At 39.8% G+C, this 113,814-nt stretch overlaps 8 protein-coding genes across 12 annotated transcripts; 2 read left to right on the forward strand and 6 right to left on the reverse strand.

The window, feature by feature from the left end:
- Positions 1–2,702: 2,702 nt before the first annotated feature.
- lin28aa (lin-28 homolog Aa) lies at positions 2,703–10,080 on the reverse strand. Its single transcript, XM_031740629.2, has 4 exons — positions 9,965–10,080; positions 9,287–9,459; positions 5,250–5,434; positions 2,703–2,941 (listed from the first exon to the last, which is right to left on the reverse strand). The coding sequence occupies exons 1-4, from the start codon at positions 9,993–9,995 to the stop codon at positions 2,722–2,724; spliced, it is 609 nt and encodes a 202-aa protein (XP_031596489.1). The 5' UTR covers positions 9,996–10,080; the 3' UTR covers positions 2,703–2,721.
- Positions 10,081–14,273: 4,193 nt separating this feature from the next.
- On the forward strand, positions 14,274–24,735 carry LOC116320900 (glycoprotein endo-alpha-1,2-mannosidase-like protein). Its single transcript, XM_031740630.2, has 4 exons — positions 14,274–14,784; positions 16,052–16,161; positions 23,341–23,417; positions 23,788–24,735. Exons 1-4 carry the CDS (start codon positions 14,274–14,276, stop codon positions 24,422–24,424), a joined length of 1,335 nt encoding a protein of 444 aa, XP_031596490.1. The 3' UTR covers positions 24,425–24,735.
- A 1,423-nt stretch (positions 24,736–26,158) lies between these two features.
- yrdc (yrdC N(6)-threonylcarbamoyltransferase domain containing) lies at positions 26,159–31,368 on the reverse strand. Its single transcript, XM_031740716.2, has 6 exons — positions 31,120–31,368; positions 28,944–29,139; positions 28,142–28,256; positions 27,930–28,049; positions 27,539–27,669; positions 26,159–26,964 (listed from the first exon to the last, which is right to left on the reverse strand). The coding sequence occupies exons 1-6, from the start codon at positions 31,289–31,291 to the stop codon at positions 26,895–26,897; spliced, it is 804 nt and encodes a 267-aa protein (XP_031596576.1). The 5' UTR covers positions 31,292–31,368; the 3' UTR covers positions 26,159–26,894.
- Positions 31,369–37,173: 5,805 nt separating this feature from the next.
- Positions 37,174–50,364, reverse strand: mtf1 (metal-regulatory transcription factor 1). The gene is made up of 11 exons (XM_031740721.2): positions 50,291–50,364; positions 48,540–49,067; positions 44,709–44,947; positions 43,315–43,446; positions 42,990–43,063; positions 40,268–40,401; positions 39,710–39,787; positions 39,397–39,499; positions 38,652–39,310; positions 38,326–38,395; positions 37,174–37,668 (listed from the first exon to the last, which is right to left on the reverse strand). The coding sequence occupies exons 2-11, from the start codon at positions 49,002–49,004 to the stop codon at positions 37,190–37,192; spliced, it is 2,433 nt and encodes an 810-aa protein (XP_031596581.1). The 5' UTR covers positions 49,005–49,067; positions 50,291–50,364; the 3' UTR covers positions 37,174–37,189.
- A 176-nt stretch (positions 50,365–50,540) lies between these two features.
- Positions 50,541–70,426, reverse strand: inpp5b (inositol polyphosphate-5-phosphatase B). Of its 2 annotated transcripts, XM_031740626.2 has the most exons (23): positions 70,040–70,426; positions 68,443–68,522; positions 68,062–68,159; positions 67,899–67,928; positions 67,676–67,786; positions 66,545–66,688; positions 62,529–62,619; positions 61,860–62,030; positions 58,704–58,805; positions 58,307–58,421; positions 57,290–57,406; positions 55,784–55,971; positions 55,468–55,579; positions 55,272–55,381; positions 53,795–53,930; positions 53,575–53,685; positions 53,216–53,381; positions 52,728–52,963; positions 52,474–52,581; positions 52,118–52,202; positions 51,541–51,668; positions 51,343–51,454; positions 50,541–50,982 (listed from the first exon to the last, which is right to left on the reverse strand). In XM_031740626.2, exons 1-23 carry the CDS (start codon positions 70,094–70,096, stop codon positions 50,873–50,875), a joined length of 2,718 nt encoding a protein of 905 aa, XP_031596486.2. In that variant the 5' UTR covers positions 70,097–70,426; the 3' UTR covers positions 50,541–50,872. The 2 variants fall into 2 exon arrangements, with proteins under 2 accessions (XP_031596486.2, XP_031596488.1); XM_031740628.2 differs by lacking the exons at positions 66,545–66,688; positions 67,676–67,786; positions 67,899–67,928; ... (1 more) ...; positions 68,443–68,522; positions 70,040–70,426 and adding an exon at positions 65,208–66,497.
- A 7,680-nt stretch (positions 70,427–78,106) lies between these two features.
- LOC116320923 (GATA zinc finger domain-containing protein 14-like) lies at positions 78,107–82,518 on the reverse strand. The gene is made up of 5 exons (XM_039619866.1): positions 82,304–82,518; positions 78,912–82,199; positions 78,600–78,698; positions 78,304–78,356; positions 78,107–78,188 (listed from the first exon to the last, which is right to left on the reverse strand). Exons 1-4 carry the CDS (start codon positions 82,516–82,518, stop codon positions 78,353–78,355), a joined length of 3,606 nt encoding a protein of 1,201 aa, XP_039475800.1. The 3' UTR covers positions 78,107–78,188; positions 78,304–78,352.
- Positions 82,519–90,520: 8,002 nt separating this feature from the next.
- On the forward strand, positions 90,521–94,274 carry LOC116320902. 3 transcript variants are annotated; one of them, XM_039618994.1, is made up of 8 exons: positions 90,521–90,896; positions 91,127–91,246; positions 91,362–91,446; positions 91,642–91,826; positions 91,898–91,988; positions 92,058–92,226; positions 92,462–92,701; positions 94,057–94,274. In XM_039618994.1, the coding sequence occupies exons 2-8, from the start codon at positions 91,178–91,180 to the stop codon at positions 94,112–94,114; spliced, it is 897 nt and encodes a 298-aa protein (XP_039474928.1). In that variant the 5' UTR covers positions 90,521–90,896; positions 91,127–91,177; the 3' UTR covers positions 94,115–94,274. The 3 variants fall into 3 exon arrangements, with proteins under 3 accessions (XP_039474928.1, XP_031596492.1, XP_031596493.1); XM_031740632.2 differs by having other exon boundaries at positions 91,146–91,246; positions 92,088–92,226; XM_031740633.2 differs by having other exon boundaries at positions 91,146–91,246; positions 92,091–92,226.
- Positions 94,275–96,315: 2,041 nt separating this feature from the next.
- Positions 96,316–105,547, reverse strand: LOC116320965 (endoribonuclease ZC3H12A). 2 transcript variants are annotated; one of them, XM_039620138.1, is made up of 6 exons: positions 105,398–105,547; positions 103,776–104,209; positions 103,183–103,322; positions 99,674–99,908; positions 99,428–99,534; positions 96,316–99,301 (listed from the first exon to the last, which is right to left on the reverse strand). In XM_039620138.1, the coding sequence occupies exons 2-6, from the start codon at positions 104,147–104,149 to the stop codon at positions 98,259–98,261; spliced, it is 1,899 nt and encodes a 632-aa protein (XP_039476072.1). In that variant the 5' UTR covers positions 104,150–104,209; positions 105,398–105,547; the 3' UTR covers positions 96,316–98,258. The 2 variants fall into 2 exon arrangements, with proteins under 2 accessions (XP_039476072.1, XP_031596571.1); XM_031740711.2 differs by lacking the exon at positions 105,398–105,547 and adding an exon at positions 105,168–105,363.
- Positions 105,548–113,814: the final 8,267 nt, after the last annotated feature.

The following is a 113,814-nucleotide window of genomic DNA, read 5'->3' on the forward strand; positions in this document are numbered from 1 at the left end:
ATTATAGTAAAAAACTGAAACTGTTGCACCAAGACATTCACTTTGGCTTTCTCGTCACACACCTCACATCATGCGAATGAACATTTAATCCCTGCTTTTTCTTGAACTAACACCCCATGACTCCTTCCAATCAATCTGAAGCATTCCCTGAGATTTCAGATTGGTAATTCCTGAGATGAGCCTAAAGAGCGGAGGTATTTTTTTCCCAACCAGAAACCAACTGTGTGTAGTTTGTGAAAATTCAAAATATATATAAAATAGGAAACATATATTCAAAAATGATTAAACTGAATAGAACAAATATTAATGCATTTTATGATTAGTGCAGAGTAATATTGCATTGGTTTTGGCATTAACAACAACGGGTTTCTCCTCTGAAAAGGCAAATTGTGCACCAAAGAAAAAAAAATTATACAAGGAAGAGTAAATTAAAAAAAAAAAACCCCTCACAGTTCACATCGGTTCCTATATTGTGTACCTGTACAGTATGCACTGTATATTGCTCGCTTTTGGTTGCAATATATTTCTGTTGCATTGCATCCATATTAAATTAAATGACAATGAATTATCAAGCACATATGTACAAAGTATTATGAGTACCTTGATGTTAAAAATGTATTACCCCAATGTATTCTCAAGTCATATGTAGCTTTTAATGATATTTGCCAATTTTCTGCTGTCTACTAGAACATTCAGTGCTGCAAGGCCTCAAGGAGGAGAAGCTGCAGCACTTTTGGATGAAAATAAATAAGTATGATAGTTTTAAAAAAGCTTTAGAATAATTTTACATATATATTAATTGGGTGTAAAAGACTCAGTCAGCTTCTCCTGTAAAATGGGAGTAAAATGCTGATTAGCTAGCTAGACCTACATGCTCCTCCGTGCAGGCTTGGTGTTCCTGAACTACTACCCTACTAAGGGTTATAGGGAGGTAATGTCTTAAATAACTACCTACTAGTGGATATAAACAAAAACACCAGGCTTCCCACTGGCAACATCATGTCTGATTCTGCCTCAGTTTTACTCAAGTAAGAGGAGAGCTAGCCAGACCCTTTACTAACTTAAGTCCAGATCAAATATCTTATCAGAAGTGACGTAGATGTAACGGGGTTTGTGTTGCATTGGTTTAAATTCTTTCAAATCCAAATTGAGGTGATTATAAAACAGCACTCTTATACACAGCAGCCACTGCAGTGAGAAGATACTTCACATGGAAAGTTGACAATGGTTCAAACTCCCATGAAAACAACTTAAAATGAAGAGAAACTTAAGATTTTGCTGCCCCCTTTGGGTCAATATTTTGATTGCTCTATGTTTTATCACAAGATAAAGATGACAGCTTGTATGGTGTAGTATGTGTTTCCAAAGGTCCAGAAGACTTCCCCCAACCTCTTTCTTCCTGTTTCTTACCGAAACCCTATACCAGTTTTTCAGAAAGACACACTAGGTTATGGTTGGCACATTAGACTGAGCTCTCAGCCTCAAGCATATATGGTAAACAGACTGCAGAGATCTGTTAACTTCACTTCTCTAACACCCTCCCCAGAGTTTGCTTTCAGTTTCATAAGCTGTTTTCACATGTTTTCATGTGTTACAGCCCTGACATAATCGCCAACCTCAACTGAAGATAACCCCACAAACTCCTCCCATTGTGAGACCATATGAAAGGCTTGAGAGCCTGGCTTGGATGTGGTCTGATGTATTCTCACCAAAGACTGATTTCACAAAGTGTTTGGGTAAACCTATCCATCGATGTGTGAAGTGACAAGTCAATCCGCTAGAGGTCAGTAAATTCAAGGAACTGTTGAGTTACTCTTTAAGGAAGTATGGCGGGCTGGTGTAAATACTGTAGTGCAAAGAGGATTTGACTTAACCCCAGTTCAAATCACAATCTCTGAAGCTGTATTCTGAGAATAGTTGGTTTGTCATCGGCTTTTAGGATGATAGATTTACTAGCAGACCAAACATGGACCAGTGAGGTAGACCATGTACTTTTAGATAGCCAGCCAAATACTGGATAACCAAAAAATGAAATGGAAAAAAAACCAATTTAAGAGAAAAAAAACTGACCAAAAGCTGGAAAGCACCTCTGGTCTAACATTCATTTGGCCCCAGGAAAACTGGATGGTCAATTGCAATATTGGCAGCTGCCAATACATTGCTAATATACCCTTAAACCCACCCAATGTTATTTCACAAACCCCTCCCCCATCCCCGTATGATATGCAAACTCTAACATTCATTACAGATGTACTAACTGTTACATCTACGCCCTGCCGGATAGTGAGGTGTAACAGTCAGGAAGGAGACAAAATGGTAAGGCAGCAAAAGTGTAGCTATACTAAACACGCTGAGTATTACTCAAAGAAGAAGAGGTATAATGCCCACAGCAGAGGCACATTATTACATAACAGAAATCTACGTAAACTCCTGAAGATCATCCATTACATAGCATTGCTCACTACAATCCCCAATCCCCAATACCAGTGATTCATACATTAAGCAAGCATCCTGAGTGCAATAGTACAGCAGTATTCCTGAGTGTTACACCAAATAAAAACCAAATTAAAAAAAAAGACTTCAGCAACATTCTTCATGAGTATTTTTAACCTGAGGTAGTTCCAAAAGCAGCTTCAACAGGTGGAAGGGGATTGAGTCTCCCTCCTCTCCATCAAAGCAGTTTGATTGGCCTCTGTGCTTCCCCAGCGTCGGATCCTGTGTTTAATCAGAGGTCTCGGTAGGTGGTGCCTGCTGGCTGTGCTCCTCCTCATCTCCTTTGGAGGAGAACAGTTTTCCCTGAGAACCCGGTGAAGACTGTTGTGCTTTGATTGGGCAGCTGGCAACCATGTGGTCAATGCTTTGGCAGAAGTGGCACTTCTTTGGCTGGGGAGGTAACTTACACTCTTTGGCATGGTGGTCTAAGCCTCCGCAGTTGTAGCATCTGAAAGAATAGAAAGACGTCTGTTGAACCTACAGTGGCCTCAAGAAAACAAGCAGAAAACATACCTGTATCTCCGTATTTGGATATAGCTTCCATATCCAGAAGAGATGAAGCAACCTTTTATGTGGATATTATGTTATGTTATGTTGTGATACAATAATACTCTGCTTGTGATTAAACATCTGAAAACCACATTTTAAGGTCAGAAAATGTTCCAGCGTCATATCAAAGTCTATACCAACCAAAAAGTAGTAACTAATGTGACAACTAAGAGGCATTTTTGCATGTTGAGGTTTTCAAGCTGCAAAGCCCTCAACTTAAAGCTTTTAAGTTACCACTAGATGGCAACATGCCACCTAAAATGAATGAGTTTGCATTTGGTCATACTGTAAGTCTTTAGGAAAACAGTAGAAGTAAACGTTTTTAAAAGTTTTCTATTTGACCAAAAATACCATTAAATCTCAGTAGCGTCTGTTTTGATTAGGAGGGTTTTTACAAGACATAAATTGGGTGGCGAATCTGGTATTTTTATGTGGATGTTATTACCATGGATCTTTAAGTTTTGTGAACCGCTTGAGACGCTTTTGTATCAAAGGTAGGCCCATAAGGTGTTCCATCGTCCACCGTTTGTAATCTATAGCATGGCCACGCGTACAGGGGCAGAAGACAGATGGGTGGTGGGCGTTGGGCGGTCAGTATGTGGCTCTTTGGACCCTCTGCTACCTTTGTAGCACCAGATAAGGTTGGATAAGGGCGGTTGCCAAAGGGTCAGTGTGGCTTTGTAGCTGTGGTCGTTGGGGGTGGTGTCAAGGTCTATACCATCACATCACAGAAGCTCCCTACATCAGCATCCATCAGAAGGCAAGTGGAAGGAAGGGGAAGTGGTCCCTTTGTCTAAAAAAGCTGCAGTAATGACCTCTGAACTCTGACCCCCAACCCCTCCCCAATCCCATCCCAGCCCCCCAGCTCTCTTGCTTTTACTCATACACCATTGCCATGACAACAGTGACCCTTCACCCCCTTGGCAGGGCTCTTACATCTGTTATCAATTAAATGGACAGGAGGGTTTTTTTCCCCCTTGTTTCAGTCATATAAATATATAGATGTATATGTACACACACCCTCAAAAAGGTGGTGCGCTTCACTCTGGTGAAGCGAAAACTGATATAATTATCTAAATATTGGTAATAAATATGATCAATTAATCACATGCATACATCCATGAAACCCAATCCAGGGTTGCATAATGAAATACACTGAAGGGGAATGATTTCTTTGGATCAGCACAGTCTAGGGAGAGGTATTGAACACAGCAGCCCTCCCAGGACTCTTTGAGGCAGTAATGATCTGTTTTCACACTCACTACTCTCTGGCTGTAATCACAACTGACAGAGGGGGTAAAGTTGATACACCTCTAACCCTGCATTAAATGAATATTCAAAGACCAACCCGAGTATCAAGGCCCCCTTAGTTCTTTTTTCTTCTGCTGGGAGGGGTATTGTTGCCTTTGCCTTTTGATCTTCATGAGAATTTTTTTCCCCTTCTGAACAGAAGCTGTTTTCCCCGTTTATAACATATTAATCATTAGTACTGACATATTAAATTTATTACTTCTTCAAAATTTTTTTAGAAACGCCTTTTTAAAAAAATCGGCATGTTTTTATTTTGATAACATTAAACTGGCACCTTGATTTTTAAAGCAGGAGTTTAAAGTTATTCATGATGTTATTTTGAAGTCAATGCTTTTATCAAATGAGGTTGGTAGAGGAGGTTTTGGAGGAGACGGAGGGTGGGTTGGTTTGAATTCACCAGGGGCCAGCAGATTTAAACAGTTATTGATCCAGGTCACACGTCAAGCCTGCTGATGTGACCCTTACTAGGGCTAGCGGTGGGGGTTGGGGTCAAGGGAGAGGAAGCAAAATAGAGAGAAACTGCAACATCATTGTGTATCTGCTCCAAACTCAACAAAACAAGTGCAGGATTTTTTTTTTAATTTATGTTTTTGCTGTTTTTAAAGAAGTAAAAAGTACAACTGAAATATTTTATTCCTGTGTTACTGTGTAAAGTTTATGAGTGTTGAAGTTTTACTGCTAATTTTAATTAGCTTTAGAGCTATTTTATATTGGGTTAGTGATGTTTTTTCTGTTGTTATTAATACAGTTTGCATGTAGTGTAGCATAGAAATATTTCACTAATTTTACTTTTTAATCTGACACCAAGATGTTTCAAATAATTGAAGATGGAATTAAAAGACATCTAAGAAATTAAAGATATTTCTCTTGTTGTTTCCCACTTCATCCATCCGTACCTGTCCCCCTTTGAACGCCGCTTTTGGACCTTCTTGCCTTTGGGTCTCCGCTCGCTGCCCACGCAGTGGATGCCACCTGGTCCGGTCACTCTCTGTGACTCCAGACCTTTGGATGACTTTTTGAAGGTAAACTCGACCGCCTCGCCCTCCTTCAGGCTGCGGAAGCCTTCCATGTGCAACTTACTCTGAAAAGGGAACATAGGGAGATTTTTCATGAGCGTAACTGTTTCATGAGTTTGAGTTTTCTGGCCATTCAAGCGTATAAAGCATTTACAACATGGGGAGAGCGCTGTTTGATAAATATTTTGTTTTCTTCTCCATCACATGTTGATATCTTGTATGATATATAGAGTGATAATTGGATGTTTTACAACTGCTAATATCACACCAAATCACCTCCACGTTGAGCCTGTGGAGACTTTGACCCTTGAGATCAACCCCCACTCATTCCTCACTGTGTGATATCATCAGAGGCCAACTGCGCTTATCAGGCATTTAGTATTTTAAGGTGATCACCAGGCCTCACCTGATGATGAGCAAACAAGCACCACAAAGCTTGCTGTTCCCACTCTACTCAGCAGTATGCACACACCGATTTGCAATTCAAAGCACTGTTTCCCTAATGCTGCATTGTCTATTTGGTGTTGTCTGAGTGGTAAACCTGGTGAGGATAACCTTCAACCCATCCCCCCCTTTAAAAGAAATTCCACACTGCTGCCCCCACCCTGATCCCTCTTCCCACCCACATCACAAAGCTCTTCTAACACACTGACCACCACCACTAACCCTAAACTGCAGGATGCAGGGGTTGGTGTTCGAGTTGGGGGTGGGGAGAAGCTTCTCTGTGAGGTTGGGGGTCAGGGTGACATTCCATGAATAGTTGCTTGGCAGAAAGAGGTGGAAGATAAAAGTTTCGGGAATGCATAAATGATTGATAGCTCTCTTTCATATCGGTACTTGAATATTTTTTTTCATTGTTTTGGAGAAATAATGATGATTTTGATCTTACGAGTTCTTGGCTTAATCAGTCACTTTATCCACTGTATTTTCACTGATACTGGGTTCACCTGAAGTGACCTTTGAATAGGATCATCTTCTGGATACTAGTGTCCTTACAGAAACACTTTGGACTCCCAAAGAAAGGAAAGAGAGATGAAGGAAAGGGGAAGGTGTGGTGCAGTTTTGAGGATAAATCCCATAGACTGGCTAACACAACATGGGAAACCCCTCTCTAAAATTCCCTTGGTGTGACTATATGATTAAATAGTCACGCATACCGCAGACTGCTGGCAAAGGAAAACCAATCCATTAATTTTACGGGGTTGTTTTGATAGGCATTAATCCCGTTTTCTTTTATTCATTTTTTTTGGAGTGAGTTATCATCCATCTATTATGTGCGACCATCGGTCTGCATTCTTTCTTTGCCCAAACCACTGGGAATCATATTCCAGGACAGGTTATAATTTAAAAGGAGACAAGTAGTTAATCTCCAAAACGCAGCTTTATATTAAACAACAATTAGGACACACCAGTGGTTAAAACTGAGGTTTAAATCGTTACAAACACAGGCAGGGGTCCAAGTGAGCCAGCTAGCAACACCCCCATCAGTGAGAAACAAAACAAACAAAAGTGATGTGTTCTAATCCTGCAACACTGAGTCACAGCTGAGCATCTGCTGCAACGTCCTGAGCAGCGAGGAAACATGATTGGTGAGCCATGACAATTGAGTGGCATTGCGTGGACGTCCATAGAGCCCCAGTCCCATCAGGCCTGTCTGTGCTGCTGACCGTTAACCCATTTCCTCTTCAATGTGTGACCTTCCTTACCCCAATAACGGACCCTCAACACACCAGGTTAGTCTCACACACAGGTACAGAATCAGGATGGGGCCATTTAAAAGTGAAGGACCTGTAAACAGAAGATGACTGGAAGGCAACTGAGTCAGAGAAAGACATCAGAGCAGCGAGGGACAATAAAGGGGCTACCGCTGAGACAAACAGGGGCTCGGTCACGGCCACAGGGTGCTTCATTCGAATGCATGGCTCTATTGTTCACCTGCACAAAGGCCAGAGGACCCTGGGAGTTAATTTTCCTTGACACGCGGCCACTAATTTTTAGGACCGAGGCCTTTTCTTTTGCAATAACCCCTGTACATTAATCACTGATGTGTCCAGGTTTTCTAAAAGACAGTAAGAGAAATAAGTGGCTAAAATGACACCAGTGATATTATTGTAATGGTCAAATGGAAGCTCAAACTGAAAGACAAACATGTGGCCATTTGTAAAAGACATTCAGTTCAATAACTCTGAACAGTGATTTTAATGTTTTCTAAGTAGCTTATGACAGTTTGTATGAATCTATACCGATGGCACCTGCGCTGGTTCTAATTTCATTTGAGTCCCTGTGACTGCTGGAGCACTAATCTGTACATTTCTGCCCTCAGCTGAACTGATGTTTTGGTTTGCAATATGAGTAATCAAATACCAGCTTCCTGTGTATAGTCAAAAAACATATCAGAACTGTTCCGCAGAACAATTAAATGTTTCTATATGCATCATCATCAGCAGGCAACAGGAAGACAGAAACGAGCAAGAGCTGCTTGAGAGGACATGCAAACTTATTATAATGAAATGTGGATGGCAGATCTGTGTTATAGCTGTGTATATTATGTAGGTGCATTTATTTATTATGCATTATTTAATCTTAGCATAAATCTAAATGATGCAGAAAGCGGATCAAAACTAAGTGTTACAATGTAGAAACACATCTCCCTGTGATGCTTTGAGAACAAAGAAATTTACCAATAGCAAAACCCAGGGTGTTCGTTAAATTGGTGTGTGTGACTTACAGATCTAGTGTACCTCTGCCACACACACAGAGGGGGTTGAGCAGACAGCAAAGAGCCTTTAATCACTTTATGGTGAGAACTTTGAGGTGAATGGGCAGCTAGTGAGAATGCTTCTCATTCACATGCAAAACCTTTATCTTATCAGACAGAAATGGAGACGCTCACTGAGATGAAAAAGGACGAGAAGGGACCTCCCCACACACAGACAAAAACTCAAACACTTAACTTTAAAGGTGAATAAAGGTGTTGGAATGAGCCTTCAAGCTCTACTTTAAAACTAATAGTAGGCACAGCAGCACCAGGTGGGAAGAAAAGTGTGTGAGGTGACTGTGTTGTATTCAGCCAACTGAAGTTTGACTGTTTAAAATGTGTTTAATCTGAAAAGCAGTGATCAGCATCAGTAACCCCTTTTTTTAGATACCACCCTAATAGGTTGCTCAAATAATGTGTTATTTAAAGAACTCTGTTAGCAGGTGGAAAATAAATGGTTAATAAAACAATCTAAACAAACACCCACACACAAAAACAATGCACACTGATTGTTCACGTCTGGAGATGGAGATCAATTAAACGTTTCCTCCTCCTTAATGGCTCAGTTTTCATGCAGCTCAGGAGGCTTATGGATGTAAGCCTGTTAAAAGTGCGCAGGCTTCAATGAACAACAAAAACCGCACATTCATCTCTCCATCACATTGTGTCAGCGTCCTGAAAACCACGAGGGAGGCCCGCTGCTCCCCTCTGGCTGCAACACGTGTTCCCCTAAAGGAGAAACACCCACCGCGCAGCAAAAGCATCAATTTAACAGTTAGACGTTTCCGGCATTATAGCAATTTTCATCTTTGAAAGTCTTTCAGTGCCCTCCCTGCTGAAGGACTGGATTTCTGATTAACCTCGGTTTCTTTAAGTTTTTGTTTGTTGTAATGTTTTAACTTATGCCCACAATCCTTTGCTGCTGGGACTAGGTCTAAAAACACATAAACTGAAGACTGGAAGAAGATAAGATTGATCTCTGATCTCCTGGTGTGGAGAGATTTTACTTGCTTAGATGGAAAACATATTTTTACCATTACATTTTATTTATCTTTATTGGGATGCAAAGGTTTATACGAGCTGGTTCACACACCGCCACCACCAATGCTGCGTTTCTCATGATAAACAAACACCACGTCGGAGCAAAAGCAGATCATACCTGATGGACGAACACATCCACCGGCTCGTCCAGCGGCACTCCCTCCCGGCTGGTCATGGACAGGAACCCGAAACCCATGCGGACGTTGAACCATTTACACACACCGACCCCGTGGAAAGACTCTGAATTCTCCTCGGGACTCGGTCCTTCATCCTCCTCGGTTTTACACACTCCTACGATGAAACAATTTAGCAGTTACTACATAAAAGCTTTAAACCTGCGAATGTGACGATGCTTAAAAACGCAAAAGAATTTTTTTGAAATTGAAAGGTTTTAAAAAACGGAAATACCCATTTTCCTTTAGGCTAGGCTACCCAATCAATAATCAATACGAATCAATAAAATGAACAAGATTAGGCTGTATTTCTCACATAATTTGAAATAAATTATAGCCAACTTTTTAATGGAAATAAACATGCGACTTTTTTCAGCGAATGCACAACGAGTTGGTGTAAAATTAGCGCAAAAAAGAAACAAAAATATTGTTCCTTCCCGTAAGATGCACGAAATTCTAAAGACAATGCAAAGCACTGATAGACAAACGGACTGCACATTTTAACGTTCAAGTGTGTGAACAATGCGTTAAAACGTTCCGCTGCAATCGAGCACACAGTCCACAGGTACAACGACTCAATTAACTTGCAAAAACTTCTCAAAATGTAGCTCAAGTTACCCAACCTCGGAGCTGCTTCTTAGAAACGGAACCCATGTCTTCAGTTCTGCCTTGAGTCAAAATCAGCACCCAAGCTACAGTATCCAGTGTACAAGCCCTCAAACTGGGTAATCCTCGCAGATTGCCACTTTCATGCAAAATGCTGTGAAACGCAGAAGCTGCGCAGCGAGAGGGAAAGCGTGAGAGGGAGGTAAACAAAAGGGGGCTGGCAACCTATCCCCCTTAAACAATGAGGGGTGGGGGGTCACCGGGAGAATTTCTTTTTTTCTGTGAAGACCCCGACCCCCCCTCGCTAAACAAAAAAAAAAAAAAACCCCAAAAAACATCTTAGACAATACATCGAAACCCTGCCCCACCAGAAAGCGCTCTAACCGTTTCCAGAGATAACTCCCTAAAACCTGCCAGCATACCTTCTGCCATGTTCGGGAGTTATGGTTTAATCTCAGTGTCCACTGCTGCCGTTTCTCCCCTTTCTTTGGACGCCTTTTAGCGCTCCTGCAGTGGCCAGCTCTGTTGGTCAATACAAATGACCATTTCCCACCCAACAAAACCCCCAAACACTCGGTCACGTCCACGTGATTCACAATTACAGTCCCCAGGGATACACTGCATATTGCGTGATGGACGAGCCCAAACATGGGAAGTGGCCAATCACTATAATACGCATAATATTCTTATACTACCTTTGTTGTTGTGATTGGCCACTACTTCTGTAACCAGTGTAACATCCTTATATTGCAACCTAAGCATCTGTTCTAGTAGTGAGTTTACACTTACTGTAAATTTATCTGTAATGTATTTTGAGGCATTTATCTGCCTAAAATTCAACTTTTATTTAAATAAAACCGGATACTAAAACAAACATTTTCGTGTAAGACTTGAAGCATTTAAGCATTTCATGTAAATAGTGAGGTGAAGCTGCATGTAATAGATGAAAAGGCCAGAAATAAATGGTTTAAAGCACTCTACTGAAAGCAATTAGTTTGAGATGTTCTTTTTAAAAAATAATAATAATGGATTTGAATATCTTTTATATCCATGTCATATTAATTCTCACGTGTGTTGGTTTCCTTATAATCAGAGATTCGTGTAACTGCTCTCCTAGGAGGGTTTAATGGTAATCCAGATGAAATTGTGAGTGGGGGACGGTTTTTTTCCACATGCAGCAGAGGAGGAAGAGCTCAAAGGAGTCAAACAAGCTAGGTGAAGGCGTGAAGAAGAAAAAGGGAGAGAGAGAGAATAACAATAACTCGGATTTAACAAAAGCATGCAAAGCAGTTTTTGCAAAAAAAGAAAGAAAAAAGAAAAAAGAAGGCGACCTCACGAAAATAAAACGAATTCATGGATCAATAGTGATTGATCACATCACGTTAAGCGTGTTGCTGAATTGCGTCCTTGTGAAATGAGTGATGACTTAAAGACAGGAGGGGGATAAGCAAATTTATCTCAGCCTAAATTAAAAATACAAAAACAAAAGAAAAAATAAAAGAAAAATTGAAAAGATGCTGTTAACGAATTTACTGGTGATGATTATGTGTTGTTACATTTACAAAGGTTTTGGAAATGACAGATAAGATTGCAGAAAAGGAAAAAAATACACAAAGTCCGTTTACATGTCTCAACATGGACACATGGATGTATTTGAAATTGCAATTCGTTTGCTTTATGCTACACCAACAAATATAAAAGATGCGGTTTTGCATTTGCTAATTTATTTGTGTGTTTGCTAAATAAAAACGATTTATTACTGTCACTGTTTTGGCCTAAATTGGCAATACTAAATAATATTAAATATACCCGTATTCTGTTGTATTTTACTTATTTATTTGTTGAAATGGAAATATGTGATTGATGACTGAGAGGAGGCTGTGGCTCCCAGTTCATCACAATTACTACAACGACCTCTTGTGGACCCGCAAAACGTGTATTTGTGGCCCCAGATATAATATATTTTAATTTAATATGGAAGCTGCACTTCATGCTCAAAGAAAGAAAGAAAAGAAAATTATTAATCAGCGGTTACGTTTATTTCTTTTAAAAAAAAATCAATAGTATTTTTGTATTTATTTTAGTTTTTACTTTTAGTTTTGTAATTTCGTTTGAAAAATGTGTTTTTTTTAGTGGCATAGGTCGAAGGCACGAGTTGTATGTTTTTGCATAATTTACTAACTAGTTTACTAACTGACTAACTGTTATTACATTTATCTTTATAGAGGTTTGGCTAATGATCACAGAGGCCATGAACATTTTTATTGCCACTTCATGCCGGCGTTCTTGTGCAAAGAAAACAATCTAATAAAGTGTCAGGACGTCAGAACTTCCAATAGTGGGGTAAGAGAGCCGTAAGTGCTACCTAATAGGATGACCGAAAGCCAGTGCTTTTGGACAATATAACTGAATGCCAGCGCAAAGAAACCTTGTTCTGACGACAGGAGGCGCTTTGTTATATTTGCTTATCCCACAAAGTGGCGACAAAGTTTATTTACAATACCCCCAAAAAAACCTCTACACAACAGTAACAGTTAATACTCTTATTATTACTACTTACATTATTAATAAAAAATAAATGGAAATCAAGCCACATTTATTTTATGAGTTCCCTATCCGTCACACATCAAAACATACTTTTTGCTATTTCTCGTCTGCCAAAAATTTATTTCCGGTATTTGCCAGAAAATGACTGCGGGAATTCAAACTGTTATAAACAACTTGTTGGTCTATAATTTGTCCCAAAGTCAGACATATCTCTTGTGAATGATATCAAGTATTTTTGAGTTAGGAAGAACATTCCTATCACAAGGTAAAAGCCACAATGAATTTTTGCGACTGTTTTATCCTTTATTTATCCTGTAAAAAGAAAGAAAGAAAGAAAGAAAGAAAGAAAGAAAGAAAGAAAGAAAGAAAGAAAGAATAATCTCTGGAATTGCAAATGTCTTTTTCTTGAGAGATCTGGCCAAGAGGGCAGCAAAAATTATAAGAAATATAACTATATAATTATAAGAAATAATTATAAGAAATATAACATCAGGATTCTGTAAACATACAAGTGACCAAAAAGGGCTGGATTGAATATAATGTAGGTACAATAACGCAGTCATAAAGATACTTGTAAAAGAGGTAATTTCTTTATTTTATATATATATATATATATATATATATATACACACATGTATATATATATATATATATATATATATATATATATATATATATATATATATATATATATATATATATGTGTATATATATATATATATATATATATATATATATATATATATATCAATCCTTCATAAATCCGTTTACGACAGTCTATTTGCCAATATAAATAAAGGTATTCGATATAAAAAAAAAAAAACCAAACAAACAAACAACAACAACAAAAACCAAACATACGAAATCACTTTTTGGCACAACACCACCCAGTACCCGAAGGCAGCAAAGTGGTATGTGTTCTATAAAATGACCACTAGATGTCAGTATAAGTCTCGGTTCAAAGTGCCGACTAAACTCAATAAAAATCTAATACCTCAGGTTTAACTTTGAAAACAACTTTATGAGAAAATAGTAGTTGATGTCACCTTTAAGAGACGAGTCCTAGTCTTGTGGCCTCAGACCTGTTGATAAGAATAGTAGGCTATATAACTGGGGACCTATGCATGTTGTTTTTTCGTCTTTTCTTTTTGAGTATAAACTTTAGAAACGGTGCACGAGAAGGGTCCCGCCTCTTTGGCATCCATAAGGAAACACCAGCCAACCAAGCGCGGAGGCTTTAAAGCCTCTCCGGGCATGACCAACAGAGAGCATCACCCCTGCGTTAAGACACCGTGTTTTTTGTCGGAAGTCAGGTGGATGGAGCAGCTGATGGGCGGGGGCGGTCCACGGGAGCGGTGAAGCATCTTAGTGAGTGACAGTGTGGAAAAAAAATATGAGAGGAGAGTCTTAAGTTAGGAATAACTGGCCTGTGGCATTTAAAACAGAAAATTGTAGCTCGGGCTTCTCTTAGAGGTATAGATCCGCGTTGCAGTGATAAAAATAATAATAATAATAATAATAAAAAAAAAATCCGCAGCTCATCGAAATGCGGAACAGAAGAAAGTTAAAAATTCCTTAATCAACTACGTCGGGTAGTCCTCTCTGGTTTGAGTGCAATCATGTAGACTCGTCCTTTAGCCGATGCGACGAGAAACACTTTGGAGAGTAGCTCGTAGGTTGTGAGGTGAACTCCATCTGGCCGCAGAAGCAGGACGCAGGTTTAATTTGCGCTCTTGGTTCCGTCCGCGCCGTATGCAGCTCCTGCCACTCTAGCCAACCATGGCACGACTGAGGAGGAAAGCGTGCATAGCTCTGTTTCTTTTCACGCTGTTCATCTTTGGGACCATGATGGGACTGAGGACCCTGAAGCCCAGTGACGGCTTCTCGGACTTGGCTCCGGGCTTGGAGCTCCTGCCGATGATCGGAGGAAAGATGGACCGGCGCTCAGTGTCCAGTGATGGGACCGCTTCCCCGGGTCAAGCCCGTCCGCCGGACAGCAACGCCAAAGCCGCGTTGTCTAACACCGGCCCCGAGGGGACCATATTTTATGATGTTCATATTTTCTACTATATGTGGTACGGCAACCCACATATGGACGGTAAATACATTCACTGGGATCACATCCTAGTCCCGCACTGGGACCCTAAGATCGCATCCAGCTACCCGAGAGGGAAACACATGCCGCCCGAGGATATCGGCTCCAGTTTCTACCCCGAACTCAATCCGTACAGCTCTCGGGATCCGGATGTGTTGGAGTCCCACATGGAGCAGATCGGAGCATCAGCAGCAGGTACTGTAAAAAAAATGCAAACCGGCACCCTGAAATTCTCGGAGAGACGCACAAAAAAAGAGCTGAGTGTTGTTATTTGTGGTCAGCAGCTTTACAGAAATGTGGCTTCTGTAAGCACAAAGCTGCCTCCTTTTTGCTGAAGGGGCTCGACACATTTTTCAGCACCACACATATACTGGACAGCTCCCCACACGCTTGGTCCTCAAATATCTGCTGCTGCGCTTTCATCCTTCATTAGGTGTACATCAGAAGCAAACTAATGTTTTTAAAGATGTTTAGCTATCTATATTAAAACCGAACCTTATACTACTTTAGTATTAAAGCATCACCAAGCCCCAAAGTATCTCTGCAAGTACCTTTATCTCTTTTAAATGTCATGAACTGATAATAGTTGTGTTGCAGTCTCATCAAAGACTTGTATGGCTCCCTTAAATTCAGTACAAGTTTATTCCCTGGTGTCAAGTAACAGCGCAGTGTGTCAGCCATCAGCAGCCAACACATGATAGGCCCTGATGTGTCTGTCCTGCGGTGCAGTAGGTTACTGTACACCAGCTTGAGTGATGAAGGCCATCTAACCCTGAAACCTGGGAATCATGGGAGGTCCAGCTCAAAGTTGCTTAGTTAAAACCATCCATTTAATTAGAGACCTCATACTCAACTGTAAATAGATCTGCTTGACTTGGTGACTGATTTCCTGCCACTAAAATGAATAGTAGTAGCCGTCTTCTTGATACACAAAGACATGTTTGGCTATTGTAATCTAATAGTCTCCACAGCTCCACAGCAAGTGGACATGAGTTTAATAAATTAGTTGTGAGTGCATATACAGTGTGCCAGTTCCTACCTCTTGCCAGGCACCGCTGTGGCTGATAGAAAACCATTTTTCAGCCAGCGTGAGTTTATGAATTTATGAGCTGTCACACACTCAAACTGTTGCCACTAAAACAAGGCATAATAAATAGTCCTAAGATGACAAGTACATATTCATTAAAAAAATTAACTGTCCTCCACAGATCAGCGGATGTACTGTATTGCTGTGAACCACAAAGAGACACTAAAGGATAATCGCAGAGAAAGCAACATTACTACAAGACAACAATAACTTCACATAAACACAGTTAGCTTGAAATCCATGCATCTTTTCAGCAATCCATACAATAATATTGTTAGAGCTTCATATACATTTTGTAATTATGTTCCCATCAGAAGGTGATGGTGCTCTAAAGTGTTAATTCGTATCTTTGATCAAGTGCTTATCTCCCTCTAGGTGTCCTGGTCCTGTCCTGGTATCCTCCTGGAGTAGCTGATGACAACGGGGAACCTGCTGAGGATTTGGTACCAGCTGTACTGGATGCAGCATATAGACACAACCTCAAGGTAAGCAGTGTCAGCACATTTTATGTGTGTGTGTGTGTGTGTGTGTGTGTGTGTGTGTGTGTGTGTGTGTGTGTGTGTGTGTGTGTGTGTGTGTGTGTGTGTGTGTGAGAGAGAGATGTTTTTTAGATGAATCATCTATTTTAAACATTAACTTTTTTTCTCTTTCCTTTTCACTGACTTTTATTGAAACTCTAAAAGACAGAACAATGAAAAGGAAATCAGATAGCACACTATATAACAATACTGCCAAAGTATAACTAAAGTAAGCTCAGATCATATAGAAATATAACAGAGTTTACAGTGGTTTTGAACTCTGTTGGAAAAATTACATTTATGAAATTCATTTTAACTTTAGGACTCTAACTTCCTGGAAAACACATCAGTGACTTTGTCATTTCTGTCACTCAGCAGCTATTCTGCATGTCCTTTAAGAAATACAGGAGATGCATCTCTAGAGATTTCATTTGACCAAATCACTTACAGAGGAGATTTTTAACCTGAACAGGGCATTTTTGTGGTTGGATAAAGACTATAACAAAAAAAAAATATGTCCGTAATTTGCGCCAGTTTGTTATGATTGGAAAAAAATATATTCAGTTACCAACAGACAGACTGCCTCTCAAAAGGAAAGCATAGTGCCAATTTAGTACTACTACACAACAGTAGCCACTGCCCAACATGCATGGATACTGTGCTCATGGATTAATGTACAGCAAATCACCATGATAAAGAATCTAGGCCAGAGGGCAGCAGCTAGGCTTCTCCTAATTCCTAACAGCTGTAACAATGTCCAAAGTTATCTAATCTTAAGAATTCCTCATATCTATGATTTACACTTAAATAGTGGAGCTGATGGTTGCAAAGTGTATATGGCAGAATAGGTCCGTAATTACACAACACTTTATCATCTGCATATTTGTATTAGTTTTGAATGCGCTACACTTGAATTATTTGCATAAATAATTGGTCCTCTTTGATAAAATCAAAGAGGACCAAACTCAGATCCCTGAGGTACTCCACTGAGAACAATGAGCCATATTGAATTGTGTCTGTGGAGTTTCACTCTGCAGTGTGGATTAAACACCAAAAATTATCTACATGACATTAAGTGCTACGTAGACAGTCGTTAATATGTGCAGGCTTGCTTACGGTCTTTCATAGTGGCTCGTTGTGTTGGCTTTTGTGGGTTCAAAAGAGAAGTCTTTACAATTGATGATTTCTATGAGCAAAATAGACCTAAAGTAACTCAGCTATTTTTTATTTTGTTATTTTTATTTTGAGCTGTTGCAAGAGCCAAAGTTGAGGCTCACATTTGAAAAAAATTAGAATTTCTGTCCACTACCGTTTCTAAAACCTCAGTGACACGGGACCAAAAGAAGGATTACTGGTCTTTCACAGAGTTATACGAAGAGCTTAACACTGCTTAGGATAGTAATCTCGAACCAGTGTTATATGTGGAATTTGTGGGTGCTAAGGCCTTCTCAACTTGCTGTGCTGCATCCTGTAAAGCTGCTCTCTGCTACTCGGGATTTGAGTCGGAATACTTGCAGCTGCAGTGACTTCGTCTCTGGCATTAAAGCATAAAATGTGTCAAAGAGCTGCTGCTGTTGCCGCTGGATCAGTTGTTGAATGAACTCTTGAACACATTAGTGGGGTAGAGAGCCGTGGGAGGTGGTGCAGAATGTGGGTAAAACCACATGACCAATTGCCAATTAGGTTGGAAAATGACAGCGGACATAGCTGAGTCTGTGTTGGTGCCCCTGCTGCACTGTATTGAAGGCTTATCAAAGTTTTACAGGCAGTGTTTGCTTGTGATCAGATATGATTCATGTCAGATGCTTACCGAATACGGATGGAGGGATTGGGTGAAGAAAGACAATGAAGGGGAACGAGAGTGAGGTGCTAGCAGTACGGGATTTTCATCAGCACTGTGGATCGGAATAAGGAACTAGAAATAAAATTAAGAAAGTTCTCAGGTCTGTATGCTCTTATGTGAAGAATAACAATGACTTAAGGGCCAAGATCTGAGGACTTTTCCTATGTTAAAGCAGGTGCCATTAATAATACACCACTGCATTTGTATATCTGTTTTATTGATTTAATCATCTTAATAATTTTCTATACAAAAATACCAAACATTTTTTAATATCAGCCTCTAAATTTTGTTTCTCTTTTTTAATATATGTAATTTATAATCGAATGTCTTTATAATAAAAAAATTTTACAGTTTAAAAATGACAAATATGTACACAGGTAATAATATTTCCATGAGCCTCTTGAAGTATATTTACCTTTAAATGCACAAGACCAAAAATCATTATTCACAAGTTGTATTTACAATTTGCAAAAGTTATCACCGAGGTTAATTACAAATCATTATTGCAACACAAGTCATTACCATGCTGGTGTTTGCATTCTGTTGTGCACATAACGTTAATTTGATTTCAGCAGAGATGTGGCCACAAACTGGCCTCATTCTCACTATAAACAACTCCGATGAGAGGCAGAAGAGTTGTCAGGCTAGCCTGTCAGATTTAATATCATATTGGGGAGTTTTTTCTGTTTGGTTGAAGGCAAAGAAATAATGCATCTCTACAAGGGCAAGACAAGAATGCAGGGATTAGACATGCATGGATGAGTTGATGAGGTTTTACACATAATGCTGTCAGTAGAGAAGCTAATAGACAGAATTTAATGCCATGCTATATTGTCATCATCGGCCCAGCAAGCATGGCATTTTCATAAAAGCGCATGTGGAAAAACAGACTTTGACATGCTTTCTTCAAACTGCATATCGGAGTATCTTATTGCTGCTTATCCTTGTGTTTAATGAAAACGCGCAGAAGGTCACAATCAGAGCAGTCTCCAGAAAGCGCTGGAATGAAATTATTCAGAGTTGAGCGGAGTCTTTCCAAGCATCCTCTTCCAATTCTCCTTGGTTTTCCTGAACTGTTATGTCTGCACAGAGCTACATTCATCTTTAGATTGCTTCCTCTTGCATAATTTTTAGGAAAATGCTGACAAGGTAAAGAACTTTGGCTCTGATAATTTGGAACTCTGATGAAAAACAACCTTAAATCATTTCTGTGCTCTTTTCCACTGAAAGGCGGGACAAAAGGTGGGAGGGAAGCCCAAGTGAGGAGGATGGATGGTCCCACAGAAGGCAGAGGCAGCAGCCAAAAATGTATCAGATCAGGATTCAAGAAGCTCACATAAAGTGGCTGTTTGCTTATCTGAGAAATGCATGAGTGAATGAGCAGTTTTGTTTTGAGTCCTCACAGCCTTGGATAGTCTACTGTATGATATCAGAAAAACACATTCATAAAAAAAGACAAAAAATATCACAAAGGGAGGAACCTCCAGAAGCTATGAGCTATCAGTATTTATGATACCTGTCTGTGCGTACCTTGTTTCCATCTTTGTCCTTTCTTGACCTGTGCTGTCTTGCATGTTGCAGCAACAATCCTCCAAACTTAGGAGGAGTCTGGCACTCGTAACTGATGAATATGAAATTAACTTTCCAAGATTTTCATGGACAGACTAACTCATTAGGGGACACTTACTCATAACCCTTAAATATCCAGTAGCAAAGAAAAAACAAAATATAAAATCAGAGAAGCTGGAACCAAAATAATATGCCACATACATTTTAAAATTAAGAAATTATAGCAAAACTATGCAAAGAAGTGTTTGCATACAGACATTTAAACACAGAGTAAAATTAATAATAAAAATAAAAAACATTGAAGGCTTATTAAAGTAAAGGGAAATGCTACAAATGACCAGTGACATGGTTTTGGTCCCCCTTGTGAGTCTGTCTCTATGACAGCAGGATGTAATGCCGAGCTGATAACGCATTTATATGAACCCAAAGTGATAGATGGGGGTTTAGATAAGAGGAATACAGTGAATTGCATACAACATTTGACCTAATTGCACATTTACAAGTTAGACTGAAGGTGAATGGAAACTGGAGAAGAGCAGGCTCACTAAAAACAAATCCAGCTTCCATCCTGGTAGCGATCCCACGCCACATTGCTAAAAACACACTGACCCCTCTTCGGGTAATGCTGCAAAAGAAAGCAATGTACTTTTTATTATATAAGTTGAATAGCATCTCAGTAGCACCCACACACGGCTCATGTTGGAGAGCACATCACATGGAGCCTCCACAGCAGTGCTGCTGCTTGACCTCAGCTTGAAGTGGAGCTGAAATAGTCCTTCTGCCCAGGGGAGGGTGGGGGCGGCTTGGTGGGGACAGGGTAGGGGGGTTATTGGAAACTGGATGTAGGAGAAAAAGAGCAGAGGGGATATGTGCATCATGGGTCCCATGACTCAGTTTGAGCCTGTGAACAATCTGCACCCTGAGGGGGTGCAAAAGTTCTATCTCCTAAGTAGGCCATGAAGCTACACAGGGGAATATGGCCCATGGGTGCCCTATGATGGCATCAGCCACACTTCCTTATTTCCTCATGCACTCAGTAGCTACATTTTTTCTTACATGAAACCTGTACAACCTCGGTGTATATCCACCGACTTCACTCACTGTAGAATGAAAGTGATATTAAATTGATCTAATTGTCATAAAGGTCTGAACCTATATTTTTGTGTTGGTGCTCATCCTTCCCTTTGCGCTTTCTGCATGACATGGCACTAAATTCACTCTGCTCAGCACAAAGCACACCGGGGCTGTTCCAGACTGCACTGTCAATGTTTATGAGGTATTAAAATGCGTTGACTCTGTCTCATTTACTTCTAAATTACCACAATGTAATCAGCCAGCGCGTTGGGGAAAATGAGTTTTCTAGTGGCCTGCGCTCCGATGTAGTATCTATTTTCCTCTGTTATTATCATGTTATAATCATGCAGCTTCACGATCTGCAATATCTCATAGATTTTTTTTGTGGCTTTATCTTACTGTACTATCTTATTGTCTCCGTCATTTTCTCTCACTGTTACTGCCAGAGAGTTAGCTACATAAATATTGATTTTAGAATATGATTCACTCATATGCCCGAGACCTTCCTTCCTCAATCTCTTTTCAAATTACTCTTTTGCAAAACAAAGTGCCTCTTGCACCGTTAAAATTGACATTTTTTTTGTACATAAAAGCACTCAGTATCATTATTAGTAGCAGAAGTGATCCAGTTATTTGGATCCATCCTGACCGTCCAGAAGGACACATAACCATTAATTCGTTAGTACTCTATACTTAACTCCATAATGACAATATGGATCTTATAGAAAAACTACAAAATACATCTATTTCCAATAACAAGTAGGTGAACTGCCATGATATTTTAGTGGACCTTTGCAAGCACTGAATTTTTAACAAAGATAAGCCTTGGATCATGTAAAGTGGGCTAAGGCATCTTTGTTTAGCTTACTCAATGGCAGCCTACATCCCTTTAGATCAGGGGTAAGGAAATCCAGGCCTCGAGAGGCGGTGTCCTGCAGGTTTTAGATGTGTCCCTGATCCAACACAGCTGATTTAAATGGCTAAATTAGCTCCTCAACATGTCTTGAAGTTCTCCAGAGGTTTGGTAATGAACTAATCATTTGATTCAGGTGTGGTGACCCAGGGTGATATCTAAAACCTGCAGGACACCGACTCTCGAGGACTAACGTTCCCTACCCCTGCTTTAGATGCTTCCATCATCTCAAAAAGGACATTTTCCTTTCACATTGTTCCTCTCGAGTGTCCAGTGCTGGAAAAGTGGTGTTTCTCTTTGATCATGCATTATTCAAAGTCACTGAATTCTCCAGGCGCACCTTAAAATATACAACTTAAGCACTTTTTGTGTACATGTCACTTCAGATCCCTTGTTCCTCTGCTACGTTTGTTCATGAACTGTAAACAGCCATTTCTAACAGAGGCATTAACTGTGAGTGTTACAATAGTCTCCAGAGGCAGACCACTCAGGCTGAAAAACAGTTATAGTGTAGCAGATTTTGTCATGAACACGGAGCAGAGAGGAAACATGGTGCTTTGATGTCCGTGTAAGTGGGTAACATTTGTGTTGGTGAGCCCTCTTAGTGTTATAGCCTTATTAAAGGGTTTTTAGAAAACTGCAGTGAGTCTGTAATAAGGTACAAGGGTAAAGACACCAGACTCCTGATGCCACGCATTGCTTTGGGGCTGCACAAGGTCAAAATGGTGCATGACTAACATGTTTTGCTGAATTATAACAGTGAGACTCATTTTCCTGAAAAGGGGCTCAGAGGTCTGATGAGCTGTGATACCATCTGACTACAAAAACAGTGGTTGGGAATTGCAGTGTGACCAACATTATTGCAACCGTGCCCAATCAAATTGTGATCTCTTTGTTTTTAATATGGTTACTTCAAAGATAGGGACCAGGTCTGAGACTGCTCAGTCACCATCTTCAAACCCATGTTGGTGCATCAAAACAGTGATAAAATGGGGATAAAACAGCAACAATCTCTTTGAGATAATACTGTGATTAATGATGATAAAGCTCTATTTGTTGTCTGCTGCAAATATGTTGCTATCCACACTTGACCTGTAGTGGTGTACTGGAGCCAGACATGGAATCCATGCATTAAACGCAACACTGTCAGCCACAGACTGGGTCACATTGAAATGTGGAAAATTTATTGCTTATACAGTTATAAGCAAACAGGCACAGCTAGTTCTTTTCAATAACGACAAGCATTTTACCAAGAGCAGTATTATCATACCCTGATGAAGATAAGAGAATGAATGGATGCATGGATGGATGGAAAAATAAGAAGCAAGTAACAAAATAATACAGTGTAAGTTCAGGTTTTACGCATGTTTCTCTCTGAAAACACTTAATGGTTCGTCTCTCCAACTACTTTGAACTAGATAGCAAAAAAAATCAATCTAATCATTCGCCAAACACCTTTCCCTGGTTGCATAGAGGTTGTGGTCCTATGTTTACTCTTGTATGACTGAGGCCTTATTGAACTATTTTTGTCTTAGAAACATGTCAGACTTTGATTGATTACAAGCCAGGAGAAGTTACTGTCACTCTCGTCAACTTTCTATGAGGAATCCCCCCCTGGGAACGGCTGACTTTTAGTCAATACTTCTCGAGGTCGTCTGTAAATGCTGACCTTGAATGATACATAAATTAATAATGTAGTTGTATAATGAATGAAAATGAACATGCATATTGCTTTATCATCTCCCAGGTTGCATTCCACATCCAACCATACAGAGGACGAAACGATCAGAGCGTGCACGACAACATCAAGTACATCATTGACAGGTGGGTGCATGTCTGGCTGCGCTTCATCACTGAGTCAACTCAAATAGAAAGCCATTAAGATTGCATGCATAGCAAGAAAAACAGCAGTTACAACACTGAAATACTTTTAGGGTGCATTTCGGCTTATATAAAGCCAGTTTCATGACTTATGGATGAGTTCTTCAAGCAAAAGCCATTTTAACTTTTAACTTTTACATGTGGGGTTGCTCTGAAAAAGAGGACCTTTCAGAGATTTACTAACTCAGAAGTCCCAAACCTTGAAAAGATATTCAGTTTAAGCAAGAAATGGTATACAATATTTTTATACTTTGTCTCAGTGGTAGGGTTTATCGTTGTGTAATTAAATGTTCTGTATTATATTATTTTAAAGGTATGGCGACCACGGAGCCTTCTACAAGTTCACTACCAGCACAGGGAAGAGTCTTCCTCTGTTTTACATCTACGACTCCTACCTAACTCCACCCGAGTCCTGGTCTGAATTTTTGACTCCCACCGGCTCCCACAGCGTGCGCGGGTCAGCTTACGACTCCGTCTTTATAGCCCTGATTGTGGAGGAGCGTCACAAACATGACATCCTGGCAGGCGGCTTCGATGGCATGTACACTTACTTTGCCTCCAACGGCTTCTCCTTTGGCTCTTCTCACCAGAACTGGAAAGCCATCAAAGCTTTCTGCGATGGGAACAACCTCCTTTTTATCCCCAGCGTGGGGCCTGGTTATATTGACACCAGCATTCGACCCTGGAACAACCACAACACACGCAACAGGGTGAACGGACGTTACTACGAGACAGCCCTGCAGGCGGCACTCAACGTGCGCCCAGAGATTGTCACCATAACATCTTTTAATGAATGGCACGAGGGGACGCAGATAGAAAGGGCTGTGCCTAAAAAAACTGTGACGCGGGTTTACTTGGACTATCAGCCACATGGACCTGATCACTACCTGGAGTTGACCCGCCGCTGGGCCGAGCAGTTCAATAAAGAAAAGGAGCAGTGGCTCATGTGAGCTTTCATCAAACTGACTTGAAACGGCACGCCGTAGTGGAAGTGTGTGCACACATGACAGAGGAGGCGAGAGAGCGATTGATTGATATAGCTTTGAGTGCAGAAGGACATGCTGTTACCTTTTTTAAACATTGCGGATGCGAGAGGTCCTATAGATGTGTGTGCAAATTCAAAGATAGGACATGAAGTGTATCAAAAACCCAGACTTAAAAATGCTCTGTGGGTCTGTCTCTAATCTCTTCTCCTACACAATTGGTATGTTGAAATGTCTGCCTGATAATTTATTGTATTTCTAAATACAGTAAGCCCCCAACTCATGCCCCTTTATATAGTGAAATAATAGAACTGAAGACACTGTAGTTTTCATTTATCCATAACATACAATATGACCCTTTACCCAGGTTCAGAGAGCTTTTTAAAATGGTGATCATGTGGTGTTTTACAACTTGTCACTGTCACACATCTCTAACAAACATATTCTTATGAAATAAACAAACAAACAAAAAAGTCTTTTTTATGATTTTTGGAAATCCTTTAATATTTGGAGCTTTTTGTTGTGAGCTTAAAATCAGTAAAGCGAAAGCTACAGGCAGGAAAGACGGCTTTGCATAAAGAGAGAAAAAACTGAAAACCCCCCCCTCCTTGTTCTTTCTGATCATTTGTAAAGGTAAATTTGAAACATTATAGCATGTTAGCTCAACTTGTAAAAGCACAGAAAATGACAGTTTCTCACAGCAGATCACCTGCATCCATTTCACTCGATCTCTAGCATCTTCCTCACGCCAACCATCTGCATGTCCTCCTGCCTGAAAGCATCTATCTTCAGCATCCTTTGTCCAGTGCATCCACCATCGCCTCTCTAACCTTGCCTCCAAATTGAGAGTCACCCTGATATCCTCATTGCTAATTCTGTCCATTCTTCTCAGTAAAACCTTTCATTACTGCCACTGTCTCTAAACCATATATCACAACAGGTTTCACTACCACCTCAAACTCTTTTACTCTTGCCATCCTTCAGCAACAAACTAACCAACCAAGAATACTAATTTCTGATCTACCCAAATAAAATCGGGTAATTTCAACCGCTCCTTTATTTCCTGAGGCCTCTGGCACAGATTTTACTCTAGGTACTACTATTAACACAACCCTCCCATTCATCAGCACAAGCTTGTGAGTCCCCGAGGCTGGGATTGTGTCTCCTCCTAGTCTCAAGCTGGGGATCTTTCCCATATAACGTGTCAAGTACTACACCACAGACCCACTATCTACCCAAATACAATTGAAGATTGAGTAATTCCTATATGAAAAGACTTCACTGTAAGCATATGGGACCTTGTTTTTTTTTTTTTCTCCACTGAAGCAAGAAGTCAGGACATGAAAGGCTACGGCTCAAAGTGATTGAACGCATTAATGAATATAAACCTGCCCACTGACTGGGGCACCCTGGGGCACACTCTGTATGGACTTGATTAAGATTCTGATAGCTTTTAAAATGAAAGGTTTCGCAGAGACCGGCATTTTTGAGAATAAAAGTGGGTTCTCTGAATGATCCTAAGTTGATTTCCCTGTCCAGGGTGCCAGTTTGTAAGTGGTTTCTGCTCCTTTTTAAACACTTAACATTGCTCTATTGATTTCACCCTCCATTAAGAAGCTGTTTTGAGTGAAAATCCAGACACCAGTGGATAAAGACAGAAATAAATCTCTGATAGCTTCTTGTGCATGGATAAAACTGTGAGACTGGGAAAAAATATAATTTTATTGTGGATTTGCCAATGTTGCACCATCTGTTAATCAAGGTCCAATCAGACACTGAAGATTTAATCATGTACTCCAGTTATTAACATTCAAATGAGAGGAATTTTACAAATTATATCCATGTGCCAACGAAACAACTCAAATGTTCCAGTATTAGTAGTCTACAATGTAAAACAGGATTTACTGTAAGTGTTGATGCTAACAATTGAAGTGCAATCTTCACGCTGACAGGAAAAAAATAAATGACAGGATTAAAAAACAAACAAACAAACAAAAAACCCCACAAAAAACAGTTTACAGCCCCCTTAAATAAAAAGTTGATTTATTTTATCACACACATTCAATCAGACCATTAAATAAGTGCTTACTACAGCTCTGATCATGTTGCGAAAAGGCTGGCTCAAACCATTCTTTCGCCCATGACCACATTACTTACTATACAGCTGACCTATTTCTGTATAAATGATAGTTAAAAGCTTAAACTCCCAAATAATGTCATGACAGAAACACAAACAAAATATGCTCATCTAAGACATAAGAAAAAGATACCCAAGACTTTGAAGCTGCCACTGGAACAAAATCGTCCATCAGCAGTTTCAGTCCTCCTGAGATACAGTCTTCCCCGGCAAAGGCTGATTCACGGATTCATCTCCTCCCAAGTAGCCCCGGGTCAGAGCTGGTTGTGCGTGATTTTTGGAGTGTGGAGAGTTCAAAGGTCATTCTTCCCCCGAGTGCTCTGACAGTCCATATTTGTGCTTGAGCACATCAACCGTAGAAGAAAGGGCACTGAAATTAAAATTAAAGTCATTTCTTGTTTAATGTACCAAGTCTACTTCAGAGGAAACATGGGTGGTTTGGGGGCAGAGGGGGTGTTAGGGTCAGAGTGAGAAAGAAGAGTGTTAACACGATGCGACAGACTGACTCTAAATATGTTTTTTTTAATCACTCGTTTGTGGGCCTGATATCCAGCCTCTCCCTGTAACACTGGAAGAGGCTGGAAACGTGGATATTTCAAAGTAACAGTGAGTCAGTTCGGATGCATGCATTCCCCTTCTTCAAGCTATGGAATAAACTGGTGATATAACATTAAACTTAAGTCATATGAATAACTTCCACCTCTAATTGAGGTCACTTGAGCAACGTATGACTGCTTACTTTGGATATTTTAATACATCAGACTCAGAGTTTACTTTTGCTCAGTTCTGGTTTGAAAATGTTTTTTCCCAGTCCATTTTTTGTCAGTGGAAAAATGTGTCTGAAGTACTCTGAAGGAGTTTAAATTATACGTTTAAACATTCAGTTACAACAGTTAGTTTTATCTCACTTGGAGAGAAACTATTGAAACAAGGGATGAACTTACCAGCCTGGTCTGATGATCCTGTATTTGCCGAGTACTGACAGGTCGACTACTGTTGATCCGAGGCGGCTCTGGTCTCCTATCGGTCCACCATCCACAACCACAGCTAGTTTGGGCCAGAGCTCCTGGAACTCCTTCAGAGGATAAACCCAGCAGCATTTAGGGCTACACACATACACTCACTGACCGCTATGTTCAGTACACCTGTTCAACTGCTCAATAATACAAATAATTAATCAGCCAATCATATGGCACCAAGTCAATTATTTAAACAGGTAAAGACAACCTGCTGAAGTTCAAACAAAGTATCACAATGGGGAAAAAAGATGAATGAAGTGAGTTTGATTTCTTGCCCATCACAGTGAATTCACTTTACTCAATTCTTAGTACTTACATGTACTTCCACTGTGCTGGTCTGTGAGCTGATGTTGGCACTTGTGAGTGCGAGTGGTTCCCCGCACATCTGACAAAGTTGCCTCATAAAGGGATGATCTGGGATACGTACACCTACAAGCTGAGGAAGACATGGATGTGTAAACAACAATTCACACTTAGGATCAAACAATTTATTTTCAGCACTATTCAATTAAAAAGAAGCAAACTCACTGAGGTAAAGGGGTTCAGGTCTGTGTTCAGTTCTTCAGACCTTTCAAACACCAGGGTGACAGGACCGGGGAGCAGGTCACCTAACAGCTCTTTTTTCACCTTCACCTTGCAGTACCTGCACATGACATCACATTACCATACTGGTGTTTACTCTAGCCCAAAAAACTATAAAGAAAACAACATAAATGACCATTAATGACTGCATCACTGCAAAAAAAGCAGCTGTGTTTTATTTGATTTGTATTTCTGGGAAAATGATTCTCTGCTCTGATCCTGTTTTGTTTTTTGTGATGAAGTTTTGAACTCATGATGTCACGACACCAATTTGCATTGTGGAAAAATTGCTTTGGGCCATTTCAACATTTTCTGAATTTTAATGAAGCAAACGACTGATAGCCAAAATAACTATTTGATAATAAAATAATTGTTTTTCAGGCCAGAATATTTTTTTGGAATATCCACCATTCTCTGATTTAATTTGTTTCACATTAATTCCCACAAAGCTTTAACAAATCTCAAAGAACTGCGACATGCCTGCACGGCGATAGAACATACAGTCACAGAATGAAGTCGCGAATAATAATTACCGAGGTGTCCTTTGACAGCAGGTGTGCCTGTCACTCAAAATGTAAAATGTGTTATTTGAGTGGAGATGATATCTGTGCCTCATGCATGTGTGACTCTTCTGGAAATGAGTAATATGTTTGTGCAAAATAGTTGGCTTAGAAAAACAGGACTGCACTTACAATGAAGCAGTTACACAACATGTGCCCTGATTGAAGTGAAATAAAAGCACACTTACTTATAGATATCCTGAATTTCCCCTACACAGATGGCCAGCGGCTTCTGTCCGTTTCGTCCTTTTGTGTCATACGTTTTTCTGACGGCGTCGGAGTTTTGGGCCAGACATGCCAGGCCATAGATGGTATCTGTGGGCACCGCAACAATGTGACCCTCTTTCAGAGCCTTTACTGTGCAGCTCAGGATTTCAGCACCATCTGCAGTTCAAAAACAAGGGGTGTTAATGAGACGTCATCCACAGAAGGACACAACGGTATGAATGGATGGTGTGAGGAGGTTGGGGCATCTAAATGAAAAACTCTACTCTAAACATGTTCCCCTAGCTTCATTGCTTTCATTTTCCTTAATGTATAGGTACAAATTTAGGCTCATCAGCTATCGTGAATGCAATGTAAATACATTAAGGGGAGTGATAAAACAGGAAGAAAAATGTATAGCGTAATGTGTTTGTTGACTACCAAAAAGTACACACCTGAAGTAGCTAAAAAAAAACAAACAAACCCAAAAAGTACACAACTGAAGTGTTAATAGGTAAGCAACCTGATGAAATCATACTCACACAACTGAACAGGTGATGTAACACCTTTCCAGATGCAATCTTACCTAATCCCAGTATATACTATATTTAACCATCCAGATTCATCCAGAAGTGCATGCATGAGGTCAAACACTGATGTTGGACTCGCAGTCTCTGCTCTAATTCAACCCAAAGGTGTCTGTCGGGTTGATGTCAGGACTCTGTGCAGGCCAGTCAAGTTTTTTCACACCAAACTCGCCCATCCATGTCTTTATGGACCTTGCTTTGCGCACCGGTGTGCAGTCATGTTGGAACAGTAAGGGGCCATCCCCAAACTATTCCCACAAAGTTAAGAGCATGAAATTGTCTAAATTGTTTTGGTGTGCTGAAGCATTAGGAGTTCCTTTCAGTGGAACAAAGGGGCCAAGCCCAACTTCTGACTAACAACCCGACGTCATAATTCCCCCCTTCACCAAATGCTACACTTGGCACAATGCAAGTTCTGTTCTCCTGGCAACTGATTGCCAGATGTAAAAATGTGATTCATCACTCCAGAGAACACGTCTCCACTGCTCTAGGGTCAAGTGGCAGCGTGCTTTACACCACTGTATTGCTTTGCATTGCACTTGGTGATGTAAGCCACTCAGTCATGGAAACCTATTCCATGAAGTTCTCTACACACTGCTTTTGAGCTAACCTGAAGGCCACGTGAAGTTTTGGAGGTCCATAGAAACAGACAATGCAGAAAGTTGGCAAGCTCTCCACACTATACATCTCAGCATCCGCTGAGTCTGCACCGTGATCACACTTCATCAGCCATGAAGTGGTAAAATCACACTTCATGGCTGAGTGGTTATAATACCACTCACAGCTGACTGTGGAATATTTAGTAGCGAGGCAATGTGACAACTTGCTGCACAGGTGGCTTCCTATCATGGTAGCACGCTGGAACTCACTGAGCTGCTCAGAGACCCATTCTTTCTCAGATCTTTGTAGAAGCAGTTTCAAAACATTAGGAACACCTGTCAACATACACTCGCCATCTTAGGTGATCATATGTTGTACATTTCATTCTACACCTGTTTAACTGTTAAACCTGTTAAAGCAGTGATTGTCAACAGGATCTGCTGAAGTTCAACCCAAGTATCCCAAGAGGCAGGATAAGTAATTTAAATCCATTTGGATAGGGCCAGATGAGGACCTGAGGTTTTCACACAGGACAGAGGCATGAACGTTAGGTAGTTTGGGGCTTTTAATAATTTCTTTAACGTTTGTTTTCCTTTTTCTACAGTGGAATACAGCATACATAATGACTAAAACAACAAGAATTAGGTGTACAACTTTGAATTTATTTTGGATTTCTGCCACTAATTTCTAGTTTGGGCAAAAAGCTGTATAGATACAAAGTAAGCAGTTCATCCTAACTGGCAGTGCTCACTCTACTGTGACTTAACTGGAGCTTAGTTTTAGATGTTAAAATCACTGTGAGTCACACATAACAGGAAAACCAGGAATCTGATGCAACATGGTGCAGTATTTACGTTGCTTAGCGCCAATCAGAGCGTTTCACCTGTTTACAAGCAGGTGAATGGCTGTTTACAAACACACCCTGCTTCACTAAGCGAGACCTACGTCCACTTTGAATGTTAGACACATTTACCTGTTTCGTCCCGATGGACCGTCGGTCCGTTGGAGGTCGGCGGTAACAGACGTAACACTTTAGTCTTGAGCTCTTTACACATCTCTGCTCTGATCCGACGAGCTGCGACTGAACCGTGAACTCCTCTAGATATATTTACTAATACAGGAGCAATACTACAAACCAGCTTCATAAAATCAAGCGTTCATCCGAAGGACTAGCCTGTCTCACACAAGCAACGTGTTGTCGTGGGACCAGATGATAGAATTCTTCCGGGTTACGCCCCCCAAAACATGACGACACCAATTTACTTAAAGGGCCAGCGGCACGGAAAAATGCAGACTAATACCAATGACAGCCATAAAAACGAGTATAATTTCACACTTCAGATATACTTATAGCATTTCTAAAGAGATATCTCTCTATCTATCTTGCTAAACCGAATGCCAACTGCATTCTTTAGCTCATTGTTTTACCCTTTGCAAATAAATAAAAATTATGAGCCTGGTTTTCATTATATCAAAAATAAATTTTTTTAATAAAATACACCACGTTTAGGGAAAAAGAGGAAAAACAGTAGTGAATAAAAAATTTTTAATACGAGACACTTTCACTGGGAAAAACAAACCTATGTTGTTGTTTTTTTTTGCTATTAATAGGGAAAAAAACAACAAAAAACCAAACAGATTATTAATTTCAAGTGAATTTCTCAGAACTTTGAGTAATTAAGTCGAAAATGGGAAACTATACCCCGAAATATGCCCTTTCACTCATTGGTGCCTTTTTTTTTGTCCCTCCCCAGTGGTAGAAACATATGTGGGCTGGGCAGATAGTTCCTTCCCTCGTCACTCACTAATTAGTAAATTATAAATCACCTGTGCACACCTGCTTAAAAACACCCAATTCCCTTCGTCTATGAAACACGCTGAGCTTGCAAGACAAATGTGTGTTTGATCATGGCCTCGGAAACTGGTAAGGTCGCCTGCTGCCCTCCAGCTTTCATGTTGTCAGCAGGTTTTTCCAGGTATGTTTTGAACACTTGCAGGTTGCGCAGAGGATCTGCCGTCTGGGTGCGTTGATGAGGCAGGCTCGGAGACTAGCCAGGTGAGTCACAGCATGACATTTTAGCCTGATGGTGTTAGCCATTTTAACCAACACGTCCTCCACAGGTTCTACAGGACATCGAGGACAGACTGGTGGACCTGTCTGAAAAAGTAGCCCTGTGCAAAATGATCGAGAATGACTTGAAGGACTTGCGTCGTACCCTAGAAGTGAGTTCTGGTCTCTGAATTGTACTACAAATGGTTAATGGTTTTTAAAAATGATACTGGTCATATGTTACAGAGGAAATCCCCCCAGGATGTGTCCACACCACCCCAGGATGTGTCCGCACCACCCCAGAAATGAAGAGAAGAGGAAGACTCCTCCCAACTGCTGATTGCTATCTAACTAAATGAATGAATTCTATTATAGTAACACAAATAAAATGCTTCACCAAGCAAACATTTCAGTGATAAGGTTTTATTAGTATTATATTGCTCTCAATTCAGAAAGTTACTCATATTTATATGAAACGCATAAGCAAACAGTTTCACATTATACATTCTTTTAAAAATACAAATTCTTAACATTTCCTCACTCTTTGGGTGTCAAGACATTCCTTTGGAAGCATGTCGTTTTCCTCTTTCTCCCTGCCCCAGCCGTTCCTGGAAAATATAGCCTGTTTGGCGGTAATGTTGATGGCAGAAATTCCAAAGAATCTACACTTGTGACAATCTGCTTCCAAACAAATGTCGCCACAATTGATTTGCTGACACTACAGCTTGATGCAAATATCAGCCACGTGAACTTGGCCAAAGAGAAAATTTCTCTGTCTAATGATAGAAACCAATAATTCACATGTTAAACTGAAGCGTACGAAAATGTGAAATGATCAAACTGGAGGGAATCCTAAACGTGTTTAAGCTTAAAACAGAAAATATCTGATTAAAACAACAAAACTGCCAAATACTTAAACATGCAAATCCAGCTGATATTAAACCAATTACAGAGGCGATGGGGTGGCTGTGAAACGGTACTTTATGGATTCACTAGAGTCCAGATTCACACCATTCAATGCAAAATGTTCAGGAGAACCATAGCTCAAACTATTTTGCAGCAAATGTTATTTCATGGCATAAGTAACCATTTAATCTTGGAGTCATTAAGTGAACTTGTAAATACCACACTTAAAATTGCATAGTTGGGTTCACCAATGATTTGTATGAGAACCTATAATGGTGAATAGGTACGACTCCCGGTGGTATTTTTATTTCTTTGTGGGAATGATTTTAATATCCACTGGAGTCAATGTCAGATTTAGATGCTCCAGACATCTAATTAATATTGTATTATGGGAGGAAGTTTGCCTTGTGGCACCTATAAATTTCCTGAACCACACACAAAAAAGGAGCCAGATTCAAATTTTTTTTTCTTTTTTTTTTTTTTAATAAAAGATTGATTCTGCAAATTGGAAATTAAAAGCAGAATCACAATGTCTGCATCTGTTATAGAGCTGAGTTTAATTTCTTTTTTAGTCAACGCTGCAATATTATTGCAATATTATTATATTATATTGGGAAAGCCCATTAGACTTTCCCAATATCACAAGTGGAAAATCTCCATGCTTTTGCCTTGGTGTGATCTGCTGCTGGAATGGCTGCCTGAGAGTCGGTGAATGTGAAAACTGAGTGTGCCAATATGTCGATTACTAAAGCAGAGACCCATCAAGGCAAGAACAATTAATGTTATAAGGCCAAGAAGCTCTACTGCCATTTACAGGGCATAATGCCTTTACTCTATCATCATTGCATTGTGTCCCATGCGAAACAATACTGTTAAATTATACTCTGAGCCAGAGGCTATACGTTACATATATTTTCTTACAATGTGGACTATACAGAAGCCCAGCGGCTTGTATAACTATTCAACTAAAACACAGCAAAAACATCTTCTGCATAAATGTGACGGGGAGAAGAATGAACAGAGAGTATACATTAGGTTCAAACTCTGAGTTAACAATTCAAAAGTCTATACAAAAATACAAATTCTAGAATAATCTACAAGTTTTTCAAAGATGTTTACACTAAAATGTACCATATTTACACTGTCACCAGGACACCATCTTTTAAATGCTACTTTACAGGTTTATACAAAAACTCTGTAGTGGTGCTGCAAATCAGCCTAACCGATATGCAGAACCAACTTTACAAGTTAGTGTGCAATAGACAGCGAAGAGTGCAGCAAAAACGAGGGCTACTGCAAGTGTGGGCCGTCCGGCAAGGAAAATGCATGTCTGAGAAACAAATTGTGGGAACCAGGGAACAGTTATGACTTGATGCATCCCTGAGAGGGTCACAACCCTAAAGAAGATGGGATGTTGACAGTAGTTCTTTATAGTTTAGTTGTGGGCAAGTTTTTGCAAACAAGCAGATCCTAGAGGATATTTTGCTTGACTGTGCAGTTACCTCTTTTTACAATACTTACTACGTTTTTATGAAGGTAAAACAATTCAGTAACAAAAAAAGCAGCTCAACTTAAAAAAAACAACATGTGATTGGAATAAATTAATAGATTATTTCTGCTATCTCAAAGACAACAGTATCATTATACTGACAGAATGAGGCATTTAAATAAATTAACATATACAATTTTAAGTTAGTTTAAGTTATAGGCAACTTATTGACGTTATGTCGCTTAAGGAGACAGGCAGATCTGATCACAGGTTCTCAAAAAAAGTAAAAAAAAAGAATCATCACATTATCTGGACTGCACTAGGCTTCCTAGAAAACAAAACAAAATACTGAGGAAATCACTTCATATTATAAGACAGCCACGTGAGAAGCTGTGTGACCAAGCTCTTTAAATTCCCGCTGGGAGCAATGCATGATTAAAATTGTAGCAAAATCCTCTCATATACAGTGCATTATGGTTATTTGCATACCAGCCTAAAGCATTTGTTAGGACCTGTAGTACAGTACGAGGATACAGTACAAGGACAGACGAGTTTTGTTTTCCTGCTAAGGTGTGTGTGACCTTGAACAGGACAATGAAACTCTAAATTATCAGTGCTTGGACAACACTTGGTCATTTCAATCAATTCAGAGTGGATATCTTGAGGATTATTATAAGGAGTTCATCTTTTCAACAAAGGATCTACTGCCTTTTCCCTGCATTAATTAGCGTTTAAGTTGCTAAAACCCAACTACTGCAATGAGACTCAACAGAAAAGTTACACATACTTTGTATATACAGGTCCTTCTCAAAAAATTAGCATATTGTGATAAAGTTCATTATTTCCTGTAATGTACTGATAAACATTAGACTTTCATATATTTTAGATTCATTACACACAACTGAAGTAGTTCAAGCCTTTCATTGTTTTAATATTGATGATTTTGGCATACATAACTCATGAAAATGCAAAATTCCTGTCTCAAAAAATTAGCATATTTCATCCGACCAATAAAAGAAAAGTGTTTTTAATACAAAAAAAGTCAACCTTCAAATAATTATGTTCAGTTATGCACTCAATACTTGGTCGGGAATCCTTTTGCAGAAATGACTGCTTCAATGCGGCGTGGCATGGAAGCAATCAGCCTGCGGCACTGCTGAGGTGCTATGGAGGCCCAGGATGCTTCGATAGCAGCCTTAAGCTCATCCAGAGTGTTGGGTCTTGCGTCTCTCAACTTTCTCTTCACAATATCCCACAGATTCTCTATGGGGCTCAGGTCAGGAGAGTTGGCAGGCCAATTGAGCACAGTAATACCATGGTCAGTAAACCATTTACCAGTGGCTTTGGCACTGTGAGCAGGTGCCAGGTCGTGCTGAAAAATGAAATCTTCATCTCCATAAAGCTTTTCAGCAGATGGAAGCATGAAGTGCTCCAAAATCTCCTGATAGCTAGCTGCATTGACCCTGCCCTTGATAAAACACAGTGGACCAACACCGGCAGCTGACATGGCACCCCAGACCATCACTGACTGTGGGTACTTGACACTGGACTTCAGGCATTTTGGCATTTCCCTCTCCCCAGTCTTCCTCCAGACTCTGGCACCTTGATTTCTGAATGACATGCAAAAGTTGCTTTCATCCGAAAAAAGTACTTTGGACCACTGAGCAACAGTCCAGTCTTGCTTCTCTGTAGCCCAGGTCAGGCGATTCTGCCGCCGTTTCTGGTTCAAAAGTGGCTTGACCTGGGGAATGTGGCACCTGTAGGCCACTTCCTGCACACGCCTGTACGCGGTGGCTCTGGATGTTTCTACTCCAGACTCAGTCCACTTCTTCCGCAGGTCCCCCAGGGTCTGGAATCGGTCCTTCTCCACAATCTTCCTCAGGGTCCGGTCACCTCTTCTCGTTGTGCAGTATTTTCTGCCACTTTTTCCTTCCCACAGACTTCCCACTGAGGTGCCTTGATACAGCACTCTGGGAACAGCCTATTCATTCAGAAATGTCTTTCTGTGTCTTACCCTCTTGCTTGAAGGTGTCAATGATGGCCTTCTGGACAGCAGTCAGGTCGGCAGTCTTACCCATGATTGCGGTTTTGAGTAATGAACCAGGCTGGGACTTTTTAAAAGCCTCAAGAATCTTTTGCAGGTGTTTAGAGTTAATTCGTTGATTCAGATGATTAGGTTAATAGCTCGTTTAGAGAACCTTTTCATGATATGCTAATTTTTTGAGACAGGAATTTTGGGTTTTCATGAGTTATGTATGCCAAAATCATCAATATTAAAACAATGAAAGGCTTGAACTACTTCAGTTGTGTGTAATGAATCTAAAATATATGAAAGTCTAATGTTTATCAGTACATTACAGGAAATAATGAACTTTATCACAATATGCTAATTTTTTGAGAAGGACCTGTATACTATACGTGTCCCAGTGCCATGCAGAATGCACTGCAGGTACAGGGGGGTTTCAATGCACACGCTATATAGGGTGAAAGAAGAGGCATCACTTGGGAGAGTGACTCGAGGTGTGGGTGGAATCGACGCTTGTGGGTGAGTGGGTGCAACAGACAAACACATGGTGCCAGACTCCGAAGGCAGCTCTTTTAAGGATTGCCATCAGTAGCCATGTTGAAGTCATCTGCGACCAGCAGCAGAGCCTCAATGTTGGCGGCTGTCTCAGGGCTCTGCAGGGAGAGGAAGTCTGAGACGTCCATACTGGCTAACCCGTCAGATGAGGGTGGGTTGGTGGCAGTGCTGCTCACTATTGTGGAGAAAGTCTGAGCTGTGGAGGAGGAAGAAGAAGAAGAAGAGGGGGCCTCCAGTGTCACCTCACCCACCTTGGAGGAAGACTTGGGGGGGCAGCATGAGGAAGATGAAGTTGCCGAATGGTGCTGAGGCTCTGATAGTGGCGGGGGAGGGGGCTCTGGTGGTTGCTGCTGTGCTGGGGCTGAAACGATGGAAGAGGCACTCTTTGCACTCTTGTCTTTAGCAGAGTCCCTGCAGGCACACTGACACTGGCAGGATTCCTCCTGTTTGATGATGATGACTGGCAGGCTGAGGCCGATCTGCTGGACTGAGTTACCTATAACAGAAGCATAACATTTGATTAGGCCAATGCAAAGAAATTAGTCAAAACCATAGTGGTGTCTGATTGTACCCAGTCAATATTTACGGATGGAAACATTACATTAGATCAGGTGACCACACGTTCCTATCAGCAACATGAACTGTAAACTTTGATGCAAACATATCATCATCTGGTAAACCTGGCAGTGGTTCTTTTAAGGACCATAAGCATACCATAAGAGCTGTAAATTCACTAGCAATCACTAACAAAGCAAAAATCTTTGACTTCAACTTGCCAATTAGAGCATTTTTTTCCCCCATTTCCTGTTTTGTCAATTTATATTAATATTTTGGGGGGAATTCTTAATAAAAAAAACCCACATAGTTCAGGGAATCTTACTTTTTTCCTCCCCACTTCATAAACGTTGCATTTAATTAGGCGGAAAAACAATTTAGCAAAAATGAAAGCTGGTTACTATCAAGCCTCAGCCTGAGATTGCCATTTCCTTCCTCAAACTCTGTGTTTATATTGCCAAATACTTTTCCTAGTAACTATTGCATACTATTTAACTAATCGTCATTAACCCAAGTATTTTAGTGGCAAAACAAATGTATGATTTCCTTAGTCTTTGACCAGTGTCAACAGCACAAGATTCGTTTCATGGTGGCTTACCAGCATTACCTCCCACTGGTATGGCTGTAGTGAAGAAAACCTTTTCCACTTTTGGAGCTCCTTGATGTGGCTGTGAATAAACAAAAAAAACACCAAAGTTCAAAAGGGTTAACGATAAATATGAGTATTATCAAGATGATTACACCATGTTTTTTCCTTCTTTTAGACCGTATCAAAAGGGGATGGACTGTGTATGAATTAAAAGCCATACTTTCCCTACTGTTTTATTTACCTAGTTTCATAGTTTGTTTGTGCTAGCTTATTTTCTCATATGAACATACTGATGAAGAGGAGAACAGATTCTACTGTGTGGGATCATTACTCACTGCTTGCTCTGGGTTCTGCTGACTGTTGGCGGCACTGCTGAGGATCCACTGGAGATTCTGGTCAGACATGACCAAGCTGGGCTGCAGCAGGTTCTGTGTGGGTGCTATGGTGATAGTGGCAGGGGTGGTTGCCAGACCAGGGCCAGAGTTTGGACCAGGATTGTTGGCCAAAGGCACAGGTTGAGCCACAGGTGCTAGAGCATCTGTTGTGGTAGCTGCAACAACAGCAGGACCAGGACCTGGTGCTGTGGCAGTCAGTGCGGGGGCAGGAGCAGGCGTAGCAATGGGTGGTGGTAGTGGAGTGGTCTGGGTAGTACTATCTTGCTGTAGGAATGTTGGTGGCAGTGCCACATATTGCTGGGGGGTGACGTGGTTTTGTGGCCGGACAGAAGCCTGTGGCACATCTGAGATCTGCTGAGGCCCATTGAGCTGCATGAAAGCAGGAGGCTGTGTTGTGCTGACATTTGCAGTGATGGAGGCAGGGGTGGAGGTCTGGGAGGAAGAGCTCTGATTGAGCTGGGAAGAAGCCTCCATGACTGCAGCGTTTTGTGAACAAGAAGATGAGGAGGTAGGATTGACAGAGAAAGAGATGAGAGACGAGGTTTCTGTCACTCCCGGTTGGGTGGGAGTCTCCAAGCTGAAGCGCTCAGCAAGGCTCTCTGTTAAAGAGGGGAAAAAAACTCTCGGAACAAGAACTTTAAGAAGAAAACCCAAACAGGTAGATTTTTAAATGAAAAATTCTTACCGCCGAGATGGGTATCATCTTGGCTGATGCTATTTTCAGGACTTTGGAACATAAGCTCAAAGATTTTCACAGGGGTCGTATTGTTGAGGTCCAAATTTTGAGCCTGCAATAAAATTTAAATGAACAAAAGCCTTTAAAAAACTGCACTCAGTGAATATATTGTTTTAACCTTGACATTTTAATACAGTGAATATAAAAACAACTGAAGAGTGAAAATATCTTTTAACTGACATCTCGCTGATCATCCTGACAGCTCCTCTACTGTGTCAACACAGTGTCTGTTTGACAAAGGTGAAATAAAGTTCAAACTCACATTATGAATGTTCTCTCGTAGTTCTGAGTCTGTAGAGATGAGGCTCAAGTCACTGAGGCACAGCGAGTGATTTGCATCCTGCAATTAAGAGATCAAAAGGTCCCTGATTAAAGTAGCCACTACAAGTGCTGAGTCATGGAAATGAAAGCTACTGTAAAAATCTAGGCTTTACCATAAAAGGTAATCCATTAGATAATGACATAATTAACAACTATTCCTTTAAAGAAAGAACAATGTAATCTACTTGGTCTATAAACATTTGCCATTGTTAACACAGGCCACTGCATAAGTGGAAACGTTAAATACTTTAGTTTTATGGTGACATGCTCTGTAGAAAGTCAATGTACCATGTAGTAATACCTGAGATATGAGAAGTGATAACACAAATGTTTATTATGTGAAAAGCAACCAAAAAAAAGAGCACTTTACTTCAGAACACGGCATACAGTAAATGGCACGAGGAGCACAGTGTTATGTAGCCCTGAGGCTGTTCGTGGAGAACAAGACGACTGTGCCAACTGTGCCCACACTCTGACAAGACGCTGTGCTGTGACTCACTTCAGAGAGTGGATGGGCGAGAGAGACGCTGAAGGACTGTCCTTTGTCGTGACCCCGGATGTGACTCTTCAAGCTGTACTGGCTGCTAAAAGTCTTCTCACAGCCGTCACTAGGACAGTTGAATGGCTTCTCCCCTATAGAACGAGCAGAGACAAAGGCAGAAAATACAGAATGAGACCGATTAATTTATTGATTATTATTTACTTTTTATATCTTTCCTGAAAGGAAAAAGTAATAAAAATTCTAAGATGCAGCTTGATTAAGAAAATGATACACTCGTATGGTTTAAAAAGTCAACCTTACTCTTGTCACAATAATATAAAAATTTCAAGGGAACAGCATGGCTGTTTGCAAGTCAAGTCAAGTCAAGTTTATTTATAAAGCACATTTAAAAACAACCAAGGCTGACCAAAGTGCTGTACAATAAAATACAAATATAAAATACTATAAAACACAAGTACATAAAATACCTCACTGATAAAACAATAAATTAAAACAATAGGTTAAACCTTGCTAAAAGCCAATGAAAAGAGGTGAGTTTTAAGAGCAGTTTTAAAAGTTCCTAGGCTTGTGGAGAATCTGATGTGGGGGGGTAAACTGTTCCACAGTCTGGGTGCAGCCACAGCAAAAGCCCTCTCTCCCCTAGTCTTTAATCTGTACCTGGGAACATCTAAAAGCATCAAGTCTGCTGACCTCAAAGATCTCCTGGGGCAGTAAATGCTAAGAAGCTCTGCCAGGTAAGGAGGTGCAGTACCGTTAAGAACCTTAAAAACCAGCAGTAAAATTTTAAAATCAATCCTAAAAGCAACTGGGAGCCAGTGGAGAGAGCAGAGGACCGGAGTGATGTGGTCTCTCTTTTTGGAACCGGTTAGCATGCGAGCAGCAGCGTTCTGCACCAGTTGGAGGCAATGCAGACAGGAACGATCTAAACCAGCATAAAGGGAGTTACAGTAGTCCAGCCGTGAAGTAATAAAAGCATGGACCACCCTTTCTAGATCGTTCCTGCACAGATAGGACTTGACTTTAGCTAAAATCCGTAGGTGATAAAAAGATGCCTTGACTACGGAGCTGATTTGTTTATCAAATTTAAAAGCACTGTCAAAAGTAACACCGAGGCTCTTAATGGAGGAAGTACATTCAGAAGTTAGGGGTCCCATAAAATCAGCTCTTTGCAGCTCTTACTATAGCTTTGCAGACTTACACGCGCTATAGCTATGTACTGTCACCAGGGGGCAGTGTTAGAAATATGTGAAACAACTCTTAATATGAGCTACTCTTGTTTGTGTTAGCAGAATTCTTGGTTCTTAAGCTAAGTCGCTGCCAGAGACAAAATAAGTCAAAATATACAAAAGTGTTTGTAGTAAAGCAAAACCAAACGTTCAAATAATGAAAACTGTCCTGTTTTCAACCTTGAGGCAACTGTGGCTCAGGAGGTGGTACGCGTAGTCTACCAAGGGGAAGGTCAGTGGTTTGCTCCCTAGCTTCATGCTTAAGTGTCCTTGGGCAAGATATGGTGTGTGTGATTATTAGAAAAGGTGTAGGTTAGGTATAGAATAAAGCTCTTGTATGTGACTGGGTGAAAGAAGCTTACAGTTAAAAGTGCTTTGAGTGGTCAGTTAAGCAGAATTGATGTGCCAGCAGGGCGAGCACCTTCGCAGTCTGCTGGTAGTCGGGATGGCCCATCTCTCTGCAGAGAGTTCTGTTTTTCGATGGAGGCAGTGTACAAAGTCTGTGATCAAATCTGTGGGCTACTCTTGCATGTGCTGCTGTTGGTGCATCAGCCAGGCATGAAGTTTTAACATACGAATTGCTGAAGTGAAACCACTTGCAGAAGAAATGTCTGTGCTTTTCATGGTGTATTTTTGATCTTAGAAGTTTTTTTTTGTGGTGGTTTTCTTGTTTCCAGTAAAGTCCCCTTTTCAACCAATCGTGTTACATTGGTACTTAAATAGCACTTTATGGGGCTATATAAATGCCAATCAATTTACCATTACCCAATCAGTATCCTACCTATGCAGTGTCATCACTGTTAAGCTACATGCTTTTGTTTTTTCCTTAGTCTGAATATGCAAAATCCAGCCAAATGGACACAAACACAGTACAATGAATCTTGTAGCTGGATTTTAATATCCTGATAGTGACTGATACATCTTGTTCTTGTACATGTAATTGTTTCTGTTTCAACAACACAAAGCATAAGCCAATTCAAGTTATTCCTTGTCCAGGTGAACATGATCTACTATACTGATATATAAGGGGGAAAAAAAACAAAACGAAACAAAACAAACAAAAAAAAAAAAAACACCAAATACATGGGAAGCTATTATTTGTCTGTGTGTTTGACAGCTGGCATGTAGGAAAGATGTTCACCTGCCCTAAACAAGCATGCAATCATTAGAGCAAAGAGCTTGGCCTTAGCTGTCCATCTGGGGGGTGGGTCTTATTTGGAAGCTTTTGTTCAATCAATATAAGCACACATGGAAAGAGCATTTTCAATTATTGCTTTTTTTTTTTTTTTCCAATTTCTAATTCTGAAAGGAAGACAAAGCAATTATAATATGTTTTTGTTTGAAGGAAAGATGGTTCAGGTTAGGTTATTTAAACAGACAACACATGGGAGGCACTGGGGAACAATGGAAATGGAAATCAGGAAGAAATAAAAACAAATACATCTTTGTTGAAGCTTCCCTAGATAATTGAGGTGAACCAGAACACTGTATACCTGTGTGAGTCCGTACATGCGTTTTTAGGTGATGACTTGCAGCAAAGGCTTTTCCACAGCCATCATGATCACACCTGAAAGCAAAAACAGGAAAAAAAACAGTGTGAGATCAAATGTAAACATAAAGTGATAAACTTTAAAGGCTGGATTTCATCATCCTTCTAGATTAAAGTCATGACCCATTGCCCCCCCTGTGTCGTTATATGGAGAAAAACGAACAGTTAACATAGACAAGTAAAATTTAAATACACAAAGTTTTGTACAGCAGTTCCTTCATCCTTAACTAGGAGTAAATTAAACCTGCTGTGACAAAGGAAATGCTCACCGGAATGGCTTCTCCCCAGTGTGTGTGCGAATGTGCTTCCTCAGGTCACTGAGGGTGGTAAAGTACTTTGTGCATCCCTCTGATTCACAGTTGAAAGTCTTGCCTGTGTGAAGTCTCTGGTGTGCTTTTAGCCTGCAGAGAAAATAGTGTTTCATTAAACCACAATGGGAAACTCTGAGAGGGACAAAGTAAACGCAGTGGCATTCAGCCTTCGGTTTCATTTAATTCAAAAAAAAAAAAAGAGCTGAGTCAGATGAAGAATGGGGCTATTAATAGAATTTTAACCTTGATCATGAGTTTTGGCTTCTCACATTTAAATGGTGATACAATCACAGCTGTGCCCTGCACAACACAGCGTGCAGTGCTGGACTGGTCTGCACGAGTAACACCACATAAAAGACCAGATATACAGCAAAAATCAAAAAATGTCTGGCACAAGAGAACATGAAGAGCTTGTCCCCTAAAATGGATCATCATCAGCTGTTTGGAAATACTTTGGATTCAGTACAAGAGATTTTACCCAAGAACAAATCATATATGAAAATTAAGTGTCTAATAAACACATACTTTTGGGTAAACGTTGGAGGGAAAGAGTGTTTTTTGGCATCCATCATGCAGATACAATAAATGGAATGAAAGATTTTTTGTTCGAGGAGATGCACTAAGATCAGGTAAATGGTGAATAAACGCTTACTTGTCTGCAAAGATGTATTAATAACCAAGAATGTAGCACAATGTAAAAGGGAAAGCAGTGCTCTGTTAATTCTATTTTCTGTTAAGTTTTGATGCAATTTCTTTTTCTTTTTAAATTCATACTTCTTATCATTTTTCTAAGAAACGCATGGAGTTTCAGTGAATGAGGAAAACCAATTTTATTTTGATGCAAAGATTGATTATGCGAAGCAAACCATGACGAACCACTAATGCGATCCACAATGTAAAGAAAAACCTGCAGTTGGATCAGGAATCTCAACAGCTCTAAGCCCTGTGTAGCTTACGATGATTACGATGGCACAGCAGCATCAAGCCACAGACACGTCATTGCTACTGAAACAGTGCAAACTGCATACTTGGATGTCCTTTGATTTGTACATCTGATATAAATTGTGGTCAAACAAGAGACCTGACAGAATGACTGAAATATGTTTCTCTGTTAAAGAAGTCCCGAGTCGCTCAAGTCATTTTTTGTGTCAAAACATCTACTGCATCACGCTTTGTCTACTGCCCCCAACACTTAGGTCTCATTATCTTTACTTAACCTACTTTTGATCAAGTCTAACAAAACTGAAATGGAACCTTCAGTGATGATAAAGGTGACTTTATATAAACTTCAAGTTTCCACAGCAATGTAAAGAAAGCAACATGAGACATGAAAGACAACAAAAAAGGTTCACCTGTACAGCGTGTTGAATGCCTTTTCACAGCCCTGTACGTCACACTCGAATGGCTTCTCCTTGGTGTGAACACGGACGTGGATCTTAAGGCTGTAAGAGGTGAGAAAGGCCTTTCCACAGCCTTGCTGATTACACACAAATGTGTACTCGCCCCGATGTGTTTTCTGGTGTGTTCGCAAGTTTCCTGCTGTGCTGTACGTCCTTGTGCAACCTTCGAACATGCACTGGTACCGCTTTACCTGAAAGCGAGAGAATAAAAATGGTAAGTGGAATTAAAACAGTGAAAGAATGCTGGTGCTAAGAAAAGGATTGCATCAAATATCTTAAAAAAAAAATAAATCTGTTAATCTGTCTTTTAACTTTATTTAACAACACCATTTGAACAATAACACAGGGAGAAATTAGTAAATCCAGCTAAGAAATAATAATAATAACCAGCCCTGCCATTGAATGAGGTGACAGTCTGACTCAGAGTGGCCTTTCGGATAGGATTTGAACTTAATGACTCAACCTCCCATCAGTACACAAAGCGGGTGAACATAAAGGACATCAGTGATGACTAACCCCCCATGCAATACACTCCTTCCAATTCTGTTTCACAGCACCGATGTCCATTGCAGTGGGGCAGTCTCCTGCTCTGCTCTCACACAAATATCCTGGGGGCACTGTGAATAAAAGCAGCCCAGTCTCTACTTAGAAAAATTCTATAGTGTATTGAACACAAAACCAGGAGGAGAAAGCTTGTGGCTGGCTTCCTCAACAAGAGACTCTCTTTACTCTGCTGCTATTACCTCATTTACAAAACTAAATCCTTCTAGTGTTCTTGTAAAAATGAATTGTAGCCCAATTTAAATCGAAGCAAGGCAAATGAGATTATTAGAATATTAGATGCATCAGAGAAAACGCAGCATGTTCATGCAACCTTGCAGTGTTTGCAGAAGTCCAAGACACCCAGTATCACAACTGTGATACAGGGAAAGTTACACACAGCTGACTTAGCTTTCGGCCCTTCTGACAAACACTAATCTGAGCGATGGTAGTCTGAAACCATTCAGTTTGGTTATTAGTGTGTGGCAGGGATCATTTGTTAAGCAAATATCTACGCAAACCCACAGCAGAACCCTGCTAAAGCTGGCAGCTCAGATCTGCATTTATCTCCCACACCATTGTGACTCCACCACACTGTGAATTTGCTCATTGCAAGGGAGCACTTTATGCTTCAGCTTCCCACACGCATAGTGGAAGAGACCACTCTATTACAAATTAAATGGTTTATGAAAGAGGAGTGCTTAGCATGGCCAACAAATATTGGGCAAACCATCCACACCCCAGTGCACGCTTTCCACGGGGATTCATATTTCATAATTGCTTTGTTTGACATATTACAAAGACCTGCATGCACATGACTTCACAAACACAACCCGCTGTCTTCTCACACTTGTGTCAGCAACTACTTTTCACTAAAAAAAAGAGGATGTGAAACACAACGAATAAATGTCTTCATTTATGATTCCAGGCCTGCAAAACAGTGTGGCACCACTTTATATTGTACTGTTGTGCAATACAAATATAAATTCATTTCACAGAAGTGACATGAAGTCATACACGTACACATGATCCCAGTGTGCTTCTATACTGCTGCAAGAAATCTATAGCTGTCTTTAAGTTCAGAGGGTTGTTTAATTTTTTTTTCTTTAGATATTTGTTATTATTGCAGTTGGTAATGATGGTTAATGACAGACAATACAATTCTCTCAGGGTTAAAAAAAAACTGGGCTGACACTGCTAACAAATAAATCAGTCTATTACCGATACCTTGACTTAACTTCACTGTTCAAACCAAAACTGGCTACAAAAGAAGCAAAGTTTCTGCCAATAATATGCAGAAATAATAAGGTATTTGCTCCAGCACCACACCCATCTAAAGATAACAAAATCAAATTTTACTAGTATATTAATCTTCATTACACAATATGATTTGTATGAAAATACCATGATCAAGACAATACAGGAATAATGCTTTACTCTGGATTGTTTGCAGTCAGTTTTAAGTGTAATTCTATTGTTCTATATAACTTTTACACAACCCCAATTCCAAGTCTTGCTGCTGTGTAAAATGAGCAAAAACTTCTGTGTAACTTCTATAGAACACAGAAAACGTAGTAAATGTTTAAATAGACATTTTACTATTTCGTAAAAACATTAGGATGGGGGCAACAAAACGGCTTTGAACACTTTGCAGTCAATCAGATGAACTGTTAAAAAAGGCCAACACCAAGAAGAGGATCATAGAGAGGCAGTGTTACTCAGAAGTAAGTTGCCTCTCTTTACTGGAAGGGGATCACCAATCTGCAAAAATCTGCACCTAAAAGTTGTGGAACAATTTCAGAATATTGTTCCTCAAAAGATTCTGAGAATCTGGAGAAATCTCTGTGTGCAAGGGAGAAGACCAAAAATTATTGGATGGACTCAGGAACACTTAGAAATCCGTGTCTGTGATCACAGTTAACTGTGCATCCTCATTTTTCTTGCAACCTCTAAAGACGAGAGGGACCAACGTGCTTGTTATCAGCACTCAGTTCAAAAGCCTGCATCTCTGATTGTGTGGGGGATACATTAGAGCCTATGAAATTAACAGCTTGCACATCTGGAAAGACAATGCTGAAAGGTCTATACAGGCTTTAGAGCAACATATGCTCTTACCCAGATGATTTCTTTTTTTTGAAAGTCCTTAAATATTTCAGTAAGACAATGCTACTGCATCTGTTGCATGGCTTTGAAGTGGAAGAGTCCTGGTGATGAACTGACCTGCCTGGAGTCCAGACCTTTCATCAATTAAAAATATACAGCTATTGCGAGCTACAATCCTGTATCAGACAAGAATCTGGCAACATTTCTCTCACAAATGTCCCACAACTGTTCTCCTCAAATGTTTATAGACTACTGTTAAAAGAAAGGATCATAATAGTGGTAAAGATGGCTCTGTTCCAAATTTTCTTTCTTTTTTTATGTGGTGAAAAAGTAAGAAAAAAAATTTCATTCTACATAATTATACTTATAAATTGTGGTACATATAATACCACATTTTCTACATTTAAATATTTGATATGCTTTCTATGTTCTACTATGTATAAAATATGTGCGTATGGAATTTAAAAATCACTGCATTCTGATTTTTTCTTAAATTTTACACAGTGTCCTAGCATTTTGTGAATTGAGATTGTAAGAAAAACGCAAATGGTTAAATACGTTTTATGCTTTACAAAAAAAAGCTAATAACATATGTTGAGTCAAGCGATGTAATGCTACGTGTGATGCCTTTCTTTATGGGAAATGGTAGGCTATATATCATCATTAAAGACAGGAAAGAGAACCATGTTGTTCCCCAATGTGCTTCCCTGACTTTTATGTTAGGTACCTGCTGGTTAACAGGTGCAAACTTCCTATCAGATGGTTTTACTATGCTGTTCATCTCTGCTAATTAAGATAGGTTGCAGCTGAAGGCAACAGGATGGCAACTTCTGCATAGTTGCTGAGAAGATCCTTTAAAAGAACTTGAAGCACAGTGACATATTTTCAACTGCACACCATTTTTCACCAAGACAAAAGCAAGTTTAAAAAAATGATCACTATATTATTAGAGGATGAAATCTTTAAACCATCTGCTGTTCTGCAGAGCAATTTGTTGTAATAACTGAAACAGCTTAGACAAGCAATCACTGCAATCAATCATACATGTGCACTACCTTAGAGCGAATCAGAGGAGCCTCTGATAACCAAACAAGCATATGTCTTGTAACAGCTGGACAAGATGCACTTATTTATGCTCACCTCTCTCTGCTTGGTCTCTGGGCACTCAGAGTGCAAGGTGAGCGTAGCCCCCTCGATGTTTCGTGGCATTGGGGTGGACCCTGGATTTATTGTGAACTGGATCTGGTCAGGAGAAATTGTGTGGTGCACATAACCCTGTGACATCCCATCTGGGTCAGTCATAAAGGCCAAAGAGCCCTCCTCCTCATCTCCATCACCCTCTCCCTCTGTTAGGAAGGTGACTCCATCTTCATCCCCTCCACAGTGACCCTCCTCTTCTCCCTCCTCATCCAGTCGTATTGGGTCCCGCTCAATGAGGACCGTGGTGCGGTCATAGACCCGACCAGAGGATGACGAAGGTTCAGCAATTAGGTCACCGTCTTTGCCAAAGTGGATCTTGTCATCTTCTTCGTCATCCCGCTCCAGCGGAGCCACCTCCACCTCAAAGTACATAGGCGCCTCCGTATGAGGGCCATTCTCACTCATGGTCTCTGATGCCTCTCCTTCCTTGGCAAGAAGGACTGCACTCTCACACCTTAATGTTTCACCCTGAAAAAGAAAGCAGCTACTTCACTTACGCTGTTAGGTTGTATAGCTCAGCTGAATTATTACAAATTTTAATTGGAAAAAAACAAAAACAAACAAACACTGTTGAGCAGAAACTCATAGTTTCTCATATCTGAGCCCAGTATAAAGACTGAATATATTTATCAGCGTTTAGTGATTCAGCAGCAGATCTGACTAGGACTGCCCAGTTAAACTATATCAGCTGTCACTATGTAGCCCCACACTGACAGACAGGAACATTTGGCAACAAATAACTAGACAGAGCCACAGCTATGTGTGCTGTTGGCAGAATAGGTTTTTTTTTTGACTACATTAAATGTCCCTTTTAAACACGTTCGCCCCCTAATGTAGCGGATTTGCGGGTGTCAGTCAAAAGCAGTTAATTTTTTTCTTCAACACATCAGACTGAAATCCCCGCAAGTAGTGGCTTACTAAGAGACATCAACCCTGTTCACAGAAACTAAAGCTACACATCGCGATCTGGAACTTTCTTACTCCAATGACAGAAGTCATGAGATAGCTGGTGCTTAGCCCTAGCTACTCGGTGACTTCTCATCAATCAAAACTCATCAGGCTACCTCTAAAGGATAACGTTAAATGCTACGTATGAAAGCTGTCACTTTACACTGACGATGTCAGTGAACTTTTACATGGCTACGCACACAATGCAGCGCAGTTTCCAAACATAAGCGTGACCTTATAGGCACTCAGTGGCTGCAAGGTTAACCTTTAGCTGACTGAACAATATCATTCTCACAACTTAATGTCATAGTACTGAGGTTGTTAGCTTTACAATGCTAGCATTCTGGTGGATATCTGATCTCATATCATGATTACATCGTCTCCAGCCTGATACGTCGCTGGTTAGCTGCTGTAAATTAATCGTAGGCTGCTTATTTTGCATCTGGCGTTACATACCTTTAGTGTTATTCTCTTCAGCTCGTAAGCCAGAGAAAGCTAAATGGGAGCTAGTTAGCCAAAAGCTAGGTAAGTCAGCTGCCACTTATTTCTCTACACATGCATAGCTTCGCTGGATAGCAACACTTTAGCTCATTGCTAAGCTAAGGGGCTAACGATAAACGTTTACTGTCGATATTACTCGTCGTTCCTGCAAAGATGGTCAGTTTCATTTTGCCCGGTGATAAAGTAGCAAACCAAGGTTTAAGTGGATCGACTAGAAGGAAATGACATTAAAATAAATTTACCTCTGAATTTTAATCCTTATTCCGATGCTTTGGATGTTGACCACTTTCTTCCTATCCCCTCCCTAGAAAGCCATACGTCACAGGCTCGCAGCCATTCGTGATGAATTATGGGAAATAACGCTAAATAACAATATTAAAAAATTCCATAAGATGATTGTAGGGGAGGGGTTTCTCTTTTATATATAGTGTTGATTTATTTTAGCAAATAATACAATTTGGAGTTTTAAAAAAATCACTAGCAACACACAACTTGTTTCCAGCTATTTTATATATAAAAACAATACACTTTTTAGATCAGAGACATGAAAATACAAATTGTTCTTTTTAAATAAAATATACATACATTAAAATTTGTTAGGCTTCTACATATGCTCAATGATATACAATAAATTCTGCATCACTGATCACAAACTTGGTTTTGAAATAAAGTAATTAGAAATAAGAAACATCACTGACAGTAATAACTCTACATAGTTATACAAAGAGGAATCTGGGAACATATCAAATCATTACAGTTATTTCAAATACTGGACGTTTACAGTTTTTAGTGTTCAGCTTCAGCAAGGAGGACAAGCTCTCCATCTAGGAGGAGCTTTGGGTCAGGAAGTGCTGAAAGAACTCCTGAGTCTTCCTCTTCTCTGCAAGATCCTGCTTCGCAGGTGATTTCAGAAGCAAGGAGGCAAAAATGGTGGCTATACATAAAGAAAATATATTATTCATATTACACAGTATAGAGAAATCATTCATAAAAACATAGTGTCTGTAATAATTTTGACATTTCAAGGAATGTAACACAGAAAATGACACAAAATGTAATAAACCAGTGGTTTTAAAAAGATACATTTCTTTTAACTGAAGTTCATTTTCCTGCTATACTTTAGTTCACAATCAACCTTTATTTGGTGGAACAGATTAGTACAAAGGACATATTTACACAAGTCCCTGGGTTTACACTAAGCAATAAAAAAGTCAAAAAGTCAAATGTTGCATAGAGCTCAAAGTAGTAATAACACATTTATAAACCAAAGGAACCACTTGCTTCATTTTCTTACCCAGGATGCTGACATCTAATCGATTGCTAGCAGAATTCTTCAAAAGCTCACGGAGAAAGGCAGCTAAATAGTTGAACACGTTTTTATGGCACTGAGGTAGCATGGAAATAACCTAGACAAAAAATACAAGACTTAACTTTTAGAATTCAATATAGAATTAGTAGAAATGGGTGACTAACTCTGTTCTTTTTTCCTTACTTGCTCACACTGGCTGGCACTGGTGCAGCATTCAAGGCAGCGTTGGTAAAATGAGTAGGGAACCACAGGCTCTGGGAGGGCATCTAGGAACAGAAGCAAGGCCTCTGCTACTGAGTGATTACTACCCGCTGCAGGTCAAGAGTAGCAGGGTCAAGGTTGCAAATTTGAAGAAAAAAAAAATGTACATATTACATAAAAGTAAAACATAAATTATACTAAAAAAACAAACAAATAACAAACATACTATGACATTCTAAGAGTCATTCAAAAGAACATGTTTGCAATTACATGGATTAAAGCAGCAATATAGAGTATTTGAAAAATCAAGCTTATTAGTTTCTGTAATAAGCTATAGTCATCTAAGGTCCCAACTTTCAGACCCAATTTAATTGCATTTAAATCCTGATTGTTGAGTATTACAGGGCTGCTAAAACCCACAGTGCCCATCCAATATAGATTTAATGCTCTTAAGATAAAATAAAACATATGTACTGACTGTGCTCTGTGACTTCTTCAAATATTCTATAAGGATAAACAATATTTTTCTGCTAATTTTATTATAGTTTTGGAAGGATACGGAGGGACTCTGGCATCCCTGTGTCGAGGCAATCCCTTATTTCAGCAAATTCACTCCGGAGTCCAGGTTGCTGAAATATGTCTTCCTGCAAATAGAGGACAATACATTCAGACTCGTTCTCTCCTTATACAGCACAGATTCCCTTCAGCTAAAGAAATTATTTGAAGCACAGTGGATAATGCAGCAGAATAAATTCATTGCAGGGATCTTCATTCAGTCTATTTATCCTTAATCGCAAAAAGCTGGCAGGAAGCCAAGAGTAGTGCACTTCACATGAAGTGGACACTATAAAACTAAGGAGCATAGTATTGTTTGATTTTATTACAACACTGTTACATCACCATCAATTTTCTGACCTGTTTGACTGCATTGCGGAATAAGTGATCCACCATCATCCAAAGTTCTTTAGGAATGTCAAGAGGCTTTTCAGTGTTTGCTGCATTCTCATTTATAGGCAACTCTGCCTGATATTGAGAAGGAAAAAAACAAAACAAATTGAAAGGCAGTTTAGTTAAAGTAAGCTTAATTAGTCTCAAATCCTCAAAACTACTATAATGAAGCCTCTGAGGCAACAATGAATACAATAGAGGTATTTCAAGTGAGCACTAACCAGTTGAAGGAGGGTCTCTTGTGGAATGTCTTGAATGGGCTCCCTCAGCTGACATAGTGCATGGATAGAAGTGCCATAGCAGCTTGGCAGGTAGTTTCCCATCACAGAGATAAAATAGTCCTTGCCCCGCTCTAGATGGAGCACCAGGATGTCTTCAATCTCCTGCTTGCCAGAGTTAAGCTCAGGTGCTGTTGTGCGGTTTACAAAAACCTCAAGGTCAATTTCCACAGAACCACCTAGATATTTAGAGGGAAACGCAAATTAAAGGGAAGGCTGCTCCAGTCAGTTGTTATGTTATACTGTGGTCATAACAAGCAATTATGATGTAGTACTCTTTGAGGATTTCAAAGACACTATAATAAGCATAATCTGTCAGTTCAAAGGAGTCTGCCACTTAAATCCAAGCCAGTCTCTTTCTATATGACCAGGCTAATGGATTAATGTTTTAATAAAATTAACTTTTTACACAACGATGACATGTTACTCACCCTGAGCAATAAAGCCTTTGGGGGGGTTGGCTGTGAGCCAGGGCTTGCTGTATGTCAACTCATTCGGCTTTGGAATAAACTCAAACTGACATGGGACCTGCCCGTCATTCAAGAGGCTCAACGTCTCTGCCTGGTGCTGCATGAACTTCACGTCCTTGAAGTGGAACTGAGAAAAAAAGAAAAGAAAAGGGAAAAAAAAGCACATTTATGAGGCAAGATAAAAAAAAAAAAAAGTTTTTTCCTTCAGACCATGTGAAGCTATTGTATCCTTTGAATGTCTGCAAAATGCACCCTTTCATTATTTTTATTATTATGTATTTTAATTTAATGCCAGGGAGAATCGTAAAGTGAAACTTTACCTCTCGCTTGGACAAGGTTACAGATGGAATGCATTCATTCTCCATTTTGTCAATATCACGTACAATTTCTTCAAAGGTCTTCTTATAATCCTCACTATTTATCCTCTTGATCTGTAGGATGAAGAAAAACAGGATTAAGTAAAAGCAAAGAAACAATGTATACTTAAAAAAAGCCACAACAAAAATAAATAAATAAAAGCTCTTCAGCTGAATCATTTACCTCAATGATGAGCAGGGAGCTGACAGGTTTGTGGTCACTGGTCTTCAGAGTCATGTGACTCTGGTAATGCTGTTGCTTTATGTTCTTTCCTCTCCACAGGATACGATCGCACCACGCAGGGACACGACATTTTTCACTAAGTTCAAAATAAATGGCAAACATTAGTTCCCAAGTGTCTATTTTATTACAAAGCAATAAAACAATGAAGGCAGGAATTATCTCTGACTCCATTTATCCATTATCAAAATTAATGACACGATCCCTGCAGGGAGATTCTCTTGCGAGGTGTTGCAAGAGTACAGAATATTACACAACAAAGCTCACAGTTCAGGGCCACATCGGATGGCTAAACCAATTTATAAAGGCCACTGATGCAAATGAGATGTTGCAGTTTTTTTTCCTTACATTGCCCAAGTAAATTCTTAGGCAATGTAGCTCTTGTACATACACTCGCTGGCCACTTTATTAGGTATACATATTCAACTGCTTGTTAACGAAAATATCCATTTAGCCAGTTACGTGACAGCAACTCAATACATTTAGGCATGTACAAGCTTATAACAAGCATCGGAGTCTGGGGAAAAAAGGGTTTGAACATAGCATGGTCACTGGTGCCAGAAGGTTGATTTAGAAATATTCCAGAAAATTCTGAGTATTGCTTAAACCTCACAACCTACCTCAGTATAATTACTAACACTGTCCATCCCTTTATGACTACAGTCATCTTCCTGTGGCTGCTTCCAGCAGAATAGTGTGTGTAACAAAGAATAACACTATGTCGCTGCATTCAAATGGCCTCTACAGTCATCAGATCTAAATTCAATAAAGCACCCTTGCGATGTGGTGGAACTAATTTGCATCACTGATGTGCAGCCTACAAATCTGCAGCAACTGTGTGAAGCTATCATGTCAATGCATCAAAATCTGTGAGGAATGTTTCCATCACCTTGTTGAAACAATTAACGCATGACACTACTAAGCTGCACCTAATAAAGTAGCTGTGAGTGTATTAAACAAACATTTTTATCAAAAAACAAAACAGAAAAAACCTTTAAACACAGCAGAGCTTTCTCAACAGCCTTAATGGTCAAAAATCACTCTGCATTGTCTTTGCAATACTGCAGTCATCAACCCTAAGCCTGACATTTCTATTATAATGCTACTGTGGCTATCCTTTAGTAAATACTATGGACAAAAACCAGAGTTAAGCAGCTCTGAATAGAGAGATAATTGTTTGCAGACTAGGAAGCTCCAACCATTTAACAATTGATGAGACAGAAATGTCTCAACAGAGAAGGAAAAGAAATGTGGGCTGACCTGAATCACTGGTGTGTCACAAAAAATGTGATGATAACACAAGCAGCTATAGTGTTGGAACTACAACGATACTATGTCTGCTACTTCTTTCTGTTATCAGTTTACCTTTTGCTACGAACACTGACATGGAATGACTTACAATGCCTCCATGTCAGATTACCTTGTATCCCAATTGTCAGAGCCGGTGTCATATTTGTAGGTGGGCTGGAAATCAATCTCCCCCTCCTCAAATCCCACAAACACAGCCTTCTCGTCGATCTGCCTCTTGAGCTGATGACCACACGCAATGGGTAAATATCACTGCTCACAAACACGTTTGAATACAAAACACATCAGGGAACCATAATTAATATTACCTGATCGAAACTGTGTAGAGTTTCAAAGTCCTTCTTGCTGATGAGATCCTTCACGTTGTCAACGTCAAGCTCATTAATTCTGTAGTTCAGGTCCCCGATCCATAAAATAACACTGATTCAGAAACGGAACACAGAAACAAATCAAATACTCATAAATACAACAAACTTGATTTGTATGAACAGTGTCAGCTAATATATGTTTTAGGTTTAAAGGACTGCGTGACACATTCTCAAGTTAGGTTTCCAAACTCTGGATTCGGATTAGTGGCACAATAAATTTAAATTTGATTCACAATGTAAATACTGTGCTACTTACTCGTGCTTCATGATAGTGAGTGGTGTTTGAGTAGGGTCAAGTTGGCGAAACTGGAGACGACTGCAAATATCCTTATAGTCCTGATTACGTCTCTCATATTCCTCAACATGAGCAGCAAGGTGGGAATTGACCACACAGATATCAGAGTTGTGGAAGCGAAAACGGATTGCCACAGCACCCTTGTTTCCCTGTGAATCAGTAATTGATTAGAATGGAAAGAAAACACTGATACACCTCTGCAAACACTGTAAAATAAAATAACTACATGTTTTATTTACTATGATTTTACTCATCTGCTACACAATAAGGCAATATTATGCAAACAATTTCATGCTTGGCATGTTTTGGATAGTTCTTGCTGCAATTCATAAACCAGTGTCCCATTACTGCAGGAAAGGATGGAGCGACCTTACATAGCTCTACCCCCCCACTGGTCCCTAGCCAGCCATCTGCTCTACTCTGCAGGGACTGCTAAGTAAGCACGGTCGCATATGAGTCAAGAATAACCTTTCCTGCACCAGTGTATGAGAAATAAAGTTGAAGCTACTGTACGAAGTGCTTCATGGATGAATAAGCACTGAAGTGAATAGTTCACAGGAAACAGAGATGCCTTTTCATCATCGAAGGAGATTGCTTGTGCTTAAAAACTGCCTCATTTATTGCTATTTGCCAAAAATTTGTATGACAGTTGACAGACACCATCATAGCAGAAGCCCAATTTTTGTTTTCTTTCATCCTTTCAATTTTCATGTAAATGCTAATACTCAACACTTCCTGTTTATATGTATATTACGAGGAAAATCATTTCAATGTGGAACTAAAAACAATGCTATTGACATAATCTAAAACAGAAAGGCAGAATGTGTACAAGGACCCACACCCAAGCAGTCTGCAGAATATTTGGCAATTTATGCAGTAAAACCAGGCTGTACTAGTTCCTACATCATTTCTAGCTGAATATAAATGCTAATATAATTGTGGAATATGTCAACTGATCTGGGTGGGGGAAATCCCTCATTAATATTAGGGTAAAATGAATTTTTCCTGCTGCTTGCATAGCTTGGCTGATAAGCCTACATGGTCACCTGACAGTAAGCTCAACCCAACAAAATATAGGATTTTTGGGGATCCTTAAAGAATGTTTTCCCTGTGCCAGGTCCTTAGCCCACAAAATGTTGAGAACCCCTGACCTAATTTCTAAAAAATTATTTCCAATTGCATCCAATCATTTCTCAGATTCAGAGTCATGGTGGGGCTGGAGCCTATTACTGCTACCATAAGGTAAGAGGTGGGGTACACCCTGGACATGCATACATCACACAGAAAGGCCCTGGCCAGATGTTGGATTTGAACCCAGGAACTACTTACTCTGAGGCAACAGTGTTACCGTCACGCAACCAAATCCTGTGGTCAGACACCACAGACATCAACTTAATGACTTTGCACAATACCAGAAACCTATATGATGACTTATGCACAAAGAGAGCTTTGAAATACTGTCCTTACCATCCTCCCCATGATGCCAGTGCCCACAGTCTCAGCCTCCACATCTGAGATGAATTCTGCATGCTCCTTCTTCACAAAGAAGATCAACATAATACCCACCAGGCGCACCAACTTCACCTGCAGAAACAGATCAACAGTATACAAATGATTTCTTGCAGTTAAATGAAAACATTTTTGATGTTGCACTGGAACTCAAGAGATGGTGTAGCCACAAGACATCAAACATGCTTTAGTGCAGTTTCTGTTGCTTATATAAGCACTTTGTCAGCGTCAAATACTAGGAACAGTAAAACAGAAGCGGAGAATCACATCTCAGAATAAGAGACAGTTGTGTATGAGGTTCATACACAAGCTTAATAATAGCTTTAACTTATGTAAGAGTTAAAGCTATTTCACATAAAAAAATCATGAGGAAACATTCCTTTTTCATCTTTCTAAGCTATTCAGTGTCAGAAACAGAGCAGCCAAGTGTACTTTAGTCAGAGAACTTGCAGTGGATGAAAAAAAATCCAACAAACTGGCAGGATGGTGACTTGGCATATATCATGTAGAGTTAAGAAGACTTGAATAAAAAACCAACCAGGCCTATAAAAAGAGGAAGCTAATGTGCTGGTCAGCACTCTGAGAATGAGGAAACACACAAAAGTGAAGACAAAAGACAAGAAAATGATCAAAAAAGTAACCTAAAACTTAAGGTCTGACTAAGCTTATGAAAGCAACAGGGATATAATAACTCTTATTAGAAATAAACTGAGTAATAATCCATGTAATAAGATGGTATGATAATTATTATGACCACAGAAAGGTGGTGCTAGAAGTTCCTGAAACTGTAACACATGCAATGTATCAGTTTCAGGAATCTATTTTAAAGTGTGACTGTCGCCCATGTAGAAGAAACCCAAACATGCCGTCTACAATGAAGAACAATGGCGTGAATCGTGACGTTCGCAAGTCCGCTCAAACATCAACTAATAGCGATGAACTACAAGATGTGAGGGAGAAAAAAAAAATCCTTACTAAGGCATACTTGGCATCTGGATGCAATGCCTCAGACACAGCTTTTGTCCACTCCTGTTCCTTGGGGGTGTCATTGAAGAAGAAAGCCTCTTTGCTGAGGTCAAGCTCCTGAAAACTGCAAAAAAGGACAAATGGTGAAACTTTAAGGGTTTGATTTCCACTTCATTCAGAAGTGCTATGGTACTGACTAAACTTTTTGGCTCCTTAACACCAAAGCGGTAAACTGAAACACAGGCCGAATTAGTGGATACACAATGCAAAAATCAGTGGGCAGGCATCTTCAGCACTTAAACGGCTGCATGTATCTGTCAGAGGTTTGAGGAGTAAATGTCTGTCTTTGTAATAGGATTAAGCGGAGCAGTGCACAGCTATTCTTCAGCAGGAGAATGTGACTTACCCCACGCAGTACATGTCAGGGGGCCCGGGAGTGCAGCTCAGCCAAGGACGGAGGCTTTCCTTTGGTGCCTGTCCGTTCACATTGTATGTACCAAGAAAAAAGCTGAAAAAAAATGATGAAAAGTAAGCACAAAACAAAGGAATAAAATTATAGCTTTGATGGGCTCCTCCTTTGCCCCTCCCCCCCTCAGTGGTTTCCACTTTAGGAGACTGAAATGGTGAAACAATAATGTCAGTCTATATCAAGCTGATGCCCTGCTGCTGCATTGTAGCAGTGACTCATTTCTTGATATTTTTTTTTTTTTTGTATGGTTTAAGAGCACAACTGCACTTTTGCAGAAGTAACATTTAATAAAATGAATAGGATAAAAAAAAAAAAACCTGAAACGAAAGAAATTGCTTTCAGTGGTAGAGTCCTACATGTAATCCTCTACCAATCCTTGACCTTCTGTCACTGATCAGGATTTCTCTCAGACTCCTTTGTCAAGTTTTCTAGGTTGCTTTTGACTTCTTCAGTTTCCGTCAGGACGCACAGTATCATGGGTGGGCAGGTGTCACGAGGTTGGATAGTCAATGGTCCGCAACTTTCTATGTGATGGCAAACAGGCAGAAAGTAGTGTCACCATCTAGTTTCTATACTTGTATTAGACATTAGAGGTGGTGAAATAATCAACACTGTTACAACAGTGTGTTACAACAGTTTGTAACACTACATGGCTGTAAACTGTGACACCATATTAGCCAGTTAACTACATAAGTGCAGCTAAATAATAGTAAGTTTCTGTTTGACCGCATCATTGATGCAAGAAGACTGCAATGATGTAGACAAAGAAATTATGTTGGGCGATTTGGGAAAAACAAACAAACAAACAAAAACAAAAAACCAACTAAAAACAAGTTTCTTCATTTGTTTTTAATCACAACATGTACAGATATCTCCAATTAAGCTCTTTTTCCATTAGGACCTACTCGGCTCAACTTGCCAAGACTAGACTCGAATCGACTGGTTTTCCATTACAATCAAGTACAACCTAATGTGCTCGGCTGTTGTTACAACAACGTGCTCGAGCGTCCCTTGATGTAATTGGTATGTGACACGAACGCTACAACAAAGGTGAAAGTTGGGGCAAGAATATATCTGCTGCTCAGTCTGTGGCTTTTCATCAGACTCGGGAACCACTGTGTTGTTTTTGTAGCAATTTCTTTCTTCTTCTTCTTTTTAAATGGCGGTTTTGATGTTCGTGAACGAGACGCTCTCATAACTCATCAAGTGATCAGCTAATCAGTGGCAAGTAGTCTGACGAAGTCACATTTTAGTACCTGCTCGGATTGCTTGGAGCCTCGGCCGAGCAGGTCCCATTTTAGTACCTGGTACTATGACCTAATGGAAAACCCTAAAAAACGTGGCAAGTCAATCCGAGTAAGTACTAATGAACTAATGGAGAAGCGGACTTAGTGTCATGGCTTTGCTTTATTTTATAGCTACAGGCTGGTAACTGCAGATTTATCAGTGCAAGTTGGTGTTTGTCAAAGGCGTTAGCAGATAGACAGTAACACTATCTAAAAAAAAGAACAAACTAATCGATGACCTAGTTTTCAATCTTAAAAAACTACTGTAAATACTTTATAAAGAATATGCACATTAAGATAAATAGAGCTGCACCACTTTTTGACTGTTGGCTACCACTTGCTATGCTGCTGGCCAATGGGGAGGGCAGCGCTGTAGGGAAAAACGAAATTGAAAACAAAGAAAATGCACTTAAATCAAAACACAGTGTTGAAACAGAAAAAATAAAAAAATGCAAAAGATAAATGCTCATTTCCTGTATTTAAATAATCAATATTATACAAAGTTATTGCATGAAATGTATAAAGACAAACACATAAACGTCTCGTCATCACTGAGCAGCCTCACTGCAACTTAAACGGAATACTGAAGGCAACATGCCGTGAGAAATCGTGAGAGGGTCGAGCCCTTGCCATTTACATCCCCACTGAGGTTTATTCTACAGGTCCAGCTCAAAAAAGTCAACTTCCTTCTATTCAATATGCCACGTCTCTGACCTTCAGGCGGCTGCTGTTTTCCAAATGCTCTTTCACAGGAGCAGCATGGGGCTTTTTATTTTGTGCTGACTGCCACTGAACCTTAAAACACTTTCTGCTTTAACAGCCCGAGCCTCAGCTAACCAGAGAGACGCTGAAACTATATTTACACAAAAGGGGCTTGGGACTTTTTTAAAGCTTTTATTCATAATATTCATATCAGCATGAATTTTTTTCCCGCCAGTGTGTCCCGAATATACCGTGTAAAATGAGACAAATGCATGTGTGCAAGCACGATACTAAATGTCTACCGTTTTTGATTAAAGGCACAACTCAAGCTTACTTCTTGTTAATCATATATGTTTTTTTTTAAATATGTCCAACATTACATATTTAGCATTCCCTTTTATATGTATGTATGGGAAATAAAAATTTCCCTTTGGATCTAACTCACTCATGTTTATCATATTCAAGATTCCTTCCATTATGGTTATAGCTATTTTCAGAGTGTTCAGAACGTCTGAGACAGTGTGGCTTAATTTAGCACGCAGCAAGACAAACCCACAGATGTTGACTCATGCTTTTTACATAACACTTCTATCATCCAAACTGTGTTAACAGTTACACTGTGGGCACAGAGTCTTCATGCACAAACCATCTTTTCCACAGATTTTACAACCTGTTTTCGATTTTCAAAGTGAACACCAGAGTACAGCGAAATACAACTTTTGTTTAAAAATATCTGCACTCACCTAAGTTTGAAACTTGGGAGTGTTTTTCTTTTTTACTTTTAAAGCTTAAAGTGTAGAGTTTAAAAACAAACTACTATAATATACATGATGTCAGGCTTAGAGTGACTTTTTTACTGCTTTAGGCTAAGAAGAACAAACAGGAAAAGATCACATCACTTCTCTTTAGATTGGAATGCCCCACCCAGAATACCAAGACTTTAACATCATCATCAAGGAAGCATTTTTTGTTACCTTTTTTAAAATACTGATGATGCTTATGCAATATTCAGGAGATCACCAACATCTATGTGCCTCTATCAATGAGCCAAACACACTTTTACTCAGGGCCACACTGGCACAAAAAGCAATAAACAGCAACATACCTGTAATTTTCCAAGAAAGTGTACAGTTCCTCTTTTTTCAGCAGCTCACACTTGATAAGGTTGTCGCGTAGGCCAAACTGCGGCATGGCTAGTATGTGAGCTTTGTTTGATGGGGTGTGGCTGGAGGATCGCACCAGGTCACCCCGGTCCTCTCGACTGGAGATGCCCAGGCTGCACACCAGAGAAGAAATAACGTGTGTGATTTGAGATGGAAAAATTGAGTCACAGAGGGTTGTTTTCTTTTTTTTTGCGGGGCGGAGGGGGGCCACAACCATTAGTGAGATGCTAGAAATGCTCATCTCCAGCTGTGTATTAATAGTCAGCATAGTCTTTAGCCTAAATGCATTAAGCCATACTTACTGGAGAGCTACAGTCTTAATGTACAGCAGTTCAACACAACAAAAACAACAATCTCTATTTCCAGGTTGTCAATATGGGATGAGCTAAGTTGAGAGGAGAAAATGTAATATGCCCATATCATGCAGTCTTCCAGGAACATCCTGAAATTTAACTCCATCATAGGGAATAGACATTAACTCAAAGCACAGCAGGACCGAAAACAGACACCGCCTTTGTCTTTGTATTCAAATATAACTGTATTAGTGTGGGTATAATGCAAGACTTCCCCACCCTTGAAAAATTGTGAAAGGATTCTCAAGGCCTCCTCACCTATCTTGGCTGGCAGACGCTCTGGACTTTTGCGTGCCACCGTTGGAACCTTTCTCCTTTTCTGAAGTTACTTTTTTGTCTGATGATTTCTCTGTTTAGGAAAAGCAAGACAGATAAAACAGATTCAGAATGGTTAATTACATGATTGCAGGACAGTTATGCAATCATAACTGCCTGCACAGTGAACCACAAACTAAAGTACTGTTTTCATTTAGCAGTTAAGATATTTTTTTAAAAAAATGTCCTTTTTTGGACAACTACTGGTAGATCTTCCCAACATTATGTTTAAATATGCCTGATAGCGACTCATTCTAATAAGAAAGAACCCATCCCTTAATAAACTCATATTTCAGCCTTTAAACAACCAAAATGTAAGAATAAAATTAAGCTAAATGTGACTAAATATAAGTCAATCATAAAAATGCCAAGTCAGAGCTTAGTTGTTGGGGGCAATCGACTGAGGCCTCCTCCTGCAGTTGGATACGGTTTCTGCATTCCAAGTAGCTGGATTTAATGGCTGAGTGTGAAGTATTAGACAGCATGGCCCCTGTCTCCTGAAGCCTGGCAGGCAAGACAGCTGGCTCCACTGAAAGGGAAAGCCAGGTTCTCTGAGCAGGAAATTAAATTCTACAAAGTTATAGTAAGCTACATTAGACAGTACAACGCAATGACCCGAAAGAGTAGATACAATCTACGAAAAAAAACACAACAGTTAATTTCTTTTCTCAAAAACTGTGTCGAAATGACAAACTTAAAACCAACTGGTCTCTTACTGTTTTTAGAATATGTGTGTAACTCTTTTCTATGTGCAGCATTTGAGACATGAAAAAAGGGTCAAGACAAAGCAGACAAGGCATAAACCAGTGAAACAAAAACAATATTAAAATTATTATCTTATTCTTATTAAAGTGAAGCAAAAATATGTGGTAATAAAACTGGTTTTATAGATTATTCTTTTCTTTTTTAATAGACATGTCTTTTGGCAGAACAACTGCAGTCTGCTGTTAATTTCACCTCAGCAGGCAGTTGATGTCACTTTTTCTGCATCGTTGTTTTAGGAAATGTCACTCTAATTAGAAGACAGGTTGTGACATGTGCGCCAAACCCTAAGAAAAGGTCAACATTAAAAAAAAAAAAAGGTGCTAAGAGTTCAAGCCATTTTAAGCCCTATTTAAAAGTCCTTACACTAACACGCTAACATTTTAATTAAAAACCAGCAACTCTGTTGTTTCAGTCAACAAGAAAATCCCTTTATTTGACTGGCAGAACTTCCAGCAAACTGTGAAATTGCTCTTGAAAACACTACAAACAAGATGCTCCTCTTGCACACAAAACCCACACGCAGCTGTCAAACAGCACTTGCCCAGTAACACACAAAATGCATCAATAAATAAAAATTACAGGATGTGTATGTTCATTCTAATTCGCTACAAACTTTTGAATACTTGCTGCAGTGCAGACAACTTCTGAAACAAATCTTGCGGCATTAAATGCACACACACTACTGACTGAAGATCTTATCATATTTCTGCATTCTCATATCAGCAAGGAAATGACTGCAAAACCTTGTGGCCATTATACTGTTGTATGCACCTTATTAAAGACATACAAGTTTTTTTCTCTCTCTCTCTTAAAGTACAGCTGCTTATCTGTTAGATATATGAAAAAACAATTTACAGTTAAAAACCGTACAAGCAGTATGAGGCTATGGGTTTTAAAACATTATATGGTACATCCTGCACATGCTTTATTATCTTTAACCATACAGGGGAAATCCAGCTGTATGACCTCTGGCTCACTGCATTTGTCACAGGATGCCTCTCTATATGTTGCAGTTACTCGTAGCATAAATGGCAAACTCTGCTATCAGGGCTCTCTTCCGTATTAACGCAGGAGTATCTTTACAAACTACAACCGGCCAAAGTTCATCATTACCCTGCTTCACAAGTAGAAACACGTCAGATTGCTCATATGAATTATTTATTTCTCTTAATGCTTAACTGTAAATTTACAGCTGGTTAATAAACGGTTGGAGCGTCATATTTTTTTAACTGGATGACATGCAGACTTTTCTTTTTGAAGGCGGAGCAGACAGTAAACGGAGACCTATAATAACAGAGAGAGGCGGTGGGAACAAAGTTTACAGGCAACTGATTGAAGCTAACAAGCTAAATGGGCTAAGAGGATAAGTCGGGAGTGAAAGGGTGAACGTGGATATAGCCTGACAACAGTGCAAATGGCTCAAAATTCAAGACAAAAACAAGAGCCTCTCGGTGAACGACACAACAATGTGCCACTAAAACGTGTTGTTGCAACATTTTTCCTAACAGGTGTTCCACTTTTTTAAAACCACACAGTGACGACTAATATCGCGGTGGTGAAGTCTGTGCTAGCGCTACCTGCTGTTCTTTTTAACCGAGCGCCTATGATTCTATGATTCGTGGTGAAAAAACAATGTATCGAACACATTGCTACATGGATGTAAAATTAACCAGTTTCACCGATAAGCACTTAAGCTAATTAGGCTAAAGTTAGCATTTCTTGACAGAAGAACTACAACTGCGCCCTAGCATTAACTAGGAAGCTAGCTTATCTCAGCCGGATGGCAGGGACCCCGGCGTTTTTTTCACCTCCTCAAATTCAGCAAATGAAACCAGTAATAGTTTTTTTTTTTCATACCAAAGTCCCTCATCTCCATAGACATCTCCATGTATCGCTCCCACGCATTCTGTGCAGAAGACCAATGTCCACTCAGTGTCAATCCTGCCCATACAAACGCTATAGTAGGAGGAGGAGTTTACACTCCCACTGCTGCAGAGATAAGACACCGAAACAAACCTAATCGACTATGCAGATTGAAATCGGAAAACTCAGCAACATTGCATTAGATTAGGAAGACGTATATATGACGAGAGATACATATTTAAAAAAATATTTTTGTTTACTTGTTATGTATGTAAGTGTGTTTCTGTGGCACTTGACTGACAAAACATGTTGCATGCAGAGTTTTACACGGGATCACATGCTGTGTGGTTTGTGTATGGTCATTCCATGTTTTGCATACTTGTCAGCAGTAGCATGCCAGTAAAACAGCATGCACAAGCATAATGATTGATTAAAACCTGCTTAAAATCACACACAGCATGAAGAACATACACAAGTTTGGAAACTTTTCTGTTTAGAAGCAATGCACAAAAACATTCAGATATCTCACATAGCTTCTCAATTTCTTATGTTATTTCTTTCATTGTTGTTGTTGGGGGTTTTTTTACATTTAAATTGATTTAAATAGTGGTTCCAGTATATAGTGGTTTACATATTTGCCTAGCAAAGAAAAGATGCGTGGTTTGATTCTGGCAGGAAACACAAAACTCGGTAGGGCATTTGGAATAAAAAAATCTCCCAGAGTGGATGGATGGAGCTACCTGCTGCGGTGTGTGTGAATAAGGAAGCAGCTGAAAGTAGCATCCATCTTATTTAAATGTCAATTTTTTGATTTTCAAGGCCAAAAAGAGTTTAAGCTTTTAGTGTTCACACTCCAGTGTAAAACTAATGACACTAATAAAACCAATAACCCCCGAAACCTACCAGAACTCTTCCTTTTTTAATGCCACAGGAGGCTTAATAATAACTGCACTACATTTTCTGTTAGGCCTGTTGGCCCTGTGAGCTCCCACTCTCTTAGTTTACTGCAGTGCACTGAATGAAAAAGGGACAAATTAAAAATACAGGTTATTCCTGTGGTTTTCGTGCTTTGTCACATCAAGATGTCTGCTCCTTTCAACTCACGTTCAGGTGGAGTCAGTTGAATTCAGAGGAAGTGGCATTTGCAAAATTGGATGTAATTTATGATGCAATACTGACACGCAAAAACTGCACACACGAAAAGACAAAACTGAGAACACGTCCCGAAATCCGCTGCACAGATGCTGGTGGACCAATTCTAGTGCAGTTCATTTTACTGCATAGGGAGACGTTGGCAGACGGCGCATACAAATTAAAATAAGACGAAAAACCTGTTTTTCTGTGCTGGTTGAGTTTAGTGAGACTTGTGCCGATGGGTGCGAGGGCTTGTTTGACAACTCCCCGTCCTCTAGTGTCTTTGTGGTACTTGGTGATCCACTCAAACTTGGGTATCTGTGTGGGAGTCCTGCAAACATCTGTGAAAAATAAGCAGGGAGGAAAAGAGTGATAAAAGAACTGTAAATGATTCTTGCCTTAATGAGAAATTCGACACGAGCCTGGTGTGTGCTTTAAGGCAACAAGAAAAATTTCAAGAATGAGAAAAGTTGCATTTTGCAACTTGATTTTAAAGCTACCACCTTAAATTCCTTGTCTTGTTTTCATAGTAAATTGCTCTGTAAGCCAACCTCCATGGTTAAATTCACCTGTATGCGCTCACCGTGAGAATTTTTCTGACTCTTCTTTACAGGCGGCATGCCATTTGTTCTTTCCATCACCGGTCTCACACAGCAAATTAAAAGCCTTTGGGGCTCTACTTGGAGTACCGCAAAAAAACACATCAGTCTTTGCCTGTGTTCATTTGGGACTTCCACCATGAAAACGGTGAACCAGTGGGAAAAGCGGCACATCCATAACAAAGCACACAGTCTTTGACCTTTAACGGCCTATTACTTTCAGATGAACAGAAAGCAGGCTGTAAAATTGTGGTGCAAATTAACTAATAAAAAGGAAGTAACTCATCCTGTTAACTGTTGTCATGTCCAATTTTCATGTCCCATTGCTAAAAGTTTTGTGCAAAAAATTTAAGTAAGAACAGCGTATACTGTCCAAACTTCACCCTCCAGTCTCTGCCTGCTAGCAAATCTCGCACAGGGAAGTGACACCACCAAAACAGCAGTAACCAGGAGTCTTTTTCCAAATAGACATATTCTGTGGTTTTACAGCATAATATAACCTCTAGGTTATTAACTCAATAGGTATTGTTTCACATAGGTTACTACAGCAAAATATTTGTGCTTTTTCACACTCTTCTTCACTTAAGATTCAAATGACCTGTCCTATACAAATAAGATGCTGGTGCTACTGCGAATTAATACTTGATGCCAATGAACCGACAGCTTTCAAAGGTTATTCTTATTTCTTGCTGGATGTCATGTAAACACATCATATAGGGGCTAACCTACCACTCCACGCCTTGTTGACTTCACTGAGGAAGAGACGCGAGTTGGAGCCAAAAGGAAGTTTGAGGTCTAATTCTTCATCCTTGTAGCTTATTCTAACTCTGGTATCAGCACCTAAAATCAGAAGAAGAATGCAGGGGGCGAAAACAAGATGCTCATTATCGTGTGGTGCACCAGTTATGCAGCTTATTTCTAATTGGGCCGTAATGGAAACTAGCGCACTCACCCACAACCACAAGTTCCTCTGGTGAGGAAACTAAAAAGATTGTAGTATGAGAAATATGTTTCAGAAAATTTACCGTCACATTATTTTTGATTAGGTACACTGTTAAAATATCATAAGGGAATATTTCTTTGAGATGAGCTAAAAATATTTGAATACTATTCACCTTTGACAACTGCAAAGTCGAGGGAGATGGGTATTATGTCCTCCAGCAATACATCGTCAGCAGTAATTGCCATTCTTCGATGGGTATAAATAAAGATTCTGTAAAACATTACATGGTAATTTTAAGATTTGTTTAATGAAGTCTGTATTTCAGTTAGTTCTCTGCCTAACTAGGGCTAACACATGCACACTAAAAAATATCCCTATAGAGCATGACTGTGTTACCTTTGTCAGGCAGGTTAGTGTAAGTCTGTAGTGTACAGTGTTATGCTGTACTGCTGCCACCCACTCTTCTTAGAAAACACTTTTTAGACTGAATTCAAACAAACTGCACAGAACTCATGTCAGAGATATTTTTTCCCTCCAAGCCACTAAAACTTACGCATATTCGTTTGCAGACTCCACCAGGCCCAGCAGTCTGCTCTCTGTAGCATCATCAAAGAGGACATCGCATTGGACAGCATGATTACATTTTGGTTAAGGAGAAAGATGTTGTTTACACTTCATGTTTAATATCATATTTATCTGCCAGAAAAAATTACCTTTCAGCAAAGTCTACTACAGCTGGGAACATTAAATTGTATTTCTATTCCTTACAAGTAACTATTGCACTTTTTACAGTATTTCTTAATTTCACAGAGTAATATCAAAAGTATAAACCAGTACAGTATATGTCAGCATATAAATAAGGTTAAAAAACATATTTATAGATCAAATTTCCTCTCCCCGATTACATGCAACAATTCACGTTCTCCTCCTCCTTCTGCTTTAGGGGTTGCCACAGCAGATCATCTGCCTCCATGTCATCTTATTCCTAGCATCCTGTTTTGTCACACCAACCCTCTGCATGTCCTCCTTCACGACATCCATGAACCTTGTGGTCTTCACTTGTAGGGAGCCTTGCAGCACCATCTTCAAGACCCTCACCCCCTTTTCTCCCAACTAATCAAACTGAGCTGTGCCTCTGATGAACTCATTCCTAATCCTGCCCTGGTCTCTCGCAACAAAAATCTTTGCAGCTCTCAGCTCTGTCTCCTGACTTTTTATCAGTACCACTGTCTCAAAACCATATGTCGCTTTAGATGGTTGACCCTAAGTATTTATACTCATCTATCTGCACTACCTCAACACCTTGCATCTTAGACCTGGCCCTCTCTCATTCACACAAATGTATTTGGTCTTGCTTCTACTAACTTTTATTCCTCCTGACCACTGTCTTGCTGTCCTCATACATGTTCTGCATCACCCTCACATACTTCCTCATACAGTTCCTCACTATGCACCCTATCATATGATTTCTCTAGACCCACAAAGACCCAGCACAACTCCTTCTCACCGTCTCTGTATTTCTCGTCTTAAAGCAAAAATCGTCTCTGCAGTGCTCCTCCTTGGCATGAAGCCATACTGCTGCTAGCTCAAATCCTCTCTTCTTAACTTGGCTTCAGTATCTCTTCCCAAACTCCTTATGGTATTACGCAACACTTCATGTTATTATTTATAATACATTACTATATTATTAAAAGATGAATGACAGTAACAGTAACTACTCTCTGCACCTTTTTTTGAAGACATATTTTTATGCACATCTTACTTTAACACAATGACAGTGAAGTTATAGGCTCACCAGCACTGACAACAAAGACAAAGCTGCCACCTTGTGGACAAAATGTCTCACTACAGTATTGAGTACATGTTACCTATTTGAAGGAACTGCTGACTAGACTAGCTTTTAATCTAAAAACAAAAGCACCAATAAACTCCATGTGCACTCAAGTGCCTTGCGGGATAGAAGCCCAAGTAAAGCTACTCTTTAGTCAGAAAGATGACAGCCAAGTGGCACAACCCAACAGGCCCCATTCCGAGCTCAGCAGACAGAAAAGCTGTCGTGCCAGTCAAATGTGCTTTTTTTGGAAGCATGTAATCTATAGTTTGATTCGCTGGTCAACCACGAACCAACGCGTGCGAGTCAGAAAGGATACCATGATGCAGTTTTCTTCCCTTTCTAAAGTTTCTTGAATTGCGACGGACTGATCCATAGTGTTGACATTCAAGCTTGCTGGGCGACAACTTTGGCACCACGCTCTCCAAACGAAAACCCACTCCGTGGAAACTCGAGCAGCTCAGTTATTTCTCTCTGAAGTGGAAGCGCAGTGCAATAAAAGGGAGCGCAGAAGCTCCGCGCAATCCCACATTATTCCTTTTCGACCCAGAAGTTTTTCTTTTTTCTCCCCCTTCCTTCGCTGCCAGCCCAGCCCGACCCAGGCTGTGTCCCAATTCAGGGTATGCACGCTTGAAGTACGCATTTCAAGTGCGATTACGTCACCGCCACGCGACGACGGCTGTCCCAATTCAAAGTGTACTTCAAATACATACTCCAAATGCTCCGTCGATTTCCCCAAATATCAAGCGTGGTCCGGTGCACGCTTCGTGGCCCCATATATCCCACAATCCATAGCGCGGCGGTGGGTGTGGATAATTTTGCCGCAAAATACGGCAGAAGGGTGCGGCCGAAGAGTGAACTGTCAAAAGTAAGTACTGAATATTATGTCGCTTATTTATGTGCGAATGTTTAAGAACATTAAAACATTACTGTTGGCCACATGTCGGCAAAGTTATGTGACATTAGTGATGTTTGTACTTTCAGCGGTAACTTGGTTTTAAAGCCTCTACTTCTAAATATATATACATATATATATAGTTGACCTTAATCTTACAGAGAATGTGATGGTTTTATGGATAATTAAAGTCAGTCATATATCCACAAACACAAGCTGAAAGTCAGTGATGCTGCTCGGTTTGCAGTCCTGAATATGACGGCACAAGCAGGATTCACTGCACTGTTAATGTTAGCTATGTTATATTGCTGCCTCTGTTCGGTGGTGTCGAGCCAAACGGACTTTAACGTGTGTTTGAACGAGCTGACGGTTCACTCGTTAAGCTGAAAGAAAGATGCTTTAATGACAGGAGTCACACATGTGTCCATTGGACCATCTGGAACTCTTCTTGTTTAGCACTCGTAATAACACAAACACTAAATCCTCCTTCTCTTGTGCTGTTTTGTAGCAGTGTATACACCTGAGACTGTCACCTGTCTGTCTGTCCTGCACTCTCTCTCTGTTTCTTTCTCTCTGATTGTGGAATAAAAGTATGAACATGTATTTATAAGTTACACTTGTGTTTGAATCCTGCAGCTTATCACACATTTGATTTCCATGTGTGACAACTACAAGTGTCCAGAGTGAGGACAGACTGAGGGACCCACTGCTGCACATCATCTGTGAGGCTTTGCACCCTGATGATCCACCAGGACAAACTCAGGAGTGTGTGAGGAAGAGGAGGAGGAAGAGCCAGCAGCAGCTGACAGATGGAGAGAATAGACAGACTGTTCCCTGTTTGTGAAGGACTGCTAGAAAAGTTTAAAATAACTAATTGTCTGTCCTGAATCAGTCTTATTAGGTAATGTTCAAATAATTTGATCATTCCAGTGTTTTCAGTGTGGGAGAAAGTACTCAGGGCCTTCAAGTTACACACTATGAAAGGCAGCAACAAGTTTAATATTCAGAAACCTAAAGTATGTATCAGCAGCAGAATGGAGCTAAAGATAAATGTTTGTTTCAGTTCTATGAAGCTTTCAGTATTTTGGATTAGTAGCACTGCTGTGTTTGTTGCATCATATTGCTGTAATTGTTTATATGCTTTATATATTCTGAGGTAAGTTGATCTATAGTGTTACATCATATTCTATAAGGATGTTATGTGTTTGTGTACTTTCTGCCCAGTTTGGCCCATTTAGCAGAAGTCAGCCTGTTTAAGGCTCTGATATCTATTCTGTATGACTTAAAGCAGTTATGACATGGTCTGATTTTCTCACCCAATAAAGGAATATTTCATATACCAGTCTGATCTTCATTCTATTAGAAACGGTTATCACAGCTCGTACATTTTCTTTTTACACATATATATAAGCATTGAGCCAAATTTAGTAATGCCAACATATTGAAAGAACAATGTTTGTCTCTTATATATAATACATCTGTATATACACTGTCAGAGATACTTGTCTTTGAGTGAAGATTTAAGGTGATAGGAAATATAAATAACTGCTACTTGCATCTTTTACCCAGAGTTCAAGCTCATATATATATACACATATGTATATACGTATGTATATACGGATGGATGGATAGATGGATATAGATATAGATATATAGATATAGAGAGATAGAGATATATATCTATATCTATATATATAGATATAGATATATATAGATATATATAGATATATTCTGACAATACATATAATATTGTCCATATTATATTAACATTACCACAGTGAGATGACTTTAGTCTCATGAACAACATTAGCTAATTATTATTTACTAACTAATATTGAAATGACTTCAGTACAGAAATGAAGCCCAACTATCATGTTTTAATTCAATTCAATTCAATTCAATTTTATTTATATAGCGCCAAATCACAACAAAAGTCGCCTCAAGGCGCTTTATATTGTACAGTAGATAGCACAATAATAAATACAGAGAAAAACCCAACAATCATATGACCCCCTATGAGCAAGCAGTCCTGTGGTCTCAACTAATCAAAGTGATGTCATGACAAAAATGAATGACCAACAAAACATTTTTTCTCCTTCATTTCTGTCACACAAAGCTGTATGAAACATTTCTCGCGGTTAGTATCATGGTTGCTAGGCAACCTGAACAGCGCGACGAAGGCTAGACCGTCCCATTTCACAAGCCTCTCACTTCCGCACTTCCCGTACTTGTAGTACGCACCGTACGTAGTACGCGTAGTGTGCGTACTTCAAGCGTGCATACCCTGAATTGGGACACAGCCCCAGTCTGCCACGCACTGATTCAGGATCGCGCTGTACACCCAGTGTGACGTCACTCTGTTTGGTTCGCAAAAGGCCTGAAGCTGCTAACTCAAGTACGGTTATGTCTTGCAACACCTCGCACTCCTCAGAAGTTGTATCAGAGCTTTTTGAGGAAGTGTTGATGAACCCCCGGTCAATCAACCGGAAGTGGTCTTTTGAAATCCATCGATTGCGTAATATTTTTTCTTTTTTTCAAAAAATAATGTATTGCATTTACATCTTACTTGTGTCATAATGGACTACTGTATTACTGTTCTTAATATTATTTGATTTCTATGGATCTTCGAGGGTTAAAATTTAAAAACTGTACAGGGTGTGTACAGATGATAATATGCTGTGATAATTCTACTGTATGTACTTTTGCACAGTTTGCACAGGACATACATCTTTGTGCAAAGTACAGTGCTGTGTGTGCAAAATACACAGAGCTCTCATTTATGTATACTTTGCTAGGAAAAAGGGAAAAGGGTTCAGTGATTTCTTGAATCATGATACTGTACTGCAAATAAAGCAAAAACATAAAACAAAGCAAAACAAAAACAGAGTTTGTACAGTTCTAACGAGCTCTAAAGTCAATAATTGGTATGACCACCTTTAGTCTTCAACACAGCCTGAACTCTCTTGTGCAGGTTTTCTTGTTATTTCTTTAAGCAGTCTTCAGGAATAGTTCCCAGGCTCACTGAAGGACATTCAAAGCTCTTCTTTGGATGTTGGCTTCATTTTGTTCTGTTCTCTCTCAAGATGATCCCACACTGCTTCAGTAATCTAGAGGATGTAAATCCATGACTGATAGCGTTCCATTGTGTGTTTTTATCCCTGTTTTTAATGCACTGGCATTGTCATATTGACAAATGAAGCTGTTGCCAATAAGGCAGTTTCCAGATATTACTGCATGCATGGTAAATCACCATGCACCTCAGTGAACAGTAGATGGATCAAGTCAAGGGCCAGATGTCTTTGGTCCTGTGCCAGGTCTTTGCTGGATTTTCCCTTCTTTCTTAAGGAAATCATTTTCAGAGACTGTTCATCTGTGGCAGACAGTTTTTTATAGGCCTGCCACTTCTTCTTTTATCCTCAGCTTGTACAGTTTCCTAGTTTTTTTGTTGTTGTTGTTTTAGTACAGAGTGTAATTTAAGAGATATAGAAATTTTTAGCTGGGAAATGTAAAAGAAGCTTTTTTTTATGCCTGTCTTCAGCTTTTTTATCAGCTAAAGAAAAGTTACCTTTTCTTGACAGGCTGCTAGTCTGTTATGTGCAGACACAATACTGGTACATCCAGTGCTTTAGTTTACTTTTTTTTTATTCTTGAATGATTCATATGTCACAGTTAAGTGGCTTAACAAACAAACAAACAAACAAACAAACAAACAAACAAACAAACAAACAAACAAACAAACAAACCAAACATTCCTCTGAAAGTAGGTACAAAGACTGGACTGAAAATGAGGGAAAAAGCAGCCAATGTCCAAACCAAATCCCACCTCCCACCTTTTGGAACACCTCCCAAAAGACCTCCAGAAAGCCTGGACAACTGTTGCTCAAGACCAGATTTTATTTACAACAAAACATAGAAAACATATTAACAGTTTGACCTGAGAAAAATGTGTAATTTTAAGAAAAACATAAGGTCATTTTGAATTTGATGGTAACAACACATCTAATTGCAGTGTGTGGTTTAGTATAGTCTTGTTGAAATACAAAAGAACTTGCCTGAAAAAGAGGTCATCTGGATAGGAGGATACGTTTCTCTTAACCCTGTGTATACCTTTAAGACCAATCTGAGTGTCAGAAATGCAGGTTTTTAAACTCACCACTGATCACAAACACAGTGGTCTCTGTGCTCTTTAGGCTGGATCACCTTACACGTTTTCCAAAAAGAATTTCAAAATTCATCTGAACACAGAACAGTTTTCTGCTTTTCCTCAGTCAATGAGCTTCTGTCCAAAGGAGATGCCGGCATTTCTGGATCATGTTCGCAACTGGCTTCTTTTTTGCATGATAGAGCTTTAACCTGTATTTGTCTATGGTATGGTGAAATGTGTTCACAAACAATGTTTTCTGGAAGTTTTCCTTAATCTGTGCAAAACAGTCACTGAATAGTGATCTTCAGCCTTGGGCTTCACGCACAGTAAGTTCTTTGAATTCTTTGGATTTTTTGATGACATTATGTACTGTAGATAATCAGATATTGAAATTCTTCGTAGAGAAACATTAAATTGTGAAATTATTCCACAATTTGCAGAAAGTTTTTGGCTGTTTAGTGGAACTCTTCTCGTCTTTACTTCTGGAGAGCTCTGCCTCTCAAAGAGGCTCTTTTTATACCCAGGCATCTTACTGACCTGTTGCAGTTAACCTAGTTAGCTGTTAAATGTTCCTCAAGCTGCTTCTTTTTAGTACCACTTACCTTTTCAGCCTTTTGTTGCCTCTGTCCCAAATGTTTTGGGACGTGTTGCTGCCATAAAATTCAAATTACTAATTAATTGAATAGCTTATAACTTAGACATGTAAAACATGGCTTCCCATCTGGCAGCAGTCAGTATTTTTGTAATGTAAAGGTTATTCTAAAAAGTAACAGGTAACTGAAACTATGGATAAACAAAACTGCACAAATGCAGTATTTCAATGGAAAATATGGAAGAAGTAAAATGAGGAAATATGCAAAGTAAAGTAGATCAGATTTGGTAATTATGTCATCGCTCTATGCAAAACAAGGGAATTTATATGATTACTTTATGAACTTAGCCGTAGGTTGAGAGAATGTAGATTAGGCTAAACCGCTATCCACTAAGTACACTCTGAAAGCTGTAGCTGGGGAAAAACTTATTAGACATATTACATAAGATTTATTTTATTCTAAGGCATTGTGATATTGTACAGTGCACAAAACTACAATCAATTCACATATTCTGATTTCATTTAACATTGATGCGACACAGTTGTACCACAAAATATACTTTGTAAATCATATAGTAAATACCTCAAAATCACAAATCACAAAATTTAGCTCAGTGTACTGACTTGCATACGTCATTAATGTTACATCTATAGGAATTATTCAAAAACCTTCAAAAGACAACTCCCTGTTGCAGCACAACATTTGTGTTTTATAAAGTGCATATAGTTGTGGCTGCATTACTATGATAAAAGCTTGAAGAAGAGATTTAATCTTATATCAATAATGGCAATGGATAAGGACATTTCAGATTGTACAACAACGTGCTTGACAGTTTAAAATAACTTAAAACGTTTATTTTACTTCATCAATCTGTTGCTTATAAAGATTATAAACTGATAAACTGACGAGGACCGAGTTGCTTCGGGCTTGTATTTCTGGATTCCTGAAAATCGTATTTCATTGAGAAATACTGTTCAAAGCCATTTCAGTGGACTTGAACCAGACATAAACAGGACTGGAAAGTTTAAACAAGAAACACAATCAACATTGAAACTAATGTTTTCCATATTTCCATACCTATACAATCACATATGAATATAAAAATATTCATATGAATAGCTTTTCTACATTTTCTTTGTAACTTTGGAGAAACTAGGAGTTACACAAAGCACTACTTACCTAATAACGCACACAGCAATTGAGCAAGCATGTTCTCAAAGCAGAAAAGCAATAGCAACAACACAAAGTAAGGAAGCTATCAGTTCTGTGTGAAGATATGGACCTCTTGTGGCAAAAGAGGGAACATTTAGTGTGCCATTCAACCATAGGCAAGAGGTCATTGTGGCGTTGCAGCACTCCAGATTACATGGAGGTTTGGTAGAAGCCTTGCACGCAGTGTAGCCAGTGCAGTTGGTGCAACCCGCTGTCCATTTTGTGGCGGTATCTGTAGACTCATTTTTCAGCTGCAAAGACAATGAGTGAGAAAGATTGGTGCAGGACCTATGAATGGTAAAAACTGTAAATATGAGGCTAATGAAGTTTATTTATTCATGATCATAAAATGTATCGTAGAGGTACTTCTTATGTTTGTTTTTCAGATTCTTTTATATAAATAATTTATTCCTTAATCGCTTCAAATAAAAAGCTATTTTGAGTTCATATTGATACATTTTATGACCCCTGGTTCCTTTTTCTTGTATATTCTCCAAATTTTGATAAATTTAGAAAGTAAAATCATAGATTTATAACTGAGTTTGTGCTGAAGCAAGGATAGGATGAATACGGTGTATGCCAGCTTTAAAAGCGCTAAACAAACACATATACGAGTGTGTAGAAGCTCAGCAAAAACAACTGAAAAAAATGAATGAATGTTATATTTATGCTATTGAATGTTCTTACCTGACAATGTGGTTGTGAGGAGGAACATGTTTGTAGCGCAGAAAAACTTGTATAGCAATTTGTGGTGCTGCATGTACCAGAATGGCACTTGTTTCCCTGACAAAAACAACAGCGCAAGAAACATAAAACTTATTTCAAACCAAGTCTCATTTACACTACTTGACAAAGTGGTCTTTTAGGTCATCCTCCATTAACTTGTTAAATTGTTGACAGGCAGTTTATTAACAAGTGAAAGATAATCATTTATAGACAAAAAGGCAATACTTTTCTAAAAACATATTGATTCTGTTGGAAGCAAGGAACAGAGGAAGTTTGTAGCTGACATTTAAGAAAAGGTGACTGTGGTGTTAAAGGCCAAATGAGTTTTGTTTAGTGATTCACAGCCTTCTTCCCGCATACACATTTGCTTGCCAAAAAACTCATTCATACAGCCAGGAGTTCTTACCTTGATTGCTGTTGTTTGACTGGTAGTAGTTGTAGTAGTGGACTGTGAGGTTGTTGTTGTGGTTGGAGTTGTTGTTATCCTCATCATGGATGCAAAAGTATAATTGAGGCAGCCAGTGGAATTACAGCAGTTTACAGCACAGTTGGTCTGAGAGGTGTTCTTGCAGCCGTCAGCACAAGAGTTGCTGCAGCTGGCAGTATACCACATGTCTGTTTGCCTTAACAACTGAGATATAACAGAAAGATTAGAGAGACCTTTAATTGCCTCTAATTTCGTTAATTTCTTTACTATAATAATTGATTTAGAAAATTGCTTAATTGCTTAAAAAGAGGGATTTCTAAATGCTATGCATCAAATAGTTTCTTAGGTTTTAGTGCCATTTGCTGACTGCCCTACCTGACAATAAGCATCGACGGCACATGAAGTGGTGTTCTGACTGATGTACATTGAATAGCAGTCAGAGTAGTTGCAGTTGAATGAGGGGCATTGTGTCTGTATTTGAGAGAATTAAGAGCAATGTGATGAAGAGGCTTGAAGGAATGAAAAACACTGATAGATAAGTGAACAGAAGAAGAAGAATATTTTCTCTCTAATAAGGTTGACTTGCCATGTTCATTGAAGTATTGTTTGAGGTAGTGTTTCCATTCTCAGTCATGTCACCTGTGATAGAGAGACGGATGTCATGGCTGGAGTTTTTAAAAGCAACACAATATTAATCGAAACAGATCTATTTAATTTTGATGCAAAAACAAATTGAAATATGAGTAAATGTATGAGAAAAATGAATGAATAAAAAAAATTAAATTAAAAAGCCCAAACAAACATAGAAACACACACACATATATACTAGATGAAAGAATGAATTAACAAATAATTAAGGAAATAAATATATAAAAAACTGACTGGTGTTCTTTGTTGTGGTAAAAGAACCAGGGCCCAAAGTCATGGAGGAAGATGAAGTTGTAGTTGTCATGGTGGTGCCGGTCATGGTCATTGAACCAACTGCAGACAAGGAAGAGTTTGTTGTTGAATTGGTAGAATTGGCTGATTTATAAGAGTTGATAGAAGTTAAAGATACAGCATTGCCAATGGCTTTTGTGTTGGTACCAGTGCCTGGTAACCCTTATGTAGTGGATGTGGAGGATTGAGTAGTGATAGGTGCGTTTCCAGAGATGTGTAAATTTGTCAGGGATTGGGTGGGAGTAAATGCTATACCTGTGGAAGTGGGTGAGGTTGTATGTAATTGCGTTGTGGTGGATAAATCGCCTGTGGAAGCAGGTGTAGTTGTAGGGGGCTGGCTGGTGGTTGATGCTGTGCCTGCTGATGTGGATGTGGGGGACTGGCTGGTGGTTGACGCTGTTCCTGTTAGTGTGGATGTGGGGGACTCGCTGGTGGGTGATGTTGTGCTTGTGGATGTGGGGAACTGGCTGGTGGTTGATGCTGTTCCTGTTAGTGTGGATGTAGGGGACTGGCTGGTGGGTGATGCTGTTTCTGTTAGTGTGGATGTAGGGGACTGGCTGGTGGGTGATGCTGTTTCTGTTAGTGTGGATATAGGGGACTGGCTGGTGGATGATGCTGTTCCTGTTAGTGTGGATGTAGGGGACTCGCTTGTGGTTGATGCTGTTACTGTTAGTGTGGATGCAGGTGAATGGATGGTGGTTGATGCTGTTCCTGTTACTGTGGATGTAGGGGACTCGCTGGTGGTTGATGCTGTGCCTGTGGATGTAGGGGACTGGCTGGTGGTTGATGCTGTTCCTGTTAGTGTGGATGTGGGGGACTCGCTGGTGGTTGATGTTGTGCCTGTGGATGTGGGGAACTGGCTGGTGGTTGATGCTGTTCCTGTTAGTGTGGATGTAGGGGACTGGCTGGTGGTTGATGCTGTTCTTGTTAGTGTGGATGTAGGGGACTGGCTGGTGGGTGATGCTGTTCCTGTTAGTGTGGATGTAGGGGACTCGCTTGTGGTTGATGCTGTTACTGTTAGTGTGGATGCAGGTGAATGGATGGTGGTTGATGCTGTTCCTGTTACTGTGGATGTAGGGGACTCGCTGGTGGTTGATGCTGTGCCTGTGGATGTAGGGGACTGGCTGGTGGGTGATGTTGATCTTGTCTGTGTGGATGTGGGGGACTGGCTGGCGGTTGATGCTGTTCCTGTTAGTGTGGTTGATGTTGTGCCTGTTAGTGTGGATGTAGGGGACTGGCTGGTGGTTGATGCTGTTCCTGTTAGTGTGGATGTGGGGGACTGGCTGGTGGTTGATGCTGTTCCTGTTAGTGTGGTTGATGCTGTTCCTGTTAGTGTGGTTGATGTTGTGCCTGTTAGTGTGGATGTAGGGGACTGGCTGGTGGTTGATGCTGTTCCTGTTAGTGTGGTTGATGTTGTGCCTGTTAGTGTGGATGTAGGGGACTGGCTGGTGGTTGATGCTGTTCCTGTTAGTGTGGATGTGGGGGACTGGCTGATGGTTGATGCTGTTCCTGTTAGTGTGGTTGATGCTGTTCCTGTTAGTGTGGATGTAGGGGACTGGCTGGTGGGTGATGTTGTTCCTGTTAGTGTGGATGTAGGGGACTGGCTGGCGGTTGATGCTGTTCCTGTTAGTGTGGATGTAGGGGACTCGCTGGTGAGTGATGCTGTTCCTGTTAGTGTGGATGTAGGGGACTCGCTGGTGGTTGATGCTGTTCCTGTTAGTGTGGATGTAGGGGACTCGCTGGTGGTTGATGCTGTGCCTGTGGATGTGGGGGGCTGGCTGGTGGTTGATGTTGTGCCTGTTAGTGTGGATGTAGGGGACTGGCTGGTGGTTGATGCTGTTCCTGTTAGTGAGGATGTAGGGGATTCGCTGGTGGGTGATGTTGTGCCTGTTAGTGTGGGGGACTGGCTGGCGGTTGATGCTGTTCCTGTCAGTGTGGATGTAGGAGACTGGCTGGTGGTTGATGCTATTCCTGTTAGTGTGGATGTAGGGGACTGGTTGGTGGTTGATGCTGTGCCTGTGGATGTAGGGGATTCGCTGGCGGTTGATGCTGTTCCTGTGGATGCAGGAGACTGGCTGGTGGGTGATGCTGTTCCTGTTAGTGTGGATGAAGGGGACTGGCTGGCGTTTGATGCTGTTCCTGTTAGTGTGGATGTAGGGGACTCGCTGGTGAGTGATGTTGTTCCTGTTAGTGTGGATGTAGGGGACTGGCTGGCGATTGATGCTGTTCCTGTTAGTGTGGATGTAGGGGACTGGCTGGCGATTGATGTTGTTCCTGTTAGTGTGGATGTAGGGGACTGGCTGGTGGTTGATGCTGTTCCTGTTAGTGTGGATGTAGGGGACTGGCTGGCGGTTGATGCTGTTCCTGTTAGTGTGGATGTAGGGGACTGGCTGGCGGTTGACGCTGTTCCTGTTAGTGTGGATGTAGGGGACTGGCTGGCGGTTGATGCTGTTCCTGTTAGTGTGGATGTAGGGGACTGGCTGGCGGTTGATGCTGTTTCTGTTAGTGTGGATGTAGGGGACTGGCTGGCGGTTGATGCTGTTCCTGTTAGTGTGGATGTAGGGGACTGGCTGGCGGTTGATGCTGTTCCTGTTAGTGTGGATGTAGGGGACTGGCTGGTGGGTGATGTTGTTCCTGTTAGTGTGGATGTAGGGGACTGGCTGGTGGTTGATGCTGTTCCTGTTAGTGTGGATGTAGGCGACTCGCTGGTGAGTGATGCTGTTCCTGTTAGTGTGGATGTAGGGGACTCGCTGGTGGTTGATGCTGTGCCTGTGGATGTAGGGGACTGGCTGGTGGGTGATGCTGTTCCTGTTAGTGTGGATGTAGGGGACTGGCTCGTGGGTGATGCTGTTCCTGTTAGTGTGGTTGATGTTGTGCCTGTTAGTGTGGATGTATGGGACTGGCTGGCGGTTGATGCTGTTCCTGTTAGTGTGGATGTAGGGGACTGGCTGGCGGTTGATGCTGTTCCTGTTAGTGTGGATGTAGGGGACTGGCTGGCGGTTGATGCTGTTCCTGTTAGTGTGGATGTAGGGGACTGGCTGGCGGTTGATGCTGTTCCTGTTAGTGTGGATGTAGGGGACTGGCTGGTGGGTGATACTGTTCCTGTTAGGGTGGATGTAGGGGACTCGTTGGTGGTTGATGCTGTGCCTGTGGATGTGGGGGACTGGCTGGTGGTTGATGCTGTTCCTGTTAGTGTGGATGCGGGGGACTGGTTGGTGGTTGATGCTGCTTCTGTTAGTGTGGATATAGGGGATTCGCTGGTGGGTGATGTTGTGCCTGTTAGTGTGGGGGACTGGCTGGCGGTTGATGCTGTTCCTGTTAGTGTGGATGTAGGGGACTGGCTGGTGGTTGATGCTGTTCCTGTTAGTGTGGATGTAGGGGATTCGCTGGTGGGTGATGTTGTGCCTGTTAGTGTGGGGGACTGGCTTGTGGTTGATGCTGTTCCTGTTAGTGTGGATGTGGGGGACTGGCTGGTGGTTGATGCTGTGCCTCCTGATGCAGTTGTGGTGGAGGTAACTACTGAAGAGAGGGTGGTGGTGGAAGCTGCACTTGTTAAAGTGGGCTCAGTGGGTGATTGGCTGATGGTTGATGCTGTGCTTGTGGAGGCAGTTGTGCTTGTGGGAGCTTGGGAAGAGGTCGATGCTGACACTGCAGAGGTGGTTGGGGGAGACTGGGAGTTAGTGGATGCTGACACTGCGGAGTGGTTAGTGGTTGAGGAAGAATGAGTAGTGAACACTGTAATACCTCCACTGGTGGTAGAAGAGGGCTGGTTGGTACTGGATGCTGTTGAGGTTTGTGGGGTGGCAGTGGTGGTCACAGTGGTGGTGGTGGTGCTTTCAGAACCAACTCCTGATACTAACATTGATAGCAGAAATAGTCCTAAAGGGAGGACTCGCAGAATACCTGTAAATTTGAGCATTTTAGAGGAAACATAACAAGACAGAGGATTGCGTGGATTTTATTTAACAACATGGCACAGAGTGTATGGACTCCCGAACATATGACTTACCCTTTTTTAGGGTAAGTCAAGCAGCCTCGCTTCTGTCAGTCTGCCCTTGTCAGTCTGTAGCTGTGGCTGCAACTGTAGCTTGCCTCCACCAGTGTGTGAATGTGAGAGTGAATGAATAGTGGAATTGTAAAGTGCTTTGGGTGCCTAGAAAAGCGCTATATAAATGCAATCCATTATCATTATTACTTCTGCTGATAAAACTATAAATCTGTTAAAAAGAAATACAGGACCTGAGATGTTTATATATCTATATAGTGCCCTCAGGTTAGGCATGCTATCCAAGCTTATCTTGGAACATGAGCAAAAGATACATAACTAAAGCCATACTGGCTCAGATGTCGCCCGACAGAGTCTGCATCAGGTGTTGACAAACCAGGAAATACTGGACATGGACATACATGCACAAGAACTGACATATGGAATTGATGAAATGCTACTATGCCTGCTGACCCAATGACAAAGACTGCAGAGCATGTTCAAAGTTTGGTTGGGTAGAAAGCAATCACCTGGCAGATCAGTGCAATAACCTCAACTGAAGACAGCTACTTTCAGAACTGGTAAAGTCATATCCTCCACTGGTTCTGAATTAAAAAGAGGTACAACAAGATGTCCATAACTGAGACAAACAAAGGCTCACAGCCCTGGATGCTAGGCTGAAGAGATATATCACAGAAGGGGAGGCCAAGAGAGTAAATCATCTGTTTTTTAGGTGGGTAGGATACTGAACCCAGAGTTCCCCCAGTGTATCCCCTGATTGTATCTTGTGAACATAAAAATTTAGATAAGTGCTGTATGAATGTGCATGAAATCGGGTAAATGAGAAAACTGTTTTCAGTGCTCAAATTGGAGGAAAGTATATAAGTACCATTTACACTCATGCCCAGTGTTGGTCAAGTTACTTGAAAATAGTGATTGGTTACTAATTACTGATTACTTCTCCAAGTGAAGTAATCCCATTACTTTACTGATTACTTATTTTCAAAAGTAACTGGTTACTTTATTACTTAGTTACTTTTCAGAAACATGATACACAACCTGAATACTTTATAAAGCAACAGACCTATTTATTCTGCATAATTCATCATATAAAATTGAATCAAATGAAAAAGTCTCTTTTAAAAACTTGTTTTATTAGTTTTAATCTTTCAACTTTATGCACATTGCATGAAGCAAAAAATTAAATTATATGCAACGTGTTACTTTTAACGCATTCGGCCCATCTCTGCTCATGCCCTATAATGATAAACTGATACTAAACACTGTCCTTAACATCAGATGTTAGGACTGTCATTCTTAATATTTAACATAATGCGTGATTTTGCATTGCCTGAATTTTGTATTTCAGAGACTATTTGATGATATGATGATGATGATGATGATAGGATAGCTAGACCATTCAATCAACAGCCCTATGATGCAAAATTTAGTAATTTAGTAATTTAGTACAATGATGCAATTATGCTAAATACTTAAAACGACAATCCTAGTGGCTCCATAGTGTAATCATTTATGGATGTGCCTAACAAGCAAAGGTTTCCTTGGTTCAATCCTAGGAGGCAAAAAAACCCTTTCACATAAACATGTGTCTCTAGCAACCACAGACTGACTGTAATCGTGGATGCTTGTATTTATCTGCAGCCAGGCATGCCGCTCTGGTGCACAGTTACCATGCCAACATGCGTGTGTCATCTATTTATTCATGAGAGAACAGTATGACAGCTTTTGGGACAGTGGCCGTGAGGTCCCATAGTTTCAGTGGCTAGACGTGCATTGGTTTCTTCTAAAACATGCAAGACCTGAGCCGTAATTGATGCAAGTTGCTTTGTAATACATGCAAATTGCCTATAAAAACAACCAAATCCCAGTCACGAAACTATCCCCTAGCTATGACAGCAATAATTTTGTCTGATTTTCTCTATTCCGTACATACAGCAAATACTGCATGTCTTCTTTTGCCATTCCTTAGTTATATTCCTTTCCTAAATTCAAGTCTAAGGTATTACAGAGGGCGTAATATGCTTGAGACATTATAGTTGTGCAAGTTTTTTTCTTAGATGATAGGCAGGATGGGTTGAAAATAAACAAAAAAACAAAAAACAAAACCCCAAACATATTGATTGAGTCTCAATTTCCCCTGTGTAACAGAATATATATGTCACCAAGAATAGTGCTTTTAAATGAAGAATAAAATACAAACTCATACCTGTGTCTTTTATAAAAGTAGTGGAGGTCATTATGCCACTGCCAGAAAGAGAGAGAGCTCTTTGTCCAGCCTGTAATTACATAATATCCATCAAATTCCCCATAAACTCATTATTAGCATGAATGAACATTTTGCAGATGTCCTTCTTTTTTTTTTTATTACCCACTGAGTTTTACTCAAAATTGAAGATTAATCTCACCAAGGTAAATAAACTAAACAATAACTGGATTTCTGTATTGACAAGGTCTGTATCAGTTGGCACATTTCACACTGTTTACCCACGGTAATAGGTCTGTGAATTACAGCCATGCTCATTCATTGTAACACACCTGGGCACTTTGTTTGATCTGTGAGAGCATCGATGGTCATCAATGGTTTTCTCTTTTCACAAATCTCCAATTGTTCTGGTGAAACTGATCTCATAATTGTTTGGTTGAGTCACAATATAAGAAATTTAAAAGAAATGTGATATTTAAAGCTGGCGTGCTTTTTTTGTACAGTTTCTCAAGCAATCAACTAGTTTCAACATTTTCTGGTACTTTTTTTTTTAACCAGCACTGCATGGTAATCCCCCTTATGAGGTAAAGTTTAGTTTTGTGTAGTGACACATAATTATTTTTTTAAGTGTCTTGCCGTGCAGTGAACACAATTAAAATGTGTTTGTTCCATGCTCAGTGCCCCTGGGAGAGCCACTAAGCAGCATGGCTTGTTTTTTCCTCTTCTCCCTTGGATCCCAGGGTGGCCTCCTATGGGCTCTCCACCCTGGAAACTGACCAACAACGGTGGCCGTTTTGGCTTCCATGTCAAAATGCAGAGTTTAATTGGGAAAACTGGCGTGAATTTCTTGGTTTGGTGCAAGATGTTTACTCTTAATGACGCAAATATACCTATTTTAGTGTCCTCCTTACACAAACTTCCTGTTTACATCATCTTATTGGTAAAAAGACTCAGTCGATGTATTAGTTAGTGTCTGGCAAAAGCAGTCATGAATGATGTCATCTTTTGGGAATATTAGGAGGTTTCAGGGAAGGAATTAGTTTTATTAGAAACAGCCTATTCTATAAGGAGCAATAGAGAATAGGCAACACATGCTACAAACAGAACACCTGAGTAAAAAAATCAGAATCCTCAAAGTGGTTCATTTTATGGACTATATAACACTAACTGTTTTTGAGACTGAAAAACTGAGTATTACAATTTAATTATTAAGGCATATAAAGCCTTTATTCAAATATTAGAAAAAACATTAGAAAACCATATTGACCATATTTTGCAATAATGCATATGTAAAATAATACTTGTAACTGAAAAACTTACAGTGAAAAATGAAGAAAACATCCGCCTGTTGTATAATTATCCCGCTTCAATGGAACCGCCCGCTTGCTATGCATAAATATAGCTCTATTTAGCGGAATTTAAGTAAAACTAATAAAGTCCATCATTCAAAATCAGTAAAATCCACTCACCTGTGGTGCACTGGGCATGGTTTGTCTCAGCTGTGGTTGAAGTGAATGAGCTTCGTCCCACTGCAGAGTTCTCTCTTGCTCTCTGTCACCTCCCCTGTTTGCTTCCTGCTGATAGCACTGCTGATAGCACTGCTGATAGCAACGCAATAAGCACAAATTCTCAGCTGGACGCTTATTCAAGTGTGAGAGGAGGAGACTAAAGGCTTGCACTTGCTGGATGCACCACAACTGATGTTGTAATGATGCCATGTAAAAACCATTTGGGCTGTTTTGAGAACAGGGGGTAAGAATCTCTTATAATTATCCCTTTTTTGAGTGGAAATGAGCCTTAATGAACCTAATCCAGTAAGCCTCAGAGATTATATTACTGGTTCAGGGATACTGCAGCAAATTGATCTCAACAATCAAATAACACAACATTACAATAATAGGTGAATCGTTTTCTACATTCTTTTATCACAATATCTGGCATTTTCCATCCGATATTACTTTACAGTACTCACACAGTTTTGATTACTCTGAGTTCAAATAAAAGTGTACATACCGAAACTTACAATTAACTGAAATAATTCAGTGGATTAAGCCTGTACTTGTCTATGAGAGCACAGGTGAGATTTCAGTGTCCTGTGTGTTGATTGTATAGGGGGCCTCTTGGTTTCGGTTCAACACAATGTGAAATCAGACCCACTTCTTTCTGCCAGCCATACGCCCCCTCTGCACACTACAATTCGCTCTTTGTGGCTCAAAGAACATAAAATTCTTGGGCATGACACCAAAGAACCTTGCACAATTTAGGTGACAGAAGTCCTTCCTTTTTTCACTGCAGCTCCAATAATAATAACGACATTCTGTCTGCTAGGTATTGATAATTGTATGAAAATAACCCTCAAAATGGGAGTTTTCTGGATTTCTAAATTAGGTGGAAAATCTGACTCTGACTTTGAACTGTCATTTAATGTTTAGAGATTTCTCATTAGGCAGAGTATGAGCTATTTTACTGTTAATTATATAAACATATATAGAGATAATAGTGAATAAAAGACATAAAAAGGTATAGAATGTCTTACTTTAAAAACATATCAGAACAAGAGAATGTTTTTTCTTATCACAAATCTTTGAAGTAATTTATTGGCCAAACCTATCAGGAATCACTCACAGCACAGCCTGAAGGTTAATAGTTTGGGCAGTGATGAGCTATGCTGGTTAATGCAAGCTTAAGCTGCTATCGTCTCCAGCAGAGATGTCCCACTGACACCTAAAATACCATTAGTTTTAAGACAAGTCCTAAAAGCAGGTAATGAGAACTGATTATCATAATTAATTATGCATTTAATTAATGGGTTTGCATTTGGGTGTAAGTGGACACCTCATTTTGAGTGAGATGATGTGAACAAAAGAGAAGTCTGAAGACATTTATTGGTGCTAAACATGCTGGAAAAGGCTACAAAACCATCTTCTTTTGCCCAGTTTGAAAATTGTAACCTCAGGTTTTTGGTGGTGTGGGAACAACTCAGTAGACTGATCAGCAGTCTTTGAAATACTCAGACCAGCCCATTGAACAAGAACAATTATTCCATGTTTAAAATCGCTTAAATCACCTTTCTTCCTCATTCCGATGATCCGTTTGAACTTCGGCAGGTCTTCTTTATCATGTCTGCATGCCGAAATAAATTGAGTTAATGCCATATAAGACTATTTTTTAAGAAAGAATGTTTAAATTAGAATAAATAAAATGAATATTTTGGATGTCAAACTCCTTCAAAATTGTGGTGTTATGAATCTGTAACAAGCAGTTAATTATTAATCTGAACAGTTACATTACAGTCATTTCGTTTTCATGTGTTCAAGTGTTCAAGTGTTTAAGTATCTTACATGTCTAGAAAATACAGTGTTGGTTAAAAAGTTCCATAAACTGGATACAAAACTATGTAAAGGTATATAATTTACATTGCAAAATATAAGTGACAGTAACATCGACTGCAGATGACTGGGACCTTGCAAACATAGTCAAATGAGGAGCTATGATGAGCTTAGATAATTATAACGTCATCGGCACTTTGCAAAACAGGTCATAAACCATTACTTGTATGTGTTTTGTGTCTGTGACTATAAGTGACTATATGTATGCGTAAGAGATAAAACCCATGATGTGAGATAAATGTTTTAATCTCTGAATTCAGCAATAAATTGTCACAGTTTGTCATACTAAGTGTCATGTGTCATGCAGCACTATCATGTGCATGTGTATGTGTTAGCGCTGTGATAGACTGATGACTATGCTGTAAGCTGCCTTTGGCATAGCCTCTGGCACCCACCAAAGCCTTTAACCGCATAAATGGATGCATATAAGCAACATGTGTTTGCCAGTCCTTTCTAATAACTATTTGAATTGGACGGCCACATATTTTGCTAGTTTTATGCTGCAGCCTTGTTAATTTTTGTGGAAGAAAAAATAATCTGAAGGCTGGTTTGGGTTAAATAGGAAATCATTTAGGGTTCATACTGTTAATAATATGAGCCTAAAATGCAATTTACTTTTGTAGTTTCTTGGCCTCATTACTGTGGATTCTGTTCTGTCTTCATAAACTTGCTGAATATTTACCTCTACGTTGGTATGAACCTACACATACTTGTAAAAGAACAAAAACCTTGTGTGTCACATAGGATGTATTCTTCAAACATCAGAGCTCATCAAGTACCAATCTGACACCCAAAAGATATGAATACAGAATCAATCTTTCCTGGGACATTTCTCAGTACTACCTCTTGCAAAATGCCGCCTCAAATTTCGGTGCCACTGACTTATTAACATGACTGATAAGGGCAAACTAATTAGTCTGATACACAGCTGGTGAGTCACTGTAGATGTTGCTAGGAGAATACCTAAACATTTGTGTTGCCACTCCCTAGCAGTTTTCATGTTTCTGTGCACAGTATGATTATTTATAATAGATGTGACTAAAAATATTATGTTTTATATAAACTTAAAAAAAAAAAAAAAGGAATAGGAACACTTGGAAAACACATCAGATCTCCAGCATATCCAGTATGCTGGATCTCTGATATGGCCAGGGTAATGTGTTAGAAATGAAAGAATGACACATTGTTTGATGGAAATTAAATTAACAGTCTAAAGATGGTTGAATTCAAAGAAACCCCAAAAATATAATAGAAAAAGTGATGTGGCAGACAAGTCTATTTTGCTGAAATTTGATTGCAGCAACTCAAAATGGTACTCAATAGTTTGTATAGTCCCTACCTACTTTCAAGTGTTTGCCTGACAACACTGGGGCATGGTCCTAACAAGACAACAGATGGTGTCCTGGGAATGCCCTCCCAGGTCTGCACCAGGACTATGCTGAGCTCCTAAAAAACATGAAGTGTAACCTGGTGGTGGGATAGATGAACCGAACTATAGATGGACCTTGCACCAGTGTATGGTCTAACAACGGATCCACTGATATGGTCCCAATACCTAATGTCAGTCAGGGTGTTATTGACTAGCCTGTCTGTGCCTCCCTCTATGGATATGTCAGCCCAGAACATTACTGATCCACCAAAAACAGGTCATGCTGAACAATGTTACAGGCAGCGTAGTGTCCTCCATGCCGTCTCCACCAGACCCTTTCCTGTCCATTGCATATGTTCATGGTGAACCTCCTCTCATCTGTGAAAAGCACAGAGTGCCACTGTTGGACCTGCTAATTCTAGTATTCCATGGCAAATCCATATCAGATTCCATGGTGCCGGACAAGGAGCACTGGACCCATTAGAGAGGTCGGGTCCTCAGGCTACATTCATGAAGTCTGTTTCTGATTGTTTGGTCAGAGACATTAACAGGAGGTCATTTTGTAGGGCTCTGGTAGTGCTCATCTTGTTCTTCCTTGCAGCTGATGGGTTAAGGATCTTCTACAGCCTTGTTTCTCTTAGTTTCTCCTACATTAACTGCCTGTCTCCTGGAATCTCCTGCATGTTCTTGAGACTGTGCTGGGAGACATAGAAAACATTCTGGCAATAGCACGTATTGATGTGCCATCCTGGAGCATTTGGACTACCTGTGCAACCTCTGTAGGGTCCAGGTATCACCTCATGCTGATCTTGGCCAAATGCAAAACGAGTGAAAAAACAGTCGGAAAGGAGAGAATTGATTTATTTTTGTATCAGTATTTAGGGATTACTTCTCCAGTTTGACAACAGACAGACTAAGTAGATGGGTGATGATACTGAATCCTTCTTCCTCCAACAGATGTAACAGTTGCACTGAATGTAGAGGCTTATTCACATTGTTTATCAGACTCAGTAAACCATATGTAGCAGCTTGGATACAACCAGATAGTGTAACTGCACGACTAAGAAGATTAGACTAGATTTACCTCCCAGGCGGTCGTCAGCAGCGCTCACACAGAGCTGGCGCATAGCAACAGGTCAGTGAGTCCTGTGTGGCACATTAGCATTCACCATAGACTGGGACAGAGGCCCTTTTTGCAGAGATGGAAGCTACCATTTCCCAGTGACTTCACATAGGAGCTTTCTTCTAGCCTACAGTTAAGCTTCTGCAAAAGGTCAGTGTCCTGCTCTAAGTCATAAGCTTTCAACCACATTTTAATTTCAATGTGGTTTTTGAGTGTGTTTATGTGTTACGAGGGCATAGCCTGGCAGCATTGACCTACAGTTGGTACAACCTATGTTTTTCTTAGAAAACCTACAACTAGCCTTGAGTTTTCTGTAACCAAATCCACTCTATTGTAAAGTAATAATCTTTCAGCCGTTACTATTTTGGGCCTTTTTTTAGCTGTGATTTGTCTGCCCAGGATAGCACAATGTGACAGGACGGCGCTTTGACATGACAGTCCTATGGGCTGTGTTTACATGGGCAGTCAAAGGGATACTCTGCACCTGCAGGTTCCTTTGGGTGAGTGCATGCTCATTATATTCACATCTGGGTAATCTGCTTACATCACAATTTAATGAAGGTTCTTGTAAGTGGTGATTATAAAAATTTTAATCAGTGTTGATTTGCATTGCAGATATGTCCATACAATGCTATCAAATTCTTACCAAGGGACAAGCCCATCACAGAGGGCAAAAGTCATCAGCTGAAACAAGTTGTGGGTAAGAAACTCATAAAATCAAAGAGTGATCACCAGCACATTTAAAATATCTTAAAACTATTTAGTCAACTGTTAAACACTCAATTTCACAGTTTATTTTCTTAAAGCCTCTCCTCATCCTTATGTAATCCTACTTCACATCCCCTTTGCTAATGTGCAGATTTAGATGATTACCTTATTTGATGTTATTTGTCAGGTGCCGAAAATAACAGGATTGCCGCCATACCAGGCAGCCCTGACCGTACATTTGCCCTCCAGAAGAGACTGACCAAAACTGAAAAAGAGGTGCTATCACTGAAGACCAGGATTGCTTGTGAGAGAGCATCATGGGAAAGGAGGTTTACAGAGCTCAAGAGAAAACAGGAAGAGCTACATAATCAGGTGTGTTTGTGTGTGAAGTTGTGTGTGGGTGGCTGAGGTTCTGTAATTATACCTTGCCTCCTTTCCCTCAGCTGGTGTCTGGAGTGTTGGTGAATGTGGGCAGTTACAGTGACCAGGGAGAGTCAGGAGTGGACAATGGAGAAGCATTTGAAGTGTGTTCAGGTAAATGACAGTAACACAGTTATGGCAATGACAGAACAAATTTTCATATGCACATCCTTTTGAATTTAGCCATGATATCAGCAGCCAATGTCTCACAAGCAGGGGGCCTCCATCAGCACAGAAGGTCTGACATGTCATCAAGAAGTGATAGTTATGAATGCAGTTTGTCAGGCAGCCAGTTTTCTTCATCCTCAGCACAGAGTTCAAGACCTTCCTCCTCCTCAACTTCAGCCTCCAGGTATTGCTTTCAAAAAAATGGTTTGGCAGAAAGTTGGATAAAAAAAACAACTTATATCTATGTTCAAACTGCAAACAGTGGAAATGGATTATGTAAAAAAATCGTTCTACGTAAAAAGTTGAACATAACACTTTACTTAGGTAACAGTTTTATGTATATATATATATACATATATATATATATATGATGTGTGTGATGTTGTTTCTATTCACTAAGAGAAGTTTTCATTCTGCAGTGTGAGATCATGGAGGAAATCTCAAGGGCCACATCGAGTTTTTGTTCCTCACTCCCCGATGGACTTACAGCTAGGCCATCGGGTCAGGATCATGCTGCCATCTGGGAGGATCAGCACAGGAATAGTTCGTTACCTCGGCCGCCTGCAGGGGGAGGTAGATCTCCACCTTGGAGTGGAGCTGCAAACTCGTGATTCAGGTCTATGTGATGGGAGCCACCTGGGACACAACTACTTCGAATGGTAACCGATGTCATTTTCCTACCTGCCGTACTCAAGCAACATGTACATTTCTCTAAGGTTGTGCACCTTGACATTTAGTTATGTACTGTGATTTGCATATGTGCACTAAGTAATGCTTTTTACAATAATCTCAGTATCTATTTAAATTCAAATGCTTCTAAACCCTTTACATTCGTTTTGAAGCTTATTTACCTTAAGCACCATTCTTTCACACAATTACACAATGTATTAATACATTAACGCTGATGGATTTGATATTCCATAATTCAATATTCCACAACTCTCATATACATGAATTCAAATTTTTTGTGTCATATTCACCCACCTGCCAGTTTATTAGGTACACCCTTTCAACTGTAAATAACACATATTTAATCACATGTCACATGCCAACATCTAAATGGACTGAGGTATGTTGACTTGGTCAGATGACCTGCTGAAGTTTAAACTGAACATCACAATGGGGGGTGGGGTAAGTGACTTTAAATGTGGCATGGTTTCTGGTATCAGATGGTCTTGTCTGAGTTCTGATCTACTGGGATTTTTTTTTATTTCAAGGGTTTACATGAAATGAGATGAAATCAGAAGAAAATCTCTGAATGCATAACACATTGAACCTTGAAGCAACACCAACAGACCCCATAAGCATCTTTCAAGTGCCACAGCTTACCTGAGAAGTGTTGCAGACCATGTCACCGACCACGCTGCGCCCATCGTCTGATGGTTGCTTCCAGCTCAGATCATCTCAAACTGGTTTACTAAACCTGATAAGGAGTTCACTATAGTCAAATGTTCTCCACAGTCACCAGATCTCAATCTAATAGACCGTGTTTTGGATGTGGTGGAATGGAAAATTTGCATCATGGATGCGCACATTCCACAACTCTCTGTGAATATGGACCAGAATTTCTGAAGAATATTTCTTACAGCTTATTAAATCCATGTCATGAAGAACTAAACCATTCCTGGATGCAAAAGAAGGTCCAACATAGTACTACTGTGTCTGGGTATTTCTTAGGACTTACTTCAGTAGTCAACTCTGTATCTGTGCTGCACATGCAGATCTCAGGTCAACTTGGCTGTCTTAAATTCCAGCATTAAAGGAGTGAGGTGCGACCTTGAAATTTGAACTCACTTTCCTACAATGACAAACTTCACTTTCTGCAGTTGGAAATGTGTGTTAAATGTAGTATTTTCTTACAAGACTATAACCCCCCACCCCCCACCCAAAAAAACAGACAACAACAAACAGACAATGTGCCCGACATCTAAAGTATTAAAATTATAAATATAAGTGTGTTATTTTCTAACCTATAGTCTGTTTGAATATTAACTTAATTTCCATTTTTTTGCAGCAAACCTGGATACGGGGCTTTTGTACCTTTCCACAAACTACTAATGGCATGGGAGTAACAAAAATAAATACATCTTACCAAGCTCGCCATCGACTAGAGGACCAGCTGAATACAGAACAGTAGTTCGTATCATCAATCTGACACCGCAGCATAATGGTACATTTACACATGCATCTTGTGAATCAATATCACTTTCCTATTCACAATAAAAACATCAGTTCAACAAACAGTGCTGTGTGAAGGTTAATGTGTTAAAAAGTAATTGATGATTGTTTGATGAACTAGTTTGAGTCTGCTGAAAAAAACCCTCTAACGCTGAGAGAAATGCTGAATATCAAGTGCACGGTCAAGTTTGGCTACAGGTGTGATAACTGGTGATAGTGAAAATCAGTTAAACGCTCAGAACAAAGCACATTTCTTGCTTGACATTCAAATATTATCCCTCAAGGATTATTACTTAAAGCCAGTATCAGAATGACAAAGGAAGAGGCCATCATATTACGCGTCTGTCAAACACAAGCTGTACTCAAGCTTTTATGTTCCTTGTCGAAACTGACAAAGTAACTCCATGTTGTAGAGAAATTGTCGAAATAATAAAATAAAATTCTTGATAAGCTAACAGCTATCTTTAAACAAAGGCTTTGAAGCCCAAGGTTGTTTGATTATGTTAACCGAATTCCCTGTTTACACATCGGGTAAAACATGGGACACATGTGTGCGAACATTGCACAACTTATGGTAAATATTTACATTCATTCAACCCCAACACCGCACTCTAGCTGGTAATGGTAACTGTGTTCCTTGATTAAACAAATATTATTGTTGCCTCTGATGGATAGTTGGCATAGTTTAGATTTTTGAATTATCAAAAAAAAGAAAAGAATCAAAAGCCAAGAAACGGAAGTGGACCATCGACTCTCAAAACAACATTAGATAACAAAGAATTGACATGTTGGGTAATATCTGCAACTTTGTGAACTTTAAAAGTAACAAGGACATTTCTCAGGCATATAGTCATAGAGTTAGGGTGTCAGAAAGGTTGGTGTATTTCCACAAAACGGGTTAGAGATGGAGGTTTTGGAAGGCTAGCAGCTCTGTGAGGCTAAATGTGAGCTACTGACTCTGCACACAATGATTATAATACCAATAACCGTAGCGATTAACATGTTAACAGTTATAGTTTTCATTGTGTATTAGCATAATGATGGTTCCCTTTATTTGAACATAATAAATCTAATGTTCATGCTGCTTTAAAATAGCAGCATTTTGTTTAATTAATTAGTTCACAATTACCTTATTAGTGTGTAAAACTGAGTTGGAGAAACCGATAAACTCCATATAGACTTTTAAGTTAAGTTAAATGATCTGTCCCTGCAACCTGGACAACATAGAGACAAATGAAAAAGTTGACTCTTAATATAAAAAAACAACTCTCACTTTGTACCAGCATCATTACGAATATGAGGTCTTTTCCCAGTGAGACAAATTACATCTGCAGGGACTGGTGATGAATGAAGTACAAGATCGTAGTTATCTAGTTTCTCTCCTATTATTATACACAACTGTGATTTCATTTAACATTTAGGTATTTAGCCGTAACATAGCAGGCCGTCACTTGAGCATGCCCCCCCCCAACACACACACACACACACACACACACACACACACACACACACACACACACACACACACTGACCTTTCCCTCCGTCACTGGGAAAAAAACATCAGTTTCTCGTTCAGGCTTGCGACACGAGCTGCGATGTTTCTTGTGAAACTGAGTGGGACAGTTTAGCAGCAATTCTATCTGTGAGGCAATCAGGATCACTGTTAGCTTGTTTGGTCTCTGATTAACGTCAGAGGGATATTAACAAGTGAATTGAATAAACCTGAAGAGCTAGTTTGGGATTAATCCGATAACCCCGTACCAGCTGTTTATTTTCTTTTGCAAATCCATTTCATGAATGCTGTTGAGCTGTAGCTTATCCTGTCTTTCATTGGGTGTAAAGTAGTATACACTGTGGACAGCAGGGCCAACAAAGACAGCCATTCACACTTGTATTCACACCAATTGCCAATTTAGAATCACCAATTAAACCAACATGCATGTTTTTGGACTGTGGGAGGAAGCCAGAGAGAGCCCACACAGGTATGGGGACACATGAAAACTTCACACAGAAAACTGGATTTAAACCACTGGCTGGCTCTCCATGCAACAGTGCTAATCCCCATCCCTTTGTGTTGTAATAGACAGCACACATATTATTATTACAATAGACTTTAATAGGTAGTGACAATGCATTTCCTAAATATTCTTACAATGAGTTCTAACAGTAAACATTTGAAGTTAATGATCCAATATAAGAATAGAGAATACAAATCATTTATGAGAACTAAATTCCATAACTGTCATTTTCATGCATTATACTGTAGTCTCTCCTACACACACTAATTGTCACAGGGACAGTTATTCAGAGAATGATTCATGAAGCTGATTCAGGTTTACAGAACAAATGATGATGACACATCAGCAAGTTCCTTTTGCTAGGGTCAAAGCCATTTCTTACGTTCAGATTCAATTTCCTAGCAAGATCAGCATTTACATTGTATGGCAAAAACATGCAATGTTAGCTTATCTTTGTGGACTACATGACTTTTATATTTACTTATGAAGCTCACAGAGCAAGCACATCAAAGGTATTTCAGAAGTGGGGAACTAAAAGCAACAGAGTCGCTTTTTGGAGGGGCGTGCGCCGTAAATCAAACTACTGACTTTACACTACAGAGAAACGTGCCCTGTGTGAGGTAACCTGCGACAGGTTTTCTCATGCCAGATCTCATCAGGACAGGAACAAAAGAGTGACAGATAGGAACACTTCAAAATTATTGATATATCAGATGAAATACTGTTGAAAGTTTAAACTTTGAGCTGGTTAATAAAGGAGAAACAAAATTCCTGTCCAATAAAAACAATTTAAAAATGCAGCAGGACATCATCAGTTGCCTTTTCTAATGCAAAAACTCAAAAGTCATGATAGAAAAAAATTCAGATAACAAATTCAACAGTTAACTTTATTTTGGAAATCTCAGACATAAGTGTGAAGTGGATGACTCAATGCCTCTTTAGCTCCCAGTTTATGTTGAGGGGAGATCAAAGACTGCCTTAAGCCTGCACATTTAAGATGTAATTTCCCAAATGCTGAAGGTTGGATAGATCCAAACATTTATTAAATATACGAGCAATGACAAAGACAGCATGCAGGAGTTCTATTTAGCTGTCTTTTTGTGTTGTCTTTACAGTGAAGTAGATGAGCAGGATATAGCTCTGAGGTTAACATGTTACCCTTACATGTAAAAGCTCTCTGGCCAAAGATGGAGAGGAGACATAAAGCCAACCTTACAGGTTTAATGCACTCCTAGTACTGGTTACACCAGGAAGGTCAAACATGCAGATCTGTCTACTGTGGTGATAAGAAAGCAGCTGAAAATGCCTTCTGTGTAACTTGTGTGACAAGTTACAACTGCATGAGCGTCTGGTGTCCTCATTTTCTCCGTCCTCACTTGTCATGTTTGTTTAAAAAACATAAAAACAAACCCAAAAGCAAGATAGCAACAGCAAAAATGCTCTCAAAAAGGGACTGTGGCTGTATCCATAGTTCATAAAGGTTTTTATAGCTCACCTACATAATTAGCGTTTCATTTTTCTTTTGTTGTGGTATCTCGGCTACTTTACTTTCAATAATATTTGGAAGCCTGGATACTTTTCTGGACTGACTGCCAGTGTTTTTTAGTATACTGCAACTGTCCCTTAAAAGGATAATACTTGACTGCAGGCTGTTTCTGGACAACTAAGATTAAAAGTAGCACATACTACAGCAACAGGTTATTTTTGATGCAATATGCATAAACAAATATGCATAAATGTAACCGTTTTCCATCTAGAGGCACTTTTTATCCAAAACATGGATGACAAAGACATATGACTCCGGTGTCATAATATATATATAATCTATAACAGATTAACTAAATCATTCATAAATAAAACAAAATTTTTCATGTTTACAGTCTAATAGAACATTGCACAGAATTCATTTTAAATGACTCAGCTATAGGTCTTATGCGACCTTCTGAAGAGGTTCTCACTTGTGATAAGGATGCTATTGAGGTCAAGGCAAGTAGTAATGACAGGTCTGAAAGAAGAATAATCAGAAAAGATCTCTTTGGGCTTTTAGTTTCAGTATCTCTGCAGCTAGTTTCTCAGGATTCATCAGATTTGGAAACATGTCCATGACAGTATCCACCAGATGTGGGTTGAAGATGGCTTTCAGGTTGTTGCGGAGTTCTAACCTTTGTGAGTCAAATGCAGCAGAAGATGGTTGTTGTCCCCTTGAATAGTACTGATGACTGTTGCTAGAGCAGCAAGAATTATGGTAGTGTGAAGAACGAATTGAAGAAGGGAGACTATTCGGTCTGCTGGCTTGTGGTAACCCCTGAAAGGGATCTGACCAGTAATGCTGCTGAACATGGGTGCCTCCACTGTACGGGAAATGGCTGGGGAGGCTGCGCTGGTGGGATGCAGTGGGTGTGAGGGCATTTGGGTGATAGGCGCTGTATTGAGGTTGTGCCTGAGAGTCCATGTTTCCATGAAGTTGATGGTGAACTGTCGAGGGCACTGCATGAGAACAGCACTTGCAAGGCTGGTTGATGTTATTTTTCTCTAAATGTACTGGAGAATTTGTGGCTCCAGGAGGAGCACTCTGATACTGCGGCCTGAGCTTCTTTGAGTTGCTGAGGGAATGCGAAATATCAGAGTACTGACTCTCAAAAGAGCCAAGGCCTGAATCCAGGTACTCTTGAGACATGTTGGCATAGTAATGATTTGGCATCAAGTGCAACCCAGGCCACTCTTTCTGACACTGGGTTCCTGTTACAGAACACGGCATGTGATTTGGATTGTGTCTCGGATCCTCCCAGTACAGCAGCTTATTTTCACTAACCTGAGAAGAGGGTGAGGAAGTCTGCTGGTCTCTTTTGAGCTCTGTGTTGGAGTCTCGAGGATGAAAATAGACATTTTGAGCAAGTGCGGGATCAGACTGAAGCTGTCTGGGTGACAATCTGGCATTTCTCTCTTCTTTTACAGTAGAAATCTGGGCTTTCTCTCTCAGTTCATCAGCCAAAGACAGATAGGGTTGGTTTACCCGCTCAGGATGGTAAAACTTACACTTTATGCCATAGGTGCACTTTTTTTCTGTGATGGAGAAAAAAGAGACACACATGCAAAAACATTTTTTGTTGATGAGATCTAATTTGGACAGCACATTCTCTGCTGCAGAAGAGGGTAACACTTCTTGATCGCTATGCTAATCGTACCTACCATATGGACAGAGTTGTCTCTTTTGCTCCGTAGGACGAGGCTTTTTCCGAAGGAAATTGCCAAGGCTGGGGCCGTGGCGACCCAAAGGGTCATCTGGGGGCATGAACCTGTAGAAACACACAAAAATTGTAGAGTTCTTCATCCACTTGTACAACTCTGCTGTAAGCTGCAAATTCTTTTTCTGGAAAATTCACCACGGAAGGAAAATGTGGTATCTCACAGGCTCATACAGAAGAACAGGCTTACTTGTCATTCACAAAGGAGTACATGAGCAGCCTCTCCTCAATGCATTTCTTCCACTCAGGTCTTTCTGCTTGGAGGTCTCGGTAGGTGTCATTGGATACGATTATTCCATCGGACTCATACGCCAATTTGATAATAAAGCGGTCATCATAGCAAACCACTCGCTTGCCCCCAACACGGCGTGATGGAGTAAAGACAACGATTTTCCTTTTTTCAAGCTCCAGCAGAATGTGTTGATCTGAAAGTGCAACCAGTAATCAGTTACTGATACAGAGTTGACATTTTACGCTGCATTAAATGATTTCATGTATTCAACTGTACTGTGACACATTAAAAAGATGTGCAAAAGTCTTCAGTCACCCTTCATACTTTGCTAAGAAAATGGGAAAGAGGTGCTGTGATTTACTGAAAGATGCATGCCAAACCATAAGGTGAAAACAAAGTTTGTACAATTTTTAACAAGGTTGAAGGTTAATATTTGCTTTTATTCTTCGAAAGAGCTTCAACTCTCTCAGGCAAGCTTTCTTGTCGTGTCTTTATGTAGTCTTCAGGAATAGTTCTCCAGGCTTTTTAAAAGCTGCCAACATCCAATAAGCTCTTTATTGGATGTTGGCAGCCTTTTGTTCCCTTCTCTGTCTAGATCATCCCACACTGCTTCCATAATGTTGATTTCAGTGTCTTGAGGCAATTGTTCTTGTAATTTGGCACTATATAAATAAAACTAAAACTAAAATTGAATTGAATTTCTAGGCCTCGGGAGGTCATTGTATTTTTTTCTTTTCTAACCAGGTATTCCTTTACAAACTTGGTAGTGTGTTATGAATCACTGTCATGCTGAAACATGAAGCTTTTGCCAGTTGGACACCTCTGGGATGGTATTGCATGGTAAATCAAAATCTGACAGCACTTTTCTATTTTCATATTTCAACAAAGGACTGGATGAAATGCAGGCCAAAGCCGTGACAGAGCCTGCACCATGTTTTACAGATGCCTGCAGACGTGTACTGTTGTACCTTTCTCCTGATCTCTTCTGTACAGAACCAAAAATTCTAACAGGATTCATCACTCCATAAGACCTGTTGCCACTGATTTTCAGTCCAGGTCTTGTGTAATTTGGCATAGCTCAGCCTTTTCTCCCCGTTTCATTTCCTTAAGAATGGTTTTTGACAGCCACCATTTCACTGAAACCATTTTTGACGAGGCTTCAGTGAACAGTGGATGCACCTCTCTGGGTCTGTGTCAGATCTGGATTTTTTCCTATTTCTTAAGGACATGACTTTCAGATATGCTTTGCGTGCTTTAGATTTTTTTAGGCCTGACACTTCTCCTTTTGTCTTCTGTTGTCCAGGTTCTTCAAATTTAAAGACATGCTGCACACCATGCAAATATATGCCACATTTTCTGCTAATACCTGTTGGGAATCTACTTGTTATGGCAAAAATACTGGACTGAAAATGAGCAGAAAAGCAGCCAATTTCTATAGAAGAACTTTGAAAAACCTTCATAAACCTTGGAGAATGATTGCTCAAGACCACTGATTTTTTGGAAGGAGAACATAAGGAAATGAAGGGTAGCTTAAGATTACTCTAGATCATGCTACGTGCAAGCTGAGTGAATAAATGCATGACAAACACACACACACACACACACACACACACACACACACACACACACACACACACACACACACTGATAGTGCTTCAAAACAAGTTAAGGGTAAACGAAATGAACCTTGAACTCTGTGTGATGAACACAAGATAGAAAAGCTTATGTGATAGAAAATCACTTTTCTAACTTATACTTCTGTCAAAACTTAACAACTTACTGTAAACAGATACCAACAGTTAACTACAACATCAAGTACAGTAGGTGTGGAAAAAAAACAACACAAAAAAAACAAACAAAAAAAATCCCCATCTGTACTTCCCGATGGGACTTTCCCACGAGTAACTATATGGTGATTTTTACTTCCTTGTTCAAAGATTGAAAAAACAACCTTTGGATTGCTCCACCCAGGCTGCACAGTCATTAATTCATGAGAGCAACAAGGGGCTTATGCTCCAGGATGTGCCATTCTTTTTATTTAGTTGTTGTGCTGCAGGTGGTATCTTTACACAAAGATACACTGACATTACATTAATCTGGGCTTTATGAATACACGGACATAAGTGACTCAGTTGGGATAAATTTAGAGCTCTATTATACTCAACTGTCTGTGATTACAATATTGTAACCACCCAAAAACAGTCAGAGTGACTCATTTAAGCGATGTATTAAGATGTATTAGTTTTTCTGTAATATCTCCGGGCTCATGTGGGAATTATTCATGAATACAGAATTATGTGATAGAATTTCTAAGTTTGCATTTCTTGGTTAAAAAAAATCACCTCTAAAACTCACTGTATAATACAGAATGTGTTTCTGTACTGACAAAGAAAAAAGCGTGAGTGGGGGAAGAAAAAAATATCATCTTAGCACGACTTGTATGCAAAAACTAGAATAAATGGCAACCTCTCTGTTACAATAGTTGTGTGGGCTTATTTCATTTATTTCAGTTCCTTATCAGTAAGAATTTGTTACCTTCTTGAGTAAAATAATCAGGCTACCATTTAAGAACATCTTTAGTAATTTATATCAATTTTTGCTACTTTTTGTTCTAAATCTATGGGTAAACATTCTGATTACAGTGTGATTATGGCAGGATATGTCCTGCAGATATTATCTCATCGTAAGGAAACTGAAACTTTAAGAGGCTAACATAGTCGGCACTTTAACAGAAGTGATCAGTTTCTGTTGTAACCATTGCATGTGCCACACACTGAGCCCGGAGGGGAATTTTTGTATCTTTTGTCTTATCTGACAACTCAGAAGGTGTGGTTCTCATTGTCCTGGATCCACTGGTCTTGCCTGCTGCCAGAAGACTAGAATATAAACTTTAAGTCTTCTCTAACATTAAACTAACCAATAATGAGAAAATTAGCAGATAGTAGCACCAGACTGACCACTAAAAGCAGTGGCAAGAACAGTCAACGAATTTTCAATTCTAAGAATTTCTTTCATTGATAGCTTACAATGGACGCCTTATTACACATGCAAAACCTGTTCTTTATTGGCTGGGATTCAATGAGAACACAAGCACATCAAAATATTTTGTCAGCGATGCACACATCTGATATAGACAGAAACTCAGCTATTGCTCCCCATCACTGGTGTTTGTGCTTCTTAGGCATTACGTTAAGTGCAGAGACATTTGTTTTTTCCCCCCCAGCAATTAGTCAGTCTTAAGGATCTAATTCCATCTTTATGGTCGTGCTAACGTCCAGCATGAAAATAATATCAGTGTCATTTCTGTTTGACCTTATTTGTCATTCACACCCCGTGTGAAAACTGCTTTTTGTGTCACCAGTATTAACCTCATTTAACTTCGCCTCACAGGGATGTTAGGCTGAAATTTGTCTTGTCTACTTGATGGGAAACATCTGTCTGCTTTGCTTTATTTCTGCCATCCTCACCTGTCAGGGGAGCATCAGCTCTGGGCAGCTCTTTGCGCCAGCTGGGAACAAACACAGTAATGCTAGTATGACCTCTGTCAAGGAAGAAGTTCACCGCCAGCTGAATCCCTCGGCATGAGAATACTTCCTTGTTGCCATGACTGTGAAAAAAAAAGAAGCATAAGAGATAACATGGGTTCAGTTAATCTGACCGAAAATAATCTAATCTAAATTATAGTCAAAAGGAGGCTTAACAAATCACACTGATATGAGTAAACACCACATGTCTTCAAATGCTGCTTAGAAGGAATCTTCCCTCTGGCTATTACCCAGTCTGAAAGCCACATATTGAACATAATTTCTGGTAAAAGGTGGGGATTCTGAGTAGAGGATCTAGAATTTGCGTAATGTCTCAGCAGTCTATGCTAAAACATGCACGGGCAGAGCAGTCAACACCCCCTTTAAAAAGTCACACAACATTGTAGGAAAACACAGAGTTAAATAAGACTTTGAAAAATAACTGTCCTTATTCAGAAAGTGTTCATAGCAGCTGTGACATTCATGAATTATCAGTATCTGATGATCTACAGAGCAGGAAGTATCATCAGGATTACCTCATGGCAACATTGCTGCCATCAATAACAACAGGCCTCAATTCTTCGTCCGGTTTGTTTTGGTCCCACAGCTGCGTTGTGTTTTTGCAGGACCCAAGAGCCCAACTGGGAGGCTGCAGGGAGTCGTTTTGGCTTGTGCTCCTCTCGTCACTGTCAGAGCTGGAAATGCAAGGTACACTGCTGGTTCTGTTCCTAACGAGCTCTCCTAGCACCGCATTAGTGTCTGTGCTTAAGCCCAGCTTCCTCAAAGCAGCCATGACCTCTGATGGGGTGTAACCCAACTTCCTGAAGAAGTCCACTCTGAGCTGGAACTCCTCACTGTCTGCTTCCAGAGAGTCTGAAACTGAGCTCAGGCTGGGAAGAGCCTCGTCCATCCTGAAGCATCTGAGCCTCTTTTTTTCAGGAGCATAGAAGGTGAATTACATCAACTGGGCCTGGGTGAAAAAAATATGATATTGCATTAGTTACTAAAGGAGTTATAGCGCATATAGTCTTAAATTTTACAAAGAGTAAAATAAAGCATAATAATACACATTTCAGTGGCCGCAATAACCCACTAATTACATACCTCAATATTCTGTAATTTGTTTTATGTATGCTTCAACAAAATTCAGCCTTACATATTTGAAGTTTATAAATACTCTGGTGTCCCAACAAGATTTTTAGCCCTGAACTGACACCTCAAAACCAATTCCACCAACTTCGTGTTCTGAGATTAAGTAATCTTTAAAGACTTATACAGGCTACTAAAGTAGTGGACTATGGTGATTAATGGATTAAACATTTAGACAAGTTAAACTGAACTAATCTTCTTCAACCTGTCATTTCTTAAGGATAACGCCAATATCTGGGCACTTCCTGGTGCTTTAATTGAAAATGCGCTTCCTTCCTCTCTGCTCGTAGTCTTTTGAACTATAGTGTAAAAAAACAAACAAAGAAACAATACATATCTGACGCCCAATGGACACTCTCCAGCTGTATATAGCAAATTACGGTGACAGCCTCCAGATTAAGCACTTTAAGCAAGTAATATTACTCTTATTTTTAATAGCTTCTTGACAGACGTGTCAAGTTAGTTCTTACAGGCTGTAAAAGGCCTGTTGTAACATATCCTACTGTAAAGTTAGATCGCTTACTCATTTTCTTTTTACGCAAGTCAGCAGATCAGAAAGTAGTCCTGCCCTGCTCTGTGTAACGTAGGTAGGCTACTCTTCGATAGCGCATGTTACACACAAATAAACTAACAAGGCAGAAAAGTGTACCTCTACCTGTACTGTACAGGTAAGAGCTCAGTTAGCCGTGCTACTAACGGGACATTTCCCCTGCTAAGCCCGATCGACAGATCACATTACAGTCAACAAATCTCACCGCAGAGGCGAGCTGTCATCTTACCTGCTCGGTTTCCTTCTGTTCTATTTAACAGCAGAGGCCACTTAAAGTTCGAGTTAATGTTTGGAAGCACTCTTAACTTTGACGCTGTTCCTACTTCATACAGTAGCACCGCCCTCTTGGAAATGATTTCTTCTCCCCTTCCTCCAGGCGCAGGCATGCACAGCCATGAAAACATTTGCATATAAGAGAGATACGATAAGGTGTGCCTGTTTCCGCTGGCTGTCACTCACCCACTGTAGTATTCCACTTCTTTGTTTGTTCCATTTTTTCAGCAGCAAGAAGAACAAAAGTCTGAAATATCACAAAGAGTATCGAATATCTCACGTTTGTTGTTGCTGCGTCCCCTTTAGGCAATGCGCAATAAGCCCGACCTCACAGCACTCTTACTGTATAGCGTCTAAAAATAGAGCTTATTTGTTTTTCCAGTTAGTCTAGAGCTAAAATCGGAAAATGATACCAAACCAAAGTCAGTGCTATTATATGTTCTGAAACTGAGGATTACCAATAAAGCTGACCTGTGAATTATTTTGTCTCCACTTTTAGTTAATTTCCTTTTTTCTGAGTATTTGCATGTTTATTCCCTTAATTGAATATATGCGTGTGTAATTTGTAATAGTTTAATGTTGTTAAGAAGCCATGTCTCTCAATAGTTTTCTTTTTTCTTCTTTTAAAAACAAAACAAAACAATAATATGTTGTCATGATCCAAATACACGTTTGTTTTTTAATGGTTGTAGGCAGTGTGAAAATTGTTGATAGGACATATTAAATAAATAGGACATGGCGCCCCCTAGTGGTCCCCAAGTAGTATTGTGAGTCAAGATTCAATACTCTTTATTGACATTGTGCAAGCATGACTAAATTACAGTTAAAAAGGAAAAAAGCTATCCAAACCTATCTGACCCTATGTGAAAAAAGCAATCGACCCTAAACGTAATGTGCTCAAACATTTGCAATAACTGGGAACAAGTTTTTTTTTCCTTCACACTGGAGGGTTTTCCAGAATGAATGGTCAGTTTAAGGTCATGCCAGAGCATCTCAGTCAGCTGTAAGCCCTGGCTTTGGCTAGGTCACTCCAAAACCTACATTTTGCTTTTTGAGCCATTCACAGGTGGGCTTGTGTGCGTTTTGGCTCATTGTCCTTCATAACCCAAACCCAGGACATTTTCCTGTCAGCATTTTATAGTAGGGAGCAGAATTCATGGTTCCATCAATTACAGCAAGTCATCCAGGTCCCGAAGCAGAAAAGCATAGCACCAATACCACTATATTTGACTGCTGCCATGATGCTCTTTTTATGAAATGCTGTGTTAGTTACCAGACGTAACAGGACTCAAGCCTTCCAAAAAGTTCAACTTTTGTCTCATCAGTCTACAAAATATTTTCCCAAAAGTCACGGGGATCATCAAGAGGTTTTTTTTTGCAAATGTGAAACTATTTTTTGCTCAGTCTCCTTCTCAGTGTTGAAACATCAACTATTACCTTAACTGAGGCAAGTGAGGCCTGCAGTTCATTACATGTTGTTCTGGCTTTGTGACCTCCTGGATGAGTCTTAAATTACTCTTGGGGTAATTTTGGTATAGAAGAAGAAGAATCCGTTAATTAAGGGGAAATTTGGCTGTAACAGCAGCAAGAAAAACACATATACAAACAAACAGTACACAGGACGCATACACAATTTTTTTTTGACATATTTACATCTAGAACAATAGTTACTAAAACAGAGTACTGTATACTGGTAACTCCTGGGAAGTGACCAGCGTACCCATGTGGAGCTTCACTACTGTCCGAAGTTTTCTCCATTTGTGGATAAGGGCACTCATCGTGGTTTTATGGGGTCCAAAGCCTTTGTATGGCTTTTAACCCTTTCCAGACTGATAAATGTCACTGACTTTATTCCTCTGTTCCTTCTGAGTTTCTTTATATCATGGCATGACTTGTTGCATGCAGAGATATTTTTGCTTAATACACTGTGTCATACAGATTCTATCTAAGCGATTTCTTGATTCAGCCGGTCTGGCAGTGGGATCTGGGTGTGGTCAGTGAATGAGGGAAACGAAATCAGGAAGGGGGCAAATACTTATTCACAGAACTCTTTATATGCACGCACACATATCTACATAGATATGCTTATTCACATATGCACACATATGTATATAAATACTTCTGTGTTTTTGAAACACGTAAACGTGTAGACTTGAATTAATTAACTAATTACATTAGTTATTTACAGACTATTAAATGCACTATTAAAAAGCAAATTAATAAAATAATAGATTGTATAAATTATATAATTTGAGTAGTGTAAACATGTAGAATTGAACACAAGAAGATAATAAAAAGTATCCTAAAAAAGCCTTTCCCTAACTGAGCTATGCAATTTTTAGCATCTGATTGTGTACAAGTAAATGATAAATATGAATACCACAAGCAATGAAATAAAAATATAACGTTTTTATGAAAGGAAGGGGAAGCAACTAACAGTCAAATAATTCTGCTAGCTTTTGGGGCAGCACAGCAAAACAAATCTACAACTTTTTGTTTTATACAGTAACTTGGCCACTAGATGTCACCGTTGCTTCACAGTTTCCGCTGTGCAGGCTCTGCTCTCAAAGGAGAGGTTATGGAAAACGCTGGTCTGCAGGTGGTAGAGGTTTCAGTGGACTGATAGTTAAGTTCTGCAGTTTGTGTGTGTGTGTGTGTTTGTAAACTAGCTTTTGTGTAGAGGTTTAATGGCATGGTCGAGTTGGGATCACACCACGTGGAGCTTGTTAATGGCATATACAGAGTTGAGTTCCAGAGAGTGGAGAAAGTAATCAGGGCCAGTTGCCAGACGGCTGCCTCTTCTGAGGGCCCACACCGCTGGTCCCAGGTGTCCGTAAGGCCTGATATTACTGCAGGGCAATGAGCTGCAGCCAGCAACCGTAGGTTTGGGGATACACACGTACAGAAACACACACACACACACACACACACACACACACACACACACACACACACACACACACACACACACACACACACAAACAGACAATTACGCTGACTTTAATTCTTTTTCCCACAGACACACCATAACCTTTTTTAGAGGGACATCTACTTTAATTTAACACTGGGCGTCTGCTTTTTGTCACCAACAGTCCCCACGATGTGACTGAGTACACACACATGCTTATTCAGAGATATAGCAAAAGCACATAAATTTACACTTTCCTACAAGAGGATTATCTCTGATTTTATTTGTGGGAGAGATTCCAGATGCATAAGCAAGAAACATCTGTTGTATGACATTTGGCAAGAAGCAAAGTTATACAGTGTTTTACTGACTCCAACCTGTAAAAGCAACATTACAGGTACAGTAGTTCCTGGTTGAGTGCATTGTTTTGTAATTTATGGCTAGGCTACAATGGAAGACATTGTTGGCATTCAGAAAACTATTGTTCAGGAAATGCAAATCTTGAACCTTGCTGAGAATCCGAGTGCTCAAGAATGGATGAGCTTAGTGCAGATCGGTTGTTGTGAACATCAAACGCTTATTTCCTTAACATCTTGGGGGAGGCATTGCCCTGCTCAAAGGCATATCTTTTTCCTCCAGGCAGGTGTAGTTTGGCAAGGCTTGTTAAACCTGAGACAGTTGATCAAATATTCAGCCAGGCTCATTGTGCTGCTGAGAGCTTTTGGATGTGGTTGGGATAGTGCCGTGCTGATAAAACCAGCTTTGTAGTGCCTCAGTGCCGGCCTCCCTTTGCTATTCCTTTCAGTGGCTGCCCGGGTCAGCCGTCTGTCAGAAAAATTAATTTTTGTATGATTTCTTTAAAAAGATCCAAAGTAAAGAAAAGGCAGCCTTTAACTGAACTAATCCATCTTATGCCAATGGTGTCAGAGTGATTCACGATTTCCAATTTAGCCATGGTTTGAATCTAAAGTAAATCAGGCAGGAAGGCTCTACCCTTTGTGCAGCCGGACGACAAACCCTCAGTGACAAGAGCTTTCAAATGAACATATCCCCCACATTCATCTTGTTCATTTATTACCTCAGACACACTACGACTTGTCCTACATAGAACATCAAGCAAAGACCTCCTGGCATTGTGTGTGAGTGCAGAGGAGGCAAGGCATTACCACTGGATCAGTGGCAACACCATTGATAGAAAATTGGACAAAAGATCAGCAGAATAGAGAGGGTGCACGCTTTAAGCCTGTGTTTAATTAGATTTACTTTGATAAGTGACAACTGAATTCCCACAGAAAGATGTGAGCAGAAAACCGTAATGTATTAGCTACCTGAGCCTGCTGCTCAGGCACACCTGTTCATGTACATGTGCACTGGAAGCACATGTATTTATCTAAATATCATGTACTCTAATTTGTTTTGTTTTCTCTTAATTAGGGTCATTTGTCAACCTTTGTATAGGCCAGCAGTTAATTAATTTGTATTTAGGGCCTCTTTAATTTAAAAAAAATATTAAACCTTCCTGTGTTGTATACATTACAAAATTGGGGAACACTGAAAGACAGTTTAATGAGAGATATTTAAATCATAATTTTTGTTTTAATGATGCAATTAATCTGTGAAATATGGGTCACTGAACTCAGCAGTACATCTTAGCTCTTAGAGTTTCAGTATTTTTGTTTTACTACGTGCGACTTGACCGTTTGGTTTTATTGCCACAACTTATTTCCTCTGAAAACCAATTTGACCAATCCTAACTGGTTTTACTACTCTGAGATACTGCTTCGTCAAAATTTGTTTGATACCAAAGTCAAAGACAAAGATCTTGGATTCCAGATAGTCTTTTAAACTTTTAAACGTGATCAGGGCAACACTGAAAACAAAAAATTCCAGACAAACATGCATTCATTGCAATCTTTAAAACATTCATACCTTTAGATCTTTCACCAAAAGAGAGCTAGAAGGAGAATACCGGACTTATGTTTACTCTGTTGGCAGAAGAAATACTCTAAATTATAACCACAATTTCTAAATAGTTGGCACATTGTGTAAAATGGCAGTATAAACAGAATACAACGATTAGCAGATCGCATAAACCCGTTTTAATTCACAATACAACATGTTTTACTATCTTGTGAAGATTATTACCTCGTTTTGAATTTGAAGGTAGCACTGTTTCTCAAAAAAGTTTGGACAGGCACAACAAAGGGATGGAAAAGTAAGTGGTACTAAAAAGACAGCTGGAGGAACATTTTGCACCTAATTTGGTTAATTGGCGGCAGGTCACTATCATGATTGAGTATAAAAGGAGAATCTTACAGAGGAAGAGTTTCAGCAATCTGCAAGAAAGCCTGTTCACAAATTGTGGAATAATTTCAAAATTTAAAAAAAAGGAAAAACCTCATTAGTGCATAATATCATCAAAAAACCCAGAGAATCTAGAAACACATCTATGCGCAAGGGACATGGCAGAAAGTCAAAACTGGCCCTCAATTTGGTTCAGTTCACTTCAGTTCAATTTTATTTATATAGCACCAATTTACAGCAACAGTCCCTACAGACCCAACAATATAGGTCAGAGCAAGCACTTGGCAACAGTGGGAAGGAAAAACTCCCTTTTAACAAAGGAAACCTCTGGCAAAACCCGACTCAGGGAGGGGTGGCCATCTACCTTCACTGATTTGGGTGAGGGGAAAGAGCAGAAAGCAGAGAAAAATGATGATATACACACTATGCAAGAGATTAATAATCACTAATGATTAAATGCAGTAGTGATGTATAACCACACGGTGAAGAAGAAACAGTTAATGAAACATGGAAATCCTCCCAGCAGCCTGAGTCTATTGCAGCATGTAACTAAGGGATGGTTCAGGGTCACCTGAGGCAGTTCTAACTAAAACCTTTATCAAAAAGGAAAGTTTTAAGCCTAATCTAAAAAAGTAGAAAGAACAGATGTTTCCCAAATCTGAACTGGGAGCTGGTTCTATATTAGAGCGGCCTCATAGCTGAAGGCTCTGCTTCACATTCTACTTTTAGAAAGCCACATAATATCTCCAACAACAGCATGACTTCACATCTGGAACGTTATATAATGAAAAAGAAGACCAAGTACTGTTGAGCAGCTAGTATCCTCTGTCAGAGAAGAATGGAAAACCATCCCTCTCCCAGAATGTCATTTTGGGAGATGTGTTGTTGCAATCAAATTCAAAATGGCCTAATTTCTTTCAGTTTAAACATTTGATATGTTTTCTATGTTCTATTGTGATTAAAATCTGGGTTTAAGAGATTTTCTAATCATTGCATTATGTTGGTCTTTACTTTGTACCATCGGCGTAACTTTGTGCTGAACGTTGGGGGAGTCAAGATCTCCGTCTAAATAAATAAATAAATCTGGGTAAATTCCCAGATGATTAAACATGCAACTATTTTGCTGGTAATACCTGAAATGAGTTAAAAAAAATCAACAGACTATTTATGCAAGATAATTCATAATTTTATTGGTGGGGGGGGGGGGGGGTACATTGGTTAGGTCTGATTATTGGGGGGGTCATAACCCCAACTTATTTAGAATTTGGGGCAATAAAACAAGGAGATTTTTATACTTTTGGTGTCTCATGAAAGTGTATAATAATTCATAACTGAGCCTTTAACTGTCCAACAACCATGCAAATACTTCTTTTTCTGTACTTGAAATAAATGTTGTCCAGCCAGCCATAGATCATTTAAAGATCACCGTGTGTAGGTGTGCTGGATCCCAGTGCAGCTCAAGCCCTTGCAGGTGTAACCTCGGCATGAAGCCTCATCCAAGAGCTCCAACAATGTTCTGATTAATTGTTCCTGTCAGCCCGGGTCATTTAGCCCTACCGGTTATTCTGCATATTACTCATATCCACACTAAAAAAAGGCACACACTGGCAGGAATGCATGCGCTTGCACAGGTAAACAGAGGTGGATACAGTACATATGGTTACACACAGACCCACAGACATGGACACCAGCACACAGAAAGACACACAAACAAAAACCCCTTCCAATTCCCGGCCTCATGTGTTATAGCAATTCAGGCTCAGGCAGTCAGGCAACGCTCCAAGGTATTCATTACTATTGATGTCAGAATTCACAACAAGAAGTGATGGCTGAACCTCCTGCAGTCTGTACTGTTTAAAGCCGAGCTCCTCTCCCCCAGCTGTTGCTCTCTGTCTTCAGTTAGGAAGGGAGACTGTGGTGATTAATGCACTCACTGCCAGGATCTCGGGAAAAGAACCTCGAGTTTCAGCTGAAGCGCTTCGCTCATATTGTGGTGATTCAGTCATACAAAATCTTCACTGTGGAGCGATCCTAAAAAAAAAAAAAATAACTGCATCAAAATTGAAAATGGTAACGGTCCTGAATTCTTCCATGTCTGTGCTGCTGTGCTGCTCAAGATGAATTAGGCTGATGCCTGTTTACTCTGAGGATTGTTTCAAATATACTGCTGTTTCTTCAGTCTCAGCTTTGCTTTTTTTCAAACTTGAACAAGTGTTTATCAATCAAGCAGGTTATGGCCAGAAGGAGCTAAGCATAAAACAGTCACAGTGCATGATTGTGTTTGCGTATGATGGTAGTAGAAGGAAAATAAATAGCCTAATAGTGTTTGTTGGGATTTTATTAGGGAGTTATTCCTTTGTGCTGCATAAAAGAGGTAACATAGTTTCATGGTGTGACAGCTACTCTCAGTTCTTGCATTCACTGCTTGATTACTTTGATGTCTGTTCACCTCGGGGCTCCTGTTCTTGCTGACGTTGCTCAGAACTGTGGTATAAGCTGTATACTGATAACACAAACTTGATTTGGCTTGGTGGAGGGGCTGAACGCTGGAGATAGTGCTCGTCTCAGTGTGCGCAGCTCTTCAGTGATTCCATCACTATATTCAGTGCTTCACTCATAACAACCTGCGGGATTTGTTGATAGAGGCTTTTGTAGCTTTACGACAAAAGCAAATTAATAAATAATAGTTAAAGGGCTCCAGCTGCGGGGATTGCAAAAGACTCATTAAAAAAGAAATAAATAAAGATTACAATCAAATAAGCAGAAGATGGGGTTTCTTAACACTAGTCGAATGGGTCATGTTTTAGAAACACTGCTGTCCAGCAGAGCAGAGCCACAAAAAATACACACTACTGCGCCAAGAGGACTGTCATTTATATGTAAATTCAGAAGAATTCCTCTTAAAACATGTAAGTGGAATCAATGCAAACCCAAATAATATATAATCGATTTTTAATTAGCAATGCCACTGCAAAATGAATGAATTATAAAACAGGTCTGCTCTACTTATACGCACAAATTCAATTTAATGAGGAGGAAAGAACAAATACAGTAGCACAAACAGAGTCTAATGGTAGTATAACAATAATATGAATGTTTCTGACCCTTGATATCACCAAATGTTAAGCAATTTCAGTATTTACTGGAGATTTGGTCAGTATTTGACATGATTTCAAGATATTTTATTCACAACAGAAATGAGAGAAAATGTTTTACAGGAAGCTGTTGAGTCAGTCGAGTTGCTCATTGCTAAAATACATAGAATTCATAGGCTTATTAGATTTTTACAGATTAATTAAACTTGCGTGTGATGACTTTAGTACACCAATTCTAGTTTCAAGATTTCTTGTTGTTTGTTTTTCATCTGATATGTCTCTGCTTTAAATCATAT

The sequence above is a fragment of the Oreochromis aureus genome, linkage group 11 (assembly GCF_013358895.1).
Source record: "Oreochromis aureus strain Israel breed Guangdong linkage group 11, ZZ_aureus, whole genome shotgun sequence".
Lineage (NCBI taxonomy): Eukaryota > Metazoa > Chordata > Actinopteri > Cichliformes > Cichlidae > Oreochromis > Oreochromis aureus.

Excerpts from the sequence above, each read along its gene's own strand:
- LOC116320965 (XM_039620138.1), bottom strand. The coding sequence starts at position 104,149 with ATGGACGAGGCTCTTCCCAGCCTGAGCTCAGTTTCAGACTCTCTGGAA. Across the intron at positions 99,909-103,182 it reads AGCTGATGCTCCCCTGACAG|ATCAACACATTCTGCTGGAG; the intron begins GTGAGGATGGCA and ends TTGCACTTTCAG. Across the intron at positions 99,535-99,673 it reads TACTCCTTTGTGAATGACAA|GTTCATGCCCCCAGATGACC; the intron begins GTAAGCCTGTTC and ends GTGTTTCTACAG.
- mtf1 (XM_031740721.2), bottom strand. The coding sequence starts at position 49,004 with ATGAGTGAGAATGGCCCTCATACGGAGGCGCCTATGTACTTTGAGGTG. Across the intron at positions 39,500-39,709 it reads TACGAGAGAACATTCATAAT|GCTCAAAATTTGGACCTCAA; the intron begins GTGAGTTTGAAC and ends ATTTTATTGCAG. Across the intron at positions 38,396-38,651 it reads AGCAGAACCCAGAGCAAGCA|CCACATCAAGGAGCTCCAAA; the intron begins GTGAGTAATGAT and ends GTTTATTCACAG.
- LOC116320900 (XM_031740630.2), top strand. The coding sequence starts at position 14,274 with ATGGCACGACTGAGGAGGAAAGCGTGCATAGCTCTGTTTCTTTTCACG. Across the intron at positions 16,162-23,340 it reads CATATAGACACAACCTCAAG|GTTGCATTCCACATCCAACC; the intron begins GTAAGCAGTGTC and ends ATCATCTCCCAG. Across the intron at positions 23,418-23,787 it reads ATCAAGTACATCATTGACAG|GTATGGCGACCACGGAGCCT; the intron begins GTGGGTGCATGT and ends ATTATTTTAAAG.
- yrdc (XM_031740716.2), bottom strand. The coding sequence starts at position 31,291 with ATGAAGCTGGTTTGTAGTATTGCTCCTGTATTAGTAAATATATCTAGA. Across the intron at positions 28,257-28,943 it reads GAAATTCAGGATATCTATAA|GTACTGCAAGGTGAAGGTGA; the intron begins GTAAGTGTGCTT and ends TGTCATGTGCAG. Across the intron at positions 27,670-27,929 it reads CCAGCACAGTGGAAGTACAT|GAGTTCCAGGAGCTCTGGCC; the intron begins GTAAGTACTAAG and ends TATCCTCTGAAG.
- inpp5b (XM_031740626.2), bottom strand. The coding sequence starts at position 70,096 with ATGGATCAGTCCGTCGCAATTCAAGAAACTTTAGAAAGGGAAGAAAAC. Across the intron at positions 51,669-52,117 it reads AGGGATGCCAGAGTCCCTCC|CGGGTAGTAATCACTCAGTA; the intron begins GTATCCTTCCAA and ends CTTGACCTGCAG. Across the intron at positions 51,455-51,540 it reads GTGCCAGCCAGTGTGAGCAA|GTTATTTCCATGCTACCTCA; the intron begins GTAAGGAAAAAA and ends TTTTTTGTCTAG.
- lin28aa (XM_031740629.2), bottom strand. The coding sequence starts at position 9,995 with ATGGGTTCCGTTTCTAAGAAGCAGCTCCGAG. Across the intron at positions 9,460-9,964 it reads TTCTAAGAAGCAGCTCCGAG|GAGTGTGTAAAACCGAGGAG; the intron begins GTTGGGTAACTT and ends GTTTCATCGTAG. Across the intron at positions 2,942-5,249 it reads CGGCGTTCAAAGGGGGACAG|ATGCTACAACTGCGGAGGCT; the intron begins GTACGGATGGAT and ends CTATTCTTTCAG.
- LOC116320923 (XM_039619866.1), bottom strand. The coding sequence starts at position 82,518 with ATGTTAGTATCAGGAGTTGGTTCTGAAAGCACCACCACCACCACTGTG. Across the intron at positions 82,200-82,303 it reads CCCCCAACCACCTCTGCAGT|CTTCCACCACCACCCTCTCT; the intron begins GTCAGCATCGAC and ends TAACAAGTGCAG. Across the intron at positions 78,699-78,911 it reads AACCTCACCCACTTCCACAG|TTGGTTCAATGACCATGACC; the intron begins GTATAGCATTTA and ends CCTTGTCTGCAG.
- LOC116320902 (XM_039618994.1), top strand. The coding sequence starts at position 91,178 with ATGACAGTCCTATGGGCTGTGTTTACATGGGCAGTCAAAGGGATACTC. Across the intron at positions 91,827-91,897 it reads AGGAAGAGCTACATAATCAG|CTGGTGTCTGGAGTGTTGGT; the intron begins GTGTGTTTGTGT and ends CCTTTCCCTCAG. Across the intron at positions 92,227-92,461 it reads TCCTCAACTTCAGCCTCCAG|TGTGAGATCATGGAGGAAAT; the intron begins GTATTGCTTTCA and ends TTCATTCTGCAG.